Source organism: Sycon ciliatum, chromosome 1 (assembly GCF_964019385.1).
Source record: "Sycon ciliatum chromosome 1, ocSycCili1.1, whole genome shotgun sequence".
NCBI classification, from domain to species: Eukaryota; Metazoa; Porifera; class Calcarea; order Leucosolenida; family Sycettidae; genus Sycon; species Sycon ciliatum.
The window spans coordinates 84,053,069-84,196,483 of NC_088643.1; the positions used below are offsets into that span (position 1 = coordinate 84,053,069).

A 143,415-nucleotide genomic window follows, 5' to 3' on the forward strand; every position below is an offset into this window, starting at 1 on the left:
CAGTCTGCAGGACACTGTGCAGGTTACTAAGTGCACTGTCTGCTTACAATCAAGAGCAGCACCACATTGTGCAACACCCCTGCTTAGTAGGCGCCGGCGGATTATGCCGGCATAATTATTGGCATAATTGGGTGGTTGAAAAATTTGGAGCATAATTTGGCATCCTTTCGGAGTTAGGAGCATAACTACATGATTGGACCACAGTTCTAGTATGTAGTCTACAGAATTGTGTACAATGCACCTGATCAGCGCTAGTGATCTGTGTTCGGGTAAAGGGTTTGGAGGTCATGCAGTTAGTGTGTTCAGTGAAAAGCAGGGTTTTATTCCCGTAGCTATGCAGAAGACGTTACTTCAGTAACGTCTGGCGCTAGCCAGGGTCCACACAGCTTTAATTTGGTGTTTGTTTGTTTGTTTGTTTGTTTGTGTCACGCCTGGCGCTATCCGGTATCTGTCCCGTACTGTACCGTACCAGCAAAGACAGCTGGCCACAATATTTTGTTTGTTTGTGCCATCGACATCGATATGCCTAGCCTGGCGCTATCCTGTACCTGTCCCGTACCATCAAGAGTACGGTACCATCAAGAGAATGAGTATAATGCGAAGTGTATCGGGGGAATGCATTCAGTGCAGTAACATTAAATTTTGTGTGGATTTGTGTGCGCGGCCGAGATCCCACTAGCACTAGTAGCAGGCTGGCTGGGCCGCCTGTCGACCAGCCCGGGAATCGCATGTAGGCCGATAGCATAATAATTATAACGATTACGTATATACAGTCATGTAGATCTATCAGGGAGTCATATTATGTAAACGACTCCCTGCTGTATGGGGAGATTTTCTGGAAAGAAATACGAAGTAGGGAGACGAGTAAATGCATGGATGTTAGTTGCCGTCAGTATAATAAGAAGAAGAAGAACGCCCGTGATCGGCAGAGTCAGCGCCGGTCCCAGGAAACGTCAGGACAGACATCCCGTCGACTACAGAACGCCCGTGATCGGCAGAGTCAGCGCCGGTCCCATAGCTATGCAGAAGACGTTACTTCAGTAACTCATTGAAACGTTTTTGCAATACAATGATGTAGCTAATCAAAGGAAAAACATTTCCATCAGTTCTAACAACATGCACGATGAGCTAGGCAACAAAGCATAGCGCAGGGCCCTGAGCTTCCAAGCTCTCTCGTTAGGTATCCCGAGGTGGACGAGATAGTGATGGGTAGTCCGCAAACGGACTCTGCGTACATGTACATTATTCATGATACGAAGTCGTGACCTCGGGATTTTAGCAGCCGTGGTTGTCCAGGCTGTGGATATTGCTCTAATAATATCAAGTGAGGTATTGTTGATGAAGTGAGGTATTGTTAATGTTCGATCATGATGGAAAGAGAGGTGGAGCTACGAGAGAGATGAGCTGACTATTCGCAGGGTGAGGTTGACATCGGTCGGACGATTATGACGATTACGAAGACAGTCAGTTGAACATGATAATTTTGAAAGGTAACTCAAACAAAATTTAGCAATGAAAAATCTTTTTACAAAAAATTGTAGTGAATACATGTAGAAGATGCAATGTTTTCTCTTTTCTTTGTTGATCTCTCGCATGCATGGACACCTTGGTATGGGTATACTCATGTATTTTGTTGTACTTATGGCCATTTGCAAGTACATGTACGAAAAACGCACAATTTTCCTTTGAGGCTCCATAAGTACAACAAAGTGAATGTGTATCTCCGCGTGCCAAAGCATAATATGAGGATTTTGCGAGCATAATGCGAGAATCCATGAAAGCATAATTCCATGATTTCGCGAGCATAATCCACCGCAGCATACTGCTTAGCAAGGACAGATTCTTAATTGCACACATGTAAGAAGGCACAGTTGCCTGTTTGTGATGCGACTTTAAGAAAAGTACAAATACAACAACAGTGCAGAGTGTGCATCATTTGAAAGAATGCCTTTGCCAGTATACATGTACATGTATTGGAAACAGCTTGCGTGCTGCAATGAGCTCAGTTGTGCAGGTTGCATAAGTGAATGTCTGAGCACACACAACAAGCAATAATTATTAGTTACTAGTACATTGTAGTTTTAAAGGGGAAGTTAAGGCAAAAATTAAAATTTCACCAGTTGTAGTCTTCGGGGTGCTGAGTCGAATGGTCTTGGTCCGAGAAAGCTGAGACGCTCCCTTCCTACTTGAATCCCAATCGAACTCGCGCACTTCCACCGAAACTGGGTGATTGCGCCCTACTAGATGGGGATTTGTATGCAAAATGTCACTAAAAGCGCCATTTCGTTCTTATAAAAGCACGGATGACCGCGATTGGCCCATATGTTGTAGTCTTTTGGACGCTGAGTCGACTGGTTTTGGTCCGAAAAGGCTGCGATGCAGCGTTCCTCCTTTATTCCCAATCGAACATGGTTGAACAAGCGGTCACGTGCTCGTGCGTACACCAGTCACCTGGTCACCACGCCAGCAGGCGACAACTTTCACACCAAGGTTCAACTCGAGTGACAGGACTGCACCAAAAAAAGGTCAAACAGGCTAGTAAGTTGTACCCTGCAAGCACGGTGACCAGGTGACTGGTGTACGCAGGAGCACGTGACCGCTTGTTCAACCATGTTCGATTGGGAATAAAGGAGGAACGCTGCATCGCAGCCTTTTCGGACCAAAACCAGTCGACTCAGCGTCCAAAAGACTACAACATATGGGCCAATCGCGGTCATCCGTGCTTTTATAAGAACGAAATGGCGCTTTTAGTGACATTTTGCATACAAATCCCCATCTAGTAGGGCGCAGTCACCCAGTTTCGGTGGAAGTGCGCGAGTTCGATTGGGATTCAAGTAGGAAGGGAGCGTCTCAGCTTCCTCGGACCACGACCATTCGACTCAGCACCCCGAAGACTACAACTGGTGAAATTTTAATTTTTGCCTTAACTTCCCCTTTAATAAGTGTAAGCCTTGCAGCGCTGACATAGCTGCATCATCGATGCTAACGCCTAGCATCAATCGTATAAGGGTTGTCAGCAGCCAGTCGATACAGTCGATACAGTCAATACAGTCGATACAGTCGATCCACTGCGACTTCCATGGGCCATCGCTATGTCGATGTCCCAAAGTCGTGCCGCTACATGAGTTGCAACTTGCAACGCCATGTTAATGTTGAGTACGAAAAGGACGACGACATATTCTCCAGACAGTACAATGGACAACGGGAACAGGTTAGGTCGGACATTTATTAGGCAGACGGAGAGACAGAGACCAAGACGAACGAAACGACTAGTCGGACTACATTGTGGAAGAGAGAGATCAAGTGTGTACAGCAAGATAAAGGGCCTGGGTTAAGCGGGATTCACAGAAGCTTTTTTGCGATGCGACACGCGATGCGACGCGATCTGCGATGGATGCGTGCGATGCGAACTCACGAAATACCATTCACAGAAGAAGTCAGCGATGCGACAAAGTCTTGCTGATTTGGCTACGTCACCATGATATTCGCGCGGTTTGATACAACTACTTGTACAAATTTATAGGCAACTCTTGAACCTTTGACTTTGTACAACTTTGCTGTAGAAAAGGTCAAAATCGTACGCCAAATCGCTTGTCGCATCGCATCGCAACAGCCAAGCTCAACTATTCTGCGATGGCCCAGTTGCGGCAGTTGCGTGGGGTGCGACATGGCTGCGATTTGGGGTTTTCCCGGTTTCGTGTCTGTCGCATCGTGTGTCGCATCGCAAAAAAGCTTCTGTGAATCCCGCTTTAGGCCCAGACAGATCCTGCCGGCAATTCTTTCGGCAAAATATCGAAGAATTGAAAGAGCGGAAATTGCCGGCAAAATCCGAGCAAAATATCGAGATGTTGGGTAAAAACGATGCCTGATACTTGGATTTCCTTGTTTCTTACCCGTTCAGCAGGATACACTGCCCAGGACGAGATCATGTCACCGAAATATCACTGGGATTCACTGTGGATCGACATGATTTTGGAAGAACTCAGGGACACGTGCGTGGAAACCCGTGTTGAGAAACCGATCCTGCGATTTTTCTGAAACCTTGTAATTCTACGGGATTGTACGGGAAGTGGATAAAATACACGTTTTTCTGGAGCAAAATGGAGCAAAATATCGAGTTTCTTGTGCCAGGCTCGGCAAAATATCGAAGATTTCGCAGCAACAATTTGCGGCAAAATATCGAGGCGGGCGGAGCAGAATCTGTCTGGGCCTAGCCTGGGTAGCTATGGCAAATATGGGCGCGCAAGTAGCTACCCAGGCCAACGGAACAAAAGGTGACAAAAGGTGAGTACGAAGTAGTATGGGGTGCATGCAGGCATGCGCCCGTTCAATCCAAAGACACCATCGTGCTGTGCAGCAAGTAACCCGTAAAGCGGGATTCACAGAAGCTTTTTTGCGATGTGACACGCGATGCGACAGGCGCGAAACCGGGAAAACCCCAAATCGCAGCCATGTCGCACTCCACACAACTGCCGCAACTGGGCCATCGCAGGCCATCGCAGAAGTTGAGCTTGGCTCAACTTGTGCGATGCGATGCGACAAGCGATTTGGCGTACAATTTTGACCTTTTCTACAGCAAAGTTGCAAAGGTTCAAGAGTTGCCTATAAATTTGTACAAGTTGTATCAAACCGCGCGAATATTATGGTGACGTACCCAAATCAGCAAGGCGTTGTCGCATCACTGACTTCTTCTGTGAATGGTATTTCGCGAGTTCGCATCGCACGCGTCCGTCGCAGATCGCGTCGCATCGCGTGTCGCATCGCAAAAAAAGCTTCTGTGAATCCCGCTTTACTGTGCACAACACCAATCCACGTTGTGCGCCCATCGTCAACAGAAGCTCAGGATCGAATTGCTTCTCCATCGAAGTTGAAGGGCAATGTGGCGACAAACTTCACTGCACGTCTGGTCAAAGGGTGGCAGGCTGGAGGTTAAAACTGGCCAGGGAGACAAGGCAAACCGCAGATTTACCGACTATTGACTGGAATGCACTGCATGGTCGACTGAAGCATCTGCCCAGAATTTCTGAAGCGGGGCCGGTCGCAGATATCAGAGGCGAAACACTATTTCAATGCCATTCGTCCGCGTATATTGCCAGTGCACGTTGAAAATGCAATCATTCCGGTGCTACATAATGGCCAGTGTCTCTGTGGAGCATAGCCTGTTCTCCACCAAGATAAGATTGAACAAAGTGGACCACAGTGGTGATTTCATCGCCAATCATGTCCACCAGCCTTGAAGCCCACCATGGTCACTGCCATCAGCCAGTCACATACGGTACCAGTTATCATGTCCGGGTGTCCAGCCCAGGCCGAGGATGCCCAAACTATAGCGCAATGAACAGCTACGCTTCTTGTCGAGCTATCTTCAGTCACAGCCACAGGGAACCCTGTGAGAAGTAGCCCTTTCCCAAAGGTGCTCTTTTAATTCGCACTTACAATAATTCAATTATAGTGCTTTTCGCGTCCCTCAAAATATGCTGAAAAAGTGCTCTTTTTTCAGTGAAAACAGGCAAAAAGTGCTCTTTTTTCAGTGAAGGATAGCCATGATACATGTTCAGATATGAACCCAAGCTGAGAAATGAAGACGCACTCTCCCATTTATGGGTCCACGAAAGGCAAAACAGGAAGTAAAGTTCAAAAACCCACTTTTACAGCATTCTGTACACCAGGTACAAGCTTCACCAACTTGTTGTCCCCCCCCCCCCCCGAAAATGCGGCGTGCCAAGGTCCATGGATGCATCCAGATCGAGCACTCGGACACTGTGACCGCATGCATGAGCAAACAGATTTTAGCACTTTTTCAGCTAAAAAGCTCAAAAAGGGAGATATTCACCAAAAAACGCAATAAAGGGCGAAAGAAACGGGCTTTTCCAAAAAGGGCCAAAAAGGGCGAGCACCTTTGGGAAAGGGCTAGTGAGAAGGCCTTAGGGTCTGTTGGGAATGCCAAAGTAAAATAATGAAATACAATACAATGCATAATAAAGAAAGGACCAAGGAACTGCAAGTTATTTAGTTACGCTATAATGTCCACTAACACCACCAGTTACTAAACAATCAGCTCATGCGATAACATTGCAAAAGGAAACTGACCGGCGGTACTGACACTCAACAACTAATTGAATACCAGCTCAAGCACGCCGTGGATGCGCACTCCAACAGCCTTCCAACTGGGCAGGTTCTAAGACTAAGTCAGTCTAAGTTAGATGAAAACATAATACCGGAAACCATGCGCTACCATATATGAAAACAAGACAATACAGCCAGCAGTTTCAGCAGACGAGAAGGATAAGCTGGAGTTTGAAGTATTAGTTCGGCGCTTCTTGAGTGTGTGCAGACAACATTTCGTTTTTAGACAACATTTTGTGGCACGGCTGGAAACATCACGTCAAACCTCCACCTGTTACTAGTGTTAGAGGATCATGAGTACGCCTAATCATGAGGTACTGCTCATCAGGAAACTTGGCGTTGGTCTGGGCCTGCTCACGGAGCTAGAGAGCTTGCACGCCAGTCTCAACGCAAACCATACCAGGAGACCTCCTCAGGCTGAAAGTTGTCGCCGAGCAGCATCTACTAACAACCACCAAAGAAGCCAAGTACGCTGGCTCCTCGTCGACAGAAGAGGAAATCCGAGCACCAAGGTCCAGTCTCCTCGTCAACAAGACTTAGTAAGAAAACAGCGAGGTAACAGCAATGTCTGTCTTCATTTTTGTATTTCCTTATTTCGCTCCGAGAAAAATATTGTACTGCAGCTCTTTCAAATATTCAAACAACGGCGACTACTGCTTGCGTTTTTCATGTCGGATCACACTGAAAACCAACTTGGTTTCTTTACCATTCACAGAAATTCATCAATCCGAATCGAGTTTTCAAAACTTCTCCAAAACCAGGTGGAAAGACGCCATTATGTAATCTAGTCAGTCATGGACAGCCGTGTCTACACACAGACTACAGTTGGCTTGCCACACTGTTCCATGGCGCTCAGAAGTTCCTCTTTTGTCAGTTCCTTTTCAGACTGCGACGTTGGTAATGTGGAAAGTAGGTAGCTTCCCAGATCACAGTAGAGAATCTCCCGACTGGGGCGACTAGACTCGGATAGACTTTGCCACAACTCGTCATACTCCATGACAGCCACGAAGTAATCCTCCAACTGCGAAACACGTAGGATTCCCTTGATCACCAGCTTGAGTAGGGAGTGAAGCTCTGCCAGCTTTACCGTGAAGTTGATCCAATTCTGGGTCGCTAACGTGTCATGGCCAAGAAGGTGACCCTCATTAATGTCGATAAATAGATAGTCGTACGGGTTATAGGTCCACCGAGTAGTAATGTGCTGAGGAAGTGTTGGTATCAGATTCTCACATCTTAGTGATAAGAGCAATTCTGGATCGCTCCTTGCAAGGCTTTCAAAGCATTTTGCAAGCTCGACTAGCCTGCAAGAACGGTTCACGTAAGGAACGTATGATACAGTTGCTGGAATATCCCGTTCTAGTTTGTCCAGGATACGTGTTTGGTACTCTTCATGGGAGCCGCAATTGTCCAACAACAAACTCGTCGCAGCTCCTAAACTGACCCGCTCTTCCTCATCCCTTACTCTGCATTGTTCGTCAAGCAATGAAGTTGAAAGGTCCGGAAGGTAGGAACAAGCGCCTTCTGGTAACAGCCAGAGCGTTTTGATCAAAGGCTCCGATTCCGGAGGGCTCATTCGGATAATGGTGTGGTCCCTTGTTGTAGGCGGCATCAACGCCAGGCCGGACAATTGCACAATCATTCTATCCTTTCGTGCGAAGACCTTTTTTTGATCATGACAATCATCGCTATCGACAACGCAGTGAGCGTCTCTCCAATACGTGCTTTTGTGTATACTAGATACACTGGTGGCGATCCAGAGATGCTCGGCAACTAGGATATAGGAGCGGTCCAAGCAAGGACTAATCTGATAGCGATTCTGCATGCATGGGACGAGACAGAAGACAACATAATGATGACCAGGTATAAGGGGAGAAGAGACATCATGTAATAGGCTTAGTTGATGGGTGCTACTTGTTTTGTATTTTTCTGAACAGAAGTCACACATTTCACACAACAATGTTCTTGTTGTGTTTGCAGCTTTGCCAGTACAATCCTTGTGATGAGAGAATACTGATACATATCCAATGGTGTACGTGTTTGATATGCAACTCGCCCTACGTAAAGTTGAACTCGGATGGTGAGCCAATCTGATTATGGTAAAAGTGGAGAAGGACAAAATGTTACGTTGGTGGACAGTCATAGCTCGTAACATTTTGTCCTTCTCCTTTTTCGCCCTTCTTACCTACTTCCTCCGTTAACAAAAACTTCGTGATAGATTTTTGAGGGACTGTTTTGCGCACAAACTGCCGTGAAATGAGTCGCAATCACTTTCTCGACCTTCCCTGGCATGCCATGAAAGAGGTACGATGCAAGGAGAGCGACCCTTTACGACAAGGCGAGCGGAATCGATGGTTGCGCTGTGGCAACATAGGTGATGACAGTCATGGCGAGCGAAAGTGAAATACCAATTCTCCGAGGGGATAATGCGCTGCTTGGCCTCTCTACTACTCTAGTACTGAGTTTGAGAATGATAGAGAGCGATGGAACGGAGCAGCGAGCCCACACAATGAGCGAGAGAACAAGGAGCTGCTCCGATCGCACGGCGCAATGAAATATTTCTGAACTCAAAGTTCTTGTTCAACCTGCGCAAAGCCCAGATTCGAATGCTGATGACCATGCATTCTTTCAGAAGGCTGCAGTCCGACGCGAGTCTCGTGGCTAAAGAAAGTCGAGTCAGTGGACTTGCTAGCCGCTGCTGTTCAGTGCTGGCACGGGTCTACTAGTAGTAGTTTCTCAAACTGAACTCTCTGCTCATTCCGCCAACAGTTTCTCTTGTAAAGACGCTGTACATAGGCTGAACTACCTTCGTCCAGTGATTTGCAGTCGATACAAACTGTTCTTGACCTGTTCTAATCGTTTTAATAGTCACCAAAATCGCTAACGGAGGAAGTACCAAGATTGCAAGAAACATTTCAATAATTAACTCGGATTAGGCCTTGACGGATTATGCTAATATTTTCGTGAAATTATGCTTTTCGCATTGCTGAAAAAATTGCAGAATTATGCTATATTTATGCTAAAAGTTATCATATTATGCCGCATTAAGCTCACATATGCTGCTGATGTATATGATGCTTCTGTGCAAAATACCAGGGGAATTGTTTTGTAGAGGGCGTTGTACTGTAGTAGCAAAAGTTCAACGGGGTCACCGCACCATCCGACCTAGCTACGACCGTCACTGATTGTAGTGGACTGGACATGTCATCAAGGGAGTCGTAAACCTACAACTTCCTGGGGCATCTGGTGCATCTACTTGTACTTGTAGAACATGTACAACTGTATGGAATTTGATGCGAACAGGCGGATTATTCCAATTTATGCGATTCATATGCAATTTGCCTCGAATTATGCGATTATTCGATTTTGGTAGAAATTATGCGAAAAATTATGCTAGCATAATCCGTTAAGGCCTAACTCGGATACTCAACCAGTATTAAAGGGAAACTGAACGACAAAATTAAGCATGGCTTATTCGAAGGAGAATTGGGCACTGATTCCGATGAGCTATGCCTCGAGCCGATCAGAGAAGAGGAACCGTGTCAAATTTCATAAATAACACCTTCCATATTTGGAAATTGGGCTTGATGACGTGCGAACTGCTTAGCTGTCACCATGCTGTGCATGCTCAGCAGTGTAATTGAATGGAAGAAAACAATTACTTTGGTGTTTTGCAGCTCTGTTTCGTTCCCTGGCGGTAACCAAATCTAGATGTAGGAATCTGTTGAGCAGAAGAGTGACACATGTCTTCCTGAAGGCTGTCCAGGCTGCAGTGGTGATGAAGAAGACAAGATCATCACCCCGAGATCGATTGTAGCGAATTGGAAAACTCATGGTAAATTTGCTTCCACTCCAAGGCAATGTCGAGGTATGAAGGGTGCTTGTACTGCCTTCCAAAGTGAAGAGGAGATGAACATGGCTTTGCATAGCTGTTGTTCTACGCCAACTTACCTACTCTTGCTGGTACCGTAGTGGCATATTGCAAATTTCGTGGACGAACAACTCTAGTCACTAGTGGCTAGTGAGCAACACTAACAGGTGAGATTTTTCATTTCGACAAAAATTGTTTTTTTGAGAACTGACAGTGGCAGTCATTAGACTCAGTAGGTGTCTCTCTGCTGCTTCTTTCCCTTCATCGGTAAGGTTGTGCTTGAAGTAAAAATAAGTAGAAAATGTGGAACAAAAATCTGATCATGTAATTCGAATTTCAACTTCAAAGTATGTGTACATCAAATGACAAACATTTCAAGGTGGTGCTGTGCATTGAAAAAGACTGGGAGCTGGCAGCAATGGGAAGGGTAGAAACGAAACCAGTAATGTAGAGTATTCATAAGGTAGAGGGAGATGAAAACGGGAGAAGAGTAGTGAGTATTTCAGTTTGAAGTAGTGTCAATAGACAGCATCGTGTTGCACACGTTGTGAATATTGTGTGAATCTAATAATTGGCGGAGGGTAGTGATTAGGCAGAGTATTGTTACAATACAAGGTACTTTGTGAGCAGATAGCAATCAATATCACGGCATGGTTTAGACAGGAACTCATAAATGTCACGAAATTGATAATCCAAAAATTAGTATCCCCTGAGTAGTATTATGGTGTTCTCCTGTGTTTACATGCAGAGCCTTGACGTTGCTGGACGAGCGACAATATAAATTACATAAACATGTAGCTCATGATGTGGGATGACTGCCGTATCGCATTGCCAACGCAAACCCATCCTGTGTCAGTGCAGCCATCCAGCAACTTGAACTCCCCGGACCAGATGCCGCTGCAGCTGAACACCATGCCGATGGAAAGCCAAGAGTTGATAGCGACGCATTCTGGTCTGCACAGTACAAGGCAAAGAACAATTATGAATTATAACGCATTGTAATCCTTCCCACACTTCTTTGTAAAAACAAACAAACGGTGCCATTATCACACCACTTGATCAAGCATCTTGATGGAGGTATTTTCCATTGTGCAGGCCCAGCATCTGCACCAGGAAGACCATGATTGTACACTTACACGTATCTTGTGTGTGTGTGTTCGTGCGCGTGTGTTTGTGTATCTGTAGACTGTATGTGCACACACGTGTGTGGGGGGGGGGGGCATGCACATGTGTACTATGGGTAGGAGTGTGGGGGGCACGCACATGTGTACTATGGGTAGGAGTGTGTGGGGGGCACGCACATGTGTACTATGGGTAGGAGTGTGTGTGTGGGGGGGGGGGGGGGGCACGCACATGTGTACTATGGGTAGGAGTGTGTGGGGGGCGGGGGTACACGCACATGTGTATGGATGTGCGCGCTGCATGCGTGTGTCTGTGGGATGGGGTGGGGGTGCACGCACATGTGTACATGTGTGTGCGCAATACAGCATGTCTGTATGTGTTCGTTGAACACAGGGTGTACTCCTGATTCCATAAACTTTGTGATCATTGTGATTTCATGTGCTTTGAAGTTGAAATTCGCAATACATGTACTGATGCTTGATTAGATTTATGTTCCACATGTTCTATTTATTTTATTTTACTTCAAGCACTTGTACTATTCAAGCACAACCCTACCTATGAAGGGAAAGAAGCAGCCAAGACACCTACTGAGTCAAATGACTGCCACTGTCAGTTCTCAAACAAAAACAATTTTTGTCAAATTGAAAAATCTCACCTGTTAGTGTTGCTCACTAGCCACTAGTGACTAGAGTTGTTCGTCCACGAAATTTGCAATATGCCACTACGGTACCAGCAAGAGTAGATAAGTTGGCGTAGAACAACAGCTATGCACAGCCATGTTCATCTCCTCTTCACTTTGGAAGGCAGTACAAGCACCCTTCATACCTCGACATTGCCTTGGAGTGGAAGCAAATTTACCATGAGTTTTCCAATTCGCTACAATCGATCTCGGGGTGATGATCTTGTCTTCTTCATCACCACTGCAGCCTGGACAGCCTTCAGGAAGACATGTGTCACTCTCCTGCTCAACAGATCCCTACATCTAGATTTGGTTACCGTCAGGGAACGAAACAGAGCTGCAAAACACCAAAGTAATTGTTTTCTTCCATTCAATTACACTGCTGAGCATGCACAGCAGGGCATGCGCTAAGGATTAAAATGTGCTCAGACACAAAGTCCTGCCAGTTACAAAAATGGCCGGACATGTCCGGACATGCAAATTTTCACATCAAATCACACAGTGTTCAGTGTAGAATTAATACCATCAAAATGTTATCATGACGTGAAAAGAGTCCGACCTTGGCTGCTGCTGCGTCGTCAAGTTTGCACAAGGCTCGAGCGATTGGCGCATACTCTATTGGGTTTCCGCTTGACTCACGGCTCCTTGCCAAACAATGCCATGGCACGGCGATGCATTTCAGAAGCAGCATGATCTTTGAAGGCTGATGTTTTCAGGTTCCTTGAGCCAACGACGAAGGAGTCAGAAAAATTCTTGCTGCTGCGAATTTTATCAGCAAAACGGGAACACATCTTACACTTCAAATTTTCGGCAACGCTACGATCTGAGGGACTGCGCTCATACTCATAGCTCAGCCAAACAGAAGTAAATTGAAAGCTCCCTATCATACTCGGCGACCCACTTGTCACAAGTGGTCGTCTTGACTCCTCTGGGCTTCTTTCCAAGAGGAGCACCCGGAGTCTGCGGTGCTTGGCTTTCTCTTGCCAGACTACATCACTAATGACTATGAGACAAAGGATTGACGTGCCTTTTCTTTTTTGTACTTTGCAAAAAAGTGCGCGGACACTTTGTCCGGATGTGTACAAAACATCCGGAAACTGACTGTAAACGGTCGGAAATTGTCCGATGTCCGACCGTTATTTCGCGCCCTGCACAGCATGGTGACAGCTAAGCAGTTCGCACGTCATCAAGCCCAATTTCCAAATATGGAAGGTGTTATTTATGAAATTTGACACGGTTCCTCTTCATTCTCTCTCTCTCTCTCTCTCTCTCTCTCTCTCTCTCTCTCTCTCTTACTCTCTCTCACTCTCACTCATTTTCTCCCTTTCTTCGTGTGTTCTCTCTGTCATAATTATTATATCCACGACCCAAGCCCGACCCAAGTTTGATTTTTCATCCTTCCGCACTCATCTATTAAAAAAAAATTAAAAAAAATTATCGTATCCGTTCCCGAAGGGAACTCACGACGGCCGCTAACACCCGATAAACCCTAGCGGCAGATGCAGCGCCTAACGGTGGGGGTGAGTGGGTAAGTCTCACAACCACTGGCACAAGTGCCGAAAGCGACCCCATTAGCTGCACCCATGTACCCCTTGTGCCTGGCCACAAGTTCCCAGTTGACTGTGGGTAGCAGCACGGCTGGAAAAACCGCTCCCAGGCAGGACTTGAACTAGGTACCTCTCGTATCTCAATCATGGTCTTTGACCAACCCACTGTGCCTGCCTGGTCTGCACTCATCTATTACTATGTCCATAATCATTTAAAAATCATCTTTTAAAAAAGCAATTGCAGGTGTTGGAAGCTGTGTATATTCGTTCTCGTGACCCTGTGCTATGTAAACAGAAAGAAAACGTTATAATCACTCACACTCTTCAATTAATACACACGCACCATTACATTCATTCACACAGTATCACATTCATCTGCCACTACCTTTCTCACATACACTATATTCACACATTGCAAAGGTGCAAACTTCGCTTTTTGTACTTGCTGGCTGCTGCATTTCGACCTGAAACCATATTAGGTACATGTATTACGTGTGTGTTTTAGTTATTAGAGAGGTTAAGTTACACGTTGTTTGCCCTTTTTCAAAACGCGGTGCAAATCTCACGTTACGTGTAATTTTTAGAGGTTAAGTTACACGTGCAACGTGACGTGAAATTTTGCCTGGCAGGATTCGGGTTTAGTTCGCACAAATATCAAATCTTCCAACAAACTCGATACAACTCGATAAAATTCCGGAAACTCACACAAATTCGGTCGGAGTAACCAAGCGCAGCTTCCAAAAACTCACGTCATGAACTTACGTGCGAGACAGTCAACTCACGTAAAACACGTCAAATGTTACGTGAGTTTTTTCACTTTTTGACGTAAAAGTTCACGGACGTAAGACTTTTACGTGAAACTTAACCTCTTAACATTTTTATGTGACGGCGTTCCACTGATGACAGTCACAAGAAAACGTATGGAACTTAACTTTCTTCTTTTTTTGCTGTTATTAGTGCACAATTTATCTTATTTATTGCCATTTTACGACTATTGTCTCCTCGTCGATTGTTTAAATAATAGTTACATGTCACTATTAGTAAGCCCGCGTTATAGTGGTCCTCTAGGACAGGTGGTCACCTTATCGGAGTGGTCGCTTTGCCAACTTTTACTGTAGTCGCAAGTAAGTTCCCGAAAGCAATCAGTTTTAAAGAGGCCTGTCAGCCGAAAATCCCAATCTAACAGTACAAGGTTGGAGACCGGCAGCTTGTGCAGACAAGGAAGGATTGTCTCGGAGAAAAACGTCTTTCCGAACTCCTTCCAGCAATATAATTGAAACCAAGTTTCGAAAAGAAACATCACACATTACTCACCTGGCATAGGCGCCTGAAAATGTCTTCAGTGTGCAGAAGCTCCCGGACGCGTCTCGTAACGCCACATAACTGAAAGATGTCGGCAAGTGATAACATAGGTAGCACTGCTGCTTCCCACACATCAACAAGTACACTGTCCAGTACACATGGTACATGCTCGACTGACTCTTGCTCCATTGCTTTGCAGATCTTCAGTTCGTTCAGTTGCATTCAGGGAGATCGTTATATCAGTGAATGATGCCTCTTGCGTCCGTCATTCTTGCGCACATCTAAAATCATCGTCTTCAACAGCAGCAAGAGGAACACTCAGTCCAGTCTTACCTAGGACCAGAAAGAACTAAACTGACGATGTCGGGCATGCAGCAGGCGCAACGTGTTCAACGGTGGAGAAAACTAGTCTTTTCAGTTGATTTGCAGAGAGTCAACTGACTTGTGCATGCTTGAAAGCACTGAAAAAAGTGAAATCCACCTTACAGGGCTTACGACGAAGTAACATAGTTACGTGTTGTACTAGTGACAGTGAGTTCCCGTAGGCACAAACGTGAGCACCCTACGCGTATGATTAGCTAACTCTCTCAGTAGGAGTTGTATCACATCGTCATGAACCTTTATCACCAGAGCGCGCTGCTAGATAGCTCAGGCTAACGTCTAAGTGGTCCAGCAGAGGCCCATTTGTACCTAACAGTTGGCTGTTGCCAGTTTGCTGTTTCGGCAATGACTACTTGTACTAGATTGTGTGCTGGTAAAATAATTAATTGATATCCCTTTGTCTTCGGTGCAGAGCACAGAACTGTTACTGGGCAAAGAACCTGAGAATCGAAGAATTCTGATACAAGTAGTATCACTGTTTGTCTGGCCCACTCCATGGTCATGACGCATGAAGTAAATCATCAGTTCTGACATCAGCAGTACAGCGGAGTCGAGATGCGACAATCAAGCGACTACAAAAATAATAATTATTGGTACAATGTCATAAGTGGCGGAGGCTAGCCCTTTCCCAAAGATGCTTGCCACTTTTTTCGCAATTTTTCGTTGTTTAGGAAGAAATCGCAACCTTCGCAACTTTCGCAACTTTCTTCATTTTCGCGAACTATTTCGCAACTTTTCCGCAACCTTAGCGCAATTGGCGCCATGGCATGGGGTCAAAAGGTCAAGTCACCGACTCACCGACTACAATCTATCGGCGCCATGAAAAAGAAAAGCGACGATGTTAGGGGCCGTCCGTAAATGTCGATAGTTTTTACAATCCGTGAAATTTACGTACCTGGGTACCGGGTGGTGGGTGCAGCCGAAATTCAAAGTAAATAAAATATCGATGACACGCGGACCTGGCGCCCAGTACTGCGTGTGCGTGGGTCTGCGTGCGTCGAACCACACGTACACGTAGATTGTTGTCTCCAAAAAATGTAGCGGAGATCGAAACTCTTGAAGCAAAAGAAAGAGGGAAGTTTGTCAGATATTATTCACAAGTATAATTATTGCACAATTATTCGAAGTATCACAATACATGTACCTGATTAATCAGGGTCAAGTCCAGCTCTTATTTTGAACTCCACATCGAAGAATTGCTACATCGCCAATGGTTGGAACAGTTCCCATGTGGAGCGTGGCCTAACGAAAATGGCACGGCAGACTACTTTGTTTGGTACAGCTGCCTAACGAAAATGGCACGGCAGACTACTTTGTTTGGTAAAGCTGCCAAAAAAGATAAGTTTTTCAAAGAGCTTGACAGCCCTGGTGAAGACGACGATGGCTACTACGCCGTCATCGAGGCGTAGATGACTCTACTGTAGTTATGAATGACACGGTCGGTGAGCGCATGCCTGCATGGACTCCATGGACTCCACCTACATTTATGTAGGTACAGTACATGTGTCATCAATATTTTATTCCGTAAAAAGTAGGGGGGTGGGTGGTGGGTCCTGGTTACTTTGTAAAATTCACGGATTGAAAAAACTATCGATATTTACGGATGGCCCCTTAGGCCATGGTAAAAAATAAAGTTGATTCTCAGGTCATGAGCCTGTGAAAATCGGTGCGAGCGAGCGATTTTTTATTTTAATTCCCACAATTTTTTTATTTCCAAAGATAGGGTCACACATGTGTACGTCACAGGTTCATAATTAATTTATAATTATTTTATTATTCAGGCCAGGGAGTAGAAAAATACCGGTATTTTACTACTCCCGGATTCATGCCTTTCGCATTGACCGTTTTCTTTTCATGCACGCATATGCATGCGTGCATGCATCTGATCTGTCGAAGGCTTTTGTTTTGACACGATCAAGCGAGACACCTTGCTGACTGTTCTGGAGGCGTTTCTGAGTGACGATGACGTTCGCTTGATCAGGGTCTTGATCTCTAACACCAGACTTCGTGTTCGGCTTGGGAGGTGCCAGTCGGAATCATTTGCTACAACGAAGGGGACGCCACAGGGGGATTGCCTTTCCCCCGTTCTCTTCACGATTTACCTGGAGGCTGCGCTCCGACAACTAAGGCAAGAGGTGCCAGCAAGACCTCTCAGCGACAACGGTCTGCCGCTCGAACTTGTATATGCGGATGATGCAGACTTTGTCAGCACCTCAAAGTCCTGGCTGGCGGACGTGGAGGCGACTGCCAGCACGGTGCTACCACAGTGGTCCCTGATCATGAACCGGGACAAAACTGAGTATACGGACATCTTCAGAAGTGCGGACAGGATCGATGAAGAGTGGAGGACAACGCGCAAGCTGGGTTCGCTGCTGGGCGACGAAGAGGATATTATGCGACGAAAACAGCTGGCGACTGCAGCATTTCAATCCCTATGGAGCCTCTGGAAGAGGCATCAGCACATCAGCGAGAAGTTGCGTCTGCGGCTGTACAACACTTTTATTATTCCAGTACTGACGTACAACTCGGGTACGTGGGGGGTCAGTGTGACCGTTCTGTCTCGCCTGGATTCCTTCCACCGCCGTCAGCTAAGGTCACTCATCGGTGTGAAATGGCCACAAATAATACCGAATGATGCTCTCTATGCCAGATGCGAAGCTGAACCCTTGAGTGTCATGGTCAAGAGATCACGCTGGAGGCTGTTTGGCCACATCCTGCGGATGGCAGATGAAACTCCAGCTGTTATGGCTATGTTCGGGTACTTCGCCAATCAGCAACAGAAATGCTGGAGGGGTAGACCGCGGACGACCCTGCCGCAGGCATTGGTGGGAGATCTGCGCCAAGCCAATGCCGGATTGCTCGGGAACTTAGACGCTCGAGCCATTGCCCATGACCGACCCCCATGCCGAGATCTATGTATGAAGAACTGTGCATCGTGATATTCCGACAGGTCCTGAAACAGTCAGACTCAGGAAATAGCACTATTATTATCACTCAGGCTGCAATATTCAATGACATAATTAGACATATTCATAAATGACATATCTTCAATACCCATGAGCTACATTGTATATGATAATTATATCATTATCAGGGCGCGAAATAACGGTCGGACATCGGACAATTTCCGACCGTTTACGGTCAGTTTCCGGACCTTTTGTACATATCCGGACAAAGTGTCCGCGCACTTTTTGCAAAGTAAGAAAAGGCACTTCAATCCTTTGTCTCATAGTCATTAGTGATGTCGTCTGGCAAGAGAAAGCCAAGCACCGCTGATGCGGGTGCTCCGCTTGGAAAGAAGCCCAGAGGAGTCAAGACGACCACTTGTGACAAGTGGGTCGCCGAGTATAATTACTTGATAGGGAGCTTTCAACTTCTGTTTGGCTGAGCTATGAGCGCAGTCCCTCAAATCGTAGCGTTGTCGAAAATTTGAAGTGTAAGATGTGTTCCCGTTTTGTTGATAAAATTCGCAGCAGCAAGGATTTTTCTGACTCCTTCGTCGTTGACTCAAGGAACCTGAAAACGTCAGCCTTCAAAGATCATGCTGCTTCTGAAATGCATCGTCGTGATAACATTCCGATAGTATTTATTTATTTATTTATTTATTTATTCAACATCTCCTGGCCCGTCCGAAGACTGCCAATAAACATGAGAGGTCAGGTGATAGCCAACCACGGCAAGCTAAAAGGGAAAAAAAGAAAGATGCTGTCAGAGAGGGAAAGGAGATAGGGAGAGAAAAAGAAAGGGAGGCACATTAATAATACATGGGATCACTTCGGATGAGACAGTGTGGAAAGCTGGACTGTGAATTTCCTGATATCCTGGCATGTCTTAATGCTAGTAGGCAGGTTAGACCAAAGGGAGTATGCTGAGAAGAAAGGGGATTTCAAAAACAGAGAGGAACTAGCTCGGGGCAGTGATAAGGCATTGCGTGTTGGTCTAGTGGTAACAAACCAGTTGTACTTGGCAATATGTTTCGGGACTTGGGCTAGGAAGATTTTTTGCACAAGGATACAAAGATGCTGCTGATGTCGGGCAAGAAGAGGGTGCGTGGAAGCAAGTTTATAAAGACAAAGGGAGGCAAATGTTTGGTCTTTTCGAAACAGAATTTTCAGAAGCAAGCGTTGATGTACCTCCAGTCTGTGGAGTAAAGTCTGAGACAACCCGCACCAAGCTATATCGCAATAGTCAAATATAGGCAAAATGTACGACTTAAAGAACAATTCTCTGCAGTTATCATTCAAGTGTTGGCAGTGGGGTTGTAGCATACCTAAGGACGCACTCGCACGCTTGCACACAGACTGGACTTGTGGAGACCAGGAGAGTTGGCGGTCGAGAATAACGCCCAGGTGCTTGTGCTCGTTAACAACTTTAATAGGTGTACTATTTAGACCAGGAAAATACAGAAGTTGAGTGGGGGGCGAGGGAGAGAAGAACATGGCCTCGGTTTTGGCGAGGTTAGGCTTCAGTTTCCAGGTTTCCATCCATGTTACTGTAGCGTTGACCCCGGACTGCATGGAGGCCGTGAGGTTGTCTGCCGAGCTGTCGGAGCACATCAGAGCAGTGTCGTCAGCAAAAAGACTTACATTTGGTACAAGGGCTGGCAAGTCATTAACGTACAGTAGAAATAGGAGCGGCCCAAGTATGGACCCCTGGGGTACCCCAGACACGACTAGTAATGGGTCTGATAGGGAGGTAGATACTCTGACAGTCTGGTGGCGGCAGGAAAGATAGGATGAGAGCCATTGCAGGGCTGGACCATGTACCAAGAAGACGGACTCTAGCTTTGCAAGCAGACCACGATGCCAGACGGTGTCGAAAGCTTTGGCTAGGTCAAAGAACACGATGCCAACATGCCGCCTGAGGTTCCGCTGGGTGTAGATGTCTTGTACTAGACGTGTTAGTTGGAAAGTTGTGGAGTCTCCACGGCAGAAACCGGATTGAGATGGTGAAAGCGCTGGGGTGACGTGGCAGTACAGAGACTCAAAGAAAATACGTTCACAGACCTTGGACACAGCGGGAAGGAGAGAGATTGGTCTGTAGTTGCCAGCCTGAGAGCGTTGGCCTTTCTTATAGATCGGGACAATAACAGCAGATTTCCAGACGGACGGAAATACTCCTGTACGATATGACATGTTAAAGAGCAGGCACAAGGGATAGGACAGAGATGGCGCAAGCCATTTGAGAACCTCATTGGGTATGCCATCTTCGCCAGGGGACTTACAATTCTTCAGGAGTTTGAGGTGCTTACAGACGGTAGCAGTCGTGGTAACGACGCGTGTGAGTGGTGCGCTAAGTTCAGGGGCTGGGGACAGCGATGGAATGACCCAATTCGGATCTTCCGGAATGCCGCATGAAACAAACTGCTTGTTCAGTGTGTCTGCAATCGCCTTCACATCGTGCTGGCGGTTGCCATTGGAGTCCGTCAGGTACTGGATTGGCGCGCGGGAGGTCCCGCGGCACTGGTTGCGAATGAATTGGTGGAGTGATGGGCGATCGGGGGAGGAGAGTGTTGCAGAAAGAGAGTTTAGAAAGGAGCGGTGTGAGGTACGAGAAAGGTGCTTGACGAAGTTGCGTTGAACTCGGTAAGCCTCCCGGTTAACCGGCGTTGGGAATTTCTTGTAGATGCTGAAAAGATCACGCTTGCGCTTCACTTCAGATACGAGGGACCGTGTCACCCATGGGGGACTAGATGTCGAGGATGATTATATATTAATTCTACACTGAACATTTTGTGATTTGATGTGAAAATTTGCATGTCCGGACATGTCCGGCCATTTTTGCAACTGGCAGGACATTGTGTCAGAGCATATTTATTATTATTATTATTATTATTATTATTATTATAGACAACACCTCATGGCATGAGAAGAAAATCAGCCAGTACGGGAGATGTGGGTGTTAACCAACCATGGTGAATAAAAGAAGAAAAGTAATGGTCAAGACGGAGAAGCATGGGAGGGACAGGTGATGGTGAATCTAGTGAGCAGATTTAAATGCGTCCAGGGCACTGGCATTGCGCGTAGTAGCGGGCAGCGCAAGCCAAGCAGAGTAAGCAACAAAGAGTGGAGAGCGTACAAGGGAGGACGTTTTAGCCAAGGGGAGGGCAACAGAGCATCTTGTCTGGGAGCCATCTGTGATTCGGAACCAGTTATACACGTTAAGATGAGGAGGATGTAGAGCTAGTTTAAATTTGTGAGCAAAATTGCAAATTAATTTTTGACGGTGGGTCGACAGTGGGCAAGCATTTGCAAGGACATACAGGGAAGCAGAAGAGTAGAGAGGGACTAAACAGGGACTAAACAGGATACGAAGAAGTTTTCTATGGTGGATTTCGAGATGCTCAGCGAGAACCGAGGACAAGCCACACCAGCTAACAGCAGCGTACATGAAAAGAGGCAGGATGTACAGTTTGTAAAACAAAATTTTACATTAAATTTTGAAAGGAAGATGGAAACAATGGGACGTGTCGTATTTATTCAGCTTTTATTTCTTGTGTACTTGCATACTGGTATTAGTTTAGTCCCACAACCTGCGATAAAATGATCCGCTGTAGCACCTACTCCACTTTTATGTTTATGTATCTATGTCATTCGGATCTTCCCAAGTTGTACAATGTACTGTTGAGATACCGAATTCAAATAAATCAATACCATACCATACCATACCATACGTATAACACCTAGGGCAGAGCTTGAACGGCTGCATTTTAATCCTTAGCGCATGCCCTGATTATATCATCGTTCTGGCTCTTTCCCCTGTCATAGTCCTGTTTATCATGTTCAGCATAAGCGAAGTTGTGGATCATGCTTGCATGGTTGACTCCAACGCGTACATGCAAGTAATAATACCGTATTTCCGCAAATAAAAGGCCGTCCTCGTATACAACGCCTTCCTCGTATACAAGGCCGGGGCAGGGGGCGATTGAAAAAATAAAAGACCGTCTCCGATTAGAAAACCGGGCCTACTAAATGAGGCCTCATTTACACGACAACGATTGAAAAACGTTTTTCAATCGTTTTCGAAACGTTTTTGCTGTTTACACGAAAACGATAATCGTGTACACTGCAACACGTTTTTCGGCGCGCAATGGTCACGTGCAAGAAGTTGGCCTGGCGCAGGCTGGCGGTGGCATGTTTTGAGTACAGGGCTCGTACTAGAAAAACGTTTTTGCCGTTTACACGAGAACGAAACGGAACGAAAACGATTGAAAAACACTTTGAAGGCCGTTTTTCGTTTGAAACGTTTTTGAAACGTTTTTCAGCGTTGTCGTGTAAACGCTCTTATCAAAATCTGTGGAAGCGTATTCGAAAACGTTTTTGACAAAAACGTTTTTCAATCGTTGTCGTGTAAACGAGTCTTTGTTCTTGTGTTAAAAATAGAAGACCGTGCTCAAACTGTGGGAAAAAATAGAAGACCGTGCTCAAACTGTGTAGAAGAAAATGGAAGAACGGGGGTAAAACTGTGTGGCGAGAAATAGAAGACCGGGGGGTCAAACTGGGTTGAAAGAATAAAAGACCGCCCTCGAATACAAGACCGTCCTCGATTATAAGGCCGGGTTAGGACGAGGTTGAAAAAATAGTAGACCGGCCTACTATTTGTGGAAATACGGTAATAATTTATTATTATTATTACAAAAAAAAGTATTGTCTACGCATGCATCTACGCAAGAGTCACCACCAGCCAATTAGGACATGTGTCAAAGTATTGAACGTTTTCGTTCCCTTCTTGTCAAAATACTACAGGGAATGATGGAAATAAGCTAAAAGACTACAACTATAAGGAAAAGAAGTTCAGAAATATATCACTCCAATTATGTGTAGAAGTGACACGAAAAAATAGATGTGAAGAATCAAGAAAACAGCATGCAAATCCAATAAGTGACAAAAACGCAGTGACAAGAAAAAGAGAGAAATATCAAGAGATCTATTTCGCACCTTCACGACGAACAGTGCCGAACAACTGCAAAGACAACACATTCTCCTTCTGAACACAAAGCTCAGGGTCTAACTTACGTATGTACAAAGCTTCCAACACGGCAAGATGTAACAAAGACCTACCACGCGACAAAACAGAGAATACATCATCGGAATACCACTCACGACAGCTAGCACTGACCGACAGGTGACACTTGATTGCCGAGGTACCGTTTCCCTGACCCGACGACTTGGCCGTTGTCACCTCCGATATTGCCGCTTGCGAATCTCTCCCATTACGCCCTGCGTCCCTGCAATTCCGATTGCCTCGGTCGAGATCCGTGTGCTGCTCCACGTCCAGTCTGTCCTGCTTCCGTGGTCTACCTCGTTTCTTCACATTAACCGTTGTTGTCACTTCCAGTATTGGTTCTTTTGATTCGTCATCAATTCGTCTCCTCAATTGACTTCTGGTGACTCGTCCGGGGCTCGATTGTCCAGATGTCAGTTTCGGTGGTTTCCGTATCGGTCTCTTCTTCTTGTTGACGGCCAAGTCGTCGGGTCAGGGAAACGGTACCTCGGCAATCAAGTGTCACCTGTCGGACAGTGCTAGTTGTCGTGAGTGGTATTCCGATGATGTATTCTCTGTTTTGTCGCGTGGTAGGTCTTTGTTACATCTTGCCGTGTTGGAAGCTTTGTACATACGTAAGTTAGACCCTGAGCTTTGTGTTCAGAAGGAGAATGTGTTGTCTTTGCAGTTGTTTGGCACTGTTCGTCGTGAAGGTGCGAAATAGATCTCTTGATATTTCTCTCTTTTTCTTGTCACTGCGTTTTTGTCACTTATTGGATTTGCATGCTGTTTTCTTGATTCTTCACATCTATTTTTTCGTGTCACTTCTACACATAATTGGAGTGATATATTTCTGAACTTCTTTTCCTTATAGTTGTAGTCTTTTAGCTTATTTCCATCATTCCCTGTAGTATTTTGACAAGAAGGGAACGAAAACGTTCAATACTTTGACACATGTCCTAATTGGCTGGTGGTGACTCTTGCGTAGATGCATGCGTAGACAATACTTTTTTTTTGTAATATTTTCTGCCTCCGTCCTACTTTCAAATTATTATTATTATTAATTCAGTTTACTTATCATTACAAAGCGCTCGAGCCAAGGTCGCGACTCCCTTGACAATAGTCACTATGGTAACCATGATCGTCAAGACTCGCTTCACACATCACAGATTGACTTCCCTCCACTCCAGACTGCTCAGATCCAGTCTTCATTCTACTTCACTCCCATCCCTTGATTTATGCGATGGTTCATGCAGTGTTCAGGTGTGTAGTTCGAAAATCTACAAAGTACAAGCTTTTTCATAGCTTTGAAAAGTGAATTCATGAAGTACAATTTTGTTGCAATGGCCTTGACGACTGCAAGAGAGTTTCTCCGTGTTTCTGGCGATTGCTGATGGTAATACGACATACATGCACTGTATGCACCTAGCTCGGTCGATACTGCCGTGATAGGATTGGTGTGGATAGCACACATTCGCGAATAGCATCGAGACAGGAGCAAGTCAGCCATGAGTCTGAGTCTGAATCCGCTAGCGAACCCGCGCGGTACGAAGCTTCAGTGCGAGATATGCCAGAAGTCGGCCTTCTCCCAGTGCACGCACTGCAGAGTGACGTATTACTGGTAAGCCAGCACACAATATTATGTACAATGACCAAGTAGTATTAGACAGTGGCATGCGTGTCTACGTACCTGTGTGCATGTACAGGCTGTCACATAGCCACACTACTACACTCTACTTCTTTTAATCTATGAAAGAGGAAAGTGCTTTTAGGCTGAGTTGGCCACAAAGACAGGCGCAGGCGCGTAGCTCGTGTGTATTCAGCGTAGTCCGTCACCGCACCAGCGAATGGCCATCATACATACTGCATAGTCGCAGAAATGAGCCTCTTGCAGCTATGTGGTTGCCAGTGGTACATGTTCACCACAGCACAGATGTGTTCTAGCACTTAGTCACCACAGCACAGATGTGCGAGCTACGCCCTGCAGGTGAGCCAAATTACCCGATGACGATCCTTATTTCAAACTACGATTGCAGTCAGTAGCAGTCAATATGGTCAAGAGCATCACAGGCGAACAGAACTGTCCTAGTATAATGGACATGATTGAACAGAACCGTCCTAGCATAATGAACATGATTACAAATTTCTTGAGCTACAGTACTGTCGGACGCCCAAGAATGAACAGGTGAGAATTTTACTAAGCACAGCTTATCGATTTATGCGCGGTAACTCCGCTGCGCACGGGCTGTCGTACATAAAGCGGCCTACGTTGCGAGGCTGCCCCCCCCCCCCAGTTCTTTGGCATCGAACAGTAGTAATCAGTATAGCGGCCTAAGATAAGGTACATGTACATGTCAACGACCTTACGCTCACTTCTATCTACACACCGGGGTAGTGATTAGAATGGTGCGCACCATTCTAACAGATAATCCGCCTGTCTGTGGTGCGAAGCTAATAACAATCGTCTCCCATCTGCCCTGCTACGCAACCTTCCCACGCAGAAGGGAATGCAGGCATTCAAGGAAGGCGCCTACAAGTCGCTCCGCAGCCGAGACTGGCGTTCAGCCACAGATGCCCTCTGAACACTCCCTGAACACCCTCTCTGCTTGCACCCTGGCTCCCCCCTTTTTTATTTTTTTTATTTTTTATTATTTTATTTATTTTTTAAAAATTCGACGAGGAGACAATAATTTTAATATGGCAATAAGTAGGACGAGCTGAAGCGACATGTGGACTACTTTATTAACAATGTAAGCGATGGAGACGATGCAAGAAACAACCTAAAGGGTAAGGAAAAATACATGTAAGAAGAAAAAGGGCAATGGAAAAAAAAAGAAGATAATTCGAACAAGTTTTCGTACAACACTCTTCAGGAATCACCGTTGTACTAAAGAACAAAATGAGAACAAAGGAAATAATATAGCAATCAAGGTAGGGTGACACGATACAATGACAGCACTGGAATATCGAGGTGCGATTTCTCACAAAAGTGTGCAGAAAACAAGGGTATACAAGTAAGAACTAAGCGTGACAAGTGTGTATCAGCAACAAAAACAAAAAAGTGAGAACGAATGATAATAATAACAATAATAAACAAGAAGGTGACAAAACACATTTAGGCACAAGTGGCAACAACGTTGCCACACTACACAACAGAACACATAATTTGAACAATTTTAGGGTAATAACACTATCTTTCTGGACACACAAATTCGGCTTATGAATGCGCTGACAAACAGCTTCCAAAACTTGTATTTAACTGCAAAAGATAACCATGACGAGCACGGCACAAAACAGAAAAACAGGAATCAGAATAAGTACGACAACAGTCAGTACTAGAAACCAAATGATTGTATACTGAAGACTTGTTATTACGAGACGGACGCACACAATCTCGACTCACGCGCACACCCTCACACTCACTCTCACCCTCACTCAGCTCACCTTCTCCCTCACTGTCCGAATCAGAACCTGCTCCGTCATCCACCGCGGTTTGACTCTCCTCCTCACTTGCATCGTCCTGCGTCTTTTTTCCATTGCCCTTTTTCTTCTTACATGTATTTTTCCTTACCCGGCTTTAGGTTGTTTCTTGCATCGTCTCCATCGCTTACATTGTTAATAAAGTAGTCCACATGTCGCTTCAGCTCGTCCTACTTATTGCCATATTAAAATTTATTTTTTATTTATTTATTCACAGGAAGTGTGAGTTACGAAGTCTGAAGAAAACGTTGAACGGTCTCTGCTTGGATGACGACTACACCATAGCTCAGTGGTTAGAGCATCGCTGGCTACAAGCGAGGGTCCCTGGTTCGAGTCCTGGTGGTGACAGTCAATTTTTTCTTCAGACTTTTCCCGTTTGTCTCTTTCCCTCAAAACCAGTTAATATTTTATGACTTGGGGCTCCCCGCGTGCTAGTTTGTACGTGAAGTGTGTGGGTACAGTGAGGGCTGCGTCCCACCCGCCTGTGTGGATTCACAGGAAGTGTGAGTTACGAAGTCTGAAGAAAACGTTGAACGGCCTCTGCTTGGATGACGACTACACCATAGCTCAGTGGTTAGAGCATCGCTGGCTACAAGCGAGGGTCCCTGGTTCGAGTCCTGGTGGTGACAGTCAATTTTTTCTTCAGACTTTTCCCGTTTGTCTCTTTCCCTCAAAACCAGTTAATATTTTATGACTTGGGGCTCCCCGCGTGCTAGTTTGTACGTGAAGTGTGTGGGTACAGTGAGGGCTGCGTCCCACCCGCCTGTGTGGATTCACAGGAAGTGTGAGTAACGAAGTCTGAAGAAAACGTTGAACGGTCTCTGCTTGGATGACGACTACACCATAGCTCAGTGGTTAGAGCATCGCTGGCTACAAGCGAGGGTCCCTGGTTCGAGTCCTGGTGGTGACAGTCAATTTTTTCTTCAGACTTTTCCCGTTTGTCTCTTTCCCTCAAAACCAGTTAATATTTTATGACTTGGGGCTCCCCGCGTGCTAGTTTGTACGTGAAGTGTGTGGGTACAGTGAGGGCTGCGTCCCACCCGCCTGTGTGGATTCACAGGAAGTGTGAGTTACGAAGTCTGAAGAAAACGTTGAACGGTCTCTGCTTGGATGACGACTACACCATAGCTCAGTGGTTAGAGCATCGCTGGCTACAAGCGAGGGTCCCTGGTTCGAGTCCTGGTGGTGACAGTCAATTTTTTCTTCAGACTTTTCCCGTTTGTCTCTTTCCCTCAAAACCAGTTAATATTTATTTTTTATTTTTTTTATTTTTTTTTCTTCCTCTATCACATGTATCATCTTTCCGTTTTTCCTTCCTCTATATAAATGTACCCCCCTCCCCTCCCCCTGTGCCTACTCCTCCCCAGTTTTTGGTGCTCTGAAGTGTCGCTGAAGCCGAGACCTCAGGTCGGCGGAGATGCTCCAGTTTTCACCACCACAGTTGCGTCTGCAACCACCTCTACCATGCAGTATTCTGTTCTCGAGGTTCGTGGTTTCTCGTATAAAAAAACAAAACAAAAAACAATGATATTAGTCAACACAGTTTGCATGCACCCCAAACGAAACATATGGGGTAACGCATCTGTCTGCGAGAATTAGTTAGTTGAAACACTCGTATATGACGTTCACTTGATAGTAGCAAGTAGTAGGGGCTAGCTGTACAGATTCAGGGGACAGGGGAAGGTTGAAATCCAGTGAAATCTATGCTAGATAAATTTCTAAACCAATGACAAAAGAAAATAATAATGATACTAGAAACTTGTATTTGACCCCGCTGTAACACTGGACCGGCCCTGCCTGGGTTATGGGCAGGGGCCGATTCTGACAGCAATGGTCCTGCCTCTGTGGGCCGACAGTACAGCAGAGAGAACTGAGAACTGATGCACGGGTGCCTTTAATCGAGTTCTCCGCATGCACAGATGCTGTGCTGATTGGTTAGTGTGTGCCAGTGAGTGCGTTCGATTATGCACGCGAATCGATTCGCGCTATTCACATCACCCCATGTGAATGTCTTTTCAGTTGTCCTTTTCCCCTGATTATTAGTAGGGCTGTGTTTGCTAGTAAAAAAGAAAAGAAAAAAGGTGAATGGATTCCGAATCGATTCCAGTGCTCATGACGTGAAAATCGAATGACTTGAATGCGTGCGAATGGATTCATGAATCGATTCAAGTGCATAATCGAACGCAGCCACTGTGTGTGCTGTTATTACTCTACCCCGGCTACTACTGGTGATATTTTGGCTGATGATTGTGATGTTGCTTGCCACTACAGTGGACGTGATCATCAAGCTGAGGATTGGGACGGTATTCACTCCAAAGTGTGCGCCCTACTGGCTGCAATTAGAGCACCCAAACCGTTCCTGAACTCTGAGGAGCAGCGCTACCAGTATGAAAGCAAGAAGGCCAAAAAGCAGGTAAGAACACTTGGTCAGGTACATGTAAGTCTGTGGTGTCTTGTTCAGAGTCTCCCATACATTCCTAGTAGTAGACTGCTTTCCCTTGCAATGTGCCTGCTCAAGTCTAGGCTACAGCGGATGCTGTGCAGTGTTTGGATGCGTGCGGAGCTTACATAAAAATGTTTGTGTCAATGTGTGTGGATGTGCCTCTGTGTGTGTGTGAAAATGAAAAATAGGGATTCATTGGCCAGAAAAAGTCACTTCAACCAGCTGTGTGGTGTAGACCAGGCTAAAATTAGTGGCGGTCAATTCATCAGCCTTGCAAGCTGTTGAATTGTGTGATCTGGTCACACGTTTCTATGTATAACATAGCTTGTTTGCTATCGTCGCTTCAGCGATGGGCAGGAGTATGAGTGTGTGTGTGTGTGTGTGTGTGTGTGTGTGTGTGTGTGTGTGTGTGTGTGTGTGTGTGTGTGTGTGTGTGTGTGTGTGTGTGTGTGTGTGTGTGTGTGTGTGTGTGTGTGTGTGTGTGTGTGTGTGTGTGTGTGTGTGTGTGTGTGTGTGTGTGTGTGTGTGTGTGTGTGTGTGTGTGTGTGTGTGTGTGTGTGTGTGTGTGTGTGTGTGTGTGTGTGTGTGTGTGTGTGTGTGTGTGTGTGTGTGTGTGTGTGTGTGTGTGTGTGTGTGTGTGTGTGTGTGTGTGTGTGTGTGTGTGTGTGTGTGTGTGTGTGTGTGTGTGTGTGTGTGTGTGTGTGTGTGTGTGTGTGTGTGTGTGTGTGTGTGTGTGTGTGTGTGTGTGTGTGTGTGTGTGTGTGTGTGTGTGTGTGTGTGTGTGTGTGTGTGTGTGTGTGTGTGTGTGTGTGTGTTGCAACTTGTTGTTGGAGGAGGCAGTTTGCTCTTTTTGAGCTCTGTCTCAATGATGGATTAGCCACACTTGGCAGCCAAGTGCCGTATGGTGGAGACCAGGCCTTGGCTGCTGTGGCCCGTCCTGACAGCCTTGCGAGCTGTCGGGAGGTTTGTTGTACGCATTGCACTAGTCAGACGAAGTGGTTTGGGGAATTTGTAGTTTTTTGAATTTGAATGAATTATGGTCACAACGAGGAGGACGGGGAAGACGAAGGCGAAGGGGACACTGGTCACTGCGACATGGAACGTTCGGTCCTTGGTGGAGGACGCTGGTGATGCCAAAATATGCCGTAAAAATAAAAATGTCTCGGATACCGCCGTTGACAGGAAACTGGATTTTCTTGTGGAGGAACTCGGCAGGTTCGGCGTGGACGTTGCTGGTATTCAGGAGACGAAATGGTTTGGAAGCGACGTCTGGCCTGCTGGGAGCGGTACGTTGTTACACTCTGGGAGGCCTTTGCCTTTGGGGAGTGAGCCCGGCCGCCGGAACGAGGGAGTTGGAATTTTGATGAATTCCGCCGTGACCGGGATGTGGAAGAGCGGAGGGGAGCAGTGGAGCGCCGTCAGTTCGCGTATTGTCACTGCTCGTCTTCTTGTCGCCAAGCGAGGTGATAAACTCCCTGGTGGAGGTAAGCGACACGCAGATTTCTGTGTCTCTATCGTCAATGTTTATGCTCCAACGAGTAAAGCCCCACCGAACGTAAGACGCAAGTTTTTCGATGACTTGCAACGAGTTGTGGACAGTATCCCATCCAGAGATGTTCTTGTGCTCCTTGGGGATTTGAACGCGCGCGTCGGGTCCAGCACTGACTATGCAGACAGCGCTGTGAGTCGTATCGATGGCATGCCAGGGGATGAGCGGATGTGGGGTTGTGTCTTGGGCCAATTTGGCCTTGGAAATTGCAATCGGGCTGGTGAGGAGCTGTTGTCATTCTGTGCAGCTAATCAATTGTCAGTAATGAATACATGGTACAAGAAGGGACGAAGTAAGCGTGGAACATGGACTCATCCAGCCACTCGCCAAGTGCATCTCATTGATTATGTCATCATGCGTACAGCTCATTGCTGCTACTGTAAGGACGTTGGTGTTGTCCGCGGCGCACTGTGCTGGACTGACCACTACATGGTTCGGGCCAAGCTTGTCCTGGACTTCGTCCAACGTAGATCCACTGTCCCTAAGCGGAGGTCGTATGCCACCCATCGCCTGCGTGAGCCTGATACGTTACTGCAGTACCGAGAGTCAATGGAGGCAGCCTGTGGTGGCGCGGTCGGTGGTGGCCAGAGTGTTGAAGAGACCTGGAATTCCCTTCGTGATGACATCACCAGCGTAGCGGAGAGAACACTGGGCCATGGTCGGCGGCGGCAACCAGACTGGTTTCTGGAGAATAGGGCAGCATTGGAGCCACTTATTGAGGCGAAGCGACGTGCCCATGAACGAATGTTGTCGGCAGGCAATCAAACGACACGTTCCGGATTTAGATCAGCCCAGCGGTCGGTTGCGAGGGCGGTGCGTGGTGCAAAGGAACAATGGATCCGTGAGGTGGTTGGTGATGCTGAGCGTGCTCAAGGGGATGGCTGTGTGAGGTGGAAATGCATCCGAAAATTGCAGCGAGTGGATGATGGCAGGCGTACGGTCACACCCTCGGCGGTTTATGATGGAGACGGACACCTTACTGACAGCCCGGAAAGTCTTGTTACGCGTTGGCATGCACACTTCGACAGAGTGCTCAACATTGCTAGTCAGTTTAGTATGCATGTCATTGATAACATGCCTACTGCTGAGCCGCGTCATGAACTTGACATGGCCCTGACATTTGGGGAGGTGATGGCTGCGATGCGGAGGATGAGTAGGGGCACGGCTGGTGGCTCGTCAGGTATTGTGCCGGAATTGGTGCTGGGTGGCGGTCTTGCTCTCCACCGGCGTATTCATTCTCTGATTTCCCAGATTTGGGCAGGTGGCTCCGTTGTTTCTGAGTGGCGCGACGCTGAGATTGTACCCATACCGAAGAAAGGCGACCTACGGTCATGTGACAATTGGCGAGGCATCAGCCTGTTGGATGTAGTCGGTAAGCTGTTTGCACGGGTTATCCAGGATCGCCTTCAGGAACTGTCCGAGGATGTGCTGCCTGAGTCACAGTGCGGTTTTAGGAAGGGACGTGGGTGCGTCGACATGGTGTTTGTGGCGCGCCAGCTAATCGAGAAGGCCATCGAACATGATACGCCACTGTATGTCATATTTGTCGACCTGAAGAAGGCTTATGACAGCATACCTCGTGAGGCGTTGTGGCTTGTCCTCGGGAAGCTCGGTATTCCACCTACCCTTCTCAGCTTGATTCGGTCCCTACATGTCGGCATGAGGGCTCGGGTTCGTATATCTGGTCGCTTGACGGAGGACATATATGTTAACAATGGTCTTCGCCAAGGCTGTACTCTTGCCCCCACCCTATTCAATCTGTATTTTGCTGCCGTAATGTCGTCTTGGCGTTCCCGCTCTTCTGTTCCCGGCGTGTCCCTGCGCTCACGCCCTGGCCGGAAGCTTGTTGGGGATCGAACAACCAAGGCGCGACTGAACACGTACCAAGTTACCGAGTCCCAGTTCGCTGATGATGCCGCTGTATACACCACATCAAGAGAACATCTGGAGACCCTGGCAAACGAGTTCATCGCCTGTGCCTCTCAGTGGGGTCTCACTGTCAGCATCGCCAAGACAAAGGCCATAGCAGTCGGCCCGGGGGACCTACAACCTGATGTCGTCCTCGATGATGGTGGAGTTGTGGAGATGGTCTCCGGCTTTACTTACCTCGGTAGTGTGGTGAGTTGCGATGGGTCACTGGACGTGGAGATCACCTCCCGCTTGGCCAAGGCATCTCGTGTGTTTGGTTGCCTCCTGACCCCGATTTTCCGGTGCCGGGGTTTATCCATCGACATTAAGTGCACGGTATATCGCGCTTTTGTCCTGAGCACTCTGTTCTACGGTGCAGAGACATGGGCTGTGAAGGCTACCCACGTCCATCGGCTGACCGTCTTCCATCGCTCCTGTATTCGGTCTATCCTCGGTGTATCGCGGATCCAGCAGTGGGAGGACAGGCTCACATCGGCAGAATTGGGCAGGCGATTTGGCATGTCTCTTGACATCTCCGATTTGCTCCGACAGCATCGTCTGCGCTGGCTGGGGCACATTGCCCGTATGGAGGAACACCGCACTCCGCAGCAGATGGTATTTGGCGAGTTATATGCCACTCGCCCCCGCCACGGTCCGAAGAAGCGATGGCGTGACGTTGTTGTCACTGATCTAGCTGCGGCACAGATCGGAGAGGGAGAATGGTTCCATCAAGCCCAGGATCGCCCAACCTGGAAGCGGTTGTGTCGTCGGCAGCCTCCTCCACCCGGACCGAAAGAGTTCCGTTGCGCATGTGGCCGTCCCTTTGGCCGCATTGGGGACCTGAGGAGGCACGCCCCCCACTGCCGCGTCTGAGCCATCATCGCTACGCGATGGGCGTCCAAGGTCCAAGGTGTGTGTGTGTGTGTGTGTGTGTGTGTGTGTGTGTGTGTGTGTGTGTGTGTGTGTGTGTGTGTGTGTGTGTGTGTGTGTGTGTGTGTGTGTGTGTGTGTGTGTGTGTGTGTGTCGGCAAAATAAACAAAAAAGACCAAAAAGTAGGGATTCACTGAGCAGAAAAAGCCACTTCATACATGTAGCTGTATGGTGTAGACCAGGCTGAATAGTGGCGGCCAATTCTTCAGCCTTGCAAGCTGATGAATGGTGCAATCCCAGCACAAGTTGCTATGGCTTCTGCTGTAGCATCGTTTTCATTGCCTCTGGCGATGGGCGTCCAATGGTCCAATGGTGTATGTATGTGCATGTGTGTTAAGTCTGTGTGTGTATGTGTGTGTGTCTATGTGTGTATGTCTGTGTGTCTATGTGTGTCTATGTGCATGTGGGTATGTCTGTCTGTGTCTCTGTATCTATGTGTATGTATGTGCATGTGTGTAACTGAACCGTCTTCTTTGTTTCCATGCCACGCAGAAACAGCTGGTGTCGCTGACCTCCACTGAGGCGCAGCGCTTGCTCTATGATGGCCAGTACAAGCGGGCATTGCCGGCAGCACAGCTGTCATTACGCAGCTCAACGGAAATGTACGGTAGTGGCCGCATGGAGCTCATTCCTGCACTGGTCGTGCTGGCTGAGGCATGCATAGGTGAGAAATTAAACTGCTCTCTAGGCATTGTCTCTGAGACATATCCCACTAGCATTGAGCTAAAACTAACACGGTAACGCCGAGACTACAGGTTGGCGTTGTTGGCTTGCCTCACCAGCACAGGTTCCTTCTTGAAGCCACTATTCTTCGCAATGTTGTGTTGCCCCGCTACTTCTCTACCCTCTTCTTACCAATTGGTTGTGTCTTCAGAAAGAAAGAAAAACTCTCGCACTGCCATGCACACCTTGTTCATGCATTTACGTGTTATACGCTTGTCTTGTGATACGTATCACCCATGCTGTCCCTATATGTACCCTGTTATAATACTCCCATTGGCTATATACCCCTTGGCTTCACAAAGTTGTGACAGAATCAAATCCCCCCCCCCCTGTCTGTCTCTCTCTCTCTCTCAATCTCTCTCCCTCCCTCTATCCATCGCCCAATGGGTCTTTCCTCTGCAAATAACTGACTGTGCAATTCACCCGGATTTACGAGTTATGTATAAATGCGGGTTGCGTTAGAGTCTTTGAACAGGTCCGAAAGGAAGTGTACCTCTGTAATGTTAAACCTGTATGATGTGCAAGTGTCTTGCAGTCACCGGACTTCTGCAGAGAATCATTTTTATAGCAATAAAAAAGATAAACTGCACACTCATATTCTATACACACATCAAGATACATTTTGTGGGTAAGTATTCCAAGAATGTTTTCTCGTTGAGATTCACCTTCCTATTGTTCCCTGCTTACATGTACATGTATGTCCTGCTGTTTTGAACTCTCCACCCCCCCCCCCTCTCTCCCTCTATCCTAGCTGTCCTCTCTCTCTCCCTCTATCCTGTTCTCTCTCTCTCTCCCTCTCTCTGTCTCTCTCTGTCTCTGTCTCTCTCTCTCTGTCTGTCTCTGTCTCTCTCCATCTCTCTCTATCTCTCTATCTCTCTCTCTTTCTCTCCCTCTCTCCGTCTGTCTCTCTCTCTCTCTCTCTCTCTCTCTCTCTGTCTCTCTCTCTCTCCATCTCTCTATCTCTCTCTCTGTCTCTCTCTCTCTCTCTCTCTCTCTCTCTCCATCTTTCCCTGTCTCACTCACTAATGACATCACTCCCACGACTGTAGGTGCATTCCAGCTGGACAAGGCTGAGCAGTATTTATCGCAGGCCAAGTGGAGTGCGCTACAAGCTGGAGAGTCTTGCCCATCCGGGCTGTTATCGCAGATCAACCGTGTTCTAGGTCGCCTGCACATTGCGCGTGGTAGCCATGGACAGGCCATGGCTCACCTAGCGGAAGATGTAAGTCTTAAAATGAACTGCTCCAAATCTGCTGGCCGACCATGCATTTTCTGGGGTTTTAATATTAGTGTATGTAGAGAAAAGGTCTACTGGTAAATGGGGCGGTGTTTTGGTCACTTTTTGACATAAATGTTTTCTACTGAATGTATGAACAGCTTTGTTTCACCCTTTCTGGACTTGTTTGCTTGAAAGTGTACTGTAAACCGCCCGATATTCGCGTCACTAAATTTTCGCGATTTCTTAGAACCAGCAAGTTTGCGATGGCAAGAGTTCGCGAAGCACCGGGGCCACCTACATACACCCACTGTTGAAGTTTGATTTCACGCTGGTTAATATCCACGTTACGCTCTTCTCGCGAAAATAGCGAATATTAGGCAGTTTACAGTATTCCTCTCTTGTTCTCTATGTCAGTATGTATGTTATGTGTGTTATGTGTGTTATGTGTGTTATGTGTGTTATGTGTGTTATGTGTGTTATGTGTGTTATGTGTGTTATGTGTGTTATGTGTGTTATGTGTGTTATGTGTGTTATGTGTGTTATGTGTGTTATGTGTGTTATGTGTGTTATGTGTGTTGAATGTCTGCATCTGATATTTGCGTGGTGTACATACCTTATTGTACTGTTGCAGGTATACCACTCTTCACTTGCACACGGCCCGGAACACGTGAAGACCTCGGGGGGCTATTTCAACATGGCTAGGTCGTTCTACGCCATCAACAACATGCCAGCTGCCAGGCCTCTCTACACAGAGGTACACACACAAAGTTGTCCTGTACTATTATGCAAGAAATTCATCATTCTTCATGCAGTAAAGGCTGATGTTTCAACACTTTCCTATAGAAGTACAGTTGAACTCGAATAAGACATACCCCCTCGGGACGTACCCCTCGGGACGTACCCCCTCGGGACGTACCCCCTCGGGACGTACCCCCTCGGGGAGTGGGAAAAGTATGTAGTATGCGAGTTACTTCTTATCTAATTTTGACTCCTGCGACCCCACTAATACATCACATGTGCAGTATGTCAAAATGCTCGAAATTATTCATTGCACTCAGAAATGGATGTGTTCAGTGCCACCAAACCAGGCTTCCAGCGCTGCAAACAGCCTCCTCTGCCCTGTCAACATACCAAAGTACCTGTCAAGCGAACCAGTCATGTGCAAAGGCGTATGTAAACACCGAAAATGCGTCACAGTAGTATGCAAGGCTAGCTCTGTTGGGACCCGCTGAAAAGTGCGTCATACACAAGCTGTATGTCTTATCGGAGTACGTTATTATGCATTCACGTTTGTACGTGCGCTTATGGGAGGATAATCCGTGCTACGAAAAACGGACCGTACTAACCAGGTGTACGTCTTACCTGGGTGAGAGTTCCACTGTACTTCAAAGTAATTTCTCTGTCTCCCCCCCCCCCCCTCTCCCTCCCTCCCTTTTTCTCTCCCCCCCCCCCCCTCTCCCTAACCTCCTTTCAAAATACATTACTGCCGGGCGGAAATGAACGGACAATAAAAACAAGAATGGCATAGGTGACAACTTTGAACCCCCACCCGTTTATTCGGCGCAAGACAGTACAGTCAGTTACATGTTTCAAGTCAAGACTTTTAAACCAGCACTTCTCTTTGTGTCTTTGTGTTTGTCTCTTATTGTTCACAGGTTCTATCAATCTGGTATAAATTCCTCACGGTGGTAGCTGCAACAGAGGATTCGGAAGATGAGGAGGCACCAGTGCTTGAAGCTGGCAGTTCTATTCTACTCGAAGACATTGATAAAGACGTAAAGCAAGTGTCGCCCTTTGCCAAGTTTGAGAAGGAGATAGGTGAGTGAGATGCTGTACGAAGCGGTGTGCGACTGCGCAATGGTATGGCCTGCCTAGCAAGATCTAGTCGATTCCAGTGCTCATATTTGGGACGGCGGAATCAGTACGGCTGTTGTGCGCAACTTTGGACTGTGGAGTGGGAGAGCTTGTAGCCACCCACAAATAAATATTGCTCACTCAAATTTGGAGGTGTTCCGGTTCTCGGAACGACATTGTACTTGTTAACTTGAATGGTGACTTGAAATCAATGTCATCAAAAAACCATTAGTTGAGACAAGTGAGAGCACAAGGAAATAGTTAGCAAAAAAAGGAGCCACTGGCTCGCTGCGAATGCTCTGGACTGAGAGCTGGAAAACTGCTCACGCGATGCGTGCAGCAAGACGTCAGCATGACGTACATGTACACAATAATGGCATAATAACGAGTGTAACATGGATTCGTGATGCATATTCACCAGAGCTCTTCAGGCTATAGCCGGACCAACTGTTTGGCTACCAAAACGGTGTGCTTACTGCCGAGGAGGTCATGTGTGCCCGCCATATCATAATTATGCAACGTGTGAAAGACTATGATATGGCCGAACCAATCAGAAACTGCTTTCGCCGGTCCTGCATGATATACATGAGTGGGATTGCCATACAGGAGCAGGCACTTAGGTGTCACGGTCCCTAATTGGAGCAGGCACTTAGGTGTCACGGTCCCTAATTATTATCAGTCTTTTACATGAAACGAAAATGTGTGTTTGTGTTTAGATGAGCTGACCTACATCTGCACTGTGTCATGGTACTTGTTCTCATTCTCTCTCACTCCACCTCACTCCACACATCAAACCTATCTGACACACTCCATACACACACATCCACAGATGAAGCATCGCGGGCCGAAGCCGTCTTCATGTTCACGGACATCATTCAGACACTGAGCGCAGGACGGATAGCATTCAGCAAGGAGCAGGAATGTCAGTGCCACTGGATCTTGTCCATACTCTGCAGCATTGTCGGCAAAACTGACAGGGTAATGTGAAGTACACTGCAGCATGAATTACTTCGAAGTATGTGTGTGCTTGTCAGCCATGCAATCATGATTGTGCATTGAGATCAAAGAACAGAATCCCTAACATTGTCCCTTGGTTCCTAATTCAGCATTATGCCAAGAAGCTCATTCATGAGCTGAAAAGCCACTACATGCAGACTTGCAGACTTTGCTGATCTGTGTGCCATTTATTCTTTTATAAAAACAAACTCTAATCAGAGTCGCTGTTTATCTTCTGTGCATTGCGGTGTTTCAAATAGAGAGATGTTACACAATGGCATCATCTTACCTGTGCTGATAAGTGTGTGTGTGTGTGTGTGTGTGTGTGTGTGTGTGTGTGTGTGTGTGTGTGTGTGTGTGTTGTGCGTTGTGCGTTCCATTGATGCCTTGGTACGTGTATGCCTTGGTATGTGCATGCGTTGGTTTGCGTTCTGCAGGTTAATGAGCACTACGATGTGGCTTCGTCATTGTGTGTTGCTGAGGGTGGCAATGCGGAGCTTCATGAGAATGTTGCTAAACTGGGTACGTGGATCAAGAGCGCGTCCGCACAAGACTCGAGGAGCAGGAAACGATCTCTGGCTTGACCTCAGCAAGATCACCACAATCGTGTGATGTGCCCGAAGAGAGCCATGATACTAGCTAGCTATGGTAGTATAGCAAACACTGAGCTGCACAGACCGCGTTACCCGTTGAACTGCTTGCAGAAGCGCCACACCTTAGCAATCACTTCCTCTGTTTTAACTAGTCCACTACACGTCCTGTACACCACAGGGCAAGTACTACGGTCCACTATATCGCTATTATGTCCTGTACATCACAGGGCATGGCACTGTGTACAACGGTCCACGATATGTCCTGTACACCACACCTGGCAAGTAGTATCCGAGCCGAAGTACTGTCGTCAATTGTGTGAGCACAGTTCTTCACTTTCCCTTGAACGTTGGTATCATGGCATTACACTATTGAAACAGCTCGAATGCTATGCTGCACAGCACACATGTGTAGCATGTCAGGCGATGATGTATCTACACAGTATATCTATCATGTACAATGATCTAAGGAGTAACACCTTCCTTTTTGGTGTTGGAATCGAGAGACTTGATAATTGCTATATTATTATGTGTAAAATCTCTTCAACACACTCTTCCCCTAAAATCTCTTATAGTTAGTTCTTCTTGTCAGGATATAATCGTTGCAACTCAATGCTATCCATAACAGTTGCCTGTCTAGTTACTGCAGTAAAATACTCTGGGGTGTGTGTCACCTGAGAGCTAGCCTGGTACCCTAAACATGGAGTTGACCATTCGCTGTTTTGCACAAATCCTCTTGAACTCATGGCTGCCAGTGCATGTTCTGTGTCACATTGGCAGAGATTGTATCGCTCAGTGCTGTCCAGGTCTCTTAGGCCTACATGTTTTAATCGCATTATCACCTGGCCTCGTGCACAGGCAGAAAAAATATTATCAGTGCTATGCCCTTGACTCGTGTTTGACCAACGGTAAAAAACAAAACAGGAGAGTCTGCTCTGAAGGGGATTTGCATTGTTCTAACTACTTGCATGCGTATCAATCATGACCATCATCACCATGATCTAAAGCACTGTAGCCATGGTAACTTTTCAGTGAAATTCTGCATCTAATTTTTCCCCTTGCATGGAGGCTCGGTGGGGAGTACATTGGTCTGTTGTCTAACAATAAAATCAAACTTGAGTTGTATGTGCGTGTGAGATGTGCTCGACAAGTGTGCTCTAAAATTTCTCCGATGGTCATTTACGCGATTACATCGAGTCGTCAGCTGAGATGCTTGGGTGAAGTCACGGATTTGCGGCACTGCACTGCACTTGCACTGCATACACTAACTTAGCGCCCATTAGTGAATCTGCTAACTCACTCTTAGGTTGCGTTTGGTTGGTCACATTCCACAATGGGAACCACTGGGAATCATTCTTGCCCGTTTGTTTGGTCAAAAAAATCCGTTAGGTTGGTCCCATTACAGAATGGGAATCGCCGAGAACGATTCTTTTCGGAGAATGATTATTCCACCTCACATGCTGGAATGAGCATTCTCTTTCCGGAATCAAAAATGATAATGGTTGCCACGAGCCAAACAATGTAGCAACAGGTTCAAGTGCCTCAAATCATGCACCCAGAAGTACCATGGCTCTCTCAAGGAAACTAATCAGGCAAAAGAAAGGAGAGCCGCCGTTCCACAACGACATGGAAAAGTCATGTCAAGTGATTCCTAATTGGTTCTGGCGTGTTTATTTGGTCAGGTGATTCTTGCCAATTCCCATTCCAGAAGGGTTGTCATTTACATTCTGAAAATGCCCAACCAAACGCAACCTTAGACACTCTATGACATCATTCGCATAACCTCTATAATGTGTAGCATGTACCAACTACACCACTAGCACTTGCATGCACATGGTACCTGCCGGTGTAAGTAGCTACTCATGTGGCATGTGTGCTCCTCCGGCAATGCAAGGACTCATGCATGGATGTGCATTGCCCCGCCCATGGATGTCATAATCTTCAAAGGTGACTACTGGGCATGTACGCTTCTGGATTATCCGATAGTAACCAGAGCTCAAGTTTCCCACAGCAAGGAAATCTACAGCACGGCCTGGATCATATAAGAAAATAATTATTATAATTCTATGATGGTGGGGAGATCAAGAAAATATTTATGGCGATATCTGCCTGGCAGGAACATTGTATATATCTCAGAAGAAAATAATATAACCATTCACTACGGACAATACTTTAATGGCAGCAGCTGAAGGGGTGGTGCAAGGTCGGACATACCGGTATAGTAGAAATCAAGTTGACTAAGACACTATATTGGCACTTTCCTTCCCAGAGCAAGGGAAATGGGCAGTATGAATGAACACAATCAGCTACTGCAGCATCGGGAGTGTATGTGTGCGTATGGTAGTAGCTCATGTAGACTAAAACACCACTGGAAGGTATGCAGTAGAGACATGTGTATGGACTTCCAGTTGCTGGAAGATGGACACGCCACTTGGGTGCAAGTACTTCACAAACTACAACTCTTCTGCCACAGAGGAGTCACAAGACACTCATTTTAGGCAGCTACCAGTAGAAGTCGTGTCAGTATAAGAAGTGTTGGCAACAGCAGAAACATGAAGTTTGTACCCGGGATATTCAACTGTCCATGCAGGAGTGGGATACATGTCCAACTCTGATAGTGCAGTGTTTCTCAATGAAATCCAGTCGCGTCACTCAAGTACGCGCCGGGTGTTGCGCCAGCCATAGACCTGCAAACACTGGGCTGCGGAATGATGCAAGGCGCACACTTGAGTGAAGTGGCTGGATTTCATTGAGCAGCGCTGTACATGCAGTATTACATTAAAAAATTAATATTCATTGAGCTCTTTATCAGCACCGGGATAACACAGGCAATGTGCATCGGCATGGAACAGCGCAGCACAGTAGGGTACCTAGAGGTTGTCGATGTGTAGACTGTATAATTCAGTTTTGTCGACCTATAGCTAAAGATATTCCTAAGTTCAAGTCGGTCTCTCTCACTTTTGACAAAAAGCATGACTAGTCTGGACATGGCTGCATACAATGCATGTTACGTCAAGTGCACTAGTCCTCAGTAGCCATCTGTCCCTACAGTCATATGACATGGAATGTTATAGTGTGGAAGCAAGTCCTTAGCTGGGTATCAGATCCACTGACGCAATGTGTTGCGTTGGTGAAATTCGCTTTTGTGACAAGTCGGAACTAACTAGCCCCATCAGAACCATCTTCAATCTTGGCGAGCTTGGTGGTCCGCTCGCCAACCTTGATATCAGGGACACTACTTACCGGCCCCATGCTAAGTTTGCTGCCAAAACCCTTCAGTGGGGGAAGCTCTCTAGATGCCCGCCGTGGCTTGCGAGGGCCAGCAGAGGGTGGCTTTTTGGAGAGCTTCTTCTCCAGCTTCACCACTGGCTTTGACGCAAGTCCTTCTGCTGCCGCAACTGCTGCTGATGCCGACGCTTCTGCCTTGATACCATCAGCGTTTTGGGGTTTTTGACTTGTGCTTCCTACAGCTCCGGTTTCCGGGATCTTTTCCAATTCTTTCTTTGGTGCGGTTGTTTTGGCATCAAGTAGCTTGCCCTCAGCTGTGGCACTACTGGATTGTTCCAGTTCTGCAATGGGCAAGGAGGGAGGCTCTCTGATGTCACCACTGGTCGCAGCGCTATTGTTTTGATCTCCATCTCTGCTGCGTGGGAGTTCAGGATGCTGCCCGATTTGTTTGGTCACAGGAGGTTGTACCACTGTGTGGGATGGAGAAATCTCAAGTGGATGAGGCAGAGGGGCTGGTTGAAGACCAGCTGCTCTCTCCAGGGGAGGGGAAATAGGCACAGCTTGTCCTGGAAGGTGAGCGGGAATCTCGTTGGACTGATGTTCCCCAGGTGTGCCTATCTCAACAGACACATGCTGCACAATACTGTCACTTCTCACTTGAGGTCTAAGATCAGAAGCAGCTGTTGACTGTGCACCTTCAGTAGCCCCTGCCTTCACCGCCTCGGAATGAACTTGTTGGTCTTGGGCAGCTGGCGCATTTCCGACTGTGTTTTCTGCTGCAGCTGGCGTGCTATCATTGTTAGCAGGCGTTGGCTTTTCGATTGTTTTCAAGGAAAGCTGTGATACTGAGTCCGAGTGTGAGGGCAACAGGAGTCGATCTCGATTTTCCTTGGGCTCACTGACGTCTTCTGTGTTGGTGTTTTGCAATGCGGCTGGGCCTGACTCAGCAGCTGTGTCATGGCTTCTCTGATTCTCTACTTCAGGCCAGGCTATGATAGACGTCTAGATAGCAGGAAAGAGAAATAATTCAGTATATGATCATTATTTTATGTTGCTGCACACCACATGCGTATGCACAACCACTCACAACTATGGGGTAGTGACCATAGCAAGAAAGAGAAACAGTGGACTGTGATGTATATGAATCAGTTTGTGTCTATCAGCGTGCTTGGATATACACCATTTGCCGCACAGTATGTGTTTTGCCACAATTTAGCAATACAGTCAAAACCGATGACGTCCCCACAAGGGAACACGGAAAGTGTACTTCCTAGCCAAAGTACTTACTACACCCGTACTGCAATCAAACGCTGTGATTATTTGCAATACTGCGAAAAGTATGTACTCCACAATAGTACGTCTTACACCCTGAACGTACTGAGCGGTTTTGACTGTACATCAATAACTTCATGATAAGCTACTAGTGTTCCCGTTCATCCACACGTTTGTGTTCACTCGGTCTTCACTGACTACACTCACCCTGCTCGGTTTCTTGCCGCTTGTGGCCGGTGCTGGCTCAGCAGTAGCCTCAGTTCTCTGTGCATGTGGTTGTCTGCCAAACAGAATCAAATTCACACATAGCACCATGGTATGTGCGTAGCACATAGTCTAGTGTATCCAAAAGAACGATGGACATAACGGCAGACCCGCCAGAACCGGTCCGGTTGGTCAGGTTATCACCGGACCAACTTTTTAGCTACCGACACATGTTTCAAACTGTGGAGCACATGTACCCGCCATATCACATGTACCCGCCATATCATACACAAACTGTATAAAAGGCCATGATACTACCCGACCAATTGAAAACTGCTTCCGGCGGTCCTGGACGGTATAGAATTTGAGAGCTCTAAGTTTTTAATAGTTTGGTGGTATGTATGAGGAGGCTGTGATGAATTATTTGCCAGGCGTATATTCAAGCCAAACCCATGCCATATTCCATCAGAACTGACAACACACCAACCGTCCCAGTGCCAGACCACGCACTGCAGTAGCGCATATTACATTTCACTTACAAATGGCAGATTTTGTAACCCATTACGACTGAGCAGAGCTGTGCTACTTGCTGCATCCTCAGCCCAATATTATCGAGCTCAGGAACATGAAGACTTTATCCCTTTTAGTGTGTCCTCTTCTCTGCCAATAGAGAGGTTGCGCACAACGAATCTTCATAAGATTTTGTGACCGTCCGGGTTCGAGTAACGAAAGTTGCTACGAAGATCCGTCCAAACGCGACCGAAACAGAGCAGATTTACAAATATATTTCTCGACCCACTACGAAAAAGTTCGCACGTTGTGCGCAACCTCACGTTGTACGAATACTCGTTAGCTTTTATCGCAACCTCTCTATTAATGAGTTCAGGTATTCCGTTGTCATGCAGCCCAATCTTTGTAACAACACAGGCTTCTTCATCTTGGTCAACTAGATAACTACTTCAAGTACTAACCACCAAACACAGCATCACCGTACTCACTGTGCACTCCAGACACTTAGGTTGGTTGGTCGTTTTTTATCCATTCCTTCGGGTCTTCCTTCAGGTCTTGCTTCGGTGGAATTCGAGATAGGAACTATCTTGCTTTTCTGTGGAAAAATTGGTTTTGAAAACAATTGTACTTAATTCACTTACCATGTGTCCAAGAGTATAGGCCGCACTGGAGTATAAGCTGCACCCCAACCCAATTTTTTGCCACGAAATACAGATATCGACCCTATTTATCACCGTTAATTTGATTTTCGTAGTATAAACCCCATCTCCTTTTTGAGTGAATTTTGAGTGTTGCAAGTGTGGCTTATATTCCAGAAAACACCGTACTTGCACTGTACTTACTTCAATAATTATAATACAAGAGACTGCCATACACAAGGAGTGATCTCCATGTGGGCTCACGACCATGGCTTTAACCAGGCATTCCTTGCTGTTACAAACTATAATCCTTCTTGCAGAATCCCTGGCACCTGTCCTTCAGTACAACAACATACTGCCCGGTCAGCAAACAATGTACTTGGGAGTTATATTTTTAGGGTACTAAGGATAATATAGCGCATTCTCCAGGACATCATGTACAGTAGATATCTAAAATCAGGTTCGGTATACATGTAATAGCACAACTCTTGTCCTGTACAACATTCAGAAAAGATAGAGTTCTATTCAGACAGCCCATCACCATGATCGTTATCCTAGTATGATACTGACCTTCCCACATGCACAGCATGGCTGTTTTATTCCTCTCTCCTTGTCCCTGCTCTTATCCAGCATGTAGTCATAATATGTTATACTGCGGACACCTGTAGAGAAGGCAATGCGACGAGCACGCACATCAAGTCACATCCAGTCTTGACCAGTAGATTCGGGCAGGTATGTATGGTCACAACTGACCTTACGATACAGAACTCAGGATGATATCAAATGTCTGTGCTGACTCACGTTTGACCATGTCGAAACCATGCCTGTACCCCATGCACCCAGCCAAGTGAATCTATTCCAGCAGACTTGATGATGATAGTTGGCATTGAAGCAAGCATTGGCAATGAGACAGGGGATGTCAGTATGTGTGTACACTTGCGATCCCCAGGATAGGAGTACATGCACTGTAGCACTAGTACTCGCCTGTGATCGCCACACGGTGACTTACCAGTTATAATATTGTAGACGATGAGATGGCCTAGGAACGCAATACTGATAAGGGAAATGACGAGGACGCCTACAGCAACTCCAAATATGGCGCCTGGTGGTACATCGCAACCGAACATGGTTGTACCTGTAAGATGTTCACGTACAAGCAGACGGAGACATAATACAAGACTGACCGGGCTCAGAGGATGCAGCTGCGTGTTGGTCTTATAGACTAGTGGTATCGGCACCCCAGCACTGCACTGAGTGGGTTTCTTCCCCCCCCCCCCCCCCCCCCCAGATACACCAATGGCAAATGCATCTTACTAGTCAAGTTACTACGGATTATGACTATTCACCGACTCAAAATGGAACTAAAAAATTATGAACTCATAGAGGAATCCTAGAGGGTGGTGACGTTCAGCCACACACAGTGACGGTGCGGAAAACTCGGCTTTCAGCCTAGTCTCACGCGAACCGTGAATTTTTTAAAGGCATCTTGACTACTGGTCTGAGTGCTCTATACACGACGTGCGGAGCTTCAGTACAAACGAAAATCCAGTGGAACAAAACATACATATAATTATCTAAACTCGAGTTCCAAGCAATAATCGGTTCATGAACTCTTGCGAGGATAGGACTGTTTGGCACAATGCACAGCCTATACTTAAAAGCCTGTATTCACAGCTCAAGCTATTGCAAAGCCTGTATTCACAGCCCAAGCTGCATTATACGCAGGACTAGTAAACTTACCATCTTCAAAGAACTCCAGTCGACCCTCAGTTGAATAAACAACAATAATGTATATGCATATAGCACTCTGCACCAGGAGCGACAGTGCACCAAACGTAATGGACATTACAAACGACCTGTAATGGTGAGTGGAACAAGAGCAGAAACAACAAAGATTGTTAGACTACGCTGGCGAGTAACATGCATGCTTCATAATCCTTACAACACATTGTACTGCCCAGCCACTTCCTAGCCGGCATCAGTTTGTGTTTGAATGAAATCCTATCCTATAGTTCTACAGACGTGATGACTACATTCGGCTATGAATATTAGGACACAGTAAGAAGTGCATGCATATCGATGTGGGCTTCGGAAGAGGCCGTAGAGAATTGACAGGGCCCAAACATCTCGCTCCTGAACAGTTTGTCGCTTTGAGAATATAATGATCTTCCAAGTTGATACCACTGACCTCACACCGTGTTCTGTTCCATTGTGCATACATGCAGCAGGTGCATGTCGAGGTGCCTATGATTACACAAACCTAAATGCAGGTCACAAACTGACCTGGTTTCAGCAACCACCTGCGGAGACTGAAATAGTGTGCAGTCTTTGAACACAGGTGGTCTCTGACACCGGAGTAGGAATCTTGAACATTCCACACGGCACTGCATGCCAAATAAAACTACGGCACTGGTTGACAGACCTGGTGGTGGCTGAAACCAGGCGTTGCTAAACGGCTATGCAGGTGATCTCTTGACCCGTGGCAAGATTAAACTGTGCAGTGTACTTGTTGAATGGATATGCTGTCTGTCTTGCTTTATCACACCAGTCCACACACAATGATCATGGTAACAGAGGGTGAACATTTACATGTGCTCATTTGCAACACGGGTGTAGTACTGGTGCAGCAGTAACAATAGTATCAATACTGGATGATTTGCATCTACATGCATGCGGCTGCATTCGAGTCTCACCTGTAATTGACGATGCCAACACAGTTGTTCAGCCACACACAGTGATGATCAAAGCGTTCCGTGCATCTGTTGCATGCGCCGCAGTGCTTGGAGTCGTGCGCCCTGAAATACATGCCGTACAGTACGCAGCACAGTAGTACACCATGGTCGGTCACACAATGCATTATCCATATAAAAACCACTCTGTGAGCGGTTCTGAAAAACCTTTACTGGTACTGCCCCGTCGTAAAAGTAAGAAATTAGAACTGGCCCATTGTCCCCCCAAATGCGAACTGATCCACCTAAATCGCGAATGACGGGACCCGAACGCACCAGTAGCACGAGGTCGGGAGGGCACAGGACAGCAATTCTCATAGGGTAACACCACCTACCGCTAGTACAGACGGTCAGTACATGGCCTATAGTCCGGACCAACGTCCCCATCTGCATTCACAGGTAGGAACCTCGTGCTACTGGTGCGTTCGGGTCCCGTCATTCGCGATTTAGGTGGATCAGTTCGCATTTGGGGGGACAATGGGCCAGTTCTAATTTCTTACTTTTACGACGGGGCAGTACCAGTAAAGGTTTTTCAGAACCGCTCACAGAGTGGTTTTTATATGGATAATTTCAGTTCTTTTTCCGTTCCCTCCCCACCCCAACCCCGAAGGTAAACATGATGACCACGCGCGCGATGTACTGTATGTAGCCATGAGATTGCAATAACACACTGATACATACCAGCCCTCCCCGCCTCGCTACCCCGCACACAGATACACAAACATGCGTATGCACACGGCACACACACGTGGCCACGCACATGCACATGCACACGACACAAACAGGAAACTAAGTTCTTCATATATAATGCCATGCAAAGCAGTGGCCACCGTACTTGAGGAAGTCAGTTGTGAAACAAAAATAATGCAACTACAGCATGTAGACAAGCTGACGGCCAAAGCACAACATAGCAAACATGACATTTGCCCAAGGATTGCAGTTTGCAGACCACGCCATGGAAGCAGCGAATACAGAATGTAATATCATACAAAGTGACAAGCAAGGAAGTGGCCATCATACACCAGAAACTTGCAGAAAGTCACACATCCAACAGATAGAGAAGTGAACAGCAATCTGATACAGCCCACACAGGACAAAGCTGACCTGATACTCGTCCCAGGATCGCAAGTGGCAAATCCTTTTCAATGCATAACATGCAGGTTTACGTTAGACGCATGGACAACATCTGACCGTGTCGCCAGCATACAATGTCATCACATGTTTACCCCACAAGTTACACACATGTACAGTAGAAGCACAATGAAAGCAATGGAAAAGTACGATGTGGTTGCTGAAGCATCTTCACACTTCAAATTCAGACTTCAATGTGGTCGTCACGGGATGATATACCTGCAAGATACAAGTGATGAAGAAAGAAAGCAGAAGGTCGTGAGGTAGGCTATGAGTAGCCCTTTCCCAAAGATGCCATAGTTTTTCGCAACTTATGCAGAATTGTCATAATCGAGCATTTCCCAAACTGAGAAGTGCAATGAAATCCACTTGCATGCACAGGAGCAATTTTGCAATATTATGATGCGCAATTCGACACGATCTGCGATGCTGTGTGCGATGTGCCCTGCTGTCATGATGGTGACAGTCACCGCGGTATGTTTTGTCAACGTCGCCCATGCACTCTTCTGTCAAGTACAAAGTGCTCACATACTTGGCAATGTCTTTGCTGTGATTAACTTTTATCCTAGTTATGTCACGGGTAACTTTAATGAAGTACCCACAGGCCGTGTCGATCCGCACATCGTCCACTCTCTCATGTACTTGGCCTGCTTTGTCTGTGTATCCATTTCATGTGCGATCCACAAAATCGACTAGACAGTGGGTGCAATACGCTGTCTATCTGAAGACGTTCTTCTGGCGACATCTCGCCATGTACTTGGCCTGCTTTGTCTGTGTATCCATTTTCATGTGCGATCAACAGAATCTCAATGCACTACAGACTAGACAGTGGGTGCAATACGCTCTCTATCTGAAGACGTGAACCATTAATTTTTTTGGAAAAGTTATACGTACACCTGAAACGTAATGAAGTACAGGAATAGAGAGAGTGACTACAATACGCTCTCGACCTGATATAGTGATAACGTGTTAGAAGGTAACAGGTCTACAGTCCCACCGTACCCTTCCGACACGACTGTAGACCATTAATTTTTTTTGACCTGATAACGTGTTAGTAGAAGGTAACTGGCAACATATCAATGGGTTGCCTTACCGTGGTCTAGAGGAGACGTCTTCACAGCAATATTTTCCCTCCTGCGCATTCAGTCGCCGACACGACAGCGTTTACTGGGCCGTTCCAGTTGCGGAAGACATTCGATTCATCGGGCCAATTCAGCAACAGGGCTGTGGACACACAGGGGGGCAGAGGAGAGACATTGTTAGTGGACAAGAAATATGCAGCGGCAAGTGGCGAGTGCCGCATGGATGTCAAGTTGTCATTCACAATTCAGCTATTACTTACGGTCCAGCTAGTCCTGCCATTGCTCGCTCGTCCTGGTTCCTCCTCGTTCGTCTTCCTGCACGTCTGCACTTCTCCTTCCCCACCGTTGGCTTTGCGGTATGGGGGTGCCGGAAGGAATTCCCACCATGTATCCATGTACATGAAGTCCCACCATGTCTCCACGGCCACGTCAGCAGTTTGTATAGTACCGGAAGGAGTTCCCACGATGTCTCCAAAGGCCTAGAGCGGACGTCTTTGCAGCAATTCTTTTCGCCCTGCGCATTCAGTCCGCCGGCGATGTCTCCAAAGCTAAAGGCCTAGAGGGCTAGGGGACGTCTTTGCAGCAATTCTTTTCGCCCTGCACATTCACTCCGCCGACACGACAGCGTTTACGGGGCCGTTCCAGGTGCAAAAGGTCCACGTCAGCAGTTCTCAACTATTTCGCGTACGGGATAGTCGCCGCGACAGCGCTTAAGGGGTCGTTCCAGGTGCGAAAGGTATCCATCAATGGCACTTTGCAGTATGGGGTACGGAAAAGGGGCCTCCTCGTTCGACTTCGTCGACTTCTGTAGTTCTCCTCCCCGTCAGGGGTACCGAAAGGGGCCTCCTCGCAGTTGTCCTTGCCGTCAGGTCCACGTCATGCAGTTCTCAACTATTTCGCGTACGGGATAGTCGTCTTTGTCGTACGCGACATCGGCGTTTACCGAGTGGCATTGGCACAAAGCAGACCGTTGACGGGGTCACGTGTCAAAAAAGTATCAACAACGTGTCGACTACGTGTCGACCACGTGTATAGCGGTACACTCAGCGGTACACTAATTCTCGTGCCATTCTCGTGTCACAAAACTGGAACATCGAGTACCAGTATGGAAAGGCTTCAGACAGGAAGCCTTTCCAATACAGCATAACCAGATAGGGCTTGACTGAGCCTTGAGGGTGATGGCATCAGAAGTCAATAAATAATGACTTATCAGTGAAATTGGATCCTCTGACCATAATAAAGTACAGCGTCTGGTGGTAAGGTCCCTCATGATGCATTCTGGAGCGACTTTTGTTCAACACCAGCAGTGGTTCACCGGCCAGGAGGGTCCAGGGCAGTCACTGTGGACAGATATACCACCCAAGTGTGAAGGAAAACATCTAAACAAGTATAGGGTCCATACAAAATCCGGATCCAAGTGGACACAAAACTCAGTACTGTGACTGTCATGACTCTGGCCCGGCCATGACATAGAACTCGACCACATCGACCGATGCTACAAGAGCTGAAATCTGAAAAGCCTTTACCATACATGTACTGGCACTTTCAGGCCTGCCTCGACTGCTTGTTTCTTGGTGAACCCAGCGCGGTTTCAAAAAGATAAGTTTTTCCCATACAGACAAGCACTAGGGGTCCGCTGTGTTTGCCATAGCAACTGAGCCCACTATACACAGAGTCCTCACAGCCCTGCAGCTTAGGCTCTTTTCTCTCTCAGTGTCTGGCAATCATGTACTTGACCTCTGCTTTGACTGCTTCGCTATCACCTGCAATGGAGCAGTACCTGAAGTCCCAATGACCCGCACGCCATTGCACACCACTACGTGCGCAGGCTAGCAAGATTCACGCAACACGGTCACTCACACATTCGACCGACAGATGGCGCAGTGCCCTTTCTGGATGACTCGCCCGTGCCTGGCACGGTCGTACTCAGGCAGCGGTGACCAGCTCCTGTTGTGCTGCTTCTGCTTGACACGAGCGTCGCTTGGATTGAGCACGGTGGCGCGGATAGTGAAGGCGATTGCCGGCAAGAACAAAGTTGCCGATACCTACATGTACATGTGTATGATGTAAAGAATGATATCACAGCACAAAAACCTGCATGAACTTAATGGTGTGAAGGTGCATATCAAAGAGTAAAAAAGCACGTCTCAAGAAACTGAATACTCGGCGAATCATCTGAGATACACTTGCAATAGACAGTTTCATGGAAACATTCACAACACAGGCAATGAGCACTGGCACTGGTTTTACATGTCATGAGGTAGGAATCAGGGGGGGGGGGGGGCAATCAAAATGGCTCCATTCAAATGAAACAGGCAGGTTATATTTTGGATCAAGCCATTTTGAAATGCCACCCCAGGAAGACCTCCACTCCATCACTCCCAGTTTCAATACATGCACAGAACCCTACCCCGGCCTATGCACTGCCTCTAACAGTAAAAGTGCGATTGGGCAAAGGAGCACATCTCTCAGACTCTAGTCGAAGATTATTACAGAGTTCAGTAGAGGGATGGCAAAAATGTCTATTTACTGGGGGACTTACCACATAAAAATGTCTATTTACTGGGGGACTTACCACATAAAAATGTCTATTTACTGGGGGACTTACCACATAGAATGCTACTCGAAGTCCCAGACTTGGTAGATAACCTAACAAAATACCAAAATGCAGCAGGCTCAGAATGGGCACTAGGATCCACAGGGATACCTGCGCTCCGTGCGGTGGCCAATTGCAGCCGTTCGTCCTGTAGAATGTTCGCCAGTGCGCACGACCGGCATCGGTCCCGTCTCCGCCATTCCCAGTCTCCGTGCCGGCATCTGGTCCATTCACCTCGAGACGAACAGTTGGAGCATGGCTTGTCCCTGGCGTCCCATTATTATCATGACCGCCGCCACCACCATCAGCATCACCACCATCTGTATTTTCTTGGTTCTCTATCACCGTCGGTGAGTTGTCCATTACGAAAATCTACCCAACTACTATTTCCCTAACTGAACTGCCTGGTGCTATGCATCACAAAATACGATCGCCACTAACGCGTGTGTGTGTGTGTGCACTGTCGATTGAATGAACACCGTGGTTTGAACAAGACAAGAGGTGGACGGTTCTAGTCGAGGCCTGTCGCTCAACCCATCATCCTTGCCTCTTCGTCTGCTATGCACTATGCCGGCAAGTAAAAAGGGAATGATTGTGTGTTATCATGTGTGACAAGAGTTTGAGCTCGGCTAGCTCAGTACTACAGTAGTACTAGTAGCTGTAAACCGCGATCGTTGCGTACGCGAGGCCGTGGACGCGTCGACGGTGGAGTAGATCTACGTGGTGCGAGTGGCACTGGCAGTGACATGATGATTTTTGAAAGCGTTCTGTGCATTTCTATGGCAACAGTACAGCATGTACTCCGGACCGGCGTAGTCTAGTCTGTCAATAACACGAATAAGTGTCCAGATCATGGCAGATGTCATCAGGTCATGGTCTACATCATTCTAACTGTTACTCAAGATGAAGTAGATTATGGTACAGGTCTATCTACCAACTGGTCCATGTTCGACTACCAATAGTATACTGCAATAGGCAATACCATGTAATTGTTCGACTGCAATGATTATGTACATGACTTGTACATAACTTCATGACAAAAGCCATGATAAGGAATCACGGCCATCAAGATGGACGTGATGCACTTGTGAGTCAAACGATCGGAGTTGGTGTGTTGTGTGTGTGTGTGTGTGTGGTGTGCATTTGCAGATTTGTGTGCTTCTCTTGCGACGGGCGTATACATGGTACATGCGACGGGCGTATACATGGTACATGGTGTGTGTTTGGGGAAGGCACAATCGTCATACGCATGGTCTGTCACTGCCAAGTGGAGAGTTTTCTGTGCATATACTTCCCCTTTCAACTCGAAAAGCGTACAATAATTCATCATTACTTGTATACTGTACTACTGAGAATGCAGCCATGTACCGTGATGTACTGCTAGTGGTGAGCCGGTAGAGACTGGAGCAATGCCACTGATCCTGGCCCGAGGTTGGACATCCTGAACGCTTGCACTTTGTGGCCAAGCAGTGCTGCCAAACGGAGCAAGCTGTCAAGTAAGTACCCTACTAGTATAACTATCTGAGATTGAGGATAGCTAATAAGAAACACTGCTTGTATATAAGCCTGCATTCACGCAAGGACAAACACACAGGCACAGTACTGCAGCATCTACTTTTGCCTGCCCAACAAGGATGTACCACTTGCACATGAGTTTCCAGCTGGATGAAAATTCACAATAACGGCAACTGCTGCACTTTCATCTCAATTTCAAAATGGTGCCGGAATTATTATTAGCAGGAGCTATGCACTCTTGATGATAGGCTACATGCATGGCCAATAAAGCCCGTATACACCAAGCATTCTGCATGGTTTACCACTGAGCCAGGTTGTAAGGCTTGTCCAATGTTAGTCCAGAGTCTCCACTCCTGCAGTACAGTACGGCATACACATGCACATGCAGCTAGCTGCAGTGGACTTCGCGTACGATTAGAACAGATTTGTTCCAACATTCACAATCCGTACATGTTCTCTGTGCAGTTGTGGCCAAAGAAATACAACCTGTGAGCCTAAAGCAGCGCCAAGGCTCATACGGCCCTCGGATGGGTTATTGGATCGTGCATGTCATTGAAATGTACACGCAGCGTTACTTTAGACTCATGGCCCGGTCTGATGTCCTTGGCCACGACTGTACAATGGGCATGATCTCGAGTAGTTATAATACAACCCAGGAATAGGTCGGCGGGGGCATCATCAGCAATGTGTGAAGGAATAGCCAAGGACAGTGCAGAGGAGGATTGAAGAAACTGAGCACTATGCGGTGAAAACGCAATAGCCAAGAGTTGAATGCAGCAGATGTGCTGGTTGTCATCAAGCCATACCATAACATCAAGCCATACCAGAAGAAGCAGATTGAGCCAATATAGTACTGCCCTCAGGCCTGGAGGTATTTATAATAAAAGAAAATAATTATACGAAGCCAGGAACACCCCACCCGGAAAAACTTACAAGGACAAGCATCTGTCAACATGGTTCTAACAAAAGTTAATGAAGATATTGCTATGAATGTGCTTATGATCCTAACAGAAAATAATATCATATCTCGATAATTATATTTTGTGTCATGCTAGACTTGCTAGTACTGATAATACCGGTAGTATAATATGAAGACTAGCCACCTCTATCCTACCGTATTCTGTTCTCGAGTTTCATGGTTTCTCGTAATAAAACTACGGTCAGACCTCACTTAGCCGCACACATCCATTTTCCACAAAATAGTATCTGGATAGGCGAGTGAACCGGATAATCGAACACACATACCGTATGTACGCATGACATATGCTGTAAATCGGTAACCAACGATTTTCTTCCGGACGGCGAGGGATCCGGATAAAAGAGGACCGGATAAGCAAGGTCTGACTGTATGTTAGTGCCATGCATTGCCTGCATATCCACCCACCTAGGTACAGTGATCAATATACACACGGGGTAGTTGACAACTCCCCTGCTAAAGAGGTAGTCAGCATATAGACTATACGGATATTCTCTTCAGACAAAGTATCATAATCTACTGCAAACACAATGATTCGTATGTCTTTAGCACACTGCACTGTTCCATTCTATCCTGCATAATACTGTCTAATAATAGGTGTCGGAATACAACTTCGAGGCATCCGACTCATTCGCTAGGATCATCCGAGTAAGTGCAGCAGCATTACGCTTGCCTTGTTCATAGTCTAATTTCCAGTCAAGTGGATCATCCATTCCTACTGCAAACTCATCCTGCCATTCCTCTGGTTCCGGGCAACCATAATGCGAGGAATCGGCAATCCATGGATTCGGTGGAGGGAGGCCTTCCTCCGAATGCTTCCTCTCCAACTCCATTCGCTCAACCACCCGATCGCAAACTTTGCATTCGAATACAGTGACGAAATCCTGCTTCTGTGAAGACAGTTCTGCAGGCAACAATGGATTGGAAATGCAGCAATGGCAAAAAATACCCGGGCATGATCACCATGCATATTCAGAGTGACAGTTGCTGGGTAGGGACGGTAATGCAATGACAGATTGAGACTGTGAGGACCGACTGCAAGTCCTGGACTGCATGCCGCATGTGCTGCTTAAAGAACCATCCAGGACCGGTTCACACCAAGAAAGTTCGTGCTCGCATGGAGCATGGCCACAAGACACGAAGCATCAATACTACTGTCACCGCTCCACTGTCATGTCACAGTTGTCACATCTAGAGCATAGTGTGGGCCAAAAATAGTTTTCACAAAGAAGAAATAAGATTGCTATCCAGGCCATAATACAGTGACTTACCCAAGAACAAAGTTTCATTCTCCTGAAAGTTACCAGCCGAGTACGGCCGGTCTTCTAGACGGGACTTGAGTTTTTCATTGGTGATGTGCTCCGGACCTTTCTTGTACTCCAAGTACTCCATGTAGGCTGTGTCATTGCTATCCAGGTATTTGATGTAGTCTGCCAGTGCTGCAGGGTTCTCAAACTCGTCATAGACCAGCGCAGATCTAGGCGTTGGAAGCCACTCGTTCACATTGGGTGCACCACGGTAGATGGGCACGGTTCCTAAATGGAGCGGCCGCCACAGTTTCTCCGTGATGTAGTCGTCGCAGATGCCATTTTCAAATGCAATAATAAACTTGTACCTGCAGCAATTAAAGTAGAGAGGAACCGTTAGCTACATAGTATGACTTTTCAGTGTGAACTAGTGATGAACTTACCTGAAGTGAGTAGCACGTTGATACCATTAAATGTTGACTATATATACTACAAGCACAGTCCTGCTCAATGAAATCCAGTCTCGTCACTCAAGTTTGCGCCTTGCACCATTTCGCAGCCCAGGGTTCGCAGGTCTAGGGCTGTGCAACGCCCGGCAGGTGCTTGAGTGACGGGACTGGATACCATTGAGCAACACTATACATATACTTTTCAAAAGATCACATGCCGGTCACATGGAGACTAACAGACTTGCGAGAATACTACTCGTGAAATGATTGCAGGAAATCCAGCTCAAGACTTCCAGAACGGGTGCATCTTATCGTTTATACGGCACTTCAAGTGCACACAGCACAGGCATGATCCTTATTCGCATGGTTCAGTGATAGATAGCACTGGTGGCCATAGCTATACTGTAGTATGCTACGATACGCTAATACTACTTCAAAGTAATAAAGAATGAGGCCCATCAACAATGTGCGTTTTGATTCCCATACTTACTCGGTGCTGACAAAGTTCGTATCTGTAACATTGTATCTGTAACATTGTATCTGTAACTGATTGTATCTGTAACTGATTGTATCTGTATTCTGTAACATTGTACATCGGGTAGATCTATCCTGAGATACATCTACCAGTGCAGTAGGCTAGAGCATGTTTGCCATATAACCATTGCCTACGCCTACACTACATACTTCTACTACTTGTATATGATTGTATAGCCATCAAACACAAGCAGTACTGGTGATAATGATAATTCTAGGTCAGAACAACAGATATCTGACGACTGCTTTGGCATGAACTTTAAGGTACAATTATCCACTTGGATCCTCTCTCTTCTATAGAATGTAAAAAGCTCCTCGCCTTGCGCATTGAGCACTCTTCAGGGAGTTTGCAAAATCTATTCTATGTATAGCTGCAGTGCCACTAGGAGGACACATGAGTTATGTGATGTACTGTACCGTGTACTACATACCTCCCGAGAACGCTATAGAAACTGTCCTTGAACATTTCGGACGCGTTCCGTAGTTCCTCAGGTAGCTGGCGGTTGTTCAAACATTTGCCCAACGAGTCCACTTGGATATGCTCCATCAACCTCCTCACGTACCTACAGGATAACGCCGACGTCAACCAAACAAGGCCGTGTGAACGCAGGTGAGTCCTTAGTAAAGACTGCTGTGGGTGGCCTGTGTATAGCTGATGGGTGTGTGTGGGGGGGGGGGGGACATGGACATGTGTGCATGCATGTAGGGCTCAGGGTAATTCAATATAAAACAATATAAGACATGTTGTGATTGGCTGTCAAACATCTGGGTCCGGTCGACGTTGTTGTGGTCCGTTCCGATGTTGACGCCGATAAGGATGGGTATTTTCGTCGACCAGACCAAGACGGTCAACAGCCAATCACAGCAAATGGCCAATAACACTGGTGACCTAAGCGTGGCATGCCACGGAATAACCCGCTACGACTGGTGTGGCCTCAGCCTCCTCCACAATATAAGACAGCTCAGAATTTTTTTTAAGAAAAAAAAGGTTGGTAGCGTTCAAATATACTCAGTCGGGGACACATCGAAGATCTACTGAGCTTTGCGCGTTGAAAGTCCAGTAGCTTATGGCATGCTTTGCAATAGACTATGCTCCCATTTTGGACACATCAAACTTGCTCCACAGTTAGACATGTACATGTACATGTATGTACTTACGCATCTCTATATGCTGGGTTGTTGCAGGTGGACTGGACATAGGCAACTGAGGCCAATCCATTCTCTTGTTGACGGTACTGATTTTTCTCCTCTAACGGAACAGGCTGCGCAAGCAGATACTGCAGATTGGGCAGGTACTGCAGAGTCAGCGGCATGTTGGATTCTTGTTTGAACGTGGACGTGAAGTTGAACAAACTGATGCCAGCGTCGTGCGAGTACATAGCATTGTTCTTGGGCGATTCCTCGTGGAGCAGTGCCCACATGTGATGCTTCAACCTGGGCAGAGGGGCGGCATCAGGCTTGCTGCCACTGCCATACATGAGCAATGCTCGCGTGTTATCATTCAGATACATAGGTGCCTGTTTTGGTGTTTGTGACCCAACAATACAAGATCCCCGCTGACACGTGATTTCTCTTCCTTTAGTTTCTAGAATGGGGCTAATACCATGCCATATTAACCATGGCAACTCGGCCTTTCTCTCGTCCGACACTTCCAGCTCTCCAGGCTCTGATTGAGTCGTGGATTCGTCCTCATCTGGCAATTGCCCTTCCGTGCCATCGTCCAAGGCTACGTCATCTACTCCTAATAGTGCATCCATGTTTTCTCGAACAAAGGCGATCGAGGCGATTAGAACAACTAGGGAAAAAAGTAGCCAAATCCATCTTGCCAGCATACTGGCAGTGCACGTGTCCACCACCGACAACCCGACCAACGCTCGCTAAGTCCGACTTCTCAGCTAGCCGCCTGCTGAATCAAAATATGCAGCACTAACGATGCTGATGCCCTCCGACTGACTCCTATGTCTAGGCTATGATAGCATTGGAATGCGAAAATATTGAAGATTCAACATTTTCTCTTGGCAACTTGCAAGCCCAGACCAAAGACTGCTGCTCCGTGAATATCGTATTGCGAGGATTACCGTCACGGTTTTGATCTAGCACTGTTGAGTATTGTCTACTGCTGACTAAGCTCTTCACCTGTCCTGCTGTTTGTAAAGACCTTTTCGGGAATCCGACTATAATTATACTGTCGAGAACGTAAAAAGTCGTTCAAACAATGCCGCTCCGGAAACGATGTTTTGCAGATACATGTACTAGTCTTGTACCGGTGTATACCTGGGCAGTGGGTACTGCATGTAGCGAAATTGTGGTATGCATGCACCGACTGACAGTCTGTCTGCGACTTGCATTCACAAAAAATAGAATCTGCACGTGCCGCTTTTGCAGTGAGTGCACGTGAGGCCGAGGATGCGTTTCGTGTTTTGACTTTTGTCTCAAGAGCATCACATTCTCAGTACATGTACGCAACTCTGTCGTTTATGTCTTGTTCTGATAATGTCTTTTTAATATACCATGTATACAGCGATACGGAAAAAGATGGGCCACATTTTCCCGCACGCTGTGTTTGTCCTTGTCGTGTCCCCGGTGATCTAGGTCTGGCATCGTTCAAGAGCACCGAGAGGTTCACTTCTGCAAATTGTTCATTTCAAATTGTCTTGGGAGTGGCTGTATTCCTCGGATTTGTCGTATGGCTGGTGGTTAGTGCGCTACACGCAGTACTAGTATTGCAAATAAGTTTTTCTACAGACTCAAGAATATCGATAGCGTTCTTATTGAAGCTAGGAGCCTGGAACGTACCATGGGCATGCAGTGAAAGCAGATGTCTGTGTTTTCCGCTTCTACCCGATTAATCGTATGGCACATGCAATCAATTCCACTTAGCCTATGAGTGCTGAGCCTATATCACAGCTGTGACAGGATGATGAACACATGGACTGTGTTGGTGATTTCTGGAGCAGTTCTCGCCGCTGCCATGCTGTTCATGTGCACCAGAGACGACGGCATTAACAACACAGACTCAGGATACACAGTAGAGAGTGTGGGATGGGATGCTGAATCACGTGCGCAGGACGCCGACAGTACTAGCACTGGTGATGCAGAGCCTGCCGAGTCACAGGTACCGGAGGAACGGATGAATAAATTGCCGTGGCTTGTTTGGCACGGTATGAGTCCCACGGATCCCAGCAAAGGACATGAAATATCATGCTTGAGAGGGTCTTGTATTGTAAAATCTCAACATGCTCAACATGCACCTATGTATTTGAATGACAACACGCGAGCATTGCTCATGTATGGCAGTGGCAGCAAGCCTGAAGCCGCCCCTCTGCCCAGGTTGAAGCATCACATGTGGGCACTGCTCCACGAGGAATCGCCCAAGAACAATGCTATGTACTCACACGATGCTGGCATTAGCTTGTTTAACATCACGTCCACGTTCCGCCAAGCCTCCGATCTTCCACTGACACTGCAGTATCTACCTAACTTGGACTATCTGCTGTCTGCAGCGCCGGTCCCAGTTGAGCAGAAGAACATATACCGCAATGATGAGCGGCATAAGTTAGCCGCAGTGGCGTATATCCAGTCTACCTGTATCAACCCATCCTACAGGGACACGTAAGCAGCCAATGCTGATGTAGCCATCGATAGTTGATACCATACTCCGGTGTTCTTTTGGACACGGAGCGGCACCCGTGGATCTAACCAATCCGCTGCCCTCACCAGCAGGGGTTTCATGGGATTCGAATATCATTGAAGGATTTTAATATCCCTCCGGTGCTTGTTGCAAGTACACTATTGTGGAACTGCACTATCTCTGCAATGCAAATGATTTATGAGGAAGCTCTGTCCATGTGGGCATTGAGCACTATGCTAGCAGAGGATTAACCCTACTGTGTACGGTATCTCTGCGGTAATGTTAATCAGCAACGGTCGATCAGCCCGGGGGAGTCAGTCCCCGTTTCAGTGTGTTGGATAGGGTGCTCTTTCTTATCGTTCTGTCGTGCACATCTGAGCTATATGCAATCTTGCCTCTGCCGGCCAGTGTCCCTATTCAATTTATACCGTTAGCCCACTGTTCATTGTGCTCGGTATGTAGGGAGCCTCTGCAGATCCCTGCATTGTCGAGTACATGCATACAATTAGATGTGGGGTTTGGAATATTCTCCTTCCCAGGTATGTCAAGAAGCTGATGGAACACATCCCTGTGGATGCACTAGGCGAGTGTTTGAACAACCGCAAGTTACCAGAGGAGTACCAGACTCCGCATGCAATGTTCCAGCAAGGCTTCTACGATGTTCTCCGCAAGTGAGTATCTGTGGACATGCATACCAGCTTTCAGGCTACATGTAATACTGCAGAGACTTGATTCTGTGCTATACATGATGTTCTTGACGAAACTATGTGTGTTCGCTACAGGTACAAGTTTATTATTGCATTTGAAAATGGCATCTGCGACGACTACATCACGGAGAAACTGTGGAGGCCGCTCCATTTAGGAACCGTGCCCATCTACCGTGGTGCGCCCAATGTGAACGAGTGGCTTCCAACGCATAGATCTGCGCTGGTCTATGATGAGTTCGAGAACCCTGCAGCACTGGCAGACTACATCAAATACCTGGATAGCAATGACACGGCCTACAGGGAGTACTTGGAGTACAAGAAAGGTCCAGAGTACATCACGAATGAAAAACTCAAGTCCAGTCTAGAAGACCGGCCGTACTCAGCAGCCAACTTCGAGGAAAACGCCTCGCTCTTTGACGGTGCGTGCAATAGTTAGGTAAAATCATCTACTAAAATGATGTTTGATATCACGTGTTCTATACTGGATCAGACTTAAACCTAGTAACTTACCGGAGCTGCATTGTACTGTGTTGGTGGTCACCGTCTCTGAAGATCTTAGAGTGTTTCACAGCTCATGGTGATCTATCATCCACAGCTGTTGCTAGATGGTGTAACCATGGTAACAGATATGTAGACTATAGGGAGCGTATAGGCAGCATGTGCATGTACTCTCCCATGCACATGCTGTGTGTGTGGGGGGGGAGAGAGAGAGAGAGAGAGAGAGAGAGAGAGAGAGAGAGAGAGAGAGAGAGAGAGAGAGAGAGAGAGAGAGAGAGAGAGAGAGAGAGAGAGAGAGAGAGAGTGTGTGTGTGTGGTGGTGGTGGTGGGGGGGGGGGGGGGTATTGCCATAAATACTTCAGTGCAGTATATGCAGTGCAGTCTATCTTGGTGTATATGTTACAATGCATTCACTCGTGGGTTTTTTCTTCGGATTCTGTGCTTCTAGAACTGAGCAGTAAGCCGAATTTCATCGTTGCTTTTGAATGCAAAGTGTGTGACCGAGTGATTGAACGACAGCAGCTGGAGAGGAAGCATTCTGAGGAAGGTCTGCCTGCACCCAGTCCATGGATTGCTGACTCCTCGCACTACGGATGCCCGCCGCCAGAGGAGTGGCGCGATGAGTTTGCTCTTGGTAACGGTGATGTGCTCGACTGGAGAGTGGACTATGACCGAGGCAAGCGCCATGCTGATGCACTGACACGGCTGATTCTAGCAAATGCAACTCATGCGTCTCAATCGCATGCCTCATCATGGCTGTCCTGATACTGTACGTCTGTAGTCTTTGTGTAAGATCAGGGGGGGGGGGGGGGGGGGGCAAAGAAAGTGTTCACAGCATTGATTGATTGATCAAAAGGCCTGGTTTAACTACTTCAAGTATAACAAGGAGGGCTGTGGCAGAAGAAGGGTCACTTTGCTCATTCTTGATAGAGTTGGTAATTTGTTGAGCGGCTTTCACACTTTAACATACGTGTATGTGTTGAGCACCCGTTTGTTGTCAGCTAAATTATCTACGGGTCTGATACACGTTTGTCCACTCCCACCATGCACCTATGTCTGCTTCAAACCCTGACCTCTTCTGAATTGATCGCAATCCTTTATTGGATCTTTCTTGACTCGTATCTAGTCTTTTTACTTCGGTCCATACTAAGTTGAAGTACAGTATTATTATTACTCTGTCCCATGACTTGTGCAGCGTTGACCACTAGTGGCTGGTCAACACGAGCTGGCGGACTTTTGATTTCTTCATACACTCCTTATTATAATAATATTATGGTGCAGATTGAGATAAACCTGTACTCTAGTGTTTACAACTAGGGTACATGAAGAAATAAGTATTTGCGTGCCGGGATACTGTGTACCCACACGATTTCTTGGTCCAGTGCATGTCACGATGCCACACATACGGTGACATTGAGTCATTGACATTATTCGTATTTCAAGGATTCTTCTGAGGCGAATGGATACCTATCAAAGGGTGTCTTCTAAAGAATACCGTGAAGGTGAGGGAGAGATGTTGTAAACGTCACGAAACGAGTCACATCTCCTGTCAGCGTTTCAACTGTTGCTCTGTAAAGCACTTGAGTATGGCAAACTTACACTACCCTTCCCCGTGCGATGCTGCATGCGTGCATCTAGTGTAATCTTTTCTTTTCATTGTGGCAGCGGTGGGTTTATATCCAACCCACGCCCCGGGTCGGCGAGACTGGAGCCCCAGGCCATACCGGGACTGAGCAGATTTGGTATCAGTCCTATTCTCAATTGTCATATTGGGGCTGGGCTGAACTGTGATCACCTCGGAGCTGACATGACAGACACCGTATCAAACAAAACACTGGGGAAAGAAATCAAAGCCACATGGAGCATGATCTGAGGATTACCAGGACATGTACAGTCGACTTCACTTATAACAAACTCGTATATAGCGGATTTCGTGATAATTATAGCAAACCATTGCCATGTCTCTGTTTGAACCCATACAAAATTGACCCTTTGTAACGAACTGCTTTCGTTTATAATGAACTATTTCTTGTAGGGCCGCATGATAACCAAGTGCACTCATCCAGCCTAGCCTTGGGCCACATGCAAGTCATGACGACGTGTTGCAGTTAGTATGGTATGAGTGCATTTCTGTTGTAACGAACTTCGGCTATACCGTCAGACCTCGCTTCTCCGGTCCTCGTTTATCCGGATCCCTCGTCATCCGGAAGATAATCGCTGGCTACCGATCTACAGCATATGACATGCACACCATAGTATGTGTATTCGATTATCCGGTTCCCTCGCCTGTCCCGATTTTTTTTCTGGAAAACGGATGTGTGCGGTTATGCGAGGTCTGACTATACTCGTAAAGAACTACTCAAAGTAATTCTTCTGCACAATCGGGTGTTCGATACACATGTAGTACAGTCGACCAGTGCTGATATTACACAGGGTTTTATGATGAAATCGTTAAGATAATATTTTATCAAAATGTGCTAGAAAATAGGATCATCCAAAAGTCAAAAAAACAGCAAGCTTTGCCACTGCAACTAGTATAAGCCTTCAGCCAAGTGAACATGGAAAAGGTTGGCAGCGTAATAAAAATATTCATCGGTTTGCGGGAAACATGCAAACGGGAAGGGTAATAGAAGCAAAACAATGCAGTGAATCAAAAATGAATTTTCTTTTCTGAGTAAAAACACAATAACTTGTGGATGGATGTAAACACCGCCACTTCTAAAATGCAGAACTGCTCTGAAAAGAGGTCTGCACGGCTTCACAGTGGCAACCCAGGTTTGCATACAGTCAGGGGCAATCGGAAAGAAGCACTTAGCGTGCGCTTTCGAAATCTATTTGGCGCGTGGCGCGGGTATATCCTTGCGGTGGTACTTGACGGAGTCGATTTTCTGGACATGACGGCGCTTCTCTGCTTTCTTGTCATTCTTGAGAGCCTGGTGAAAAGGGGACAGAAGGAGATTATTATTAATTTATTATTATTATTATTAAATTGTTGATAGGGCAATCCCCACAGGCCTAAGGCCTTCTTACAAGAGATATAGCGTAAAATGGTAGCACAGCTGACACGCGAGCTCTTTCTCTCTCTCTCTCTCTCTCTCTCTCTCTCTCCCTCCCTAGTGAGAGCATTGCCTCAAAGCAACATGGCGAATTTCACCAAATTGAGCAACTTGTTGCTGTAACTGAGAGAGTATGAGGATTCACAGGCATGGCTAGATACCAATGACAGGACTCACAGGCATGGCTAGATACCAAAGACGGGGAACATGCACTTACGGACTCCATTTATCATTTCTGGTATAAATGCCCTTTAATACTCGCATAAGTCGTAAAAACGACAACAATATGCGGCCCTGATCATGTGCCTACAGTAGGTGATGAGGATCTTGCGACCGACTCTGGCCATGTGACTAACTCTGGTCATGTGACCGATTCTAGTTATGTAACCGACTCTGGTTCTGATCATGTAAACGACTCTGGTCACATGGCCGACTCTGGTCACGTGACCAACTCTGGTCATGATCGATACGATCAAGAGTAGATAAACAAGAGTGTGCAACTCGCGGATGGGTTGGCCCACGGCGGAATTTTTTGTTGACGTAATCTTTTCGATGACGCACGCGCTGCGAGCCTTTTGGAGAGGTTTCCCTCGTGCGCTTGGCCGGGCTTTACACTACAAGGTCGGTGCCCAGCACGTGCTCTCACACTGCTCTGCGGTAAAGTCCGCGTTTCTCTGAAAAAAGGTGACGTCAACAAAAAATTCCGCCGTGGGCGGGGGTATCTGCAGATTGTGCAGGAGAGATCCGGAGTTGCACACTCTTGTTTATCTACTCTTGATACGATCTATAGTGAGTGGCTGGGGGCTAACCTTGATCTCAGCATCAATGCCAGTCAGCTTGTCCTCTTCATCAGCTAAGCTCTTCACATAGCGCTTTGATTCCCTCTCGAAGTGGGTGAGCGAGCGGATGTGCTCGCGCAGTCTGCTCTGAGCGTCCTTGACTTCTCTCAGCTCTGCCTCCTTCTCGTTAATCATCCTGGACGAAAGAGCAGTGTAACGCAATGCAGTATATACAAATACATGTACGTGTAAGTGGCACATGTATGTGCTCCTAGCAATATCAACAACAGCATTACATTGGTCAATGACTCACAGCGGAGGAAGGACAAATAAGGTTAGCAAACTGATTGACCCCAGAGCTGAACCCCAGAGCTGAACCCCAGAGCTGAACCCCAGAGCTGAACCCCAGAGCTGAACCCCAGAGCTGAACCCCAGAGCTGAACCCCAGAGCTGAACCCCAGAGCTGAACCCCAGAGCTGAACCCCAGAGCTGAACCCCAGAGCTGAACAGTTGAAGCTGAATACTAGTACTTTAAAGCTGTACTTGCCGTGATACCGTGATTCCCCCTATCACCAGAAACACAATCAGGATACTAGTACATGTATTATTAGACTGCTGCTGCTGCTGCTGCTGCTGCACTGATTAGTGAACTTTGAGGGTAAATAGATATGGGATGACGACTGGGATGATGACTACACATAGTCACCGCGGCATACTGATAACATCGCTTGGCCTATAGTGAAGAATACTGATAACATCGCTTGGCCTATAGTGAAGAATACTGATAACATCGCTTGGCCTATAGTGAAGAATACTGATAACATCGCTTGGCCTATAGTGAAGAATACTGATAACATCGCTTGGCCTATAGTGAAGAATACTGATAACATCGCTTGGCCTATAGTGAAGATTCCTGGTTGGATTCCTGGTGGTGACAGTCAAGTTTGCCTTGAAACTTTTTCCATTTCACCTCCCCCGATGATTAATGAAGTAATGATTAGGATTTTGTGGGTCTAATAATAATAATAATAGTTACAGTTCGCATGTCACTCATGGAAAGATCCATGGACTTTTAAACGCATCTGTCAATGAAATCCAGGCAGAAGAGCCAACAAAAGGCAACTCATTATTATTATTAGAATGTATCGCAGTAAGAACAACTACACTTTGTGGGTCTGGATTTTTTAAATGCAGGAATGGCCAGTGTAGTACACACCTAAGGAATGTGTCGTAGCGATCTCTGAGCTTCATTGTCTCCTCCAACTGCCCGATAATTGGGTCGCCTTCTGGGACGGTGCCCTTTGAAACGAGAGTGGTCAGCTCTTCCCGTGACATACTACCAATGTTGATGTTCTTGACCGAAATGATCTGTACCGTGAGTCAGCAGGCATGCACATGCACATACATTCAGCAGGCATGCACATGCACATACATTCAACGGGCATGCATATGCACATACAGTCAGCGGGCATGCATATGTTAACACAGCCAACAGCAGCATGTACAGTCAGGCATGCGCATGCACATGCACATGTTAACACAGCCCACAGCAGCATGTACAGTCAGGCATGCGCATGCACATGCACATGTTAACACAGCCCAACAGCAGCAGCAGCAGTTTGTCATGGACTGAAACCATACTGAAATGCTTGAGAGAAAACCATGCTAAGTAAGTGCAGTCCAGACCATGACCGCCGCACTCTGCTATAATGGTATGGTACTATCGCCATCATGGGAGGTGCAAGCCTGTGCATAAGTGTGCTGAACGTTGCACAAGCATTACATCAATCATGATGCATTTGTGTGAGAACTCGCACTGGGTGGATCCTGGTCCACAGTCGGTTTGACTACACTTGTATCCATATTATGCTACTATTGAAGTTTTATTTTACATCGCAAACCAAACGCGCATTGATGCCCAATATTATGATGGCGGTGTGTGCAGTGCTAGGACTGCATAGCGCCCGGTGATATTTTATTCATGAGGTTGGATTTCTTTGGCCAGTACTGTAGTTATCGGTGATTGCTGGACTGATCAGTGCATACCAGAAACGCACGCAGTCCACTATCCTGGCTAGTCTTACCTGCTCGCGGACAGGGAACTCCATTTCCGTCGCCTGCGCACCAGAGCCTTCTTTCTCCGTACGAGCCGGTACGTCAAAACGGAACCGGTACACGCGGTCTGTAATATCCACGGGCTGGACGCCCTCCTGCACATGCACATGATAACAATGTGATTATAGCGATGCTGGCGTTAAACTATGCACAGCATGCTCAAGAGTATAATGATCTCACGAGTACCATTGTCAATCTGGGTCTAGCCCGGGGGTTGTGTTTGTAACCATTGTACCAGGGTGCCAGGGTGCAGGTAGCACACAAGACAAAGCACAAGCACATAACCAAACCGACAGGGTACCACGAGTTTAGGGAGTGGCCATGAAGCTGACGTCCACGCGATCTTACCTCTCTAAGTCATACACAAGAGAGGAAGATAACGAGCACCTCTTAATGGGTTCACATCTCAGGCCCTGAGCACAGAGATTGCAAGTGTACACTTTCTCAGAGTCTAAGCGTGGCGACGGCACCAGTAGTGAGTACTCACATCCTCATGGTCATACAGCTCCCACGCATCCAGGAACGTGTGGTTGAGCATAAAGTCAAGCTTGCGAGCTGTCATATTCTTGATGCTGTACTTGGAAGTTTGCTGGCGGTAGTAGTACAGGAAGATTGACCCGTCGTGCATCTAGATCATAACAGAGGAACACCAGAAGACACACGGTGAGAAAGCAGTGGCCCGGCAGCGCCACCTCCAGCCTACCTTCTACAGTCCAGCAGTTGTCACGCTGGTATCAGTACTGCATGCACACAGATATAGCAGGCCCGTCGCACCGACTTTGAAGGTGGGGTGGCCATGGAAGGGGGGGGGGGTCCGGGGGCCCCAATTTTTCAAAAATTGAAGCCAATTGCAAGCATTTCCACAATTTTCCAGGCATTTGGTGCCATTTCAGTGTAACTGCAATAAAAGACTTTTTGATTCTGCAAAAAACACTATCGGGGACAAGGATTCTTCATTATTTGCCACATTTGCGCTGAGCAGCAATCATCGCGCTTTGTTGCAGTGTGCTCCAAAAAAAGAAGAAAAAAAAGAAAAAAAGGCCGAAAAAGTGGGGCGGCCTCAGGCTGCGACGGCCTAGCATAGTAATCATTGGTAAGCCCATACCTTCACTGGAGAAGGGAGTATCCAAAGATGCTTAGAATGTGCCACTGAATATATGTACATGTACTCTCAAACCTTACTCCAGCACAAAAACACCCAATTGGCAATTTATGATATTCTTAATTCACTGTCTGCACAGTCTGCACAGTCTGCATACCCATGCATACCTACCTTGACCTCATGTGCGTGATGTCGCTTTTGTACGTGAGAAATAGACACTTCCACACCCATCTCCACAGCATACGGTATCGGAGCACTCTCATCGCCAATTCCAAGACCAGGCAACCTAGAAGATTGAAACAGAACAGGCATGTGCAAAGACAGTTGACAAATGCCTCATTTCTCGTTGGCTGACGTAGGAAAGAAACGAGAAATGTAGTTCTTTTTTGTCTTTCTTTTGCATGACGTAACATTTGCTGCTCGCAAATGCGAGATATTAGGAGCATGCGCTCCGGCTGCGGCATTCTTTTTCTTCTTGCTTTGCAAGTGTAGTGTATTTCTCATCCCGTTTTATTTTTCAACGTACTTTCAGGATCCTTTTTAGGAACATGCCTCCCCGAAAAAGGACCCGCCGTGCTGCAAGCGCAGAACCCGCACGACTGCAGGCTGACGCGCAGCAGAACGATGCGGCGGCGGCACGCCTGGAGGAGCAGGCAACTCGCATCAGGCTGCTCGAGGCCCAAATCGAGCTCGAAAGGGCCAGGGCCCCGGAATCCCCACGCGGCAGAGGTCGCAGACGGAGACGTTCTCCGTCATCGTCGTCGTCGTCGCCGTCGTCGTCGTCATCTAGATCATCGTCGAGTGCCAGCAGTGCATCGCGGTCACCCAGCCCCAGGAGCCGGAGATCCAGGTCCAAAAAATTCAAAAAATCAAAAAGTTCCGGCAGGAAGGCTCGCCGTCATCGCCATCACTCGAGTGCTACGTCAACGGGCCCCAGTAAATGGAGGAACGTGGCGTATGAACACCAGCACTCAGTCAACGCCCGGCTCCAGGAGCGCCTGGAGAAAGTGCGGAGGGCACTAAAATCCGACCGGCTGAGGAGCGCAACGAAAAACCTAAAGAAAGGTGAGGACATTCTAGAGGACAGGCAAGAGTGGCTCGCCGTCGCCGATACCCATGGGGTAGAGGTGGCGAACAAATTTGTGGAGGGAGGGGGAATCCTCAGCATTGTGACCTCCGCCGAAAAGAGCAAGAGACTGAATGCGGCCGTGCAGTCCGTGGCCATGCAGCGGCCCTTTCGGGGGGGGGGGCGTCCCATCCAGGTTCGGCAGGGGCGGGGTGGTCACCCCTAAAGCAGCCGCACGAGGGGCTGAGCAGCCACCACAACAGCAGTCACCTTCTGGGCCCAGCGAGGCACCAAGGACGCAACCGGGGAGAAACCCCATCCAGCCTGGCCCCAAAGTCTGCTTCTGTTGCGGCGAGCCAGGCCACTTCATCAATTTCTGCCAGAAGCCAGCCGCTCAGAAATACTCTGAGGGCTGTGCGGACGGACTCCCCCCTGATGTAATAGATGATGAAGTGTATTCGGTGCTGAGTGTTGTTGACGAGGGGTGCGTGGCAGGCTTGTGTGAATCTGACGATCAAGGGGAACTAGAGGGGCAAGGGGTGGTGGTGGGCAGTTTAGCTAGGTGCAAGCCATTTTGGGAAACTATGGGGGCATCCGAATTTGTGCTAAGGATCATTTGTGAAGGGTATCTACTCCCGTTCGTGCAGCTACCAAGGCCGAAAACTGCAAAAAATCACAGTAGCGTTCAGTGCCAATTTGATTTTGTCACAGATTCAATTAGAGACTTGATGGAAAGAGGGTGCATAAAGGAGGTCAAGAGTGAGGAGGCAATGATTTGCAGCCCTTTAGGCGTGGTAAATAATGGAAAAAAGTTAAGACTCATTTTGGATTTGAGGTACGTCAATACTTATCTGGCGAAATTTAAATTCAAAATGGAAGACCTGAAAACAGTCGCAAGAGTCTACGAAAAGGGCGACTACGTGATTACTTTTGACCTGAAAAGCGGGTACCACCACATTGAAATTGCACAGGAGCATCAAAAGTACTTGGGGTTTAAGTGGTTTAATGCGGAGGGAACTATCACAACCTATGTATTTTGCGTGTTACCGTTTGGCCTCTCCACGGCTCCTTATGTTTTCACAAAAGTGACACGTGTTTTACTGCGGCGTTGGAGGGAGTTGGGCATAAGATGTCAGCTCTACATGGACGACGGGTCTGGTGGGCACTCTACTGTCGAAGGGGCAAAGGTGGTGGCAAAACAGATGAAAGCTGACCTCTTGAGAGCTGGGTTTGTGCCCAATGAACAAAAATCCCAGTGGGAGCCATCACAAACGGTCGAAATGCTAGGCATGCGCATTGACCTCAAAGAGGGTCGAATTTTTGCGACAGAGCGCAGAGTGGCGAGGCTTAAAGAGTGCCTAGCACGGCTGAGCGGTCTAGCAGCGCCACCCGCGAGGGAAGTGGCGAGGCTAGCCGGCTTCCTGTTGTCTATGTCGCTTGCGCTCGGGCCAATTTGCCGTCTGCGTACCAGGGCATTCTACAGCATGATATTGTCTAGGAGTTCTTGGTACGCCCCAGTGAAATGGCCGGATGCGGCAAGGTGCGACTTGGAATTTTGGAGCACGGTTTTTGAAGACTGGCACGGCCAACCATTTTGGAAAAACTGCCCAAAGGCAACGGTCCTGACCTGGTCCGATGCGAGCGACTCTGGCTGGGGCGGATTTTTAGTAGACGGCAGTGCAGTCGAGGTAGCCAGAGGAGAGTGGTCCAATGAGATTTTGAATGACCGAAGAAGCTCCACGTGGAGAGAATTGAGAGCAATCGCGTTGGTGCTTGAATCATTAGCACACAAACTAGAAGGAGGTATCTGCATTCACAGAAGCGATAACCAGGCAGCTGTGCACATTATCCAGGTGGGCAGCAGAAGGGAGCATTTGCAAAGGGAGGCCATGCGAATCCTCCAGGTGTGCATGAAACACGGAATCCGCCTGATTGCCGAATGGGTTCCCAGAGAACAAAATGAATTGGCGGACTACTATTCGAAAATAGTTGACACAGATGATTGGCGGCTAAACCCGGCTGTTTTTGAACAAATCGAGCGTGTGTGGGGTCCCCATACGCTAGATTGCTTTGCGAGTCTGAGGACGAAATAGTTAAAGCGTTTCTGTTCAAGGTGGTGGAATCCGGGATGTTATGCGATCGATGCCTTTACGGTTGATTGGTCAATGGAAACGGTGTGGCTTACACCTCCGTTCCACCTAATACCCAGAGTTTTGAGTATGTTAAAAATGTGCTGCGGCCATGGCACACTGGTTGTGCCTAAGTGGGTGTCAGCGGATTGGTGGCCAAAATTACATGGGAGGCAAAGCTGGAAACCATTTGTAAAAGGAGTTTTGGTGCTACCCCATGATGAAAACACATTTCTGGAAGGTACCTGCCCTTACAACTTGCTGGGGGGCAAGCAATATTATTCAGAAATGCTGGCTTTAAGAGTGTGCATGAAGAATAACTGTTGCTGATTTGCGTACTGACACGATTGCTGTGGTTTTGTGGCGCGAGCACATGTGAGTGCACGGTGCACGAGGCATTGTCCTATGTTGGTGTTCAGGGAACACCATTGCCTGCAGGGCAGGAGGCAGATGCTGCTGACAATGTCATAATCCGCAGGGCGGATGGATGCTGCTGCTGGTGATGCCGATGACGATGTTGTAGCCCACAGGGCTGGCAGACGCTGCTGCTGCTGATGCCGTTGTATAATGCTCTTCAAGTGATGCTGATAGCTGCTGCAGATGCTGAAGCCGACGCTAATGCTGATGACTCTGTTGACAGGCGCCTCACGTTATGATCTTGTGTTCATGCCTAGAGCTGAGGGCGGTTCAAGTGGAGCCAACCCAGGAGCTCGTGAACTTGGCCTATCCAGGAAGATTCCAGAAGTCATGTTGGCGAGTAGGGCACCGGGAACAGTGACCAAGTATTTGTCGACATTTCAGCGCTGGCAAGAGTGGGCTAGCAGTCAAGAGATCCCGAGCGTACCAGCCGAGTCTTGGCACATATGTTTGTATGTCGTGAAGCTGCTCCAGGAGGCACGGACAGCGTCACCAATAACATCCGCTATTTGCGCGTTGGCCTGGTCGCACAAGGTGCGAGGCCTACCGGACCCCACAGACAACGCACAGGTTCGGAACCTAGTCCAGGCCGCCAAACGACTGCTGGCGGCGCCGAAGAACCGGAAGAGGCCGATGACGAAGCAGATGCTAAACCAAGTTGCTACCAGGCTCTTGAGCAATGAATCACTGCAGAACTTGCAGACAGCGACTCTGATGACCGTTGGCTTCGCAGGGCTCTTGCGGTGGAACGACTTGTCAAACATATACGTCGACGAGATCGAAATCAAGGAAGATTACATGGCACTATTTCTCGAAGTGAGAAAAAATGATCAACTGCGCCAAGGTAACTGGGTGCTGCTGTCAAGATGGCATGGAGCAGTATGCCCAGTGGCTCTAACAGAGTGACTGCTGTCTAGAGGTGGCTACGAAGGCCACCAGAAGTTGTTCGGCTGTATTCGGCAAGGAAACGCTAGTCAAGTTGTCCGGGACCAGATGTCTTACAGCCGTGCCCGAGAGCTGATCCAGGACGCGCTGTGCCAAGCGAACTTCAACCCAAGCGCATTTGGGCTGCATAGCCTGCGTTCTGGGGGAGCATCGGTGGCCGCGGCAGCAGGAGTCCCGGATAGACTGATCTAACGTCAGGGCGGCTGGAGAAGCGAAACATCCATGCGGATGTACTTCAAGGAGTCACTCTCAGCAATGCTCTCAGTGTCAAGGGCACTGGCCATCCATTAGCTATGCTTTGCTGCTCTTGCTGTTGCTGCTGTCCCCGCAGAGGCTGTTTGTTGTTGCTGTGTGCGTGTGTACGTGGGTGTGCATGTGACTGAGGTGTGTTAGGGGTGGGAGCACGTATGGTGTGGCTGCACACAGGAGTGAGAAAGAGAGTAAAAAAGAAATGCCTCATTTCTCGTTGGCTGACGTAGGAAAGAAACGAGAAATGTAGTTCTTTTTTGTCTTTCTTTTGCATGACGTAACATTTGCTGCTCGCAAATGCGAGATATTAGGAGCATGCGCTCCGGCTGCGGCATTCTTTTTCTTCTTGCTTTGCAAGTGTAGTGCCCATGCCCGCCCGCCCTAGTGAATGGTTATTTTGTTGAGTCGTTTGGATATTTCCGTAGCACACCGCTGGCGGTGTGCTCAGATTGCAGACTGCACTAATTTCGATGATGTAGTTGAGTTGCTTTTTTAAAGCTGTTTACTATTGTCGCCGTGAGTTGACAATACACTTGCTTGCTGTTGCTGCTGTCCCCGTTTTCTTCTTGCTGTTGCTGCTGTCCCCGCAGAGGCTGTTTGTTGTTGCTGTGTGCGTGTGTACGTGGGTGTGCATGTGACTGAGGTGTGTTAGGGGTGGGAGCACGTATGGTGTGGCTGCACACAGGAGTGAGAAAGAGAGTAAAAAAGAAGTGAACCTTGACTGTACCACTTCCTCCCATGCCAATGCAGCACATATCTACCAAAGGCCCGATTTCCAACTTGAAGAAAACACGACCATCGTGAAACGCACAAAGATACCAGAAACAAAGTACATGTTTCTAAGTTCGCAAGTCAGCAGTAGATCCCTTCCGCCGATATTACGGAACCTGTCTGTCTGTCTCTCTCTCTCTCTCTCTCTCTCTCTCTCTCTCTCTCTCTCTCTCTCTCTCTCTCTCTCTCTCTCTCTCTCTCTCTCTCTGTCTGTCTGTCTCTGTCTCTGTCTCTATCTCTGTCTGTCTGTCTGTCTGTCTGTCTGTCTGTCTGTCTCTCTCTCTCTCTCTCTCTCTCTCTCTCTCTCTCTCTCCCTCTCCTTCTCGCTCACGTCCTCTCTCTTCTTTCCAACCCCCCCCCCCATACACACACACGACGATGAATGGGCATACATGCCTGTTTGCACTCAGTGTCCACAACAACATGATGAGTTAAGCACGTCAGCAGCAAGTCTAATCTAGGCTATACGTACGAGCCTTCTCCCAGGAATATCTTCTCGTTCATAACCTGCAGCAACAGATACCACATCAGCAGGAAAGAGGCGACCAGACAGTGTCACAAACATAGCTCAGCAAATCAGTCTTTGACACGACCATTGACCCTGTATTGAGTTCTCACACACTACCAAGGGAACTTCTGAAGACCCCCCCCCCCCCCCCCATCCTCCTCCCTCTCCCCTCCCCCTGTTACTGACACAGGATCAGCCGTCACCCAATTATGCAACCTTGAAAAGCGACAGTACCGGCAGTCAGTGACACTACAGATGAATAGTATGCGATTGGCCGCACCAACCTGCAGAGTACCCTGCTCCAGTGTTAGTCCAGTGGTGTTCTCGAAGAGGACAGCTGCCAGGGGATTTCCCTTCCTGTACAGTGCAAGACACAACAGGAGGAATGAATGGTAATCGAGCTCCACATTCTCCGGCAACCTGACATGCATGGCGGTATGTTCAAAATGAACACCGTCTTGGTAATACATGCAGTTGTTTATATTGCTCATGAACACATAACAGTAACAAAATTTGTGGTTACCAGAGTAAACTACAGGCAGCAACTATCTAAAATAGCTCATCATGTTGTATAACACTGGTGTCACTGAGCGCGTATAACTCCACAGACGGCAACGAAACGATTACCTGACAGAGTCGTCGTAGATAGTGACCAGCTGCCCCTCAAGCTCAGCCTGCATGAGCGGCACAATGGCCGTCTGGTTACGCTTGGCACTGACAGAGCTCTTGATCGGGTAGTAGGACAGTCCATCCTAATTGTGAAGACCATGATTGCACAGAGTATCAAAGTGAAATGCTTGCAGGTAACTAGCTTACAACAGAAATTCTAGTTTACTAGCCATGGTATGTTTACAAACCTCAAGATTTACATCAAACTGCCTAATGTTTGCGACATACCGAATTATGTTCCATGCACAAAACAACAGGAATCAGACAATTTTAGAAAACAAAAGCACTCTGCTGACTATTGACAATCACTACTCTTTGAGTATACATACCTGCTGTGCCATAATGAACTTGCGCTTCATCATCTCTGAGTCATACTCCGAACTGGCAGTGGCATGTTTAGTTGCTCTCCGATCCAGACGCAGACAGGAGCCACTTGTGATGTTGTAATCGGCAAGCGAGCGTCCATCTTGACATGCACCAGGGAGAGAGAAGCAGCAGGAGAGAAGCATTAAAACAAAACCAAAAGAGAAAGTGACACTGAGATAGCCAGTCACGGTTGGTAGATAGGGCGGGAAAGCTTGGCAAACGTTTCCCCGGCTACATGACAGTTTATCATTGCATAAACAGTACCTAAGGGCTGTATGCATGCATTGCATGCTATTGCCACACCATTGACGCGCCATAGCTGTGTTGAGGTGCATGTAGATGGCAGAGACTTGACAAGCAAATAAGGCACACATCCTTCTACGGAAAATCTGAAGCAAACTTCTGAAGCAAATCGTGAACAGACCTCCAACTTCCTTGCCGGCATAAATCAAACGCTGCTCAAACACGGGAATGCCTGTGATGAATAGAAACACACACACACACACACACACACACAAACACACACACACACACACACACACACACACACACACGGATACACAAACAAGAGCACAAACATGTGTGCATACACACACGAGCGCATACACACAACGTAGCACAATACACAGATAGAAATGGGGTACCCAAGCTGCCAACAAACAGTCAACTTTCAAAACTACATAACAGGAAAGGATGACAACTGTCCAAGTCTCTAATTCAAGCAAAAGTCATGTCCACTTTCATAGAAATAGGCTCATGCACTCAAACTGGTGTGTGCACGATTTCATGCACTCAAACTGGTGTGTGCAAGATTATCAAACCATACCTTTCAGACGGGTTATCTCCTGTTTCAAGGCAAAGATCGAATCTCCAGGATGAACGTTGACACTGTATGAGCCACCACGACCTTCCTGCAATACATTAACCCAGGCACATTAACCCAGATACATTAATTAACCCACGGATACACTCACCCAGATTAACCCAGACAAATTGACCCAGATGCATGGGCACAACACTGTTACCAGGATACAGTTTGAGCTATGCCTGCCTTTATCTGAGCTTAGCTGTTTCATGACACTAGCTGATGATGCATGCGCATTACCTCATGGGAATTACCTCATAGGGATTACCTCGTGGAGATAGCTTCATGGGGATTGCCTGATGGGGATTGCCTGATGGGGATTGCCTGATGGGGATTGCCTGATGGGGATTGCCTGATGGGGATTGCCTGATGGGGATTGCCTGATGGGGATTGCCTGATGGGGATGCCTGATGGGGATTGCCTGATGGGGATTGCCTGATGCGGATTGCCTGATGGGGATTGCCTGATGGGGATTGCCTGATGTGGGGCAGGTAAGGGAGTGTGCTGATATCTAGGCTAACAGCAAGCCAACAGTGAAAGGCTAACAGCAAGCCAACAGTGAAGTTGCAAGGAGCCGCAGATCATCTAGCAGTTGCCAAATAACGTAATCAGGGAGCGGAATTGTGCATGAGCCACTAGGGTGCTAGTACTAGCAGAACAGTGACACTACCAATTAGTAGACGTGTGTGTTGCCATGCACTGTCATGCACTGCCATGCACTGCCATGCACTGCCATGCACTGCCATGCACTGCCATGCCCTGCCATGCCCTGCCATGCCCTGCCATGCACTGCCATGCACTGCCATGCCCTGCCATGCCCTGCCATGCCCTGCCATGCCCTGCCATGCACTGCCATGCACTGCCATGCACTGCCATGCACTGTCAGAGACTAGGAGTGTACTGAGTGTAGTCTGTGCTTACCACTGGTCGGATTTCCAGTGACATTCTTCCTCTACACAATTGGAGAAAGAAAACACACAGGCACGCACACACATACACACACACACACACACACACACACACACACACACACACACACACACACCAGCCAACAGTCGGCTAAGTTTCAGTATTTTGTTCATGGTATCCTTCGTCTTATTCTCCATTCTCTACTTCCAGACTGATCGTTTGCTGTGCATAAACACTGTCACACATATACACTCATACATCGGTTATCCCAGCTTGTCCGGACCCCGAAGTTACAGGCACTTATTATTATTATTATTATTATTATTATTATTATTATTATTATTATTATTATTATTATTATTATTATTATTACGCACACACTCATGGCCAAGGCCAATCAAGGAGGAGGTGAGGGCGATTATAGCCAGCCATGGCAAAACTTTGACAAGAAGAAAAAAAGAAGAAGAAAGAAAAACAAGTGCAAATCACAATAAAAGAAGAGATTGGGCTGCAAATCAAGTTGCATTATTAGGTTTACGGGAAATGGTCTGAGAGATCACGAACAAAGGCAGAAATGTTTTCACATGATTGCATTTTTTGGGGAAGCGAGTCCCAGAGACAATAGCTAATGAAAACAGGCGAGCGACTCATTGAGTTATTTCTTGAAATAGGGAATCTTAGTTTATTACGACTTGACGAAGAGGAGTTAAACCAGTTAAGCGCATTTTGAATATGCATTGGGGCCTTCAGCAGTTTAATCTGATGGACTACAGCAGAGTCTGTTAATTATGGTTTGTAAAGGACAAGTTTTGCATTGGGAATACAGAATTGTTTATTGGGTGTCAAGTGGGAAACGAAATATCGCTCTCAAAATCCTGCGATGCATTAGTTCAAGCCGCGTAAGCATTCCTGCTCCAGCACTGCACCACACAATGCTACAGTATAAAATTATGGGTAAGATATAGGAGGCGTAAAAAGCCCGGCGACATACTAGTGGTAAATGGCTCATGTGACTGTATAGAACACCAACAGCCGAACTTGTCCGGCGCTCGAGATACTCCAGATGGTGGGACCAACTCATGCCCGAGTCAAAGATGACTCCAAGGTGTTTGTGGTGGCTAACAATTGGGATGGGCGTCCGGTCGTCAGGGAAGTGGATAACGCGGATGAGGTGGAATGCACAATATGACAGTCTTTCCAGCATTAGGTCGAAATTTCCAGAGACGCATCCAACCACTGAGCGAATTTCCGACTGCAAAGAATTACACGCCATGGGCAGGGAAAGTTCAGATGCCACAAGAGTAGTATCATCGGCGTACAGGGAGGTATTTGGAACGCGATTTAAGTCATTTACATAGAGCAAGAAGAGAAGAGGACCAAGTATTGAGCCCTGTGGCACACCGGAACATACTTCGAGCGGTTGGGACAGCGAATCTGACACCCTGACCTGTTGGACTCGGCAGGATAGGTAGCTTTCGAGCCACCGCAGAACATTGCCACCGATGTTAAAGGAGGCAACTTTGGCCAACAAATCACGGTGCCACACTGTATCAAAGGCCTTTGATAGGTCGAAGAAACAAACTAGGCTGAAGTAGTGCTGATGTCTGCGTTCCAACAGGTTCTGAGTAAAGCGTGCAAGTTGCCACGCGGTAGAATCTCCTTTGCGGAATCCAGACTGGGCTGGAGATAGTAGAGGGTTTAGGCCAAGTAAAAAAAAATCCTAGTTTATCGTCCCCGCCCGCCCCATTTTTCGAGGCCGCCCGGAATTTATTTTTATTTTTTAAATCTAGAATTTTGCCAAAAAGCTTGATTTTTTACGTCGGCTAAGGCTTGAAAACACAGCTTCGTCTTGGGGTTTGTGTCTTATGAGTGGAGTGACAATCTGTCGATCCAAAGATTTTGCATGTAATTGTTTATGTACATATAACTGTTATAGCATTGTGTATTCCATACACTACCACTATTCTGTTGCAGATTGTTGCACATGATGTGTCATTGTTTACCAAGAACTATACTAGTCTGTAGCACATCAAAAAAATAAAAAATAAAAATAAAATCTGCCCTCCCTCCCCGATTTTTGTGAAAAAAGGACGATAAACTGGGATTTTATTTTACTTGGCCTTACATGGGCATACAACTGGTCGTACATGACGCGCTCACACAGTTTCGATATTGCAGAAAGGAGGGAAATGGGACGGTAATTTGTTGGATTGGATTTGCTGCCCTTATTTTTGTAAATGGGGACAAGAACGGAGCGTTTCCAGACAGATGGAAAAACACCAGATGAGAAGGACAGATTAAAAATTAAACTCAATGGATCGCAGATTGACGGACCAAGGATCTTTAGGATTTCGTTTGTGATACCACTTCAGTCTACCCAGCACCCTTTGGGCAAGTTTTAGTGGACATATTACTACTCTTTTGCCACTTTTCGTGAAAATAGTGACGTCATATGCTATTTATGGCCTTTCCCCATAAAAAAATGTATGTGATTCGGAGTTGCGGACATTCCGAAGTTACGGGTAGTGCCCGGTCGCGGACCGCCCGGATAAGCGAGGTATGAGTGTAACAATATGGCATGTCTGTAGTTCTCATACGTGCATGGGCATCGACCACTCTTCCCATACAGGAGGATGGAAAAATCTCTGCAACAACTTACGCTGAACTCGCTCCACCCTTCTTGCTGCTGCTGGCTTGCACAATCTTGGGATTGCCAACAACTAGAGTGAGACCAATGTCATTCCAGTCTTCTTCCTGTTACAGTCAGCAACATGTTCATGTTCAAAACGAGAATTTTAAGTTAAGACAATCATGATGCTGTAGACGGAGTGACGCTCTCACGGTGTACTGAAGCTAATAGCCAGTGGCCTCGACTCACGCACTTGTAGCACATTAGATTTATTCCACTGTACCAGTTTCTTGTTTCTCTGTCAAGCTAGGGATGAACTCATTGGTAAGTGTAAGAAGATGAACAGGTGCTACCCACTGGTTGTATGATAACATGATGTCTAGCAGTACAGATTACCAATGCACAATGACCTGACTGTGATGCTAGGGACTGGTGAATCATACGGATAGACTGAAAAGTTGACCTAGGCCGGCCAGCTGACTACCTGCGTATTCTTGACGATGGCCAGACCATCCAGGCGGAATCGACCACTCTCGTCAAGGAACATAAGCCGATACGAACTTTTCCACTCGGCAACATGAAGTCCTGTACAAGTTCACAACAATGCATTGCCAGATCACACAGATGAGACACTGTAAACTGCCTAATGTTTGCGACGCCTTAAAGTTTGCGACGTATTAATGTTTGCTAGATTTGCGAGAAGAGCGCAACGCGAATATTAACCATCGTGAAATCAAACTTCAACAGTGGGTGTGTGTGTGTGTGTGTGTGTGACCACAGTGATTCACGAAAATTTGCTATCGTAAACTCGTTGGTTCTGAGAAATCGCGAAAAATTCTTGATGCGAATATTAGGCAGTTTACAGTAGTCAGAAGACAATCATGCAATCATGCAATCATGCAATCATGCAATCATGCAATCATGCAATCATGTAGAGGCGTTGGACACGCTACGGTCACTACAGTATTGCTAGGGTCACTACGGTATTGCTAGGGTCACTACGGTATTGCTACGGTGACTACGGTATTGCTACGGTGACTACGGTATTGCTAGGGTCACTACGGTATTGCTAGGGTCACTACGGTATTGCTAGGGTCACTACGGTATTGCTAGGGTCACTACGGTATTGCTACGGTGACTACGGTATTGCTACGATGACTACGGTATTGCTAGGGTCACTACGGTATTGCTACGGTGACTACGGTATTGCTAGGGTCACTACGGTATTGCTACGGTGACTACGGTATTGCTTGGGTCACTACGGTATTGCTAGGGTCACTACGGTATTGCTACGGTGACTACGGTATTGCTACGATGACTACGGTATTGCTACGGTCACTACGGTATTGCTACGATGACTACGGTATTGCTAGGGTCACTACGGTATTGCTACGGTGACTACGGTATTGCTAGGGTCACTACGGTATTGCTACGGTGACTACGGTATTGCTAGGGTCACTACGGTATTGCTAGGGTCACTACGGTATTGCTACGGTCACTACGGTATTGCTAGGGTCACTACGGTATTGCTACGGTGACTACGGTATTGCTAGGGTCACTACGGTATTGCTACGGTGACTACGGTATTGCTAGGGTCACTACGGTATTGCTAGGGTCACTACGGTATTGCTACGGTGACTACGGTATTGCTACGGTCACTACGGTATTGCTAGGGTCACTACGGTATTGCTACGGTCACTACGGTATTGCTACGGTGACTACGGTATTGCTACGGTCACTACGGTATTGCTACGGTGACTACGGTATTGCTAGGGTCACTACGGTATTGCTACGGTCACTACAGTATTGCTAGGGTCACTACGGTATTGCTAGGGTCACTACGGTATTGCTACGGTGACTACGGTATTGCTACGGTCACTACGGTATTGCTAGGGTCACTACGGTATTGCTAGGGTCACTACGGTATTGCTACGGTGACTACGGTATTGCTACGGTCACTACGGTATTGCTAGGGTCACTACGGTATTGCTACGGTGACTACGGTATTGCTACGGTCACTACGGTATTGCTAGGGTCACTACGGTATTGCTACGGTGACTACGGTATTGCTAGGGTCACTACGGTATTGCTAGGGTCACTACGGTATTGCTAGGGTCACTACGGTATTGCTAGGGTCACTACGGTATTGCTAGGGTCACTACGGTATTGCTACGGTGACTACGGTATTGCTAGGGTCACTACGGTATTGCTAGGGTCACTACGGTATTGCTACGGTGACTACGGTATTGCTAGGGTCACTACGGTATTGCTAGGGTCACTACGGTATTGCTACGGTGACTACGGTATTGCTACGGTCACTACGGTATTGCTAGGGTCACTACGGTATTGCTAGGGTCACTACGGTATTGCTACGGTGACTACGGTATTGCTACGGTGACTACGGTATTGCTAGGGTCACTACGGTATTGCTACGGTGACTACGGTATTGCTACGGTGACTACGGTATTGCTAGGGTCACTACGGTATTGCTACGGTGACTACGGTATTGCTATGGTCACTACGGTATTGCTAGGGTCACTACGGTATTGCTAGGGTCACTACGGTTTGCTAGGGTCACTACGGTATTGCTACGGTGACTACGGTATTGCTACGGTCACTACGGTATTACTACGGTCACTACGGTATTGCTACGGTGACTACGGTATTGCTAGGGTGACTACGGTATTGCTAGGGTCACTACGGTATTGCTAGGGTCACTACGGTATTGCTACGGTGACTACGGTATTGCTATGGTGACTACGGTATTGCTAGGGTCACTACGGTATTGCTAGGGTCACTACGGTATTGCTAGGGTCACTACGGTATTGCTATGGTGACTACGGTATTGCTAGGGTCACTACGGTATTGCTACGGTGACTACGGTATTGCTAGGGTCACTACGGTATTGCTAGGGTCACTACGGTATTGCTAGGGTCACTACGGTATTGCTAGGGTCACTACGGTATTGCTAGGGTCACTACGGTATTGCTACGGTGACTACGGTATTGCTACGGTCACTACGGTATTGCTAGGGTCACTACGGTATTGCTACGGTGACTACGGTATTGCTAGGGTCACTACGGTATTGCTAGGGTCACTACGGTATTGCTACGGTCACTACGGTATTGCTAGGGTCACTACGGTATTGCTAGGGTCACTACGGTATTGCTAGGGTCACTACGGTATTGCTAGGGTCACTACGGTATTGCTAGGGTCACTACGGTATTGCTACGGTGACTACGGTATTGCTAGGGTCACTACGGTATTGCTAGGGTCACTACGGTATTGCTACGGTGACTACGGTATTGCTAGGGTCACTACGGTATTGCTAGGGTCACTACGGTATTGCTACGGTGACTACGGTATTGCTACGGTCACTACGGTATTGCTAGGGTCACTACGGTATTGCTAGGGTCACTACGGTATTGCTACGGTGACTACGGTATTGCTACGGTGACTACGGTATTGCTAGGGTCACTACGGTATTGCTACGGTGACTACGGTATTGCTATGGTCACTACGGTATTGCTAGGGTCACTACGGTATTGCTACGGTCACTACGGTATTGCTAGGGTCACTACGGTATTGCTACGGTCACTACGGTATTGCTACGGTGACTACGGTATTGCTAGGGTCACTACGGTATTGCTACGGTCACTACGGTATTGCTACGGTGACTACGGTATTGCTACGGTCACTACGGTATTGCTAGGGTCACTACGGTATTGCTACGGTGACTACGGTATTGCTACGGTCACTACGGTATTGCTAGGGTCACTACGGTATTGCTAGGGTCACTACGGTATTGCTACGGTGACTACGGTATTGCTACGGTCACTACGGTATTGCTAGGGTCACTACGGTATTGCTACGGTGACTACGGTATTGCTAGGGTCACTACGGTATTGCTAGGGTCACTACGGTATTGCTAGGGTCACTACGGTATTGCTAGGGTCACTACGGTATTGCTAGGGTCACTACGGTATTGCTACGGTGACTACGGTATTGCTAGGGTCACTACGGTATTGCTAGGGTCACTACGGTATTGCTACGGTGACTACGGTATTGCTAGGGTCACTACGGTATTGCTAGGGTCACTACGGTATTGCTACGGTGACTACGGTATTGCTACGGTCACTACGGTATTGCTAGGGTCACTACGGTATTGCTAATGTCACTATTTATTTATTTATTTATTCAACATCTCCTGGCCCGTCCGAAGACTGCCAATAAACATGAGAGGTCAGGTGATAGCCAACCACGGCAAGCTAAAAGGGAGAAAAAGAAAGATGCTGTCAGAGAGGGAAAGGAGATAGGGAGAGAAAAAGAAAGGGAGGCACATTAGTAATACATGGGATCACTTCGGATGAGACAGTGTGGAAAGCTGGACTTTGAATTTCCTGATATCCTGGCATGTCTTAATGCTAGTAGGCAGGTTAGACCAAAGGGAGTATGCTGAGAAGAAAGGGGATTTCAAAAACAGAGAGGAACTAGCTCGGGGCAGTGATAAGGCATTGCGTGTTGGTCTAGTGGTAACAAACCAGTTGTACTTGGCAATATGTTTCGGGACTTGGGCTAGGAAGATTTTTTGCACAAGGATACAAAGATGCTGCTGATGTCGGGCAAGAAGAGGGTGCGTGGAAGCAAGTTTATAAAGACAAAGGGAGGCAAATGTTTGGTCTTTTCGAAACAGAATTTTCAGAAGCAAGCGTTGATGTACTTCCAGTCTGTGGAGTAAAGTCTGAGACAACCCGCACCAAGCTATATCGCAATAGTCAAATATAGGCAAAATGTACGACTTAAAGAACAATTTTCTGCAGTTATCATTCAAGTGTTGGCAGTGGGGTTGTAGCATACCTAAGGACGCACTCGCACGCTTGCACACAGACTGGACTTGTGGAGACCAGGAGAGTTGGCGGTCGAGAATAACGCCCAGGTGCTTGTGCTCGTTAACAACTTTAATAGGTGTACTATTTAGACCAGGAAAATACAGAAGCTGAGTGGGGGGACTACGGTATTGCTACGGTGACTACGGTATTGCTACGGTGACTACGGTATTGCTAGGGTCACTACGGTATTGCTACGGTGACTACGGTATTGCTATGGTCACTACGGTATTGCTAGGGTCACTACGGTATTGCTAGGGTGACTACGGTATTGCTAGGGTCACTACGGTATTGCTAGGGTCACTACGGTATTGCTACGGTGACTACGGTATTGCTATGGTGACTACGGTATTGCTAGGGTCACTACGGTATTGCTAGGGTCACTACGGTATTGCTAGGGTCACTACGGTATTGCTATGGTGACTACGGTATTGCTAGGGTCACTACGGTATTGCTACGGTGACTACGGTATTGCTAGGGTCACTACGGTATTGCTAGGGTCACTACGGTATTGCTACGGTGACTACGGTATTGCTACGGTCACTACGGTATTGCTAGGGTCACTACGGTATTGCTACGGTGACTACGGTATTGCTAGGGTCACTACGGTATTGCTAGGGTCACTACGGTATTGCTAGGGTCACTACGGTATTGCTAGGGTCACTACGGTATTGCTAGGGTCACTACGGTATTGCTACGGTGACTACGGTATTGCTAGGGTCACTACGGTATTGCTAGGGTCACTACGGTATTGCTACGGTGACTACGGTATTGCTAAGGTCACTACGGTATTGCTAGGGTCACTACGGTATTGCTACGGTGACTACGGTATTGCTACGGTCACTACGGTATTGCTAGGGTCACTACGGTATTGCTAGGGTCACTACGGTATTGCTACGGTGACTACGGTATTGCTATGGTCACTACGGTATTGCTAGGGTCACTACGGTATTGCTAGGGTGACTACGGTATTGCTAGGGTCACTACGATATTGCTAGGGTCACTACGGTATTGCTACGGTGACTACGGTATTGCTACGGTGACTACGGTATTGCTATGGTGACTACGGTATTGCTAGGGTCACTACGGTATTGCTAGGGTCACTACGGTATTGCTAGGGTCACTACGGTATTGCTATGGTGACTACGGTATTGCTAGGGTCACTACGGTATTGCTACGGTGACTACGGTATTGCTAGGGTCACTACGGTATTGCTAGGGTCACTACGGTATTGCTACGGTGACTACGGTATTGCTAGGGTCACTACGGTATTGCTAGGGTCACTACGGTATTGCTACGGTGACTACGGTATTGCTAGGGTCACTACGGTATTGCTACGGTCACTACGGTATTGCTAGGGTCACTACGGTATTGCTACGGTGACTACGGTATTGCTACGGTGACTACGGTATTGCTAGGGTCACTACGGTATTGCTAGGGTCACTACGGTATTGCTACGGTGACTACGGTATTGCTAGGGTCACTACGGTATTGCTAGGGTCACTACGGTATTGCTAGGGTCACTACGGTATTGCTAGGGTCACTACGGTATTGCTAGGGTCACTACGGTATTGCTACGGTGACTACGGTATTGCTAGGGTCACTACGGTATTGCTAGGGTCACTACGGTATTGCTACGGTGACTACGGTATTGCTACGGTGACTACGGTATTGCTAGGGTCACTACGGTATTGCTACGGTGACTACGGTATTGCTACGGTGACTACGGTATTGCTAGGGTCACTACGGTATTGCTAGGGTCACTACGGTATTGCTACGGTGACTACGGTATTGCTAGGGTCACTACGGTATTGCTAGGGTCACTACGGTATTGCTAGGGTCACTACGGTATTGCTAGGGTCACTACGGTATTGCTAGGGTCACTACGGTATTGCTAGGGTCACTACGGTATTGCTAGGGTCACTACGGTATTGCTAGGGTCACTACGGTATTGCTAGGGTCACTACGGTATTGCTATGGTGACTACGGTATTGCTAGGGTCACTACGGTATTGCTACGGTGACTACGGTATTGCTAGGGTCACTACGGTATTGCTACGGTGACTACGGTATTGCTACGGTGACTACGGTATTGCTAGGGTCACTACGGTATTGCTAGGGTCACTACGGTATTGCTACGGTGACTACGGTATTGCTACGGTCACTACGGTATTGCTACGGTCACTACGGTATTGCTACGATGACTACGGTATTGCTAGGGTCACTACGGTATTGCTACGGTGACTACGGTATTGCTACGGTGACTACGGTATTGCTACGGTCACTACGGTATTGCTACGGTGACTACGGTATTGCTACGGTCACTACGGTATTGCTAGGGTCACTACGGTATTGCTAGGGTCACTACGGTATTGCTACGGTGACTACGGTATTGCTACGGTCACTACGGTATTGCTAGGGTCACTACGGTATTGCTACGGTGACTACGGTATTGCTAGGGTCACTACGGTATTGCTACGGTGACTACGGTATTGCTACGGTGACTACGGTATTGCTAGGGTCACTACGGTATTGCTAGGGTCACTACGGTATTGCTACGGTGACTACGGTATTGCTACGGTCACTACGGTATTGCTACGATGACTACGGTATTGCTAGGGTCACTACGGTATTGCTACGGTGACTACGGTATTGCTACGGTGACTACGGTATTGCTACGGTCACTACGGTATTGCTACGGTGACTACGGTATTGCTACGGTGACTACGGTATTGCTACGGTGACTACGGTATAGCTACGGTGACTACGATAGTGCTAGGGTCACTACGGTATTGCTAGGGTCACTACAGTATTGCTAGGGTCACTACGGTATTGCTACGGTGACTACGGTATTGCTAGGGTCACTACGGTATTGCTACGGTCACTACGGTATTGCTAGGGTCACTACGGTATTGCTAGGGTCACTACGGTATTGCTAGGGTCACTACGGTATTGCTACGGTGACTACGGTATTGCTACGGTCACTACGGTATTGCTACGGTGACTACGGTATTGCTAGGGTCACTACGGTATTGCTACGGTCACTACGGTATTGCTAGGGTCACTACGGTATTGCTAGGGTCACTACGGTATTGCTAGGGTCACTACGGTATTGCTACGGTGACTACGGTATTGCTACGGTCACTACGGTATTGCTACGGTCACTACGGTATTGCTACGGTGACTACGGTATTGCTAGGGTCACTACGGTATTGCTAGGGTCACTACGGTATTGCTACGGTGACTACGGTATTGCTACGGTGACTACGGTATTGCTACGGTCACTACGGTATTGCTACGGTGACTACGGTATTGCTACGGTCACTACGGTATTGCTAGGGTCACTACGGTATTGCTACGGTGACTACGGTATTGCTAGGGTCACTACGGTATTGCTAGGGTCACTACGGTATTGCTACGGTCACTACGGTATTGCTAGGGTCACTACGGTATTGCTACGGTGACTACGGTATTGCTAGGGTCACTACGGTATTGCTACGGTGACTACGGTATTGCTACGGTGACTACGATAGTGCTAGGGTCACTACGGTATTGCTAGGGTCACTACAGTATTGCTAGGGTCACTACGGTATTGCTACGGTGACTACGGTATTGCTAGGGTCACTACGGTATTGCTAGGGTCACTACGGTATTGCTACGGTGACTACGGTATTGCTAGGGTCACTACGGTATTGCTAGGGTCACTACGGTATTGCTACGATGACTACGGTATTGCTAGGGTCACTACGGTATTGCTACGGTGACTACGGTATTGCTAGGGTCACTACGGTATTGCTAGGGTCACTACGGTATTGCTACGGTGACTACGGTATTGCTACGGTCACTACGGTATTGCTAGGGTCACTACGGTATTGCTACGGTCACTATGGTATTGCTACGATGACTACGGTATTGCTAGGGTGACTACGGTATTGCTACGGTGACTACGGTATTGCTACGGTGACTACGGTATTGCTACGGTCACTACGGTATTGCTAGGGTCACTACGGTATTGCTAGGGTCACTACGGTATTGCTACGGTGACTACGGTATTGCTACGGTCACTACGGTATTGCTAGGGTCACTACGGTATTGCTACGGTGACTACGGTATTGCTAGGGTCACTACGGTATTGCTACGGTGACTACGGTATTGCTACGGTGACTACGGTATTGCTAGGGTCACTACGGTATTGCTAGGGTCACTACGGTATTGCTACGGTGACTACGGTATTGCTACGGTCACTACGGTATTGCTACGATGACTACGGTATTGCTAGGGTCACTACGGTATTGCTACGGTGACTACGGTATTGCTACGGTGACTACGGTATTGCTACGGTCACTACGGTATTGCTACGGTGACTACGGTATTGCTACGGTGACTACGGTATTGCTACGGTGACTACGGTATAGCTACGGTGACTACGATAGTGCTAGGGTCACTACGGTATTGCTAGGGTCACTACAGTATTGCTAGGGTCACTACGGTATTGCTACGGTGACTACGGTATTGCTAGGGTCACTACGGTATTGCTACGGTCACTACGGTATTGCTAGGGTCACTACGGTATTGCTAGGGTCACTACGGTATTGCTAGGGTCACTACGGTATTGCTACGGTGACTACGGTATTGCTACGGTCACTACGGTATTGCTACGGTGACTACGGTATTGCTAGGGTCACTACGGTATTGCTACGGTGACTACGGTATTGCTAGGGTCACTACGGTATTGCTAGGGTCACTACAGTATTGCTAGGGTCACTACGGTATTGCTACGGTGACTACGGTATTGCTACGGTCACTACGGTATTGCTACGGTCACTACGGTATTGCTACGGTGACTACGGTATTGCTAGGGTCACTACGGTATTGCTAGGGTCACTACGGTATTGCTACGGTGACTACGGTATTGCTACGGTGACTACGGTATTGCTACGGTGACTACGGTATTGCTACGGTCACTACGGTATTGCTACGGTGACTACGGTATTGCTACGGTCACTACGGTATTGCTACGGTGACTACGGTATTGCTACGGTGACTACGGTATTGCTAGGATCACTACGGTATTGCTAGGGTCACTACGGTATTGCTACGGTCACTACGGTATTGCTAGGGTCACTACGGTATTGCTACGGTGACTACGGTATTGCTAGGGTCACTACGGTATTGCTACGGTGACTACGGTATTGCTACGGTGACTACGGTATTGCTAGGGTCACTACGGTATTGCTAGGGTCACTACGGTATTGCTACGGTGACTACGGTATTGCTACGGTCACTACGGTATTGCTAGGGTCACTACGGTATTGCTAGGGTCACTACGGTATTGCTACGGTGACTACGGTATTGCTACGGTGACTACGGTATTGCTACGGTGACTACGGTATAGCTACGGTGACTACGATAGTGCTAGGGTCACTACGGTATTGCTAGGGTCACTACAGTATTGCTAGGGTCACTACGGTATTGCTACGGTGACTACGGTATTGCTAGGGTCACTACGGTATTGCTAGGGTCACTACGGTATTGCTAGGGTCACTACGGTATTGCTAGGGTCACTACGGTATTGCTAGGGTCACTACGGTATTGCTACGGTGACTACGGTATTGCTACGGTCACTACGGTATTGCTACGGTGACTACGGTATTGCTACGGTGACTACGGTATTGCTAGGGTCACTACGGTATTGCTAGGGTCACTGCGGTATTGCTAGGGTCACTACGGTATTGCTAGGGTCACTACGGTATTGCTATGGTCACTACGGTATTGCTATGGTGACTACGGTATTGCTATGGTCACTACGGTATTGCTATGGTGACTACGGTATTGCTAGGGTCACTACGGTATTGCTAGGGTCACTACGGTATTGTTAGGGTCACTACGGTATTGCTAGGGTCACTACGGTATTGCTAGGGTCACTACGGTATTGCTAGGGTCACTACGGTATTGCTAGGGTCACTACGGTATTGCTAGGGTCACTACGGTATTGCTAGGGTCACTACGGTATTGCTAGGGTCACTACGGTATTGCTAGGGTCACTACGGTATTGCTAGGGTCACTACGGTATTGCTAGGGTCACTACGGTATTGCTAGGGTCACTACGGTATTGCTATGGTCACTACGGTATTGCTATGGTGACTACGGTATTGCTATGGTCACTACGGTATTGCTATGGTGACTACGGTATTGCTAGGGTCACTACGGTATTGTTAGGGTCACTACGGTATTGTTAGGGTCACTACGGTATTGCTAGGGTCACTACGGTATTGCTAGGGTCACTACGGTATTGCTAGGGTCACTACGGTATTGCTAGGGTCACTACGGTATTGCTAGGGTCACTACGGTATTGCTAGGGTCACTACGGTATTGCTAGGGTCACTACGGTATTGCTAGGGTCACTACGGTATTGCTAGGGTCACTACGGTATTGCTAGGGTCACTACGGTATTGCTAGGGTCACTACGGTATTGCTAGGGTCACTACGGTATTGCTAGGGTCACTACGGTATTGCTAGGGTCACTACGGTATTGCTAGGGTCATTACGGTATTGACCATACCACTCGTTGTCCCAGGTAATCCCAGGTAATCAATAAAAAGCATTGATTTAGAAAAAATTCGGAGGAGACACTCTACTGACCATATTTTACAGTGAGTGGATTCTTTTTGGTGGCGCCTTTGTAGAAGATCGTCAGCTTCTGCATGTCCGGCTTCTTTTCAGTCTGAGCATGGTCCAGTGCGTGCTGCAGATCCTCCTTTGTGTTACCTTCCAGCTAGATGCGACATGGAAGAGACACAGCGAATCGAGGCAATTTCCTCGCGTCACGTACAGGCAATATGATTGCGGCGAACCACACGTTAGAGACGACTCTCCAGTAAACACCTTAAATGCACAATACTCTGCAAAGGCCTATCTTGGCGTTGCCATGGTTACTGGTCACAGATAGAACAGCATGAAGTAGTGGCCGGCAGTTGCACGTCTTCTTGAGTGCAGCAGAGGCCCAGCAGCTCTGCCAGTGCTTCTTGCCAGACTTCATCATAGGAATGCAACAGAATTTGTAAAAAAAATTAAATGACTCATTTCTGACACGATTCTTTCCTCTGCTTTAGAACACTATGTTGAAACGAGGCTTAGAACACTATGTTGAAACGAGGCTTAGAACACTATGTTGAAACAAGGCTTTAGAACACTATGTTGAAACGAGGCTTAGAACACTATGTTGAAACGAGGCTTTAGAACACTATGTTGAAACGAGGCTCAGAACACTATGTTGAAACAAGGCTTTAGAACACTATGTTGAAACGAGGCTTAGAACACTATGTTGAAACGAGGCTTTAGAACACTATTGTCACTATGTTGAAACGAGGCTCAGAACACTATGTTGAAACGAGGCTTAGAACACTATGTTGAAACGAGGCCGGGTAATCACCAACATAAGTGGATGTACTTCAGTAGCTCGAACCGCTTTCAAAAATGAAAGCTCTTACAGAAGAAATGCTATTTTCTCTGTTCTGAATTGTTCTCCAGCATGCATAGATCCCAGGAACGGCATTTGTATGGGCAGGGTTCTCGTGTCTTTTGCTGTACTCATGGCCATTTGAAATGGCACGAATGCAATTTGCCGAACCGGCTTTGATGCTCCATAAGTATAACAAAAAAGCATACCAGTATGTATCCCCATCAGGGTTATTGTCAGAACAAAAGTGAAGGCGGCGGGGGTCACCGGACCCAAGATTAGGTGATTTTACCGACATCTTGTGCCGACATTTTGGCCGCTACTTTCACCGACACCAGTAAGCAACGGACCAACTATTGCACTTCCATTCCATGCATTTATTTACCGGTCACTGGAACCCGCCATTGATATGGTATTTGGAGGTAAGTGATGATTTTTGATGCAATGAATCATATAACGTTGTGTTGCTACATGTGCATGATGTATCCTCATCATGCATAAAAGGTGGCGATCGCACCCTGAAGGATGGCACAATCATTGGGCGGTCAAAACGTGAAGGAGGGCGCAGCGCCCCGCTATGTCGCTCTGGCGAGAACGCTGCCCATACGAAGATCACTTCTGGGATCTATTCATGCTTGAAGACAACTTAGAACAGCATTTCTTCCGTAACGGCTTTTCACTTCCAAGGATTTAACGTTTGAGCTAGCTTAACCAACGCAGCACCAACAAGGATTTTCCACATGAGGCATTCCGATGTGTCTTTACAGGCGTGTCTAACATACAGCCATATGATTCAACAATAAGCATTCCCGCAATCCCTAACTACACAATTCCTTACCAACTTAGTCGCCATGATTTCTGACAGAGGAATCGTTTTCAGAACGCAGCCTTCACTCACCAACCTAAGTGCACCAATGGCCCACATACAAATACGCATATCAGAGGAAAATCAGCGGGGGGTTATGCCACTTCCAGAGCATGTGCAAAATCATTAGTAGGTGTTAAAGTCAAGCAAAAAAATACGGTTCTTTGATTACTACCCCGGCAGAGGTAGGCCATTTCAGGAATGTGTTGTGCGGCTCGAGAAGGGTCCGGGGGGGGGGGGGGGATGATCTTACACGGCCTGAAATCACTTTTGAAGCAACGTTGTAGAATAGATAGCAAGTATACTGTGCAGCACTGTTCTCTTCACGCTACCCACACTACCCACACTACCCACGCTACCCACACAGCACTTACATGGTTAAAAAGTAACCTTCCACTTTCCCAAACAGCTTGGAGTCCACACCTAAGATCTGACCAGCCACTTCGGTAGTTTCCTTGCTTCCTTCTTCGGCCTTGTCATCTCTTACAAGTAGAGCAACATGACTTCCTCTCAGGGACTGTACGCAAGAAGAAGAGGAAGAACCGCAGAGGTGCTCTAGAAAGTTAGACACCCATGCCTTATCTCCAAAAGAAAATCTGAAAGGGAAACTTGCAACTCTCTCACAAGCACAATGATGTCAGGTGGTTAACGTCACCATTTAAAAGTAGTGACATATGATGCCTGTCGCTATCTAGGCCAGACCTCTCAGACCTGAGTGTATACATTCAGACTGCAGGATGGCTATGTGTGCAGGTTCCTTTCAAACAACACATGATAGGAACTGGTACTCAGAGCAAGCCCGGAATCGTGACACAGAGCAACTTCAAACCCAAAATATATCCCTGATCCGCTGTATGCCGATGTTGCAACTCAGAACTTGCAGCTTGTGAGCACTGACGATTAGTGGTCAAGTGGATCATCAGTTTTGTGTATCATCAGTTTCTCCTCTTGCAGGCGTAGATTTCCTTACACGTGGCCTTTGCCTGCCCATACAGTGTGTTGTACAGCTGCGGTCCACACAGTTCAAAGTGTGTGTGTGCAAGCCGAGTGTACATTGAAGAGCGGGGCATACCCGCCTGTGCAGCCTAGGCACAGTACTCACGTGCAAGAGCGACACCAGTGGTGTGCTGTCATCGAGGCGAATGCTTGGCTGTGGCTTGGTAGACTCGTACGAGATGTTGCCAACATCATGACTACCACCGCTATATAGCAACAAAAAAAGGAAAGAAACAGATGGGAAAGATCTTCGGCTATAGCCAGGATTACTAAACCCACTGCAGTGACATGTGCATGAATACAGAATCATACATGAATACAGAATCATACATGAATACAGAATCATACATGAATACAGAATCATACATGAATACAGAATCATACATGAATACAGAATCATACATGAATACAGAATCATACATGAATACAGAATCATACATGAATACAGAATCATACATGAATACAGAATCATACATGAATACAGAATCATACAACACGGTTCGTAACACTTGCTACATGTAATTACATGTGAATGAGATTGATTGATTGATTGATTTTTATTTCACGGATCCTCCAGAGGCAAATAGATGCCTATCGAAGGGAGTCTCCTAAGTAAGTATGGAAAATGAGAAAGTATGTTCGTAAGGGAGAAGAGGTAGAAGATACATTAGAATATAGAGTACAGAAGAAGTAAATCCAGTACTTCGGGTAGTACATTGCATGCTAATCATAATGAGAATTAGAAAAGCAGCATTGCGGACTACTATAACTGACATATACACAAACTATTGAAACTATCATAGATGTGGTTAGCCTAGACACAAAAGTCAGGAATACCTTTCAAAGAAAACATAGATTGCGAATGATACCGACGAACAGCAATACTAAATTTCGCTGTTGTAGAGAGTGAACGAATATCTTCAGGAAGTTTATTCCAGGCAACACTCAAAGAAAAAAGGGTTGATTTACGAAAGAAGGTGCCAGCTTTAGGAAGAATTATGGATGAAGGGTGACGACTGCTTTGGGAAGAGGGTAGCTGGAAGTGAGACAACAAGGAGGGGTATTGGGAGAATACATGGTGGAAATAGACAAGGCCAAGAATCTGCCGTCGCCATGCTAACGATTCCCAAGAGGACAGAACATTGAGGTCTTCTTTGGAAGTCGTCCAGTCAGGCCGACGCTTGAGTTTACTATTTAAGTATGCTCTAGCAGCAGTAGCCTGCAGTTTATCAAGGGTTGTGGACATGGTGGCTGAAACGGAAAACATCCAAACGGGAACAGCATATTCAAGGAGGGGACGAACGTAACATTTATACAAAAGATTCACAGCAGGAAAAGGAAGGAAGTTGGACATGTGGTTTAAAAGAAAAACCCGACCTCGAAATTTGCTGGTAATGTGTTGAATATGGGGGGACAGATTGAGTGAAGGAGTGAGGATGATGCCCAGATGGCGGTGGGAAGAGGGCTGGGTCAGTAACGTACCGGCCATGGTGACGGTCCTGGGATCAGGTGGGTTTGATTTAGGTCTGCAAAAGGGAACATGGACACATTTGTTAGCATTGAAAACTGCTTCAGCTTTATGGGACCAGTTCACACATCTATCAAGGTCTAGTTGCAGGGAGGCAGTGTGCGCGGCGGGTACAACAGTAGGCGGAGAAACGCAGACCATGTTGGAATCATCCGCAAACAGAGTCAGATCGCTGGATTGGGGAATGCTGGGAAGGGAGTTGATAGAAAGGTTGAATAATAGAGGGCCTAGGTGGGAGCCTTGTGGCACACCAGCGGTGAGCGACATATGGGTTGATAAGGAGGTTCCGACCCGCACAGACATCGATCGGCCTTCCAGGAAGTCCATCAGCCACGCGAATGAGTCAGGTGCACACCAACCGGACAGACATGAGGCTAGGAGGCGATGGCTGGTACGATCAAATGCCTTCGAGAAATCGAGAAAGACGGCATCACACTGGGCCCGGTTATCAAATGCAGAGCTGACAGTTGATGTGATATGCACAAGTTGGTCAACCGTGCTTCGGTGGTGGCGAAACCCGAACTGTTTCGGCGACAGTAGTTTGTGTTTCGCTACAAACGCGTACACCTGGCGGCTGATTAACGCTTCGTAGCATTTTGCCACACCATTCAGCAGAGATATCGGCCGGTAGTTAGCAGGGTCATTGCGACGAGATGTGTCACGATATGTGTAATACTAGCCGGCATGTGCTGTCCTGTTCAAACTAATGCCAAAGCCATGGGCACATTTTCTCCCACTGCTCCACACTGGCAGCAGACGCGTTCCGCATTGCTCGGCCAACACTTTGCTCTACTCTGTCCCTAGAATGGGGAGCAATTCGGACATTGAAAGTTCTCTGCTGCAGACCAGTACATTATGATCTAGAGAGAGAGAGAGGGGGGGATATCACGTTTACACCGGGGAGGTGTAAGCTACATGTAGTTAGGAATGCAAGCAAGTGTGCTTTGCAAACACAACTCCGAGGGTAATTTCGTGGGTTTGTGACTGCTTGACTACTGAGGAGTCACTGTCAGTGGCTAATGATGTAATGTATAGTTGAAGTTATTCCTCCAACCAGACACATTCTCCAGTGGCCGGTCGCTACGCATGCAATACACGAGTACTGTAAATATACAAATTTTCGGCAGCTATTTAATTTCGGCTATATTCGGCACCGACCCAAAACGCCTAAATTAAAACGCCGATGAAATTTTTCACAGCATCTGTTGCACTATACCATGCCCTCTACCCCACGCCGAAAATAAATCGCCGCCGAAATGTCACAAATTGTGAGGTGCCGAAATTTTGCAGCGCCGAAATTTTGTATATTTACAGTAACTGAGTTTCCGACGGCAAAGTGGCCACGGTTGCCAATATCCGAACAATGTACATCGTGGTCACCCTTATCACAAGGCATTGAAACTTCTGCCGAAAATTGGAAATGCTCCTTTTCGGATTGGTTTTCGGAGAGAGTGTGGATTTTTGGGCAGTGTCTGATAATCCCAGTAGAGAGGCCGGCGGCATTGAGTGTACGTGTGTGCTGAACAAACCGTGATTTTCATACACATACAAAACTGCAGTAATCTGGGTTGCAGTAGATTTACCACATACACAGCACTGACTCCATTGGCTGACTCAGTCATTTGTCACATTTGTAAGGTTGACCAAAGCCTAGCAAATAATTGTACAATTGCTTGAGGAATGGCGTGCTCCCCCCCCCCCCCCCCCCATATACATGACTGTACTCCAATTTCAGAAATGTTGGGTGCTCAATGATATTTTCGGTTTGACAGCATAAGGCCAGGTTAGGTGAGCACTGAAATTTTACGTACAGAGGAGCAGTTCCCAATTGGATTATGTGTGTTAGTGTTTGTTTGGTGTATTGAAAATTTAGGTATGAAACAGATGCACCGAAAGTACCAAAAATAAAAGTACACCGAAAACTTGTGAAATTACAGTATGCTGAAGGCTAACAAAATCCGAAATTCCTAGTAGCGGAACAAGAGTCGACTACATGAAGTCGTGCGTGCTTGTCTGAAATGGTATTTTCTGAATAGTGTCCAGGTGTGCTCAACTCACGTGAAGCACAGAGATTGCAGAACGTCCTGGATTTCACCATCCCTGAACAACAGGTCAATGTTGCCGCGGCCGGAGACGCTAGTTTGCCTTTCGAACACACCGTACCCGTTATTGAACAAGGTAAGCTCCCGAATGGGCATAGTGCGACCCGCAGCCATGGTACGGTGCTGGCTCTATTGGTCAGTTATCCAAGTGGAATACCGTGAATACCAAACAAGCCTGACCCAAAACCTATTTCAAAGTCAGCTCCGAAAAAATGAGTAGGAGGTGTTGTCTGCTTTTATTTGGTACGAGCTCGTAGCGTTGTATTTATTTTTTGGGAGGAGTGGTGTGAGTCACACGACTTCAGTTCGCTTGCAGACTATGCAGAGAAGACCTTCACTACTTGTTGCGCGCCACATGTACGTGCTGCTACTAGCGCTATGGACGAGGGTGACACACGTCTTTTTTTGGGAGGTGACTTGTAGACAACGACTCTTGACTCATCGGCGAGTCATCGCATGCAGGAGTCGCACTCGGAGTCCGCTAGAATACAGAGGGGCCGAACTGGGGCCGCTTGACCCCAAAGGCCCAAACGGTCAGATGGTCGCAAGACCGGGACTCTTCCAACCGGTTTACAAAAAAATAATGGCTTTTGCCTTGGTTGCGGCGGGTTTTTTTTTTTTTACTGAATACCACAGAACCATCAGATGCTGCGCAGCGGGGGCGGTGGCATATTGGATGGAAGTGGGGGCGGGGCAAAAGTAACTCCTCCGACCAAAGGTCTCGGGATCATCGTTACTCCTGTGCGCTACATACCGGTAGGAGAAAAGAACATGTGCATCCAAGAGGGAAGCACCGGCTTTGCAAACGATAAGGGGAGAATTTGAGATTGAGATAGGACATAAGCAGGGAGTAGTACACTGATGATACGGTATTGTACTCCCTGGACATAACAATAGTAAAAGCAGTGCACCGTGGAATTAGGAAGATGGAGAGAACTGATAATCGCATATTAAGGCTGAGCGAAGGGGATCAAAGAGGGGTAGAACTAGAAGGGAGCTGGAGTGCGGTCAGTATAATTAGGCTGGTGTGTTGGCTACGATGGAGAGATCATAACCTGTCTGTGGCCCACTGCGCCGCAAGTGGTCGTTGACATTTTTCTTGAAGGTGTGCATACCTCTGCGAGAAGGGGGAGACTGCAGAAGAGTAGGTGGGAGCTGATTCCACGTTGCGATGAGGGAGTGGGGAAATGAGCGGAGTGTGTTGTTTCATGACTGAGGAGGAAAGATACTGGTGAGTTGTGAGGGATGATGTGCTGCAGATCTGGTTGTCTCACGAGTAGGCATGCGGCATTGCGGTGCGGCTGCTGATGGTGGCAGAATGGCTTTCACCATTTCCGGACCCTCCACAAAGTGCAGCTTGTACAGGAAGCAGAGCCCTGCTACGGTACGTCGAATGTCGAGCCTCGGGAGGTATGATCTGTCTCCAATTATGTGCAGAGCACGGCGCTGGACGGCAGTGAGGCGGGCCAAGGTGGTGGGGACTGCGCTCATCCACACCAGCATGCCATACTCTAACACAGGGCGGACAAAGCCACGGTACACGATTGCCCGGTGCTTTGGGTCTAGCACAGCCGATGCCTTACGGAGGAAGCCGAGCCGCTGGGCTCCGCATACTGCAAGCTGTCGGATATGGCTGCGGAATGCCAGCTGCCTGTCGAAAGTGACGCCAAGAAGCTTGAGCTCCTCTACTTCTGGCACGACTGCTCCTTGGAAGCGTATTGCGTTCGGGGGGGGGGGGGGCGAGCGGTGGTGGCTGATGGTCAATGCCCTCAACTTTGTGGGCTCGAACTTGATCCTCCGCCTGCTTCCCCATGCTGCCAGTGAGTCTACTGCCTGCTGGAAGATTGCTGTCTCTTCTGCCAGGCTGAGTCGGGTGGTGATGCGCTTGTAGAGAGTTGTGTCGTCGGCGTATACAGCCAGCTTCGCCCCATCAGGCAGGTGGTCTTCTGCGTCGTTGACGTACAGAAGGAAGAGGGCGGGGCCGAGGATGCTACCCTGCGGCACGCCAGATTGGATTCGGTGAGTCGGTGAAGACTGGTCGCCTATGACGACACAGATGCGGCGGTCTGTCAGGTAACTCCGGAGCCAGGCAAGGAGGGGGCCGCTTATGCCGCACCACTCAGCCGTGTGGAGGACGCCATTGTTGTGCGAGACCTTGTCGAAGGCCCCGGCAATATCTACTGCAAGGATCCTGACGAGGTCTCCACTGGCAGCTGTCAGGCTCCACTCATGCTGAAGAGCAATCAGCAGATCGGAGGTCCAGTGCGAAAGCCAAACTGCCTGTGAGAAAGGATGTCATTCTTCTTCAGGAATTTGGACAGGCTGCGGTTCACGATGGACTCCATACACTTAGACATTATGGGCAGTAGTAATAATTATCGGTCAGTAGTTTCTGGGGTTCGACTTGGGGCCTTTCTTGTGTACCGGTACGACGTTAACAACTTTCCACATGGCAGGTTGATGACCACTGCAGAAGCATAGGGTAAACAGCTTGGATAGGGGCAGGGCCAGAGAGTCGGCACATTTTCTCAGCACTCTAGCGGGTACTGCATCAGGCCCTGTGGCTTTACTTTAAAAAAATTATGTTATGTACATGTACATGTGTCAATAAGCAACGTGAAGAAAGTAAAAAAATAGGGCCTTTGATATTATTTCAACATGTATTATCACTATAGCCGATAATATTGTAGTGTGTTATGCATGTTTTTTTTTTTTCGGGTCGACTTCGAAAATCAAAAAAGCCAAAAATCAGTGCTCGTCATGATAAATGAATACAGTATACTAGTAATCAATCAGTAAAATCCAAAGAAACCGCTAGAAGCAGTATGCGTAGTACGGCCAAGATCATGACCAGAAACCGTATCAAACTCAGCACGGGGTTCGAGGTACTAAAACGATTACCAAATTAAGTCAAGGATTGACCATTACATGCTGCATTCTGCCACTGCTAACGTGATCGAAGGGCAGCCGTTGATTCTTGACGCTTTGTGCCGATGACCTCTCAGGGCTGTGACTGCGGCATTGACCAGTGCAAAAGACAGTTGAGTGCGGATGTATGCCATGACGATAGAGAAAGGCTCGGACCTCTTATCGGCCAACATTGATGCAATCCGAGCGTAGAGATTGCCAGCTGCCTTACCATGACCACCTGTAGTGCTGAGCACGACCGGGATGAATGATCCATGCTCTACCTCAACGACTCTTCTCTCATAACTTCTTCTCTTTTCCTTTTCGTGCTTGCGGTACACTGCCGGGATTGATGACTTCTGGTTTGAGGGGGCAAATGGGTTGAAAACCCGGACATCAAGGAATGTCCTCTCAAACCGCCCACCATACAATCCACTGACTGCGATATCAAGGCGCGCGTTGTCGTCGGTGATGGTAGATCTCAAGGGGAAGTGTTCCCCCGAGAGAGGCTGGAGATGGGGTTCGACGGCTACATCATGGGCAACTTCCCGGAGAAGGTGGGCCGTGATGTCCCGAATCTCGTTGTGGCGGAGAGAGGGATAGCCGCCCAGCGAGCAGGACAGGGCATGGGTGGTCGTGAACGACTTTCCACGGCTTTACTCGGAGTTACTGGAACACTGTTCTGAGACTCAGTGCAGTGTGTCCTCGAGGCCTCCACCTTATGACATGCTGCCATCGATTGTCATAATCATTATGGTAGACCTACTGACCAGGGAACCTTTTGCGATTACCTGGTACATGTACTGACACACAGTAAAACCTGTATTTTTAAAATAAAGCAGGTCGCATATTGCCCGCATATACAAGCTATACGGGGTCATGCATCTGTCAATGATCGTTAACCAGAGTTAATTGTTGGTGGCGAGATTGAGACAATCCTGAATCGGCACATTCAGAGGCTTGAGGTCTTCTTTGACATTGTCGACCCATCGCTTGTTGGGGTCATCCGCAGGGGCCCTTGATGTCAGAAGTATCGAGTCACGTGATTACTGTATTTACTGGACCTTGAATCAATTACAAGTGGAATCCTGTCCGGACCGGACACATTTTTCATGCACGGACGGGCTGCCATTGAAAACTATCCGGACGAAGCGGAAAGCTGTTGAACGCGGAAAGCAGAACGGATTTTTGCATCAAGTCCAATTTTTACCTGCAACATGCGATGAACGTTCACTCGCGATCTCACGCGTCACGGAACTTCAAACGAAAGTTCGTTTCGAATCTCACAAGTAAGTTTCGTCGCATCTGAAATTGTGAAAGTCATGACCCACTTGGTAGACTAGAGCGCGCGAAAGTTTGAACACTTTCGCTTCGTTTGTGAGTGTGTGTGTGTGTGTGCGTGTCGCCGACCTGGGGGCTTCATGGCCACCTAGGCGCACCAAGAATGGGTGGGGACTGGGGAGAGGGGGGGGGGGGAAGTGCTGGAATTGCACATGATTCAACAGCTTGCAAGGCTGAAGAATTGACCATCACTATTCAGCCTGGTCTACCGTGGTCTACACCACACAGCGAAGTGGCTTTTCCTGGCCAGTGAATCCTTTTTTCCCCACACACATAACACCGCATACTTCGGCATAGTCCGGTTGTTAGCAATCACCCAGGAGAATATTACCAGTACCACACACACGCACTGCTATAATCTGTTCAAGACAACTTTTAGTGCACATGCTACGTCGGCATTCACCTCGACAGTTGCCTGAAGCTTGGGGAATCGATGCAAGCTGTGATTGTGGTCACCAAGATCGCCAAGAAAATTGGCGCCCTGAAGTGTGCACGGGTGTGAATTATGTGACATAACTATGCAAGGCATCAGGAACTGCACCAGTACATGCATACCATTATGGACTGACAGTGAATACAGTTGTGAAACTAGCAGAGCAAAGACCCCTACCCCCTGCAGGGCTGTAGTGCACACGCCACTAGCAGACCGTGCTTGCTGAGACGGGTTTTTTTGAAAACCTCCCGTCCTCACGTCCAGCGCAATAGAAAGGAATTACACGTGTATTGGGAAAAAAATAAAGCCAGAAGGCGTACAGCTAGTAAAAACACAGCCATCGATAAACACATGGCACGGATGCCTGCAGCTGCATATCCGGATAACGATAAATTATTTTCTAAAGAACAGCGGGAGAAAGATGACAAATCTGATGATATTAAAAAAAGCCAATGTAAGGATTCCAATAAAGTTCAATGTTTGAAGTATGTCTAAGCATACCCTGGGGTACCCGGTAGGTACAGGGGAACACACAGCTGCACACAAGCTAAGGTACAGCACCAAGGAAATCATTCACACAGACATAGGAGAGCGAGAGCAGTGCAATGTAGTGGAAGAAAAAAAAAAAAAAAAAAAAAAAAACTAACCACAAGGAATGTTAGACCGAGCAGCCGGAAAAGCACATATACACACATGCCCGGCTGCACGAGCAGAAAACAAGCGGTAGCAATAAATCATTCGAATAGAATTTTTCAACACCTAAAGAAGACACGGCGAGTTGAATAGCTTGCGGAAATAACCAGAACCTAATAAAAAAATACAAAACATGTGTATTGTGCAAAGGGGTAGGGAAAAAGCAAGTCTATGGTTGCCGGCAATGAAGCGCAACACGATCTGATCAAAACCTGTTTTCAGTGTAGAATAGTAGAGTGGTAAAGTCTACTAAAAAAAGTAAGTCCATGAACCTTACTTATGACTTAGCAAGGTGACGAAGTCATGTAGAATTTCTTTGTCGCATTTCAGTGCATAAGATATTTCTTTGTTCCATCTTCCTCTCTGTAAGGGAATTAAACTAGCAAACAACCTACCGGTATCTGATAGACCATACGGACACAGGGATCCATGCAAGCTACAACGCACACAGAGTGCCCTACACTACGAAGAAGCCAGGTAATTCAACTCCTTCAGCTGCTTCTTGCGATTGCGCTCCTCAAACTCTCCCCTACAGATGAGCAGACAGCACGAGTAAAAAGAAAGCAACAGCGGGCACAGCATGGGATATAGGGCACACACGGGAGAGAAAGCACAGCAAAAACAACGATAACGTTGTGCAAGCACAGCAACTACTGTACAACTGCTGTGTCGTTATTTCCGTCCAAAGATATGAAGGGTTTCAGACTACAGTGTATATTAAATTCAGGGCTAACATGAATTTAACTAGCCTCTAGGTTTGTTCCAAACTTCATGGACAAGCAAATAATTCGTCCACTAAAATTTCAGCCAAGACCCACAGCATCCCAGTATAGAGTTGCAGGTGATGGTGGGAGGTCTGACTGTACTACGTACACCATTAGTTACCCTGACATGAATGTAGCGATGTTTCCTGGTAACAAATGCCAATAGCTGAGAGGCTGAAGTCCGAAGACAGTGAAGTAGACAGGTTTCTTGTCTCCACGAAAACAATTCCTCACGAAGGAAAATGGTTCAAAAATACCCTACCTGTTCTTTATAATCCGGCTCATGATAATTTCTGTTGTCAAGGGGCTTCCGCTGTTGAGTTCTTCATAAATGCCTAGTCTTTTTGGCAGCTGAGAAACACAACATACAAACACAAAGACAATGCCGATTAAACACAGAGGCAAACATCATCTGGTAAGCTTACACGACTGGTTGTGCACATAGTCCATTGCCGAAGGTGAAATGCAAACCTATACACTGGAACACCATGCACAATGTGGACCAGCCTGGCATGACAGGTGTACACGTATACGAATACTAGTACAGTCAAATCTGTCGTAAGCGACCGCCCCTTGGTGCAAGAAAAAGCGGTCTCTTACGGCAGATGGTCTCTTACGGCAGATCTATGGTAAATCCGGCATACCGGGCATGCATACATGTATGCTTCCATGTACTCAAATCGACGAGAATAATGTCATTTTTAATAATAAGGCCAAAACAAAAAATAGGCTTGTTTCCGGTCGGCAACCCCTCAAAAAGGAGACTCGGTCGGCCGGAATGAAACTTTCTTTGGATACTTTTTTTGGTTCCTCAATCATTGTGGTATTGATGGACAAGAGCACCTACACATGTACATTGTACATAATCATGGCAAGGGCCAATGTCAGAGTTGACTGTTCTTGTACAGCATGTGGTGTATTCCTGTTTTCGTACATCCTGAGAAATCAAGCAAACAGTTCGAGTCCTTCCAGCTCCGTTATTCTAGCTCGTATCGACCCCGGAGGTTTTCGAGCCGACAGCTGAGAATCTCTGCTACCTTGTAGGTGTTTCGATTCTGGAATTCGGTTGAGATTTGACTGAGTTATGACTCGTTGAGTGCACTTGCACACATGGCATTGCCACCGTTTGTATACATTTTGGGACCAAAAAAAGTTTCAGAATTTGGGAAAAAGTGGCCCGGTCGGCCGACCGGAAACAAGGTCATTATTTGTTTGGGCCTAATTATATTTTATTGGATATTCGAATAGGGCGCCAGGGCCAGTCGATCGCACTTGCAAGACAGCGCATTTTCACACCTTGCAGTTGACAGCGGACTGGCAAGTACAGTTTCGCACCTGACTGAACGTGGGTCGCAGTCGCTTACAGCAGATTTGAATGCAGCCACCGTGCATGAAATCGCGGTCGCTGGTCGCGCACAGCAGATGGTCGCTCTCGACAGATCAATATGTATGTGAAACCGTCGGTGCACGGAAAATCGGTCGCTAACGGTAGATGGTCGCCTACAGCAGAGGTCGCTAACGGCAGATTTGACTGTACACGCTGGACGCGAAGCAGTCACACAATAATATCTTCACAATGTGGAACTCACCTCATACATGCTCAGCTGCAGGTGAGAAATACAAAACGAACAAGAAATAGAAGCAACACACACAGACACACGCACAGACAGACAGACAGACACACACACACACAATTAGTAGAGAACAGCCAGAGAACTCCACATCAACCTCTGTCGCAACATGCTTTCAGAATTAAGCTATTCTTTGTGATGTAGCCAGGTGTACGTACCGGTAGTTACTTGTGATGCAAGATTGACCACCGCACACTGCGCTTTGGTATACAGTCAGGTGGTGCATTGCATCAGCGAGGAACAATTCTGAAAACGAGTACATGACAGGAGGTTTATGTGGAGTTGCACACTTTTGTTGTTAAGTCATGAAATCATGAATTGCAGCAAAGGCCTTTGTTTGCCATTGTGTAAATATAATGTTTACACTATTATAATGTATATCTAGAACGTGCCAAGTGACTGTGACACCACTAGTGAGCATAACGGTGAAATCAAGTGTTCAAAAGTGACCAAGAACGTGTTAACGGATGAGCTGCTGGCTTACATCTGAACTTGCGCGATAGTGTTGCCCATGCACAATCTTGGTTGGCTGCAGACAGCACAAAGCACACAGCAAGCAACAGCAGTTGGATCAGTGGATTTAACATAACGATAAGCACTGGAACATCCATTGCCTCAATCGTCTAGACGAATCGTTTGGCCAAACCATGCCTTTCGCTCGCTTCCTACTGACATGATGCCTGCGAACGCTTTGTGTTACTCTCTGACTTTCATAGTTTCTTAGGAAGAGATACATTGATTGATTTTACTTACATACACCAATACACCATACACCGGTGTGTGCAGTTGTGGCAAGCGAAATCCGACACTTGGCATAAACAGTGACTGTACCACACAGTGTGCAGCCCTGCATACGTAGTGCATGTGTTACATACAACCTTTATCTGTCTCGATCTCATGACAGAACTCGTACTGATCACGGTCAAGGTTCACATGAAGGGTTCAAAAGTGCTCCCAAATATGAATGGGCACTGGATGCCAATACTCCTTGTGTCCACCTAATCTGTGGCCTTGTGTGTATCTACCTTGTGACCTTTTGACCTGTTTGGGATGCATACGGCTGTATTAAATGTACAAAATTACAAAATTTGGTACAGTGCATTACATCATTGACGTCCATTGGTTGCGCTGTCCCCAATCACAAGTGTCGGATTTCGCTTGCCACAACTGTATATTTCTTGAAGATGCGGTAAATAGCCAATCAAGGGAATGTTCAATGGTAAGTGAATGGAGAGTAAAGAAATTTACTCATGAAGAATGCGGCAAGGAGAGGTACCGCATTTTCCAGAATGTAAGTCGCACCTTTTTTACACATACCGGTAACTTGGAGGGCAAAGAAAGGGGATGTAACTAAGAAACAAGTGTAACATCTTACCCAAGTGACAATAATTATTGAAACAATATGACTCAATCCTGACAGGGTGGGTACGACTTATAATCAAGTGCGGCCTATTATAGGGGAAATACTGGTATTGTTATGGCAGCCACCGTGTGACCTTGAGCAAGTCAATTGACACATGTCATAGCTTCAGCTAACCCAGGCTGCAAATGTGGTGGCATGCGGTCGAATTCCAACAGGCCCTTCCAGACTGTAAGAACAACAGCCACCCTAGTGTGCAGGCTTATAGTGGAGGTGTCTTTTCCAGCTGCAGAAGCTGCAGTCTTGGACAAACATATCCTAGACCAGAAGCCTATCATGTACATACAAATTCTCTCTCTTTCTCTCTCTTTCTCTCTCTCTCTCTCTCTCTCTCTCTCTCTCTCCTCACCTTAACCTGGTCCAGAAACTCTTGGTCCACAACGAAAGGAGCCGGAAAGATCAGTTTGTCAACATACTGCAGATGGCATATCAGAACACACACACACACACACACATGGAGTACGTCTGTAGCCTGCACTACAGCTGTTGCACACATAGTTGAAGGCAATTAACCAAATTCTAAACGAGGCAAACGGAACCCATATCTATTTGTTATACCCCGTAATGTCGCGTATAAAAGCCGTCCTTATTCCTGTACAGCCTATGTCAGTGCTAAGCTTCTATTCAAACAACCTATCTCTAAGTATGTCAATACTAAACCAGGCTTATGTGCAGACAGTGTATCTTAAAAAGCAGGCTTGTATTCAAAACAGGCTTCAATACGAGACACGAGACAAGGAGGTGCCCTGACAACAGAAGTCTTAGCTTTGAATGAGAACATTTTGGGACTGATGAAATGTGTCAACATTGTGGAAGCGTCCTTTGATGAGAGGTATTCGTAGAGCAAGGGGTTTAATATAGGAACGTATAGCATATGTTCATTCAGATCACACACACTCGCACGAACATACCGGTGCACACACACACACACACACACATTATGTACCATGTATACGCCCGTCGCAAGAGAAGCACGCAAATCTGCAAATGCACTGGATGTGCACCCACAGATGTTCTCTTATAGCAACGATAACGAACAAGATCTGAATGAGACAGGTCAAGACTTGCGCCAGATAACTGTCTAATCCACACAACTGGCGAACACACACACACATACATACACACACACACACACACACACACCTTCAATGTAAGTAACACCTTACCCGACAAGCTCCGACACTGAGTGCTCGTTCCACCAGTGTAACAATGGGATAATTCTTGCCTAGATAACGATTCACATCCTAGCAGAAATAAATACACACAAAACATGATCGCAGCAACACTTTACCAGACAGAGAGAGAGAGCACAAAGAGTACCACAATGGCTAGCAGGCTACAAGCACGTGCACACATGTACATGCACACTAACATGAGTAGCAGGCCAGACAGTCACAACAGAACAAGTAACACCGTAACGTACCGTGTCGCTGTGAAGGCCAACGACCAGGAAGTCACCCATGGCTCTTGCCTTCTGCAGAAACTCCACATGACCAGCGTCTTGGAAAACACATGCAGTCAAGGTTTGAACAGAGTAACTACAGACCATGCATGCTTTACTAGCTGCCAGCAGCCTAGCATCAACTATGAACAAGGCCCAGTGAACACTAGAGTTATTTCCGCATTCAACATCTGCATGCCTATCCTGACAGGCAACATTATATACATGCAAGTTCTGCAATGCCTATTATGGTCGGGAAAACACGACAGAAAACCCGTATCTATAATAATAGCTTCCCATCAAAAACAAAGGAGGGAATGCTCAAAACTATTCCGTACTCTTATCGCCCTGTTACATGTTACATGTGCACATCCACATCCACCCACACCCACACCAGTGCACAGTGCATGTCCATATTAACACAACACTGTATAGCGGTAGCGGCACAGTACTCCACCAGTCAGTAAGAACTTGGGAGGAGAGCGTGGTGAAAGGATACGGAATAGGTCGAATGCTCCAGCGACGTAGATAACGCGATCACCCTCCTATAGCAGTAGCAGCAGAAACACAAGTCAACACGCCACAATGCAAACTATGGATATGATCATTGAGTCAATAGGTTAGCACTAATGCAAGGTGTACCGGTATGTGTAACAGGATTAGTACGATATGATAGCTGCATCTTTGCCAAGCTGCACTAGGGAGGCTAAGTGCTGCTTCTTTCATCAGACACCATTTCTAAAGTGGAAATTCTGAATACTGATGTAGTGTGCATGAAAGCTTTGGTTCTGAAAAGCTTGCTCCTTTACCGAGATAGACACACCTATACAACGTAACATGTGACATGAGCCCTGGAAAGAGGGTGCCACAGCCCTTTATAAGGGCTCTTTTCTTATCCCCCCCCCCCCCACACACACACTTTAGAGTATACGAGGGGTGCTCAACAAGTTTCCGACGCAAAAAATTAAGGGCACAAAGTTCCCCCAAAAACATGCCCATTTCTCAACCCATGTGCAGATTGCTTTCAAATAACTTACTGGTATTGATCAACATTAGACACCCTTAGCAAAAAACGCTATGTTGCAACGGTATTTATATCGGAAGGGGAAAATACCGAGATTTGGGTTCGACCTTTAACAAGATGCACGCTAATTTTAGTACGCTGTTGCCATGAGTATAGCTTTTATTTCGCGCGGTACAACCATTAATTGCGCCATATACGCGATCCAAGGTGAAATCAGTACGCACTACGCAATAGTTGGCCTAAAAACGTACCGTTTGTCAAAACGATAAATCAACCCCCATAACGTTTTTTTACGCTGCAGCTTCAACGCTATTTGGGTGATCAAGGTACGAGTACCGTAAAAATAACAATACCGTTGTTTGCTAAGGGTGTCTATTAGCTCCAAACTGCAATGCCATGCAATGCACGCTATCTACATGACATTGTACAGGTTACATGTACACTCAGATCTCTCTGATCCCAACCTCGGTCTACTAGGACCCACCCTGTAGGTGAGTTTTAGCGCAAATGTCACTACTCCTTTGCCATTCTTTTTGCGAATATAGTGACGTCATATGCCGGATCTCTGGCCCGCTCCCATTTGAACGTGTGTGATTCAGAGTTAGGGATATTTCAAAGTTTTGGGCAGCGCCCAGTCCCGAAGCGAGATGTGAGTGTACTGATTTTTTAAACACATTACGACACATACCTTGGGTTCACGTCCTTGGAGAAAGTCTCGCTGTACCTCATCCGTCAGGTCTATGGAATCAGAACAAGTTCCCGTGTATGGCGACTTCTCCTGTGACTGGGACTGAGAGGCACACACACGCACGCACACACACACACCATTTTGACCATTTGACGCCCATCGCCGGAGGCGATGATAGCGATGCTACAGCAGAAGCCATAGCAGCTTGTGCTGGGATTGCACCATTCAACAGTTTGCAAGGCTGAAGAATTGACCGCCACTATTCAGCCTGGTCTACACCACACAGCTATGAAGTGGCTTTTTCTGGCCAGTGAATCCCTACTTTTTTGGTCTTTTTCATTTTTTTTTCACGCACACACATCACACCACATACTCCGGCATGCACTGGCTGTTGGTAACCACCCAGGAAAATGAAAGAAAAGTCAGGAGGAGTCTGAGAAAGAGAAGAAAGACGTGTGTGTGTGTGACCATAATCGTCGGGAATCGAACCCGCAACCTATCGTTTGGAAATCGCTGCACATACCACTGCACCATATGGGATACACACACACACACACACACACACACACACACACACACACACACACACACACCACACACACAACACACACACACAATAAGGAATAGGACACACTCAGATGACATCAGTCACGCGGTGGCCACGTTTGGTACATGTATCAGCATTGGCTCTACTCATATTCGGCTCCACACCACTCTACTTCAATAATTCCGACAGTTCACAGCTCTAACTCGGTTCATGTGAGGCTCAGTTAGAGTGAGTTTTCCGCGTCCGTAGGAACACCATCACCGCTAAGGATCAAGGTGCAGATGTAGATCTATATTAAGCAGAAATCCAGTGCATGCACTGGCTCACCTGAAGGGTAGGTGTTGCTGGTCGATGGTGCTCCTTTGTCAACAGCAACATTCTACACACAAAGACACAAAGAGAAGCAGGGGGGGGGGGGGGGAATAGTTCAATGTCACAAGGGAGCAGAACTAGTGATATAGAAGTGCTAGTGAACCTACAGCGAGTATGCGGCAGGGAACACATTCAACTATAGTGCATTTCACAAACATCAATGAGTGAACCCACACAAAAGCTCCGTGCAGACTTACAGCGTACTTCGAAACTTAGATTTGAATGTACAACTACCCCAAAGCTTCCAAAGAGCTATCACCACAGAACAGCACGCATACGCACTCTGAGGAACGAAAGCATCTAAAATCCTCAAGCACCGGGATCCTAAAACCGGCCTGAATTAGTTTCTATTGAAAAAATGTACATGAGAAGAGCCTAATGGCTCTGAGAAAAAAAAAGCCAAAATTCGGCCAAAAACTTCAACAAACTGCACGTCTACGCTATAGATAGGTGCTATAGCCCATCTGCGACAGTGGGGACACACCCTGGCCAGGGCAAGCACCAGTAAGAGTAGACGACTACTGGCCGACTACAATTTACTGTAGAACAACTACTAGTAACTGGAAAGCTTACCTGCCCACCAGGTTGGTTGTGGAGACACCTTTCGTACGCGGACACTCCCTGAAGTAAATGCACAGGCAGGGGGGGAAGACAGTCAGTGGGGTAGTGCCTCTATGTTGAGAGTGGTGCTAAACCCCTTGACAGCATCGGCAGCACACATTCACACATTCACACATTCACACAGGCCATACGTGTACACTGTAGACCTACTGCAAGTCCAGCCTGCAAAACAAAACTATCCAGGTCCAACCTGCAAAACAAAACTATCCAGGTCCAGCCTGCAAAACAAAACTATCCAGGTCCAACCTGCAAAACAAAACTATCCAGGTCCAACCTGCAAAACAAAACTATCCAGGTCCAACCTGCAAAACAAAACTATCCAGGTCCAGCCTGCAAAACAAAACTATCCAGGTCCAGCCTGCAAAACAAAACTATCCAGGTCCAACCTGCTAAACAAAACTATCCAGGTCCAACCTGCAAAACAAAACTATCCAGGGCCAACCTGCAAAACAAAACTATCCAGGTCCAACCTGCAAAACAAAACTATCCAGGTCCAACCTGCAAAACAAAACTATCCAGGTCCAACCTGCAAAACAAAACTATCCAGGTCCAACCTGCAAAACAAAACTATCCAGGTCCAACCTGCAAAACAAAACTATCCAGGTCCAACCTGCAAAACAAAACTATCCAGGGCCAACCTGCAAAACAAAACTATCCAGGTCCAACCTGCAAAACAAAACTATCCAGGGCCAACCTGCAAAACAAAACTATCCAGGTCCAACCTGCAAAACAAAACTATCCAGGTCCAACCTGCAAAACAAAACTATCCAGGTCCAACCTGCAAAACAAAACTATCCAGGTCCAACCTGCAAAACAAAACTATCCAGGGCCAACCTGCAAAACAAAACTATCCAGGTCCAACCTGCAAAACAAAACTATCCAGGTCCAACCTGCAAAACAAAACTATCCAGGTCCAGCCTGCAAAACTAAACTATCCAGGTCCAACCTGCAAAACAAAACTATCCAGGTCCAGCCTGCAAAACAAAACTATCCAGGTCCAGCCTGCAAAACAAAACTATCCAGGTCCAGCCTGCAAAACAAAACTATCCAGGTCCAGCCTGCAAAACAAAACTATCCAGGTCCAGCCTGCAAAACAAAACTATCCAGGTCCAGCCTGCAAAACAAAACTATCCAGGTCCAGCCTGCAAAACAAAACTATCCAGGTCCAACCTGCAAAACAAAACTATCCAGGTCCAACCTGCAAAACAAAACTATCCAGGTCCAACCTGCAAAACAAAACTATCCAGGGCCAACCTGCAAAACAAAACTATCCAGGTCCAACCTGCAAAACAAAACTATCCAGGGCCAACCTGCAAAACAAAACTATCCAGGTCCAACCTGCAAAACAAAACTATCCAGGTCCAACCTGCAAAACAAAACTATCCAGGTCCAACCTGCAAAACAAAACTATCCAGGTCCAACCTGCAAAACAAAACTATCCAGGTCCAACCTGCAAAACAAAACTATCCAGGTCCAGCCTGCAAAACAAAACTATCCAGGTCCAACCTGCAAAACAAAACTATCCAGGGCCAACCTGCAAAACAAAACTATCCAGGTCCAACCTGCAAAACAAAACTATCCAGGTCCAACCTGCAAAACAAAACTATCCAGGGCCAACCTGCAAAACAAAACTATCCAGGTCCAACCTGCAAAACAAAACTATCCAGGTCCAACCTGCAAAACAAAACTATCCAGGTCCAGCCTGCAAAACTAAACTATCCAGGTCCAACCTGCAAAACAAAACTATCCAGGTCCAGCCTGCAAAACAAAACTATCCAGGTCCAGCCTGCAAAACAAAACTATCCAGGTCCAGCCTGCAAAACAAAACTATCCAGGTCCAGCCTGCAAAACAAAACTATCCAGGTCCAGCCTGCAAAACAAAACTATCCAGGTCCAGCCTGCAAAACAAAACTATCCAGGTCCAGCCTGCAAAACAAAACTATCCAGGGCCAACCTGCAAAACAAAACTATCCAGGTCCAACCTGCAAAACAAAACTATCCAGGTCCAGCCTGCAAAACAAAACTATCCAGGTCCAGCCTGCAAAACAAAACTATCCAGGTCCAGCCTGCAAAACAAAACTATCCAGGTCCAGCCTGCAAAACAAAACTATCCAGGTCCAACCTGCAAAACAAAACTATCCAGACCTGAAGTATACTGATCACTGCACCCCGTCCGTTATTGTACACTTTGCATGTCCGTGATCAAAGGCAAAACTAAAGCGTCGACAGCAAGCTCTCCCAATGACATGAAGCCAGTCGGAGGAATAGGTACGCTTCACGTCATTGATTTCCCTTGCATACCTGGCATCAGCAATATCTCCAAATTATCCTGAAAAAAAAGTACTGGAAGGCGAGCTAATCACATTGTAAACTACCATACTCACTGGTTAGAATCCCCTCTCGAATAAAAGTGAGGACTACTATTCGCAAAGCATGGGGTATTCAGGTAGTGCCATGAATGGTAAGGTCCAGTGCGTACAAAACATCTCGTGCATGTGCATGCACATACCAGTACATGTCCAGGTCGATGTAGTGTGTCCAAACAAATCCCAAGCTGAGTTGCTACGAACATGACATTTTTAGGGATCTGATTTTTTACATTTTAAGAGTGAAGGTCTGAAACGACTTACTTGAAGCGACCCGCCTCTCTTACATATCGGTATGTATCCTGGCCGGAAGCATCAAGTGTTACATCATCTGAACAGACCAGCATATCATACAGTACATTCACAATAAGTTCAGGAATGCAGGTCATGATAGTAGATGAAAAACCCAAGAGCGTGCAACTGCCGGCACAACTTCTATACAGGCTGCAATGGCAGAACTTCACATCACGCGATACGATGGCAAACACTGAAAAAGTGGCCACAAGAGAGTTGAACCCAGAGCAGGGTTACACACAACTCTGCATCTAACATCAGGAGTACATAACCACCAAGAGTGTGCAACTGCCTGCACAACCTCTATACATTGCTGTGACAAAGGCAGAACTTCACATCACATGACATGGTTCAATGGGTTACACTGGTAAACAGTACAAAGTGACCACGAGAGTGTTGAACCCAAAGTACCAAAGCAAGGTTGCGTACGACCCTGCATCTGTCATGCACAGGGTGCAAATGATGTGTACGGGTTTGTCACGTAAAGTGAATTCCTGCCGTCGCAGGAGCTGGAGTTGCCTTGCACCTCTTGGGGTTGTGTACTCTTCCTTCGTTTTGGTATGATCAAGAGTACATAACCCCCAAGAGTGTGCAACTCCAGCGATGGGGTCTGCGACGGCAGAACTTCACATCATGTGACGAACCCGTACACATTATTTGCACCCTGTGCATGATAGATGCAGGGTCGTACGCAACCTTGCTTTGGGTTCAACTCTCTTGTGGTCACTTTGCACTGTTTACCAGCGTAACCCATTGAACCATGTCACGTGATGTGAAGTTCTGCCGTTGTCACAGCACTGAGGTTGCGCAGGCAGTTACATATTAGGGAGGTTTCGCTCTACGCAATTACGTATGAAAATCCGTATGTCGTACACGCCGGGGAGCGAGGGCAACTTTCATACGTAAAACTCTCTACGGATTTCCGTAGGAAAGCTGTTTCCTACGTTGGCCCCTCCGCAGGACTTTTTGAAATATTTTTTAGCATTTTCGGAATTTATCCATGGCAAATTCAAGCCGCGCGAAACACAAGGTACACACACCGTACACCACGTGAAAATACGATGGAAAACGCGGTTTCGGTTCGTGGTGCATGCGGTGGGCGCATGCAGCCAACGCGTCTCCAAAGCAACAAGGCATGTTTAGCAGTCGTGGAGAAATCACGTAGAGCGAAACCCAACAGCGCTGATCTTTACGTATGAAAATTACGTGCAGTTCCTACGTTATTTTCATACGTAAATCCGTAGAGCGAAACCTCCCTATTCTTGGAGGTTACGGGTATGTACTCTTGGTATGATGTACAGGGTTGCATGGCGGTTGAGCAACACAACTGGTACATGTACCATCACACAAGAACAAGAATACTGGCTGTACTGTAAACGCTCACCTCCGTGAATGCAAAAGTCACATTTGTGATCCTCAAGAGTATGCAAGGTGGTGATGTACGGGGAATCCGGCACAGCCTGAAAGCAAACACACACAAACACACAATTCAGTCAAAGCTTGACATCATATCCATGCAATGACCCACCGGCACGGGTCCAGCCGGATCACACAACAGGAGCAAGAGTCTTTAGACTAGAATAGACCGACACACACATGCGCACGGACACACACACACACACACAAACACACAGCTTGTCACCACACAAACACAAAGGAACAAAACAAGGATGGTGTATACCATGATAAATAAATCTAGGCATACAGTACATGCAATTGAAGCATTACGACTGCACTACAATTGCAGATCCCTACTCTGCAGTCCATCCATCCCAAGGACTAGGAAGCTCTAAAAGATTATTGCAAATATCAAACAAGAGACGATTTAGCGAAAGGTATGTACCTTTTTCACCCACTTGATTCCTTCCACCATAGTTATTCTGTAGCAAAGCATCATAATAAATGGCATAAACAAAGATAAACAAAGAGGTTGGTTACAGCAATCTCATCTTGCCGGGCCAACTAACATTTTAAATGGATCACCTACACACAACCCATAAGCAGAAGAGCACATGGCCATTAACACAATTACCAGATACTCCCATGCTCAAGGGCGGATTTGACAGTACCGAACAGAGCATATCGCCAACTACAACTGACCAAATACCAAGAGTCCAAGACAAATCATTATTGTCACAACGACCAATGCAGTCAGATTCACCAAGCATTCAAACACACAGGCATGATGCACATCTCTGTCTCTCTCTCTCAGTCTCTCTCTCAGTCTCTCTCTCTGTCTCTCTCTCTGTCCCTGTCTCTCTCTCTCTCAGAGCCATACCTTTCCTCCATGGTCATGACAGGTGGACCTTTGTTCTTTGCAATCTCCTCTACAAAAAAGGAGAAAAGCAAGTGTACAGTATCAGAGATTGCTTAAAGGTCGGCGTTCAATCTGACTTTCATCCCAAAAATTCAAATGAAGTAATGCTCACAGAACTGAGGAATATGTTCTGGTAGCTGCCAAAGTCAACAACACAGCCAGCCCATACGGTGCAGTGTGCAGCATTGCACAAGTTGTAAAGTACCGGGTTCGTTCACCCCAATCCCCAGCCGACTGATCAGACACGTGCACATCAACATACCATCGTTGTGGACTCCAACATAGAGCTCGTCACACATTTTGGATGCCTTGAACGAGACAAAGAAGCAAAGTGGACAATAGGACGTTAGAAACAACAGCCAGTGAAGTACAAAGAAGTCACAAATGCGCCCACGGTTGGATTTCAACATACAGTCAACTTCCCTAATAACGACTGCGGATATAACGACAATTCGCGAATAACGACAGAATTTCCATGCCCAGAGCAAAGTCCCATGTAGCTGTAATACATTATAATGAGACTTCGGGTATAACGACACTTCACGAATACGGACACTTTTCTGATGCCCCGCCGAGTGTCGTTATAAGCGAAGTTGACTGTACCACACTAGTCTATTGCTGAAGGTTTAATATCACACGCTGCTCACCCGGTTTGGGATGACGATATTTGCTACACTGCGCAAATATGCTACAATGCACAACAGAATTAGTGACTAGTTACTCCTCTCGAAAAGTTGAAGAGATTAGTGGCGCTCCGTGCCGAGGATATTGCGTTCCTCACAGACTAAAAAAAATCCGGCCAATGCCAATACAAGTACAGTGGTGCGGTACGCGGTGGTAGCATGCCTTCATGTCGTGTGTTAGTTTTCTTGTCACGTGCTATAAAGCCTATTGCTCACTCACACTGTATTTATGATCGACGAGCCATGTGTTGTGTTGGGCCCCAATGGCTTGAACTCTGGCACCCAAGGGACGCCCGTCGTCAAGAATCGCCAGTTGTCTCCTAAATCCACATCCTCGCCGCTGTGTCTGATTTGAGAGTCAGTGTGTGCTCTTGAGCCGCCTTTCACGCTTTGGTCTTTTTGAGTTGAGCTTCGATCAATCGTTCTTTCAGCTAATTTCTGTGACCTGTGTTTGTGTTGTCAAGACAAGTACACTTTGCCATGTGTATACGCACCTCACGTAGCAGCGCTGCACTGACTGTATCACAGTACGCAGGGTGTGTGTATCGGTGTAGTGCATGCGTACCATGTACTGTACCGCATTGGCTGGATTTGTCTCTTGACGGCGGGGCGCTCTCAAGGCACTTTTTATGGTATCAGTTGCAAAAAGCCAACAAAATATATACAAGTCTACTGTAGCTGCCAGGATGAAAAGAAGTCTGCAACATTGCCATTGCCCACAGACGTTATTATGGGATTCTTTTACAGTAACAACACTGTCTTCAACGTTACTTTTCAACATTCCATCACCAATCCTTATCCGGAGAAAGATCCAAATTAGGCCGACTATAATTATTGTGTGTGCAACTGGGATCATGTTTGAAGATTCCTTTCAAATCGAGTATGCCCAAAGAGCAGCCCAAACATAGGTTTTGATTGATCCTTCCAGTGAATATCTTGTTGATATGATCTCTGCCAAAGTTGGTCAATGAACTTCTTGAATATTACGACTGCAACTCTACGAACACCTGTGATCTATCCGTAGGGCTAATAGCACTACATCAGTCCGTACACTCTCTACGCCAGTCGCGACAAGCACTCAGAATTGCTCACCTGTCGAAGGAAGTTTGCATGTCCAAAGTGAACCATGTCAAAGCTACAGATAAATATAACAAAATCCGAGCAAAAAACGAGGGAATTTGGCTTGAGCAACAATTCGTGGGAATGGATATCGCCCCAGATAATACGCACCATCCATCGCACCAAGCACGACTGATAGACTTTTCTTTCTCCATTCCTGGTTGGTTTAGAGCTAAAAAAATAATAAGTGCCAAGAACTAGAACGCCTCCAAACAACTGCTCGAGTGAAATGTTCAAGCCAAAGTCAAAGGTGAAAACTGAAAACTGTTCTCCGGATGGAGATCGCGCGATCGAACTGAACATGATAGCGCGATTTTTGTGTACGTCACATCAGATGAGTACACATACTGTGACATAGTCATTCATCGTAGATCGTATACGTGTAGACTAGTGCACTGCAGTACTGGTAGATCTACAGAGTCGGATCGTGCCAGCGTACCAGTCCATGCATATGCAGTCAACAGAGGTCAGGTGGTCATGTGGGAACGTGGGCCGGGTCGCGCGTCGCGATGCCGGCAGAGCTAGCGCGCGGCACGTGCATGATCATGATGATCCTATTATTTTGTAGATCTACAATAGACTACATACTGTACTGAGTGCCCAGTACGTGTATTATCATGCTGCCATGGCATAGGCCGGCCGGTCATTCGTATCAAGACTTGACCGTTCAGCCTTCACTTCAGTTCTCCGCACTCCGCTGCATTCTACATCGTTACAAAAATGCAAACACATACCATCACTCAGCTGCAGTCCACTAGAGACGTCCACGTCCAGGTCCAGTCCAGGTCCAGTACGGGACATACCGCCTTACCGGTACTCATTGACATAGTCATTGTTTCCACAACTAAAACATGACGCCCTGTATAGGCTGTAATAGTAATAGTACTACTAATACTGGCTGTCCTTGGTATGGCCCATGCCCCATGGCCCTGGGCCACATGTGACATGATCTGATTGATTGATACAATGTATCAATCAATCGATGTCATCGTGTCAGCCTCGGCTCAGGTAGTAACTAGTATGCGGGCAAGTGATGGATGTCAAGACCATTATTATTATTATTATTATGTACCAGTACCACCCATCATCTTGATCACCATGGCAGTAGGCAGTATGCCAGCCAGGCCAAGTAAAGCCACAGCGCTAGCAGTAGCTTAGATCTACGCGCAACACACACACAGACTGAGACGAGAGATGCAGAGCCAGAGGATTCACGACACATAAACTGCAGAGTCTCTCGGATCTAGTCACTGAGTCAGTCACACATACTGTACCACAATGATGTAACTGACATGAATGCTGCCATTACTGGTACGTACGATGCATGGCAATACTAGGCAGGGGCGGGGCCTTGCGCACTGCAACAATATGGCTACTGACAGTCTGTGACATTCCGCAGTGGCACGGTGAAGATCTTCATTGTACATCAGTGTGACAATAAAATTTGTAGCATAATGAAGTACATGTACCTCTTACTATGCCGGCATCAGCAGTTTCAGTACCTATCCTTACATATCCCTACCTATCCCTACCTATCCCTACCTATCCCTAGTGCAGTAGTGCAGTAGTGTCACTACTACTACTAGTAAGTACTAGTGGCATGAAACTCACTGAAAGTAAGTTGATGCTGGGAATAACTCCATGCACACTCATACGCCCCCCCCCCCCTCCAATCAACAAACAGTTTGACACAGGCCCACACACGGACACACACGGACACGCACGGACACACACACACATACACACACACACACACACACACATACACATACACACACACACACACACACACACACACACACACACACACACACACACACACACACACACACACACACACACATGATACGGTGACACACACACACATGATACGGTGACACACATACACACACATACACACAAATGTGTACTTGCTCACTGCCAACATTGGCAGTATCACACCAGCATAAGCACACCAGCCTGTCGCCAGACGAGGTGCAAAACAAGGCTGTGCTATGCCTATGCTACAAAAACATGTTTGCACAGCCTTAGTAACTTGGTATGATGGACATGTATTGGAATCTGCTGAGTAGGACTGAAGCTGACACTCCGCACACTCAAGGGCAGCACTCTCAAAAGAAGAATGTTGAGAACCTATGGAAAACATGAAATGTGACAACAGTGGATACAATCTCCATCATTCAATTCGATCACGGATATTAAACAGGGTGTAGGAGACCCTGACAAGGAATTAAAGTTAGAAACAAAGAAGCCTTGTTGTAAAATAGCTCTACAGCAAAAATTCTGAAGCTGTTGCTGTCAGATTCAATCTCCAAACTGACTGAGACTTTGTAGAAGTAAGTATTCAGTGTACATTGACTATTATACACTCTGTGCACATTACTAAACTCCTCACTGATAGCCCGGGACCTCCCGGTAACCTACCAATGCCCGAGGACAAGTGCACCAGATTGCTGGAACAGTCATACTACCGTAGTACTGAGCAAGTCAACACGCTCCGAAACACAAACCGTGACGGTGGCGTTTTCAAGCCGGCACTTGGCCAGCCGTGACTGTTGTCCCAAGTCTGCAAATAACCTTGGCAACAGCCCACGCTTTCGCTGGACGCTGAATAAACGCAAGGAGCCTTGCTTGCTGGATTACTTGCCTGCACGGGCAGTGCTCGCCACATCCGAGGCAACGATATGCCAGACTGGCTCAGAAACCGATTCCTCACCAATGACAATTATCCGGCGCAAATCAAGTCAGTTCAGCCAATAAACGTACACACAGATGGCCGCATGCAGTTGTAGCTAGACTGAGAGTGTTAGCACCGGCCTGTAGAACACAATGAAGGAAAACAAGACTTCGCCGGTGTGTTCATTAAGTTAGTTGAGGGGGCCTCAGTTGAAAAGTGAAATTCCTGAAGAACAAATTGACTATCACCATCACGGCTCATTGCAGGGATCCAACTTCACTTTAGGCCAGCAGTCATCCACTACTAATCTGAGTCATCATCCCAGCAGGGACCGTTCAACATTTTTCCGAAACTGAAAACAGGGGAGAACGTATAATGCAGCAGGCAAAGTTTGCTGCTGTTCTGTACTATCAAGGACCTGGTGCGTATCGTGCAGGTCGGTCGTTTGGCTTTGATCTGCCACGGCCATTGTTGCAGTGCTCCCCCCCCCCCCTCCCCCACCTCGACCGATTCTTGTTTGCACCTCATTTTGCGAGTCGATAGATGCATAGCTTTTTTTAAGAAACCAGGTGATTGACAGTAGCCGGCGGCTTGGCACACTATGCCGGGCCGTGATTGCACTGCTAAGTAACCAGGTGATTGACAGTAGCCGGCGGCTTGGCACACTATGCCGGGCCGTGATTGCACTGCTAAGTAACCAGGTGATTGACAGTAGCCGGCGGCTTGGCACACTATGCCGGGCCGTGATTGCACTGCTAAGTAACCAGGTGATTGACAGTAGCCGGTTTGGCACACTATGGGCCGTGATTGCACTGCTAAGTAACCAGGTGATTGACAGTAGCCGGCGGCTTGGCACACTATGCCGGGCCGTGATTGCACTGCTAAGAGCACTGTGGTGACAGGGCAAAATCCACTCGTTGTAGTTGCCAAATGCGGTGTTGCTTCATGTGTCACTTCATATTGACCATTACACTGGCAAATGTCATATTGACCATTACACTGGCAAATGTCATATTGACCATTACACTGGCAAATGTCATATTGACCATTACACTGGCAAATGTCATATTGACCATTACACTGGCAAATGTCATATTGACCATTACACTGGCAAATGTCATATTGACCCGCATTACACTGGCAAATGTCATATTGACCCGCATTACACTGGCAAATGTCATATTGACCCGCATTACACTGGCAAATGTCATATTGACCCGCATTACACTGGCAAATGTCATATTGACCATTACACTGGCAAATGTCATATTGACCATTACACTGGCAAATGTCATATTGACCATTACACTGGCAAATGTCATATTGACCCGCATTACACTGGCAAATGTCATATTGACCCGCATTACACTGGCAAATGGAATTTCAATTCCATTAAAAGCATCAAACATTCACGGCATTTAATTGTTGATTAGGAGCTGAGCAAGGAGGAAATGTCATTGAAGACAAAGCCAGAGGAAATGTTGAACAGTCGCTAAGGCTAAGATGACTCCTATGCACCATAGGTGAGTGGTTAGAGTGGCACTCTGGCCTATAGCAAAGGTCTCTGCTCTGGCCTACAGTACTGACGGGCGCCGAAGAACTGGGGGGGTCAGGGTTCTAGCCTAGCCCGTTCTTATTTTTAGCGAACACAGACGTTTCGTTCTTATTCGATGGTACAGTCTTACATGTACATTTATGCAGAGTTATACGTCTGAGGGTACTTTACTGTGCACATTACGGTTTCCGTTCTTATCTGCAAAAAATCCAGCCGGCTAGATCGTTCCTTAAAAATGGTGAAATTCTAGCCTGGCGACGGTCTGTTCTTCGACGGTCTGTTCTTCGACGGCTTGTTCTTCGACGGCCTGTTCTTCGACGGCCTGTTCTTCGACGGCCTGTTCTTCGACGGCCTGTTCTTCGACGGCCTGTTCTTCGACGGCCTGTTCTTCGACGGCCTGTTCTTCGACGGCCTGTTCTTCGACGGCCTGTTCTTCGACGGCCTGTTCTTCGACGGCCTGTTCTTCGACGGCCTGTTCTTCGGCGGCCTGTTCTTCGGCGGCCTGTTCTTCGGCGGCCTGTTCTTCGGCGGCCTGTTCTTCGGCGGCCTGTTCTTCGGCGGTCTGTTCTTCGACGGTCTGTTCTTCGACGGTCTGTTCTTCGACGGTCTGTTCTTCGGCGGTCTGTTCTTCGGCGGTCTGTTCTTCGGCGGTCTGTTCTTCGGCGGTCTGTTCTTCGACGGTCTGTTCTTCGACGGTCTGTTCTTCGGCGGTCTGTTCTTCGGCGGTCTGTTCTTCGACGGTCTGTTCTTCGACGGTCTGTTCTTCGACGGTCTGTTCTTCGACGGTCTGTTCTTCGGCGGTCTGTTCTTCGACGGTCTGTTCTTCGGCGGTCTGGTCTTCGACGGTCTGTTCTCCGACGGTCTGTTCTTCGACGGTCTGTTCTTCAGCGGTTATGTTCTTCGACGGTCTGTTCTTCGGCGGTCTGTTCTTCGACCGTCTGTTCTTCGACGGTCTGTTCTTCGACCGTCTGTTCTTCGACCGTCTGTTCTTCGACCGTCTGTTCTTCGCGCCCGACAGTACTGTATAGCAAATGTCCCTGCTTCGGGTCCTGGTGGTGACAGTCAATTTTTCTTCAGGCTTTTTTTCCATTTCCAATCCCTCAAACTTGTGGAAATTTTTAAGTTCAGAATGTCCACATACTTCCCCGTCCCGGCTGCTGTGCAGTGAAAGACTTTGAGATAAAAAGAGAATTATTCACGACTAAACACGTGGGTCTGAACCCCTGTACATTCACCTCACTCTGAACTCTCCATACGATCGCCATTGCACTAAACTCGGGTAAAGGAAAAGCTAGCGGCCCATAGTCAATTCTGACCGTAGAGGCAAGAGGTGTTAGAGACCCCCCATGTTTCAATGAGCTCCACATAGTGAGGGTGGTGCTCATCTCCTCTCCCTCGTCGCCTTTGCGCCCGTCTGGATCCCATGGTGCGGTGCCGCCAGTTGCTTCAGTGTGTAGTGCGACTCATTGTCCTTTTTTTGTTTTTGATTTATTTTACAAGTAGTTCGTTGCCTCAACAGTACAATGTACAACTTCAAAGACGGTCAAACAGAACACAAAATAACAGAGGGTCTTCAGAACCGTGCGCCCGTTTGGGCCCCACAACGCAGCACGGTACTTGTATCCCCCAGTGTATGCATCACTTTTCGGCTCCCGTTTGTATATGCTGCTGTGCCGCACTTTTTGTTCTCCTTCACATGCCGCGGCATTTGTTACACATGCGTCCATTTGTTACATGTGCCTCCATTTGTTACACATGCCTCCATTTGTTACACATGCTGTCTCCATTTGGCTCTACTCATACTTGCATGTCTACTGTCTTTGTTTCCCTTCCCTTTCGTCACAGAAAATATCGAACATAGCCTTGTACAAGCGCTGCGATGCTGGGCCTATTAGCAACCTGGTGCTTGAGTCATGATGGCACCTCTCTGGCCATGTGCTGAGATTACAGATGGAGGCACCCGCACAGTTGGAGCCGAGTGGCGTGATAATTTGCATCTGAGAGCGGCATATGGCGAGGAAGGCTCCAGACGGCCCTCACATATACTGTGTCATCGGACTTAAAGTCAACGGGTCAAGGACAACAGGAGACCCTGCAGAACCTCCACCAGCTGCAGGGGGCAGCTTGGGACAGGCCAACGTGGAGGCAGCTCTGCAGCTACATTTGCGAGAAATTGCGACATTGAGGACACAAATGCGCCAAGACTGGACTAAACATTCAATTGTTGTTAACACTGATGCCAATATTTCACTACTACTCAAAGAACACTTTGTGTTGTCTCTCACCAACTACAAGCAGCAGTATAGTCGGCATATTTTTTCATTTCGTTTTGTACATCTTCGTTTGTCCGAATAGTGTGTGTGTGTTTGTGTGTGTGTGCGTGCGTGCGTGCGTGAGCGTGTGTATGTGTGTTGTCTCAAAACGACGGACCGGACGCAAAAGTGCATTTACTACTTTTTACTATTCAATAGAATGACTGGAATCACTGGAATCCCAGGATACAAAATAGGAATTATTGTCATGGGATGACATTGGCAGCAAACACAGCACCAAACTGCTCATTCCACACAGCTAGACCCTATGCTGAGTGTACTTACCGCCAACGAGCTGGGAAGTTCTATTGACTTGGACTGCCTACTGCGCGGTGGATCCAGCTACTTGTGCACCTGGGAAAGGTCAAGCATAAAGCAAAGAACAAGTCAACAGCAGGAATCGAACTCTGGCAATGTTACGGCATTAGAAACATCTTATCCCTGACTGTCTACAGTGCAGAGATCTGTTAACATCGACAGTGACAGCTTTGTTGCATTTCACACATATTCTTCGATGTTTCCCCAGGTTTGTGGACTAGAGCCTGGGGCAATGATTTTAACATTGGCTCACAAATTTCAATGGGGAAATTATACCCTGCAGTACGCTCTTAAAACTTTGAAGAAAGCTATGACGTACACAGCAAATCGCTTTCCTCACTGCATCCCATTCTAATCCACATGTCCACATGTCCACATGCACAACGCACGCAAGGGCGTATGCACGCATGTACACATGTACACACTCATGTACGCATGCGCACACATGCACACACCAACACACACACACACACACACACACACACACACCAGCACACACATACACACACACGCGCGCGCGCGCGCACACGCACACATACATACACACAATTAGTAGCTTGTTAATAAAGGACAACAGAGGTGGTCAAGTTTCAACCTACATCGTCTCTGTACGCCAAGAGAGCGCTCACTAGCGATTTGACCAACGCTTTCGTAGTGATGTTGGAAAGAACTCACAGACTTGACTGGTGATTCGACCGGCGATATCGGATAACTATTCTCATTCTGTGGTGTACCTTCACCAGTCGGTTGTGTATCGTCCGTGCCAGAAGACGTGGTGGTATCTCCGTTAACAAACCTGGTGAACATTTTCATGCATCTTTGGCCGTACTTCTCCGCTAAAAAGCGATAGTACTGCAAGCAAAGGACAGTTGAGCACACGCAGCAATCCTGACAATATGACCATAATGACCATTATGATCAGATGAACACAGAAGCAATGCCAGTCCCTGTATCGGGGCCTGTTCATCTGTTCTCCCAATAGTAGCTCTGCAGTTTGACCTGCATGTATGGATGGTTGAGCTGCATGTGTATGGATGGTTCAGAATACACAGGTTCATGTTTGCTTTGTGCTTCAAAATTAGACAAGAGTCGTCCGAGATACGGGTCCTGTACTGGTCACACTACAGTGGCGTGCGAGTAGTGCAAAAGAACTTTATCATAGGTGAGTAATTTAGTAGACTACTCGTACTGCCTTGTTCATGGCAATCTTGCGAATAACGACCCTCGATCAAGCATGAGACAAGTGCCGCTATTCACGAGTTGTCGCTTTTCGTCAAGTTGAAAGTATGCAGTATTGGTGGCTAGGTCGGAAGATCATGATTGTCGTTATTCGTGAGTTGTTGTTATACCTAAGGTTGCAGCTATGCCGTGTTTCTTCTTGGAGTCATCCACCAAGGAATCAAAGTCAAAGACTCAGGGCATTTCCACAACAATAAATACACTGGACACGCAACAAATCACAGGTAAGATTGGCCAAAAAAAGAGCCGAGGTTGTCATGGTGATATTGTGACGAAGCACAATGATGTCAATTTATACAGCTGTACTGATTTGAGAAGTAATGGTATGAAATGCCTAGTCAGATTTTCAACTGGCTTCGTCTCTTCGTGTGCTAATATCTTTCCCTCCGACTAAGTCTCTATTTAAACGTATGCATATGTATCCATCTATGGACATTGTCAGCAAGGGGGTTGCATCCATGAATATCACTAGCCAGGCTGCACGCAAGCTGGGCATAACAGCAGCACATACCTTAGGAAGGAAGAGAAAGATGGCCATTATCGCCACGGAAGCTAGCACAGCCACAGCTATGAACAGACTAACAAGATTCTTGTCCGTGGTGTTTCCTAACGCAATCACGATTGCCCACACAGGAAAAGGTGCTGCGAACGCTAACTTGATAAAGCGACGTTCGTTGAACTTCTCGGGCGTACTCAGCGGAGTAGAGTTGTTGTAGAGAAGAGTAGCAACCACCAGCATCAAGTTGTACAGTAACGTTCCATAGAAACCCAAGCTCATTTCCTCATTGCATATCGTATTAACGGCAACCTTTGCAGCCGAGGAACAAGCAGACAAACACACACACATGCGTACACGCTCACGCACATACATACACATGCACATGCACACACACACACACACACACACACACACACACACACACACACACACACACACACACACACACACACCGAGGACCAGTTCAGAACAGTCACCAGCATGATTGTCATGAGATTGCCATTTTGCCATTGGCATGATCAAGCCAATTCGGATTGATTGCTTTGCCTACTCCCGTCAAGTTTGTAAATCTATTGGTAAATACATACCGTAATACCGGAAAGTCTAACGAGTCACGAAGTCTAACGTTTTAACGACCAATTATTTTTCGATATTTGAAAAATACGTTATCGCTAGATGTCTGTGCAGCGATGCGCATACAGATGGGTGGCCAGGTAGCCACCGTTAAACTTTCTGCATGTAATCATGCCAAAATTACAAAAATGTTTTTAAAACGTTTTGGTCGTTAGACTTTCTGGTTTTACAGTATCCCACTCAATGACAAGGGACATGTACGTTGAATCAGGGCTAGACTGTCCAGTGTTTTCTTTTTGAATCAGGGCTAGACTGTCCAGTGTTTTCTTTTTGAATCAGGGCTAGACTGTCCAGTGTTTTCTTTTTGAATCAGGGCTAGACTGTCCAGTGTTTTCTTTTTGAATCAGGGCTAGACTGTCCAGTGTTTTCTTTTTGAATCAGGGCTAGACTGTCCAGTGTTTTCTTTTTGAATCAGGGCTAGACTGTCCAGTGTTTTCTTTTTGAATCAGGGCTAGACTGTCCAGTGTTTTCTTTTTGAATCAGGGCTAGACTGTCCAGTGTTTTCTTTTTGAATCAGGGCTAGACTGTCCAGTGTTTTCTTTTTGAATCAGGGCTAGACTGTCCTGTGTTTTCTTTTTGAATCAGGGCTAGACTGTCCTGTGTTTTCTTTTTGAATCAGGGCTAGACTGTCCAGTGTTTTCTTTTTGAATCAGGGCTAGACTGTCCAGTGTTTTCAGTTTTTGCAATTATTTAGAATACAGGCAGCAGCAGCAGCAGCAGCAGCAGCAGCAGCAGCAGCAGCAGCAGCAGCAGCAGCAGCATGCTCTACTTTTAAAACCAGTATCCCGGTGCATACTGCTGCCCACGTTAAACTGCTGCCCCGTGACGTTAAACTCCTCAGTGCACGTGCATATTACCAATCTCTGTGAGCTCCAAGCCTAGCCCGCCAGCAGACAAGCAGTGATCTAGCACAGCAGCACATGATGAGCAGCAGTCTAGCCGTGGCAGCACTGTGTAGCTCAGCTAGCACCGGAAACAAGCACACATCAGCGTCCCTACATTTGGCGTCTTGACGAGAAGCACAGTTTTCGGAGGTGCTGAGGCCGTCCAGATTGTTGTTAGCACCATCTGTGGAAAGAGAAGAGTGCACAGATTTGAAACATTCAAGCTGCAATTTTGAAGCAAGATCTTTATTCTTCATTCTTGTCTCATTCTCATTTGTCCTTCTGGATATTGTTATGCTTTTCTTTTTAGCGCGATTCCCCAGAACCTGCTGCCATGGTCTTGTCTCTCCTCGTGTAATCTTCTTAAAAGAAATAATGACAAAAGCCCAAATCAAACCATGCAATACAATTCTCACCTGAATTGAAGCGAGTGCAGTGGTGATTAGGAACTGGATATACGGTTCGGTGTACTTCACCTTCCGCTTCAAGCCCTTGCGCTTCGAGCGGGCGAACAGCCTGTAGATGCGATTCGTCTTGATGACCATGGCCCCATAGCAGAAACTGAGCGGTACTGTGAGAAGATAGCGGCGCACACCACACACGGCAGTGCTGGGTGCAGCAAGGTGCACTAAGACACCGGCCAGGGCTAGATACATGCCCGCAAAACAACACACCGTCAAGTCTCGGCTGGTGGCACGGATGTCTGGCGCGTCCCAGTTGCTAACGTAGAAAATGAGAAATAGAGTGAGGATGAAAAAGACGAGTGCCGAGATGGACCAAATCGCCTTGGGAAAGGGATCAAGGTAGTGTGGATGGCGCGGCACCAGATTCACACATACAGACTGAGTCGCATCCGGGGTCTCTAACTCGCCGCAGCGTACGCACTGTCCCTCTTTCGATATATGGAACTGTTCACATTTCTTGCATGACCAGCAACACCCGCCCTTCACCGCAAGATGTGTGATAGGAATAGTCCCTGGGCGGCAAGGTACGGCACACATTGAACGCTTTCCCATCAGGCTCGACTCCGAAAGACCATCATCAATGCTCAACTCCTCGAATGTTTGAATCCATTCACCTTCACGGTAAAAACGTTGAAGACCCTTCTTGGGGAGTTCGTCAACCGTGATAGGTCTTCCACTGGCCTCCCACGTTCCAATGTTGACAAAGTCAGCGCTAGAATCGGATGCGGTCTCATTCTTCCGGTAATGCAGAATACTGTACGTGAAGTTAGAACCTGTAAAGGGTACAAATGATCGGCTATCTCGCCCCTCAAACTTGAATCTCATCTGATCAAACGGCGAGTAGAACACATTCTGGCGCAGGACATTAATGAGGTCGGGGCCAACAAGGACTCCTTTGCTTGTGTCGTTCACAGCACTGCATATGGTCTTGTTTCCACACTGTTGCTCAAGCACACTCTCTAATGCCTGCAAAGCGATAATAACAGAACGGATAACCAATGGCACCTTGGCATCTATGTAGAATAGTGGGCTTTCTTCGGCAGTGGTGGATGCGTTGTAATTGCCTTCACCGAACAAGTAGTCAAAGTATCTTCTGTACCACACATTACGCTTGCCCGTTGGGAAGCTTTCAAAGGGGGATGTTGCAAGGTCTTGGTTGAATCCATCATCAATACCGGTGTACGGCTGGAAGGCAAGAAGTCGTCCTTCCAGCAGAGCAGGAAAGCGCTGAGCCAACGGTACATTGCCAGACCAGGCGTCCGAAGCTATCCATATGCGCTCATACAGGTTGGCCTTGATGTCTGCTGATTGATTACTAGCAAACGCTTCTACTTGTTCAAAGAACAGCCGAGTCACATAGTGCTGGGCAAACACAATCACCACACTAGCGTTCCGTGTCCAAGTCTCACTCAGCTTAGTCACAGCTTGTCTGAAAGGGGGATTTCCCGGCTTCTGTATATCCAGCTCGATCTCAGCAGCCACACAGAAGCTAGCGTTGGAGGCTTGTTTCCTCATCCAGTCGCGTGCATATTTGCCATACTCGTCTGTACCATGGACAAACGTGATAAACGTCCAGTTGAAGTGTTCCAACACGGCAATCATTGCTCCGATCTGGATCCGGTCTGGTGGGACTGTGCGAAAAAACTTGCCAAAACTTTCCTGTTCTCGCTGCGCAGTCCCGTTCATGTTGTTCGACGTCGACGCGTAATTGATGACAGGAACGTCGAAGATCGAAAGCATCGTGGCAAGCGTGTTCGTACAGTCGCTTTCCGACGATCCAATAACCAGAGACACGGGACGACCAGCGAACTTGTCGTGACACTGTTCTCTTTCGTTGGTGTAGTCGAGAGACTTGTCACGAACGATCGTATTCTTCGAACAGCTATCGCGCAAGTCGTAACCAACGTCCAGATCAGAGCGATACTGCTCTATAGCCCAACGCATAGCTTCCATCCGCTGAAACCCCTCGGGTCGGATTGTATGCGAGCAGGAGGAATTCGTGTAGTTCCACTCTCGCAAGGGGAAGAAACCACCGAACACTACACTCCCGACTCGGCCCCGGCAGCTGGACTCCGCGCGGCACGGTCCGTAAAAATTGTCGTCGCTCTTCGTCAGTACCAGTGCCTGGGTACCGATCCGCTGCATTCCGTCGAGCCCCAGGTGATGCACGATGATAGCCGTGAGCAGCACACCGCCAAGTGCATCAAACAAGCGAGGCAGGGACCACTCCATCGCTGATGGCTTCAGCGCTCACCGAAACAATTCGGTACGGGTGGCGGCGACAGTAATGGGCGGCATTCGATGATTCGTTTGTTTCCTCGCAGTAGCCACAGTTGACAACGGCGTAGAAGGAATTGATTTGAACGCAGCAGAGACACTACCAGCAGCGTGGAGGGAATGTTTGTTCTAATGTTTATCGAAGGTCTTGCCTTTTCCACCTATCGTCAGAACAAAACGCAGACACGGACATCATCACACTGTACTGCGCTATTTCGGGTAAGGCAAGCTTTACTTTAGTCTAGATCAGTAGATGTAATGGCAAAAAATAGCCAGTAGTAGTCGGTATCTACATGACATAATCATTACCGGTATGTTGATCTAGGACTAGGTGTGCACTAGTACTAGTGAGCAGGGAGTAGTAAAATACTCCCTGCTAGTGTGTGATACTTATTTTAGGCCTTTACTACAATAGTTGTAGAGTCGACGTCGTCAGAACGCATATCGCAGGCACACGACGTACACCATGTACACGGGTAAGGATGTCACACTGAGCCTGACAAGTGACCTGGTGACAATGCGTGGTCGCCGGTGTACCAGTACAGTACTACAAATACAATGACTACAATAGTATTAGTAGTTGCACCAGTTATCATGGTTATCTGCCAATACAACACAGAGTCTGTAAGTGTAACAGCTGCACCACACCACTACACAGTCTACAGCAGATCCTTACTATAATACTAACTTAGCATGACTAAAAAGTAAAAGCCCAACCTAAGAAGAAAGTGAAGTCCTTCGCCTTGCCTTGGTGTGTGATGGATGGGGTGACTTGGAGAACAACAGTACTATACTGAACGTCTCTTATCCGGGCAGAACTCAGATTTGCCCGGATCTTAGGAAAACTCATCTGCCATGTATCATGTCGTTTTTGGAAGAAGTTTGTTTGGCACGATTTGCACACATTCAGGTAACAAAAGGAATCCATTGATAAAAATGTGTGGATTACACAGGTTGGCAGTGACAACATGATAAGAACTTGTGCACACGAAAAAAGTTCAACCCCCCCCCCCCCCCCCGAAGTCGAAGCACTTTTGCCATTGGAACTCAAGCCGAAGGTGCCCGGTAGAGAGACATGCCCGCATCTGAGGCGTCCGGATAAGAGACGTTTGAGTGTACTAACGTGAGTATTAAAACGTCTTTTATTCTAAGCCCCACATCAAGTGAATAACAGCAAGAAGGTACATGTACAAGATCATAGTTAGAGAGAAAAAGGGAAACTAAGGAAGAGTGAAAATGACTTTCCGGTTTTACAATGCTTCGGAGTATGTATGGTGTAGAACTGCAGAAAAATGTGCAAGTCCTGATAGTAATTGCTAGATATTAAATGCTCGTTCTGAGACAAACCGTTCAACCTCCCCTTGCATTGTCTACTAATATAATAAGGGTACACAGCGGTTGTACATGTACATGTAGTTCTAACTCTACTTGGTTGTAGATTGGGCTACAATAGGGGGGGGGGGGGGGCAATCGGGGGTAGTAGCAGTAGTAGTAGAATTTAGGGTAATCGGGGTAGGGGTTTGATCGGGTAATAAGTTCGGGTATTTCCGACTCTGGGTAGCACCGGTACCGTATTGGGTATATCAGGCACAGCGACACACAGCATTGCCTATGTAGCTGATTCAGTATGAGTTCCCCGTGTAAAATGTCACAACGTTTGAGCATCATGTCAACATCATGAAATCATTAACTTAATTTTGCACTGTATTTTTTTCTAGTCTTCAGAGTACGCGTGCTAGCCGATGTGTACGTCACCGTTTGTGTTCTCATTCCCAGTTTGTTTTCCTCGTCCCCACACCGTAGCTGGGCCGGGAGTTCTGCTGTGGTTTTCTCTCTTTATCAGGCTCATACTATGCAGCACCTCCGTACGTATGTATTATCCTAGATGTGTGCACTCACCTCTAAGCTGCACCCTCTATGTTTTTCTTCTGCTCCCATTTTCTCCTTGAGCAATCATCTTGCACATTCCCAACTTCTTTCTCCGTTCTGTGGTGACGTTCCCGCGGATGTGCAGATCTCGGCCTCCAGCCGAGTCACTCAGTAATTACGGGTAGCACATGTGCCCAACTACCAAAATATCACCCCCAGTTGTAAATCTCTGGGACGAGCACTAGTATATTGACTATTGTAGCCACATTCAGTTTGACTCCTAAACAGTTGATGGAGTACAGCAAACTCAAGGTATGTTACTATTGCTGGCAGCAGGGAGTAGTAAAATCTGTACCAGAATTTTGCGACTCCCTGATTAGCCGTAAAGAAGTACGCAGGTGCAGCACATGTCCCACACGAAACAGCCGTTTCTTGTCTAAAACCAGTTCAAACCAGTCAGAAATATCAATATCAGCATGATTTTTATCATATTCATATTTCGTATTGTCAATCCATCTGAGATGGGCTTGGGAATAAAATGAGCCAACTAAGAAATTAGTGCCAGATGAGTTCTGCACAGCACAGAGCGCATGCTCCAAATGCGGAAGGTGCACACATCCAAGCAATTACTTCTAAATGTTCTGAGGAAGCCAGCATCTTGCCTCTTTATCGGTATCAGCCAAGTTGTATCAATTCCTATTTTAAGGACTACCATAACTTAGAATCGATTTTCTTGCCACGTTCACCGGTGCGTACACGTGACTAAAGAAGAACAATACATGATTATTGGAGTGATACAATTATACGACAGAGTACTAAGATGAGCAGGAACATGGAGGTGAGATAATAATTAGGAAACCTACACATTACCACAAAATATACAATGTGTAAACTTACGAATATATCTTTATTGCTACTACAAGTTTCTTTTGCCTACATAGAACTGGCTTATACCGACGAATGCACACAGCTTCAAGCGCCTGTAATTGCCGCTTGTATCGTGTGCGACAAAGTACAGTGAAAGGCGAATCATCTTACTCCTCCAGACATTTAGGGAGCGACAATACATGAACTTGGATACACAGCAGACTTCTTACTATCATTGTTCTCATCAAGGTCCTTGGTTTCGACATTTCCGTTATCGTCACTCTCATTATCGCCGGACTAATAGAATAATTCTCATAGTGTGAGAGCTCATCATTACTCAGAATGACGAATCCTGAAATCGGAATAACGGAATCATGGAGAAAACCTGTGTGCAATTAGTCATTCAATTGCCTGTATGTCCAAGAGGCAAGACAAAGCAAGTATGGAAGCTTCATGCTACACTGTCCTTTCCGGTGTAAACCTACGGGCAGAACAGTCACCCTACATGTCGTGTCTGCGTTTTAGTGAAGACTGTCCGGGCTTTCCAAGCGAGGGCTATCCTGAGCACTTGGCAATTGAGGGCTATTCCGTGCACTTGCCAAGCGAGGGCTATCCCGAGCACTTGCCAAGCGAGGGCTATTCCGTGCACTTGCCAAGCGAGGGCTATCCCGCGCACTTGCCAAGTTAGGGCTATCCCGAGCACTTGTCACGGGAGGGCTATCCCGAGCACTTGCCAAGCCAGGGCTATCCACGCTTGCCAAACGAGGGCTATCCCGAGCACTTGCCAAGCCAGGGCTATCCACGCTTGCCAAACGAGGGCTATCCAGACTGGGCAATCGTTCAAATTGAAATGTAATCTTCTCCTTAGATACTGATTTTACAGGCTGGAGGCTGCAGATAGTCGACTGCGAGTTGAAAATTGTCATGATATCCACTTCTTCAATGGGACACAGAATTGATCTACTTACACTTCTGCCAGTGCTATCTATACCTGGGCGCCGTGTACGTTGCTGACCCACTGATTGCCCAACACCTCCGTCCGGTTCGGTGGTAAGGCTGGAATGCTTTCTACTCTTGGGTGGTGATACTGCCAGTTCAAACGCACTGTCCATCGCTTGTGCACCTTCATCTGCTTCCCTTGCCACGTAAGCATTGGCGATGTAGCTTTTGCGTGCGGTGTCAAGGGCCACGCTGGCGGACTGTGTGCGTCTGTCTCTTGCTGTGTATGGCTGACCAGGGGGAACTGTTACCGACATGGATGTACCACTTGCTCCTGACTGTCGAGATCTCGGCACGTGGCTTGGCCCGACCGAGGAGAACACATCCTCCGAGTCTGCAACTGAAGTGTTGAACGGGCTTAGATACCGATAGTTCATTTCACTTTCCGGTCTGTTGCGGGGTTCAGCTGGTAATGAGGGTAGAAGGCTTGCTAAGCACTGCTGCTGCTGCTGCTGCTGCTGCTGCTGTTGTTGCTGGTGTGCTATGATCTCGGTGCTGTCTGTGCCAGTCGTAGCAGTGGCAGCAGCAGCTGCTGCTGCTGCTGCAGGAGGACCACACTTCCCAATGAAGCTAGTGTCTGTCACGTGGGCTGCCTTTGCCTGCTCATCGTTGCCCTGCGGAAGCTTATCAGTGTCATCAGCCAGTTCTGTGCCAGTCTCACAAAGCAGCTGAAGCGGTATATCAGTAGCCGTAGCGCACACCGGTATGTCACCCGACTCAGGCATTAGTCGCATGTGATCAGTCTTGCGGCGGCGGCATCGACTCAGAATCTTTCTGACTGAGGAGATGAAGTGGCGCAAGGCCGCAGCCACCTGACGTTTCTTTACAGGCCCAGTGAAGACAGCGACTGGCAAGATGTTACCCAAAATCTTTGCCAAAGTCTGGGAGATGCTCGCGATTTCTGGATGCCGTTCTTTGGTAATATACATGCCCCATGTCAGAGATAGTACTACCAACAACCAAGCAATCAAAGCCATTAGCTGATTCTTCATCCAGTTGTGCTGCCCTTCCAGCTTCCTAAAATCCCGTGGGTGGTATTGACTGACGCAAGAGGGATTCTCCGTGAAGAATGCATCATATCTGCAAGCCTCCAGTACCACGGCCAGATCTCCATTCCTGTTTTTGCAGTGCTCCACATGGACAAGACACCAGCCACAATACACTAGAGTCAGCATGACTTGAGCAAGGACCGTGGTCGAGTACCATATGTTGTTACAGTAATAATAACGTCTCTGATGGTCATCCACGTAAAGCACCATGCCGAGGTTGAAGTTGAGCTGCGTGATCGCCGGGACAACAACGTGGGGTACGAAAATAAAGGCCAGAATCATCTTCATTCGGTGTGGCGATGGGTCAATCTGCTCTGTGGTTGTAGTTGTAGTTACAGCTGGAGTTATAGTTACAACTGGAGTTCTAGTTTCTGCTGCACCGTTCCCATCGTTGCTATCATTGCCGTCATTCTCATCGTTCCCATCACTGAATTTTGGTTGATTTCCTGAAGTGTCGTTGCCATTTTCAACCTCAGCAGCATCTGTAGCTGGCGCTAGTGTCTGTTGACTTGAGGTGCTCCTAATACTTGACATGTGTCGTAAATGCTTTGCACTTGGCTCGCTTGTTTCAGAGGTCTTTTTGTCGGCATGCTTTAGGGAAGGCCTGCGCCCTGATTCTTTGCGCTGCTGCCGAATCTGCCGTGTCTTTTCCATGTGCTGTGGCGATGGCTTCGGCTCATCGTAATCATCATCTGTCAGTCGATTAATACGCTTTGAGTCGTTCTTCCTTTGTTCCAGGTGTTGGCTTATCATTTTTCTTCTCATGGCGTCCCCTGCTGATTTGCTTAGCCTCATTGATGATGTCGGGGTTCCAGCGGGTGATTGTGCATAGACAGAGAACGGAGAGCCCATGCCAGAGTCACCGCCGCCAGTTGACGGTTGAAGGGGACATGGAAGTGACTGAGCAGGTGAAGCCGTATTGCTGAATGCATATTGTGATGAACCCGAGCCGTTAGACTGGTTCGAAGGCAAACGAGTTCGTGAAGACGTTCCTCTCTTGAAAGCCGCATCGCCAGAGCTGTTTGACGGACGTGTCTTTGGCAAGCTGTCATCCAGAGCGCCGCTGCCCAGCGATGGTGTATGTTTTCCCCAAGCATGACATGGGGAGAAAGTCGCACCACTGTCCACTGATAACTTCTGTCGCTTGGCAGAGGACAGAGGCAGGTTTAACTCCGAGGCTATCCTTGCCCCATCACTATCAACCGAGAGCAGCTTCTGCCCTCCTCTTAATGTCGTGACAGAAGACAGAGATGGTTTCTCCGGCTGTTTGCTTGAAATAAACACGGAAGAGAAACTCAATGCCCTAGTGAGTCGTTTTGGCTTCACCACTGAGATCGTGTGACAATGCTTGTTTAAGCCATCCACACTTTGGCTGCGCTTAAGTCTTCGAGGCCAGATATTAGATTTGAGTGCTTGGATTTCAGCATGGCGAGCAGACACTTTGCGTGGCTTGGCGTGTAATCTCATCCGAAATGGACTCTGACAGTTCCCACTGGGATCCAGCTGGCGCTGCACTCCTGACAACACCCTGCGTGGCGTACGTGGTGTAGAGCTGCTGCCCAGGCTGAGCTTTGGACTGTCTGTACCTGTACTAGTCCTACTGTTTCTCTGCTCACTGACATCACCTGAGTGGAAAACAGCAGAGCTTGTACTGCGATCGAGAGGATACGGTGAGAGGGTTGACTGGCGGTCTTCTGACAGTATGGGCAGCGCTGGCGATACAGCCTGAGCACGCGGCTGTTCAACTGCGTCCGATGCGGAGCGTATCAGGCGCTTTCCTTCGACTGCATCTGCTACTGAGCGCATTAGGTGCTTGTGGTCAACTGCATCGGATGCTGATCGCATGAGCATTTTCTCTGAGTATGTACAATAAGGAGAGAATACCGGCTGCATATCCATGTTTGTGCACAGAGTCGACGTATCTGCTGGCGTGTCCACCGGGGTCAACGCCGATGCTGAAGCGCTCATTGAACTTGGCACTGGCAGTGAGTCTGCAATGGAGATGTGCATACCAGCAGATCTGTTCACAGCAGCAACAGCCACAGCAGCACCTGTGCTTGCATCATACGCCTCAGCAATGGACATTGACACAGTCGTTTCAGCGCTTGCCTGCACAGCGGCCATAGTCCTCTGGAACCTCTCTTCTTCCCGCCGTTGAGCTTCTATCAGCTCATTCTCGTACTTCTCCCGGATATCTTTCAAATAGTCTGCCAAGTACTTATTGTCATTGTAAACTTCATGGATTTCACCAGTGTACTCGTTGAAAGCAGTCAGATTTGGTATTAAGAGCAGCACATCCATGTTCTTCACAACTTCAATAAAATAACAGCCCAACCAGGATGGAGAAACGATGATTTCCAGGAAAAAGCGAGCGGATATGGCAGTGGTTATTAGCACGATCCACCGTATGCTCTTCTCATCAGCTAGCTCTTTCTCTGTTTTCAGGGCCAGTCTATCTGATTGCTGCAGCATGAACGAATGGTACTGCCACAGCACGTAGAAGAAGAAGGAAACAATAAAGAATACTAGAGAGCCCAGTACTTCAGTTGCAATTGTCAAGGCAGTATTTCCTGGCCACTTAAACTCCAGCAGGACGCACTGTGCGGCGCCATGGGTGCGGACAAGTCGCTCAACAGGTGCGCACTTGTCGCACTTGAGCATGGTGTGGTTGGGCATGGAGTGTCCGTTGCAGCGGACACACGTCCAACAGCACGTCGGCAGCAGTGGCGATGGCTGCACAAACTCAGACACTAAGTCACACTGTCGACTGCATACGGACACTGGCACCCTGTTCAATGACGTATTCCACCAGATGGACTCGGTAAACAGGAGGTGACTCCGATCCTGAACATTACTCCATGTAGCTACTTGGCCAAAGCTCATTGAGCCTGTCTTCTTGTCAACTTTCAGACTGCTTATCTTATACCTCGGCCGCAATGGATCACCAGATTCATCAAACTGAAATGATTCACCTGTCATTGTTTTAAAGTTGGAAGACCGGCTTTCCAGTACGGACATCACAGCTCCTTTCAAGTCAGCAACTTGATCAGGATCCATACACCTGTATTTTGCCGAACGATTGCCTTTGCACAGCACGTCATGTAGTGCTTGGGCCAAGACAAAAGTCGCGTCAATCACGAATGGAACCTTCGAATTTTGAGAGTAGACACCACGGAGCTTGTGGGCGTTGCATGTGTTGCTGTCGCTGCTGAAACTGCTGCTGCTGCTACTGCTACTGCTACTGTTGTTATCATCGTCGTTGTTATTGCTGTTATCGTTATCGTTGCGGCTGCTGGCAATGGCAGAGGCAATGGCAAGCTGCGGATCACACTTGAGCCGTGACCGTAGGTAATGTCTACGCCACGGTTCCACGGCACGGCTGCTGTATTGGGTTGCAATAAACTGCACATCGTATCCTGGTAGCTGAGCTGAGTATGGGACTATTGTCAGCATGTTGCCAATGCCGCCTCCAGCTGCTTGCACAACGGAGAGGTCATTGCCGGTTGAATCACTTGTTATCCACACATAGTTCTTGGTGACAGACTGAGGGTACTTGCTTGCAAAGCTGAACAACTTCCGAACTGTACTCTTGCTGGCAAAGACAAACACAGCCCGTAACTGGCCTCCCGGGAATGGCGCGTCTGAAAAGATCAGCTTCAGAGCGTCGGTGTAGCTCTCTTCGTTGATTCCAAGTGCTTCTATTGAAAGTGAGTGTGCAATGCATACTCCCATCCGCTTTGCTTCGTATGTGAACTTATCCGCACCGTTCTCGCCGTATTGGTCACCCGAATAGACCAGGTTCACGTATGTCCAGTTAAACGTCAGCGCAAGCTCTATCATGACTGCCGCTTGGAAACGGTCTGGTGGAACAGTGCGCAGGAAGTAAGGGAATGTCCCCTTGTCACTCAGGCTATCACCTGTTGACGCGTAGCTGATCTGCGGCACACGGAACAGGCCGATCATCAGTGCAACTTGCTTGCTAATGGAAGTTGACGCCGCACCGATCAAACCCACGATGTTCGAGCCGAGTCCCACGGCGCACTGCTCATCGCGCAACTCCTGCATTTTCAGCACGCCCGCTGCCACTGCGTAGCGGCTATTCGAACATGTATCTCCGATCATGTACGAGAGCTGTATGTCCGGCAATATATCCTGACGGGAGTTGATCAAGTTCACAGCATATCGGAAAGCCTCCATTCGCTGGTATCCCTTGTCCTGTACTGTCGTTGTGCATTTTCGGGCAATGGTATTCCACGTGTAAATGGGGAACAGAGCTCCAATGTTGATGATGCGATTGGAGCCACCGCCGCGCTGGATGACTTTCTCCTCAGTGCAGTTGGCCACTATGTCGCACGGTCCGTGCACAATCATCTCCGGAGCACGCTCGGCCTGGGTGAGATCATTGGCATATGTCTCATATGGGACTAATACCAGCGCTGCCGCTGTCACACACACCAGCACCAACATCCTGTTGCGCCAGACCTGTAGCCATGTCCGCCGCTTCTTGACGCACAGTACACTCCTGCAATCCATGCTAAGCATAGCAGTAACCACGTGAATCGGAGCGCACGATGGCAAACCACCGCCAAAACAATCTCCGTTTTCTTCCGTCCCCTTTTCCGCTCCAGTCGGAATAATTTCGTGTCGGGTCCAGCCTGGGACCTTCGGACACGGTGAGCAGTTCTACAGGCGGAGCTAAGCCTAAGAGCATCCGGGAATTGTGGTATCGACCAGTCCTACTCCATGGACCATAGCCTGAGGGGAATCATTCGTTCATCTCTTCCTCACTGCAAACTGAGTATTGTGGCACAATTCACAGTGTTCGTATTCCTGCTTCGCTGTTGGTGCACTATCCTGCAGCCTATCACTCGACGATCGACCAGCTCGCGGAACAGGCGTAGATCTATGTGCTGAGTGAGTGATACTGATAGCGGCCTTGCACACCACTCATCACATGGACGTAACCGTTTGTTGGGGGCTTGCTGTGCGGCGATCGGCGAAGTCATCATCACAGTCATGCCACTGAGCTCCTTTGTCACGTTTGTGGACTACCAGTACCACGCAAAGCGTTCCCAAGGCGCGCACCAGTGTGATGGTCTGATGTCATCCTTTTGAAGCTTTTCTTGTGCGGACCAACTACAGTACAAAGCTCCCTGGTACATGGTAGATCTACAAAGGTTTATCACTCCCTTAGGCCAAGTAAAAAAAATCCTAGTTTATCGTCCCCGCCCGCCCCATTTTTCGAGGCCGCCCGGAATTTATTTTTATTTTTTAAATCTAGAATTTTGCCAAAAAGCTTGATTTTTTACGTCGGCTAAGGCTTGAAAACACAGTGTGTGAACCAAACAGTATTGGGGTTTGTGTCTTATGAGTGGAGTGACAATCTGTCGATCCAAAGATTTTGCATGTAATTGTTTATGTACATATACTTGGTCCGACTTATTAAAATGTGCTGTTGCTGCTGCTGTTGCTGCTGCTGTTACTGCTGCTGTTATCCCACCCCCAATTTTTTTTCTATTTTTTCTTTCTTTTCCTTTCCTTTCCACTTATCCCGTTATCGGCCCTCTTAAGAGTTGTGTGTATCACTGTTGAGGCATCCGATGGTAAATAAAATAAATACTACTACTACTATGTGCGCTTCACTTCAAAACTCAAGCATATGTACAAAGGAGCACCTGTACTAAAAAATCAACCAAGAGACGTTAGATAGATAACTACTCTGTCGTTTCTTGGCCTGACCTTCTAGTTTTCATCGCTGCTGGTGTCTCAGGGCGCATCTGCAAGTGCGTCAACCTGCAAAACGTCGACATTTTTTTCATCTCCTCCAAGCTACACTGCGCTTCTTTGATTGTTTCACTCCATAGGCACGATTTAGACGATCGACTTCGCCTCCTCCTCGTGCAGTACGACTACCAGAATGGTGGGTGTAGGTGTTTTCGCCTGAAGCTTTCACGACACCTTCAAATGAGGCGAACAAGTAAACCACCACCCATAAAAAAATCACTTCTGGCCACCGTGTACCGCGCGCGTAGGTCTACTGATCATGCGTCTGATCTGTGTCGACTTGTCATGCAGTCAGACCATGCGTGCTCTTCCCTGCCTGTTTCACGAATCCACTGGCCCCGGAGACTGGCGATCTTGTGTAAGTAATTAGTTGTGACGCATCGCGATCACGGCTCCGAGGACTCCGCACCGCATCCGCCGGATAATCCACCCTTTCTGCGCTTCAGTTTTCCAGCCAGGTTGTCGCCTGAAAGTCGACCTCAAGGCCGGTTATTTTTTCGATCAACTTCTCGACGATCACTTCTGTGATCTTGATTCGTCGGCCGCCACATCGTGAACGACTGCGAGACAGATCAGCAAACTGGACGGAGCGATGCTGGTGCTTTCTGCACGAGTTTCTGGATGACGCGTTTGCTGAAATTCTGCCAAGGAAACAGGGATTGCAGCGATTTCAATCCGCCAGGAGGCACTCGAGCACGATCGTCCAGGAGGTTCTGGTACTCCGTGACAATCCCCCATCGCAGCGGGGTGTTGATTTCAGCACCAGGCCTTCTCTGTGTTGCGCGAGAAGCAACAGGAGTCCTCTGACGACAAAATTTGGACGCAAAATTCTCGAGTCGACTAGGATCCCGAGCCGCTGCCTCCGTTGGAGTTGGAGCCATTTCTTCTTCAACATCACAAATTGACAACTGAAGGATAGTGTTAGGTAGCTGTAAAGTTTATTCCATCCTGAGATTATTTGAATTTGTTTGGTTGACGTTCGAAGCGAAACGCACATTTTAATAAGTCGGACCAAGTAACTGTTATAGCATTGTGTATTCCATACACTACCACTATTCTGTTGCAGATTGTTGCACATGATGTGTCATTGTTAACCAAGAACTATACTAGTCTGTAGCACATCAAAAAATAAAAAATAAAAATAAAATCCGCCCTCCCTCCCCGATTTTTGTGAAAAAAAGGACGATAAACTGGGATTTTATTTTACTTGGCCTTAGCCTAGGCTTAGTAATAATAGTATTGACTCACATAGATTTTTGCCATACCTAAGC

At 47.3% G+C, this 143,415-nt stretch overlaps 8 protein-coding genes and 1 long non-coding RNA gene across 10 annotated transcripts; 2 read left to right on the forward strand and 7 right to left on the reverse strand.

Moving 5' to 3' along the window:
- Positions 1-5,805: 5,805 nt before the first annotated feature.
- On the reverse strand, positions 5,806-15,065 carry LOC135805969 (uncharacterized). Its single transcript, XM_065320095.1, has 2 exons — positions 14,657-15,065; positions 5,806-7,942 (listed from the first exon to the last, which is right to left on the reverse strand). The coding sequence occupies exons 1-2, from the start codon at positions 14,864-14,866 to the stop codon at positions 6,935-6,937; spliced, it is 1,218 nt and encodes a 405-aa protein (XP_065176167.1). The 5' UTR covers positions 14,867-15,065; the 3' UTR covers positions 5,806-6,934.
- A 9,158-nt stretch (positions 15,066-24,223) lies between these two features.
- Positions 24,224-39,327, forward strand: LOC135805970 (zinc finger MYND domain-containing protein 12-like). Its single transcript, XM_065320096.1, has 8 exons — positions 24,224-24,629; positions 28,760-28,901; positions 33,811-33,982; positions 35,091-35,263; positions 35,892-36,014; positions 36,916-37,078; positions 37,944-38,092; positions 38,548-39,327. Exons 1-8 carry the CDS (start codon positions 24,517-24,519, stop codon positions 38,692-38,694), a joined length of 1,182 nt encoding a protein of 393 aa, XP_065176168.1. The 5' UTR covers positions 24,224-24,516; the 3' UTR covers positions 38,695-39,327.
- Positions 39,328-40,737: 1,410 nt separating this feature from the next.
- Positions 40,738-52,648, reverse strand: LOC135805962 (palmitoyltransferase ZDHHC1-like). Its single transcript, XM_065320087.1, has 9 exons — positions 52,103-52,648; positions 51,355-51,539; positions 47,246-47,347; positions 46,293-46,408; positions 45,562-45,687; positions 45,123-45,214; positions 44,403-44,509; positions 43,408-43,480; positions 40,738-42,930 (listed from the first exon to the last, which is right to left on the reverse strand). The coding sequence occupies exons 1-9, from the start codon at positions 52,451-52,453 to the stop codon at positions 41,860-41,862; spliced, it is 2,223 nt and encodes a 740-aa protein (XP_065176159.1). The 5' UTR covers positions 52,454-52,648; the 3' UTR covers positions 40,738-41,859.
- LOC135805978 (uncharacterized) lies at positions 48,072-50,632 on the reverse strand. Its single transcript, XR_010551196.1, has 3 exons — positions 49,755-50,632; positions 49,506-49,636; positions 48,072-48,631 (listed from the first exon to the last, which is right to left on the reverse strand). It is a non-coding gene; the product is annotated as an uncharacterized LOC135805978 (long non-coding RNA).
- Positions 52,649-54,245: 1,597 nt separating the features above from the next.
- Positions 54,246-59,008, reverse strand: LOC135805966 (alpha-(1,3)-fucosyltransferase 11-like). Its single transcript, XM_065320092.1, has 4 exons — positions 57,970-59,008; positions 57,243-57,374; positions 55,853-56,196; positions 54,246-55,485 (listed from the first exon to the last, which is right to left on the reverse strand). Exons 1-4 carry the CDS (start codon positions 58,641-58,643, stop codon positions 55,169-55,171), a joined length of 1,467 nt encoding a protein of 488 aa, XP_065176164.1. The 5' UTR covers positions 58,644-59,008; the 3' UTR covers positions 54,246-55,168.
- A 323-nt stretch (positions 59,009-59,331) lies between these two features.
- On the forward strand, positions 59,332-62,454 carry LOC135805965 (alpha-(1,3)-fucosyltransferase 11-like). Its single transcript, XM_065320091.1, has 4 exons — positions 59,332-60,423; positions 60,982-61,113; positions 61,225-61,568; positions 62,096-62,454. The coding sequence occupies exons 1-4, from the start codon at positions 59,729-59,731 to the stop codon at positions 62,410-62,412; spliced, it is 1,488 nt and encodes a 495-aa protein (XP_065176163.1). The 5' UTR covers positions 59,332-59,728; the 3' UTR covers positions 62,413-62,454.
- A 1,597-nt stretch (positions 62,455-64,051) lies between these two features.
- On the reverse strand, positions 64,052-98,320 carry LOC135805963 (uncharacterized). The gene is made up of 20 exons (XM_065320088.1): positions 98,014-98,320; positions 94,534-94,633; positions 93,806-93,948; positions 93,405-93,468; positions 91,750-91,882; positions 80,707-80,807; positions 80,253-80,347; positions 77,606-77,636; positions 76,646-76,730; positions 76,244-76,294; positions 75,783-75,919; positions 75,412-75,536; positions 75,069-75,141; positions 74,749-74,783; positions 68,871-68,985; positions 68,085-68,225; positions 67,567-67,692; positions 66,699-66,850; positions 65,513-65,678; positions 64,052-64,580 (listed from the first exon to the last, which is right to left on the reverse strand). The coding sequence occupies exons 1-20, from the start codon at positions 98,169-98,171 to the stop codon at positions 64,479-64,481; spliced, it is 2,133 nt and encodes a 710-aa protein (XP_065176160.1). The 5' UTR covers positions 98,172-98,320; the 3' UTR covers positions 64,052-64,478.
- A 4,689-nt stretch (positions 98,321-103,009) lies between these two features.
- LOC135805971 (ethanolamine-phosphate cytidylyltransferase-like) lies at positions 103,010-118,986 on the reverse strand. Of its 2 annotated transcripts, none has more exons than XM_065320097.1 (18): positions 118,830-118,980; positions 118,692-118,734; positions 117,179-117,224; positions 116,878-116,926; positions 116,443-116,479; positions 115,984-116,059; positions 114,570-114,636; positions 111,892-111,939; positions 111,274-111,325; positions 110,400-110,501; positions 109,187-109,232; positions 108,670-108,746; positions 108,413-108,490; positions 107,596-107,661; positions 106,311-106,355; positions 105,785-105,799; positions 104,458-104,546; positions 103,010-103,960 (listed from the first exon to the last, which is right to left on the reverse strand). In XM_065320097.1, the coding sequence occupies exons 1-18, from the start codon at positions 118,871-118,873 to the stop codon at positions 103,894-103,896; spliced, it is 1,047 nt and encodes a 348-aa protein (XP_065176169.1). In that variant the 5' UTR covers positions 118,874-118,980; the 3' UTR covers positions 103,010-103,893. The 2 variants fall into 2 exon arrangements, 1 of the variants encoding a protein (XP_065176169.1); XR_010551191.1 differs by lacking the exon at positions 103,010-103,960 and adding an exon at positions 105,985-106,072 and having other exon boundaries at positions 104,471-104,546; positions 118,830-118,986.
- A 6,560-nt stretch (positions 118,987-125,546) lies between these two features.
- LOC135805959 (metabotropic glutamate receptor 2-like) lies at positions 125,547-131,890 on the reverse strand. The gene is made up of 5 exons (XM_065320084.1): positions 129,252-131,890; positions 128,951-129,019; positions 127,331-127,627; positions 126,180-126,432; positions 125,547-125,616 (listed from the first exon to the last, which is right to left on the reverse strand). The coding sequence occupies exons 1-5, from the start codon at positions 131,529-131,531 to the stop codon at positions 125,585-125,587; spliced, it is 2,931 nt and encodes a 976-aa protein (XP_065176156.1). The 5' UTR covers positions 131,532-131,890; the 3' UTR covers positions 125,547-125,584.
- Between the last annotated feature and the right edge of the window lie 11,525 nt (positions 131,891-143,415).

Coding starts and splice junctions, on each gene's coding strand:
- LOC135805969 (XM_065320095.1), bottom strand. CDS start 14,866: ATGCAACTGAACGAACTGAAGATCTGCAAAGCAATGGAGCAAGAGTCA. Junction 7,943..14,656: donor TTTTCAGGCGCCTATGCCAG/GTGAGTAATGTG, acceptor CCATGCATGCAG/AATCGCTATCAGATTAGTCC.
- LOC135805970 (XM_065320096.1), top strand. CDS start 24,517: ATGAGTCTGAGTCTGAATCCGCTAGCGAACCCGCGCGGTACGAAGCTT. Junction 28,902..33,810: donor GCAAGAAGGCCAAAAAGCAG/GTAAGAACACTT, acceptor CATGCCACGCAG/AAACAGCTGGTGTCGCTGAC. Junction 36,015..36,915: donor CCAGGCCTCTCTACACAGAG/GTACACACACAA, acceptor TATTGTTCACAG/GTTCTATCAATCTGGTATAA.
- LOC135805962 (XM_065320087.1), bottom strand. CDS start 52,453: ATGGACAACTCACCGACGGTGATAGAGAACCAAGAAAATACAGATGGT. Junction 45,215..45,561: donor CGTCTACAATATTATAACTG/GTAAGTCACCGT, acceptor CCTTCTCTACAG/GTGTCCGCAGTATAACATAT. Junction 43,481..44,402: donor CTAAGTGTCTGGAGTGCACA/GTGAGTACGGTG, acceptor TCTGTTTGGCAG/ACAACCACATGCACAGAGAA.
- LOC135805966 (XM_065320092.1), bottom strand. CDS start 58,643: ATGCTGGCAAGATGGATTTGGCTACTTTTTTCCCTAGTTGTTCTAATC. Junction 57,375..57,969: donor AACCCAGCATATAGAGATGC/GTAAGTACATAC, acceptor GTTATCCTGTAG/GTACGTGAGGAGGTTGATGG. Junction 55,486..55,852: donor GAATGAAACTTTGTTCTTGG/GTAAGTCACTGT, acceptor TGTTGCCTGCAG/AACTGTCTTCACAGAAGCAG.
- LOC135805965 (XM_065320091.1), top strand. CDS start 59,729: ATGATGAACACATGGACTGTGTTGGTGATTTCTGGAGCAGTTCTCGCC. Junction 60,424..60,981: donor AACCCATCCTACAGGGACAC/GTAAGCAGCCAA, acceptor TCTCCTTCCCAG/GTATGTCAAGAAGCTGATGG. Junction 61,114..61,224: donor TTCTACGATGTTCTCCGCAA/GTGAGTATCTGT, acceptor TGTTCGCTACAG/GTACAAGTTTATTATTGCAT.
- LOC135805963 (XM_065320088.1), bottom strand. CDS start 98,171: ATGGCTGCGGGTCGCACTATGCCCATTCGGGAGCTTACCTTGTTCAAT. Junction 80,808..91,749: donor TCCACTCACTGTAAAATATG/GTCAGTAGAGTG, acceptor GAACTTGTACAG/GACTTCATGTTGCCGAGTGG. Junction 76,731..77,605: donor CACTGGAAATCCGACCAGTG/GTAAGCACAGAC, acceptor AATGTATTGCAG/GAAGGTCGTGGTGGCTCATA.
- LOC135805971 (XM_065320097.1), bottom strand. CDS start 118,873: ATGGAGAAAGAAAAGTCTATCAGTCGTGCTTGGTGCGATGGATG. Junction 111,940..114,569: donor AGAGAGGCGGGTCGCTTCAA/GTAAGTCGTTTC, acceptor CATTTACTTCAG/GGAGTGTCCGCGTACGAAAG. Junction 111,326..111,891: donor ACAACCAACCTGGTGGGCAG/GTAAGCTTTCCA, acceptor CTTTGTGTGTAG/AATGTTGCTGTTGACAAAGG.
- LOC135805959 (XM_065320084.1), bottom strand. CDS start 131,531: ATGGAGTGGTCCCTGCCTCGCTTGTTTGATGCACTTGGCGGTGTGCTG. Junction 127,628..128,950: donor TTCTCGTCAAGACGCCAAAT/GTAGGGACGCTG, acceptor TCGGCTGCAAAG/GTTGCCGTTAATACGATATG. Junction 125,617..126,179: donor TCTTGGCGTACAGAGACGAT/GTAGGTTGAAAC, acceptor GACCTTTCCCAG/GTGCACAAGTAGCTGGATCC.